General features: G+C 35.1%; 4 protein-coding genes across 10 annotated transcripts; 2 read left to right on the top strand and 2 right to left on the bottom strand.

The window, feature by feature from the left end:
* Positions 1 to 52,029: 52,029 nt before the first annotated feature.
* On the bottom strand, positions 52,030 to 74,692 carry brd1a (bromodomain containing 1a). 2 transcript variants are annotated; one of them, XM_015352573.2, is made up of 13 exons: positions 74,127 to 74,689; positions 69,602 to 70,978; positions 68,450 to 68,606; positions 67,603 to 67,734; positions 66,110 to 66,238; positions 63,328 to 63,640; positions 61,230 to 61,487; positions 59,976 to 60,470; positions 59,482 to 59,608; positions 58,465 to 58,592; positions 57,669 to 57,778; positions 55,889 to 56,043; positions 52,030 to 53,413 (listed from the first exon to the last, which is right to left on the bottom strand). In XM_015352573.2, exons 2-13 carry the CDS (start codon positions 70,960 to 70,962, stop codon positions 53,230 to 53,232), a joined length of 3,549 nt encoding a protein of 1,182 aa, XP_015208059.1. In that variant the 5' UTR covers positions 70,963 to 70,978; positions 74,127 to 74,689; the 3' UTR covers positions 52,030 to 53,229. The 2 variants fall into 2 exon arrangements, with proteins under 2 accessions (XP_015208059.1, XP_015208060.1); XM_015352574.2 differs by lacking the exons at positions 52,030 to 53,413; positions 55,889 to 56,043 and having other exon boundaries at positions 57,685 to 57,821; positions 74,127 to 74,692.
* Positions 74,693 to 75,154: 462 nt separating this feature from the next.
* Positions 75,155 to 89,180, top strand: zbed4 (zinc finger, BED-type containing 4). Of its 6 annotated transcripts, XM_006633480.3 has the most exons (3): positions 75,287 to 75,940; positions 84,175 to 84,501; positions 84,616 to 89,180. In XM_006633480.3, exons 2-3 carry the CDS (start codon positions 84,414 to 84,416, stop codon positions 88,332 to 88,334), a joined length of 3,807 nt encoding a protein of 1,268 aa, XP_006633543.2. In that variant the 5' UTR covers positions 75,287 to 75,940; positions 84,175 to 84,413; the 3' UTR covers positions 88,335 to 89,180. The 6 variants fall into 6 exon arrangements, with proteins under 6 accessions (XP_015208056.2, XP_006633543.2, XP_015208054.2 ...); XM_015352570.2 differs by lacking the exon at positions 75,287 to 75,940 and adding an exon at positions 75,155 to 75,192 and having other exon boundaries at positions 84,175 to 89,180; XM_015352568.2 differs by having other exon boundaries at positions 75,288 to 75,940; positions 84,175 to 89,180.
* A 992-nt stretch (positions 89,181 to 90,172) lies between these two features.
* Positions 90,173 to 96,268, bottom strand: alg12 (ALG12 alpha-1,6-mannosyltransferase). The gene is made up of 9 exons (XM_069192455.1): positions 96,071 to 96,268; positions 95,492 to 95,624; positions 95,085 to 95,258; positions 93,948 to 94,142; positions 93,305 to 93,407; positions 92,741 to 92,965; positions 91,762 to 91,931; positions 91,399 to 91,474; positions 90,173 to 90,967 (listed from the first exon to the last, which is right to left on the bottom strand). The coding sequence occupies exons 1-9, from the start codon at positions 96,227 to 96,229 to the stop codon at positions 90,736 to 90,738; spliced, it is 1,467 nt and encodes a 488-aa protein (XP_069048556.1). The 5' UTR covers positions 96,230 to 96,268; the 3' UTR covers positions 90,173 to 90,735.
* Positions 96,269 to 97,013: 745 nt separating this feature from the next.
* Positions 97,014 to 110,766, top strand: creld2 (cysteine-rich with EGF-like domains 2). The gene is made up of 10 exons (XM_015352576.2): positions 97,014 to 97,339; positions 98,569 to 98,651; positions 99,899 to 100,009; positions 102,974 to 103,065; positions 104,478 to 104,654; positions 105,181 to 105,279; positions 106,592 to 106,675; positions 107,353 to 107,448; positions 109,892 to 110,032; positions 110,551 to 110,766. Exons 1-10 carry the CDS (start codon positions 97,211 to 97,213, stop codon positions 110,616 to 110,618), a joined length of 1,080 nt encoding a protein of 359 aa, XP_015208062.1. The 5' UTR covers positions 97,014 to 97,210; the 3' UTR covers positions 110,619 to 110,766.
* Positions 110,767 to 144,179: the final 33,413 nt, after the last annotated feature.

Below are 144,179 nucleotides of genomic sequence, written 5' to 3'. Positions count from 1 at the left end.
TCAAAGTAAAAGTCAGCAGACACTTTGAAAACTTCCTTCAAGTGAAAAACAAAGCTACAAAAGAATATGGAGGAAGCAAGCACTTCCAAAGAACATTAATAAGTAGGCCTATATCTATTTGTGTATTTCAGTAATCATAATAATGATGTCACAGTCTCATCCTTTGAAATTTTAGAAGAGTAGATGGAATGCAGCAATAATGATGGCACAGTCACAATCGCAAAGAACTGCAATGGTGTTTATTATGAGCAACTGTGTCCACACCCAACAAAAATCACTGTGAAAAACACAAACTAACCAAAGGGAAAAAAACACAAAACTAAAGTACAAGATTATATACATTAATTGATTTAGAAAATACATTGTTATAGGCAGCTCCTACTCTATACTGCTACCACTTTTCTCCTATCTCTCTCTTCAACTATCTTGAGGAGCTCCTTTTCTAGGTAGACCTCTTCCCCCTAGAATATTCCACTATAAGCAAAAAAGAATTATGCAAAATAATAATCAGAATTCTGGTATTGTATACACCTTTCTCCAGTAAATACAAAATTAAACAATTAACATATTATTAACAAAACTAAAATGTCACTGCTTCTTTTATGTATATAAATAGTTTTAAGAAAATATTTACTCTTACATCTTTCTTGGTGTTCACCCATTCAAGCCAGCTTTGTGTTGTAAATGTGTGAACAGTAAGGGCAGCCTGGTCAAGGTAATCCAATATCATAGTTATAAAATAATATGAATTGTGGATGCTAATCCAATATCTATCTCAGAGAACTTACAGAGAGTAGCATTTACTCTCAAGTCAAGGTAAACCACTTTGATTATACACAGACCAAAGATCATTACACTAATCTTGTCAGATTTCAAAATATTCTTTTGCACCTGAACTAATTAAGGAGTGCTGTGGCAAAGGAGTCAAATACTTGTGTAGCTGAGAATCTTCCAATTGTTTTTAAAAGTCAAATTTATTTACATACAATCAGCATTCTTACCTTATCAGTTTGGAATCAATTGTGTAGGTTCTGAATATAGAACTTGTATGCTAAAACGTGTATACTTAAGCATTACCTAAGTGTTGACAATCAATTTCTCTTCAAAAATTGTTATGCAAAATTAGTAAGTTTAGTTAAAATGACTAAACTTACCAGTTAAATCCCCAGAATGTATAATGGTCCATCCAGACAATTGTTATCTAAAAATAAGAGGTCTTTTATAACTCTAATGGCCTGTTAAGCCTCATTTTATCCTAATTTCTGCAATGTTTAGAAAACTGAGAAAGCAAGATTTACTATGGATAAAATGTTCATCCCTTGCAGGTTGATCTGAATAGAGATCATGTATTCTTTGATAAATCTACATAATCTGCACGATTGACATTTATTTTTGCTATAGTTATAAAAATCAACATTATTATGTTCTAATCTAAGTAAAATCTACCTAATAAATAAATGTAAAATAGATGTCTTTAGAATTGCATTTATGACACGAACAATAATTATATATACATTTAATTTTTTGGTAATGCAAATAGAAAATAAAATTGTTTAGTAGCAGCGCAGTCTGATCCCAACGATTAGCAATAAAACACTATGAAAAAACTTTTCAATTGTTTTTTTGGAGGGGTTTCAATTACCGGTGATTACAACATGTAGAAAGTAAGATTAAAATCTCAGCATATATGAATATTGTTCAGCACATTACAAAGTACTTGCTAGGGATCCTGCATTCTATTATATTATTTCAAGAAGTGCTTTTATACTGATTTTAGATACAAATGTGTTATAATAAACATAGGCAGTTAATAAACATTTATATAACTTTTATAATTAATATAAATTTTAAACAGGGCACCTTCAAGCTTCTCCACAAAAGTAGTATGACCTTTTTTCTGCGAGACGATCCAGCATTGACTGTCATGCTGGATGGATGACAGCTTTACCACTGATTAGGACAACTGCAATGTTTTCTGTATAGAATGTCCCAGAACTGCCACTGAACAGTCTAGAAAGGTCATATGTCCTTCAGAAGAGCTTTCAGTCAATAGCATCCTCAGGCTATCCAACCTGCGTGAACTACAGGCTCCTGTAATATATATCCGTCAGTAGATATAAGCCTCCCTGTTGCTAATCAATAAACCGAAGTAAAGAAAGGCTTAAGTATATTAGTTCTACTTTGAAGAATCCCTCAAAGTCAACTTTGTGAAGTCACTTAAATGTACAGTACCTTTCAATGTATATATATATAGTTTGTTGAGAAGCATTTGATGTTTTTTTCACAATATTAGTTCTTGTAGGGGATATATCCATAGGGATATGACTGTTCTATGCTTAATAGGATTTTATTTTATCTTCATTGGCACATGTTAGGATGTGCTGTCTTTTCTTTCTTTTCTCCTTCCTGTCCCTCTGTTCCAGATCTGGTCCACACCCCACACACTGTCCCTGACTGTATGGTAATTGACAAGCATCAAGACACACTGTGGAATTTAATATGCAAAGATTGCTGTCCACTGTTCTGATTGAATTAGAATGGCAGAGGGGCATTCTAATACCACCGAAACCGACTTCAATGCAGGATTTTGGGGTTTTCTTTCCCTGGGACAAGCTAGTTTTGTTTAATTAACCTACAAAGATACTATGTGTTTTGATTGGCAAATAGTAATTTATTGGAGTAATTCATTATTAATGTTAAGGATTATTTCATGTCAAAGAAGCATATATGTATGTTAATTATATAGCATAACATAGAATTGTTTTAGTTGGAAACATTTCTATTTTTAATCCTGATATAGGTCTGACAATAAAATAACAAGTAAACACAGCCAAGAATTGGGAATAGTTTTACAATGTGTCAGCCATTGTCATGTAATACTGGAGCAGAGCAAGGAGATTGCTGACTGAAGGAGGATGTTAGCTCAAAGAAAGAATGTACTGTATCTGACAAACACACATTGACACACTGAACTACATATTGAAGGTCATTTTGTTTTACACTGGAGCAGACTTTTGTAAACTGGAATTTAAGATCAAATTATTATTCACTCAGCAAAACTAACTGTCAACCCACTGTGCCATAAATGTGTTCTTTATAACGCAACCTTCATAATCATAAAAGGAGCTGCATAAGACAAATGAAACAAAATGAACATGAATTGTAAGACAGAGTAAATAAATGGATTATTAGATGTGGTTTGAACTCTTTTACAATGCTGTAGTCTATTACAGTCTGCAGGTGGGAGTTTCACAGCTGTGGTGTCACAATACAGAAGGGTCAATCACCTATTGATTTTAATTATTGTTATGTGAAATGTAGGGGATTTGAGTGTTTGGTTTAGAGAAGAGTGACCAAAGTCTATGACTTTTTTAATTTTGTAGGAGTCAGACCATTCAGAGAATTTGTTTATTTTACTAATACACAATTTCTATTAAAATAAAATCATCCAAATCAAGAGGCAGAGCAAAAAGAGAAATGCAGTGATCAATACTTAATAAATAAAAAGCATTAGTATTTTCTTAACATTGGAGATGAACAGAGACTTATAATATTGCCTTAAATAGGATTTCACCAAAAGAGTGACCTGTGCAGTTAATTGAAAAAAAATTCTGCTCTTAGATCCAGCAAGACGAGAATATTGATTAACCTAAATTTAGCAGTAATTTAAAGATCATTAACTGACTAACATGTACTGTATATATAAAACTAGTAATATAATATTGAATACTGTAACGCTTACGGCCGACAAGCACTGTGTGTAAGAGCCGGCGTACCAGAGCGGGTGACGTCACCGCCCTTCTGTGATAGCAGGACCACAGCTACTGGGCTGTGAAGAGATCTCTCTTTACCTCACGGGGCTAGGTCGCTGCAGAGAGACGCGGAAGTCCCGGGTTCAAGCCCCGGACGGTGCAGGGGCCGACCAGATGCGGCAAGGGTGCCCGCCTGAGCCCCCATTGCGTTACAATACCTTTATAAGTCAAGTTTTATCTGACTTTTCCTCTTTCAAAAACATAATACATTCTTAGGGGCCATTTAAGCTTGTTAAAAATGTAAACACAAGCCTGTAATTCTGGATGGCAAAACACAATTATACTTCCTGGGCCAAAGAAAGCACTTTTCCTTTTCACAAAGAGCAGATTAAATTATTGGATGTGACCTTTAGGTGACAGTTCATTCAGTGGTTGAGCTAACATTAGAAAAAGAAAGCAAATAACTCTTCGTTAACTTTAATACTCAATGTGTACAGATCTTCATGTTATGTTGTGGCTTGTTTCTCTCTTGAGCACGTATAGTTTTCTAAATGATTGTATAATTAGATTAGTGCCATCTGTACTAAAGGTCACATCCATTTGGTCCTTTCAGGAAAAATGAGTGTATTTCACCCCATAATGGGCAAGTTTCCATTTATTTAGTAGTTAATTTAAATTGCAATTACTCCAAATTCCTCCATAATTGTTTTTAAACCATTAAATTAAAATAAGTAATGTGGCAATTTTGACATAAGTAAAGGTATTAAATAATATATGGATAGGTTTATATTAGATAATTAACAAGAGCCACCTCTGTGCCATGTTTCACATTTCACGTTTCACCCTAAATCCAAAGTTCATACAGCTCATTAGGCAACAGACAAACGTGACAAGTTAAGACTGTTGCTGTTGTTGCTGAGTATGTCTATGAACAAGATTTTACTTTTTAAGAACAGAGCAGCAAGGCATTAATGATCTTTACATAAATAAGGTAGAGTACAGAAAAACTTGACTCAAGACTAACAAATCATAAGCAAGAGAGAGTGCATAAAAATAAAATGAAAATGTGGTGTGTCTTATATTAAAAACTAATGCTACATCTTAAAGTTCATGCAGAACCCATGAAACCACAAACTCATGAAAGAAGATGTATCCATATGAGGCACTGCGAAAGGAAATAAGGACAATAGATGATGTGAGTTATTTACATTTTTTAAAAAGGGGTGTATTAATTTGTTTCACTAGTCAGAGAAGTATAATTCTACTAACATGATCTAACACCTGGACAAATGTGGAAAAGAGAAATATTGGATTTCTACCATTAGTCTTAATGATGTTGAGATAGAGGATCTAACAGACTTGAAAGTGTCTATATAGAGCTCTTGATCTATTTTCTATTTCTATCAATGGTTTCCAATATTTCTATATATAATCAGTTCAGAATGTGGTCGGAACTGCTAATTGGGATATTCTCTAAAATTTGGTAGTGACAGTATGGATATAAGCCATTAGTCCTTCCAGTACTTTTAATAGCTAAACATAAAGGCGTGAAACCCTGAAAGAGTGATTTAAGGTGTCACGGGTCATCTCTGTACCAGATTCAATAGCAAATTCAATTAAAAATCCAAAAACATTTCTTCTGTTCACAGACTACAATTGTGACAGGAGTAAAGTAAACCAATATGTACAGACAAATACCAAATTAATATAGAATATACCTAAAGTATTACAATCAATCCTACAATTACAATAATATTTTATGACACAGAAGTATTTCAAATATATTAACCCAGTATATTGGGGTTACTTAGGCTCTTGTCTGAGCACAAATAGGAAAAAATAAAACATTGCAAATTTTCCGTTCTTTGATTTACTTTATCAAGATAAATTAGTGATCTATGTATTATCTGTAACATCCCACATATCTACATAATAGTAGTTATATATACTTTTTTTCAAATGAAACAGAAGTACAATAGTGTAGGAGCTCTTTGAAGATATTTTAGGATTTAATGAGAGTAAGGAAAAGATGCAAATTGTGTGTAAACAAATTCTAAAGAAAAGCCATTAGCTGTCAGTAATATTTCCATCATTAAAACTCGGTATAATGTTAATAGATCCTATAAATTGTGTGAAGTTTGAAGTTTAAAAGATTACAAGAAATCTTATTTCGTTAAAGAGGGCATAAAGTTCTTGGATTGTTTTGATGATAGAAACCCAACAAGGAAAGCAGACAGCAAAGGTATTGGTGTACAACAGCTACAGCTAGAAGACATCTTTACTAAGTATGTATTGCAGAAGACAAATATAATCATTGACTGTCATGACCACCCCTTGCACAGTAAATCTGAACTCCTTCCAACAGGAAGTTGATTTAGACTAATTATCTAGATTAAAGTGCAATAGAACTAGGTTATCTTTTATTCCCTTAGCTATTAACCTGCTCAAGTTGAACAAGTAACTGAGTGTTATATTTTCTTTTCATCTTATGTATCTATCTCACAGAGGACTCAACTCTGAAGATTATTTAAAGCTTCTGACTTTTTTTTTAATCTTATGCATGTATATTTTTTATCTGTTAAGTAGATTCTTGTTGTGTTAAATATGTTATGCATTGTGTTACATCTTGGACAATAAGAGAAGAAAGATTATCCTTACTCAAATATTTTGACGTCAAAAACAGCAACTGCAATGCAAAAAATGAACTATTCTCACTGACCATGGAGGTGAGGAAAGAACTATTCTTACAATTTTCTAAAATACGTTCCCAATAAACATTGTAGGATAAATATTACTATACAGAGGCATGTAGCTCATTCATAAACATCTGTGTTAGCAGTGTTTTTCTTAATATTTACATAAAAATACATAAATCTTAAAGAAGTAACAGAACAGAGGGATATCTATTGTCATTTTTACTTGTAACTAATAACAAAATATGCTTACTGTAATTTTATAGATAACGTGAATACTGGCTTCACGTAGCAGGAAAACCTGTAAAAAGAGACCAATATACAGTATACATATTAAAATGAATATATTTACTATTTTAAGAATCAGTGGTATTTGAATCTGTTGATTTGCATTATAAAGTTTCAAAGCAAACCCTACACTGTTATACTGAAGACTCAAAAGTTCGCAATTCCTATCATTTTAATCAAAGTAGACAGTTACTGCTAATTATACAGAGATAATCATCTCCTTCTGAGTAATTATATTTCTCATTAGCAGTTGATAATGCTCATCTAATTAGCCCTCTTTTTCCAAAAAGAAATTATAAATAATCTGACCAGGACAGACTCTCCCAGGGCTTGTTTTCTGTGTCAGGATAATGCTAATCATGTAAGTAAGGGTTTGTGCATGCAGAAATAGTTCTGTATCTGTAAATTATTTTTAAATAACTTGAAGAAATCAAATGAAAGTAAGCACTGGGGACAGCAGTGAAGAATTCTTGGAGGAATATATGCTTTTATCCCAAAATATTATAAGGAAAGGGGCAGCACGGGCGTCACACCACTGGGGCTTTGGGTTCCATTCTACACCTGGGATGCTATCTGCGTGGAGTTTATACTGTATGTTCCCTCCATGTTCACATGGGTTTCCACCAGATACTTCGGTTTCCTCCTACAGTCCAAAGACATACTACTAGATTCATTGGCTGCTGGGAAAACTGGCCCTGATGTGAGTAGGTGTCCGTCTGTGTCTGTATCTTTTTTTGTATCTTGCAATGAACTGGCTTCCTGTCCAGAGTGTACCCAGCTTTGCACCCACTGATTGCCAAGAAAGACCCCAGCTCCTCTGTGACCTGCTTTGGAAGACTTAGTTAGAAAATGGAGTTTGCTACAACATTAAAGTGAATCCTAAAATGACAAAGTTTAAATTTTTCTCTGCTGTACTTAATGGAGCAATGGCCATGTATTACTTTTCACTTTGCAAGAAAACAAATCCATGTGTATAAACAAGGTAGTTCCTTTCTAAGATTCAAGGTTATCTTCCCTGCAGTCCATATACTGATTACTGAGAAGAAATAGTTTGTAATCTAAAAGGTAATAGACAAATGAAATTGAAAACACTGTATACATTATCAGTGTCAGTTATGGTTTCTTTCTATATGAGCTCCCATTAATTATAATAACAGGCTTATTGTGACCATTAAACATTTTAAAGTCTCCTGCAGCTGATAATTTCAGTGTTAACATAAAACTTTATGTTAAATTTACTTCTAAAGAAATTTGCCCATTAAGAAAAAGAAATGTTCACATGTGTTTGCACAGACATATTTCCAATTGTTTCAATTGTTTACATCAACAATTAAGTAAATAGCTTAAAACTGATTTGAGCAAATTTCGTGAACAAGCATATATAGAGGCAATGCAGGCAGCAATCTTCTGTCAAGGACAGGATGACATATTCAGATCACTTGTTTTCTTGCAACAAAATGAGCAGAATGGGCTGAATGCACTTCTATCATTTGTAACCTTCCCTATTGCTACTCCATGCTGCAAGCCTTTGCATATGGATTTCTTTTGAATAAAAATGGTTTGTTTTGGCAGAGAACTGATTCCTTTTAACTGCTGGAAAGATTTTTAGTATTTCTACAATTCTGGTGCAGTGCTGTTTTAAACGTAAATGTATCTACACTGAGACAGTTTGCCACTATTTGAAACTGGGGATCTGTAAATATGTTACATTGCATATTACACCAGCAGAAGGAGTGGAGGCCGGGCTTATGTATCACCATTTGTTCATTTTCCCATAATTGAGACCATTTGTAATCCATAAATAGATTAGGCACTTGCCGTAAAAACTGTACACAAGATTTAATGAGAAAGTCATCTCAACAGTGCAATAAAATGCTACTGCAAAAATGTTCTTCTTTTTTACAAGAGGAGTGTATCCAATATATTTTAAACCCCACACACAATACTGCTATGCACACCATACAAACTGGCAATACGCAAATACGTTTCTCCTTTTTGCCTTTGAAAACTAATTAGCAGTATATTATTTGAAAAAATGTGGTGTTCATAAGAGAGAAGGACAGAGTTGTGTATATAACTGATTGGCAAGCTTTTTTATGTTCTGTAATCAATTCTGTCAGAACAAGCTGTTAATTTGTTCCCCTTGTGTCCACTTTTTAACAGGCACTGTAACAGCATTAGTTTCTCATTTTGGTGACTTGCAATCATCAATTTGCTGAAACTGAAAGGGGGTAATGACATAAAAATGATCCAATTCTCAGGCTATTAATAGTATATTACCCTGTAGATCAGGCCTACTGTGAGATTTGTACAGGACATCAATCTACGCAACAAATATTAGGCAATCAGAGAAGTACCCTTCAAATAATTATGAATCTATTGAAAGTTGTAGCAAATGCTTGTTAGTACTATGTTTCAAGAAATTAATTAATATCACAAGCTAGACTTTTTTAATTAAAAAAATCAATTCAAGATATATAACTCTATAATAACAAGAACGAATCTTCTTAAGAAAGAATGCATGAAGAGAGACGTTTTCCCACCTGAACCATATGAAGAATGAGCTACTTGCCAAAATTAATTTTAAAATGTACCTCTCTACTATGGTTATAAAAAGAAAAGTGCAACATTTCACACTGAAGACTTTACTATTGACCTAATGATTTTAAATATTTTTGTCCTTTTTCCAGGAGATCATGTTATCTGTTTGACAATACAGTACATGGAGATAATGCTTACATGCTTCTTCATCTCCCGCAAGTTACTGATTTGTGTTTTGTGTTTGATGTGTAAGGCTTCCAAGGTTATCCTTCACTGCTGTGATTGTAAATCTCTTTGATGCTCAGTGTGTCATGAGTATGTAAAATGTTAAATCCTGGAATGTGTGTGGCTTGATTTGCCTCTCAAAAGACTTAAATCTTTACACTGGAAGAATATTTAAGTCCCTGTTTTTCAGGAGACCCATCTGAAGTCTAGTGATCTTAATAGCTTTCAAAATAAACACCATAACATCATTGATTGTTCTTGTACAAAGACTGAAAAGAAGGTTTTTGTTGCAGTTAAAGTGAAGATAAATACTATGGTAAAATGTTATAGCAATAATACTGAAATTGTTTCTGTCAGTTATATGTGTTGTTTTGTGTTTTTAACGGGTAAAAGGGTTATGATTAAAAATAGGGTGAAGAAAAAGGTATGATTCCAAATTCTCATATTGAGCATTATTTGGGTAACACATCTGACTGAGGAGAACCATCTGTACACCCCATCTGCAAGGCCAGGGGCATCAACCCAAACATCCCACCCCCCGCCTCATACTTCTAATGAAGGAGAAGCCAGGGAACCTCTATAGGGGTGAAGATGAGGTAATGAAGGGATGTGATTAGGAAACATGGAAGTGAATAAGCAAGAAACATATTTACACATAGGTATGCAGAAGAGGGAGAGATAAGGTTTTTACCTCCAATTTTATTTAAAATTCTACATGTCAGACACTTACTCTAGTTTGCTATAGTATGCACACAATTTACAATAGTATAAATTATTACACTCCTATATATATACCCCCCTACAGTTAGAGAATACACAGCATTACACTACATGTGTGTTCTTGTCATCTCTGGCACAGCTCTGTAATACAATAATTACCAGGTATCAAGCTTAGTAAGACTGACAAATATTTATTTTATCCAAATACACTGCAGATAAGGTTTACACTACTACAGGTATATGTGGTTATTTACAGTACAAATAAGTGAGTACCGCAGCCCTGGCTTCTACACTGAATTCTGCCTGAAAAAGAGACACAAAACCCCACTAAAGGCTAGGAAAGAATCTGCATCCTGTTATTAAACAATGTTCCTGCCCAGGATTTAATTACTCCCCAAAACAGATGCTGAATGAACTGAACCAATTTACTCATTCCAGTCAATGCATGGTTAACCAGTGGGAAATTTCTTTTATCTGGTGGATTCCACAGTTAAGAAATCATTTTTTTATACAATATAAAAACAAGTCTCTTTCTTAAATGTATTGTACAAGTCCAGTGCTCAGATTACCTAGACAGATTCTGATTTCTTAGAGCTGTCTTGAGGCCTACTTTGTCCAATGTCCCTGCACCATGAAGGCTGGCTTAATGACTTGATGCTCTAAGATAGCTGACAATTATTTAACAGAGAATTAACTGTTAGTACCGCTTGGATCTTTGGCCATTGTATCTTGCTTCAAGAAAACCAATAAAATCAAGACAATGCAAATATCCAAAGAATTTCTATTGTAAACTATAAACATTTGACTAACCCCCAACATACAACAGTATTCATTTAAATTGCAATCTTAGACTTAGGGTTTAGGTGTAGACTTTAGACAAGAATATTTTATATACTTGTTATTGCAGACTTTATGTATGATTTTTAATCCACTTCTTCCTGCTTCCTCACTACAGTATGTCCCTTATCTTTGCCACTGATTTAAGACCAGAGCATGAGAAATAATGATGTAAACTCATTTCTTTCTGGTGACTGAATAAATCAACTACATTGATTAAATTTTGTTTCCCCATCCTTAACATAGTGGTATAGGTCCCACAAATGTATTTCCAGTCCTTATATCTAATGATGTCCAGGTACTATACTGGTTTAGTTTGGCTCCCGGAATGATTCCTGCTGAACTCTGGCTGCTGGTTTAACTTTTTCCAGTTTCAAAATGAGATAAGATATAATAATAAATATGTTTCAGAATTTAAAAAGTCCTGACGGGAGCCCTCATTTTATATGGGTAGTTACTTAATGTTATATTAGGGGTTATTACACTGTTTTGCTTCTAATCTACACAAAATGCAAATAGGGTGAATTTCCACACCTTGTAATTAAAATTCTGCAGTTGGGAACAGAATAAAAATGAAACTTCCTTACGAATAAAGTTAGACATCTTACAACTCTAAAAAGTATATTTTAAACCTTTACAAGCATTAGAGCTGCTGAACTGCAAATACACAAGACAGAGCTATCTATTTCAAACACTTGGAGCATTCTAGTAGGTTACAAGGAGTAAGAATAAATGTATTTCCAGCTTCTACTAAGGTGTTCAAGGACAATAATAAGGTTGTACTCTCTAACCCAAAGCACTTAAAGTTTTCCGTGACTTTTCTTTCCAAGTCTACACTTCAAAGCCAATGACTAGTTTATCAAAAAAAGACAATACTGTAAGAATTGTATGAGTGTTATTACTATCAAACGTAGACTTTAAACTAGTATCAAATGCTTTGGAGTGGATAAAGGCATACGTATTGTTTCCTTAGATGCACAGTAGACACCCATTTATTCCAAAAGAATTTAGATAAGGATTGTTATGCAGATGTTCGTGTTTGGCCATTCATTTAAAAAAATAATCTGTGCCCTATATAATGCTTCCACTGTCTGTGAGCAGAGTCAGCGAGAGTATCCCCCTCAGATCATAAGGGAAGAAGGTACTCAAAAGGGCTGTTTATTATCACTATTGTTTTTTGCTCCTTTGTTGTTAATACCAGCACAGGCAAAAATATCATCATTAATCCCATCAAAACAAAGGGCTACAAAATGTGTACCTTGCTCCAGGTTTTAAACATTATCCTGTTTCTCCCTGGCATTTCTAGTTCAGGCCCTACTTCTTAAACATTCTTGATACCCCTGGTAGATCCACCAGTTGTAAAATAAATTGCTCAAGATTGTGCTTTAGTCACAATCTTCAGATTTTTTTTTCTGAGTATTTAAGATTTCTCTGATTTTCAACTGAATTGTTAAGAGAATGTGCTCAAGGTATTAAATAAAAATTACTGAATAAATGGTCTTCTTTTCAGGCTATAATTATTTGTTATTATAATAACGAATGTGGAATTTGTAATTTCTTGCCTTGTTCTGGTGGATTTCCACCAGTTGATCTGGTTTCCTCTTACAGTCCAAAGCCATACTGGTAGGTTAATTGGCTTCTAGGAAAAGTGGCCCTGGTGTGGCGTGTTTGTGTGTGCCCTGTGATGGACTGGCATCCTGTCCAGGGTGTTTCCTGCCTTGAGCCTGTTGATTTTTAAGATACTATCCAACTCTCCAAACCAATTGGTTATTTGGTTGTATCTACTTTAAATGAGGAAGAAGTCTTCAATACCAAATCATTGTGATTTTTCTTTTATTCTACTTGTCAGAGTAGAATTAAATTCTGCTTCCTCTAATTTTAATTATTGCTACTGAACTTTTCATTTGAGAGTGTTTAAGATATGATTAAATTCTGGAGCATTAAGCTTCATGTTTCCCAGTTGAGGAAGTTTTCATTAAGTTAATTAGACTTCAGGGTCTTCTATTTTCTACATTCAAGGGCAGAACTGCATTCATTTAAATAGGCACAAACATTGCAAAAATAGTTCGATGGGTAGCTGCGTCAGCATTTGTAGACTGCAAAAGGAAAGATTTATTCCATGCTGAAAAGGGAAGAAAGAAGGCCGAAGAAGGCTCCATAGCCGAAACATTGTGTTTCCTTTCTTCTCTTTCCAGTATGGAATAAACCAACATTGCAAAAATATATGTATAGATGTTATCTCCTGACAGGACTTTTATTTTCATAAAGTATTCAAAGCAGTTGGTCTAACCTTTATTTGAATGTCAAATGAAAACAATTTGTACTTACAGTGTAGTGTGATTTTTGGCACCCACAAACTGTCCTTGTACATCTATAGAATAGAATAGTTCATGTAACACTCCCAAGGGTGCGACTGTATATTGTATACTCTATTCAGATGGGGAGAAACGTAACAAAATCAAGAGACAATCAACAGGAAAAAAAACATTTATTGACATTCAGCTGGTGATAAAAAAAATTAAGTAAATTTTAAATCAAGACAGAAAAATGTTGTGTAATCTTAAAGGTTAGAATCGTCTAGTATTGTACTAATATTAAACTACAAATAATTCCCTGATTATATGAATTATTTTTTTAAAGAATTTAAAAAATATCTACAAGCATAGTAAGAAGAGGGATTCCCATGAAATATTGATAACCGATTATCACTTTACTCTTATTTAGTGAGTGACAAACTTGCAATGAATATGAACATGCTTCACTAATCCATTACCCCATTAAAGCTGGCCAGCTATTAAAATCAAATCTGCTGTATACTTATACCACTCCCTATGGTGAAAGGCATTTAAACCCTTTTCTGCAGTGCAACGTTATTCTGTATCTGTGTCTTCAAAATCAATTGAAAGCTTTTTTCCGAAGTTTTTAATCCATAGCAAAATATATTCCTCATTTCTCTCTACACACACTATACAGCACATATGTAGTAATTCAAGATTTTCATGTTTCCCTTTTCCTCACATATAATTTCAGGACCAATTAATTTTCTTTCATGTTACCTCTAGTGCTTTTTTGCTTTGTGTCAGTCATTACCTTGTTCTTCCTATTGCTTCAAAGTTTGAAATGAAACTACATGGATCAAAGTACCTAACACACAGTCAAACAACATAGATCAAGCACCACAGTCCATTTATAGCTCCATGTACAGAAACAAAAAGGTAGATTAAATCTCCAGACTAAAGATCCCAAAAGACGGCACATAAGTTATGTTTCTGAAAACAAGTAGCACCTTATTATTTTATTCAAGATTCAACTAATGAAAAACATACATCCAAGTTCATTATGTCAATCAATGCAATAAATCCCATCACTTGTTTTCATTTTTTGCTGAATTTTGAATTTTATCATCAAACTAAAGTACATTTAATATCAATTAACATCATTAGATATCAGTACTGCAGGTTGTTTACCTTCCAGTTGGTAGATGGTAATTACTTCATTAATTCATTACTGTGAATATGGTAAATGGTAAGATCTAAAAATGATTATAATTAAAAGAAAAGGTGTTTCCTGCCCTGTACATTGTGTGATTGCTACAAAGCTATAGCTGTTTTTCCCTTAGCTCCACTCTCTTCTGTTTTTAACTCCCTGTTCCTGTTCTGGATTTTACTCTTGTCTTGTCTTGGATAGATCACCCAGCTTTGGATTTTGGATTACGTCCCGGATTTCCCCCTTATACTGTTTTGTACTTGTTCGCCTGCGCTTCCCCCTTGCACCTGATCACTGTTGGCAACGTCCCCTGTTCGCCATCCCTTCCATTCCTAGCCGTGTTTTCCCCATAGCCCTTTTCCAGTCACTTCCGGATAATACCATCTGCACAGGGTCCTAAAGTACGCACTACATGGGAGTCGAGACTGGCTTCCGTTAAAAAATGCAGAGCCTCAACATGGACCCCCTGGACGGTAGTCCGGAAACCCGGGACTCCATCTATTTTTTTCCCTTGGACTTTTGTTTTTCATTCAGGGCTTCAGAGCCACCATTGAAAAGAGGGGGGTACTGTCACGATCGTCATCCTTCCTCTAGAGGGAATGATATAGAGTTTAAGAGAATTACTGTAGAATAGGATATAAGATAGATATGAAATCAGTGTAGAATGGATGTCAACAGTTGAAACAAATTTTCCTTGAAGTACATTCTTCCTGAGAGAGTAAATCTAAAACTAAATAACAACATCTCAAGTGGTTCAAACAGAACAATGTAAAGAAAATTAAATGATCTATAAAATGAACTTAAAAACAACAGTAGCAGATTAAAGAAAAAGAGTCAAATTAATTGCAAACACAGGTAAAAAAGAATATATAAGAAATATATCATATGAATTTTTTTCAGTTCTACAACAGCAAAAGAACCGTGAAGGACAACGTAGCACATTCTCAGACAATAATGGGAAACTTTTAAGAAAAAACAGAAATGGTTAATATAACCATTAATGTTCACTAAGGAAGAAGTCAACAACATGCCTCAGGCACTAGAAGGACAGAGTTCTCTATTAAATAGTATTAGCATAGAAGAGGCATAAGGGTTTTAGGAGAATGAGAAGCACTCAAGATCAAGATAAATCCCCAAGATCAAGATAGGGCCCATTGGTATCTTACTAATTGTAGTCAAGGAAACAAGAGATGTTATCCAGAAGTTACTAATGCAATGCTTGATACAGTTGCTGAAGAAAGGTCTGAAAATTGCTAATGTAACATTACATGTAATGTTATAAAGATTAACTCTCACATGACAGGCAGTAGGGAAATGAGTGGAATTTGACTGAGAATTGACTAATAAATAGAAAACAAAGACCGAAGATAAGGAGTGAATGCGCAAATCGGGTTGATTAGTGGAGTACCACAAGGATCTGTACTAGAATCACAGCTCTACCTAATCTATATCAATTAACTAGATTCTTTGTACAGTTGGCAAACTAATGTCATTTGTGAAAGCTCAGCTTTGGAAGACATACATCTGAAGGCCCGCCTACCACCGGGCTCAGGAGTAGCCCAAGGGCATAGGCATTTTCCCCAAACATCCTGACCTCTGAGTCCGGGGCTCGGAGCACCTTGTCCCGTTATGTTTTTAATCTTCCGTGTTCCTGGTTTCACTTCCCCGTTCCCTGCTTTTAACTGTCTCCGTCATGGATGGACCTCCAGGTTTTTTGGATTTTGGACTGCGCCCTGATTTCCCCTACTGGACTCCCTTGGACTCCTTTGCCTATGCCTTGCCCCCTGAGCACTGGATCACTGCACCCCCTGTCTGTCTACCCGACCTGGTCCTGCTGTGTTTTCCCTGATGTCCTTCTCCAAACACTTCTGGATTATACCCGTCTACCGTGACAAAAAGTGTACTAAAATCTCTTAAGTATTCATTCAATTTTGGTCACCATGATACAAAAATGATACCTATTTTTTATTGTTAGGTATTTTTCTTTTATTTTTAGGTATTTTTTCTCCAAAACACTGTGTGTTGTTGTTATAGTTGATATATTTAGAAAATTAGTCAGGTTTACAGATGATACCAAAGTAAAAGCATTAAATATATTATAAAGGATGCAAATACATTACAATTGAAATAAAATGGATTGAAATATATTCAAAAATACATGCTGGAATCAGTCCATTGAAAAGTGAACATGTGCTTTCGCAGACTCAAACGAATGTCTTACATTGACTGGTTAAAGCGATGCTATCTTTTAAATAACAGAGAACACTAGTTTTTTCAAGTCAAATTTCAGGTCCTCCAGCATAACTTCCAGTGAAACTGGGGTAAAAGACCTTTTATGTTGAATATTGCATTACTTCATCACTTAGAATTTAAACTGTGATATTTAAAGTACTGCTATAATTTTAATGTGATAGTCTTGAAGACATAAACACCATTTTAATTCCTATTGTTTAGTGGCTGTCATACTGTAATTGCATAAGTATCTAATAGTACTTTCCCTTCATGGAATGAATTATTTTGTTTTTCATCCTGATTACTGGTCATTATGTAAGGTCTGTGCTGTTGCTGAATTTCTAATTAGGTAATTTGCAGAGTTTTTATTATATGCTGTTCTTTATCAGGTGACAGCAGCCAGAGAGATTAATAAAGCTGTCAGCTGCATGTTAATTCATCGCTGATTATTTTAATTCTCTAGTGGCTCTTATTAGCATATTCTACCATTATATGAAAAACACAAATGATGATAAAAGAAACAAGTATCCAACCAAAGATTAGATATCTGCTATAAATGACTATTATAAAATCACATATTGAGCATAAAATGCATAACTTAGAACATGAATGTCTTGAAAGTCATGATATGGCAAAATGTATCACTAATGAAGTCCTTGTTAATTTCCTTTCTCTATGGTTTCTTTATTAATCATAACCTACTTAAGCATACTTATGGAAGCCTGCTGCTAAGTGACCTCCTGACTAATGTAAGTACTACATTTTAATTTTGTGCCGACTCAAATTATGTTGAATATCTTTTCAGAGACTGTGTGGGGAAATTAGTTTACTTGACTGTTGAATACATTACCACTGCACATATAGGCGATATAGGACAAAGATTAATAAAAATAGTGTACAAATAGTCTATGTCTATCTGTATATAGACATCCAAAAAGCATTAAAAATTAAATCAAAAGAAATTGAGATTGTAGAACACAACCTTCAGACTTCTAGTCACAGCACAACACTGTTATCACAATAACAGTATGGCCCTTAGTAAACTAATAAACAGAAGTCTAGAAAGTTTCATTCCTCTGTGACCCCAATATGAACAATTCAGAAACGTGCTAAATCAACTTGTTGAGTGTGATTTTCTGGGAGTTTCCAGATAGCTGCCAAAGTGAAAGGAAACTGAAAAGGAAGTCAAGCCCTGCACACATTTCAAGCAACATTATAAAAGAGATACACTCTGCTTCTAAGGAAAGTATTTGTTTTGTTTGCAATGACCACATTTCCCTCCCTGCACATCTCAGCACAGACTGAGACTGAGACTTGCTGTATCATAATAATGAAGCAGTTGTCTCTTTCCCACCCATCATCTGTGCATGGCCCTGGAACTGGATATTGATGTTCCCGTTCTGGAAGTAAGACAGCACTGGGGCTTTGAGTATTGAGTGGAGGAGTGTTTACCCCAGAGTTCCACGGGGGCTGGCATAGTGAAGACCTGTTCTTAAGTTCTTTAATTTTTTGGTCCTAGCCCTCCCCCATGTAAATATGGAAGGGACCTAATGTTCTGTTTTGCTTATGATGGGGACTTTGAATCTGTTTAGCAAACACTTACTACAATATTGTTACGTATGTGGAGTATCAAAATGTTTCATTTCACCTCACAGTCTCTTATCTTTTCTGCTGAGGCAGTCAAAATGGCCAGTGATTCCTGGATGCCAAAAAAATTATACCAATGGTTAACTATGAGATTAGGTTTCAGGTAAGAGACTGTTGCCTTATATTTGAGGAAATATGTTTCAACAAAGAATGTCTCACTTGTTCAAGATGTGCTCTTTGAATACGTATTTAGCATGTGTTTTAAGGAGTAGTTTAGTCCTGTAAAGGCCCTTTTATTAGAGGAAATTTTTCCGACATTGAATCTGTGCCTCAGTTGCAAGGTAGATTTCTGTACTCTAGGTTCTGTAGAAGGCAGGGTCCTGGAACTAATTAGTCTTGTAAATATATGTACATAATAGGAGTAGAAGTTGTGCGTGTTTGCAAATTTTAAAGTTTGCTGCCTGTTTTATCACATAGCTATCTCACTGTGCCAGAGAACAAAGGAAACACTTGCCTGACTGTCAGAATAGGCTCTATTTTGGAATTATCCACTACTCTGCCTGAAGAGGCTTATAAGACCAGCTAGGAAAAATGTTTCTGAATGTGTTTAGACTCCACGCTGTTAGGAGAGGGAGAATACAAGTTCTAGGGGAGTGATGGACTGAGCTGGTGTACAGGCCTGTGACACTCAGTGGCATGTACTGTATACTTAGCAAAATGCAGCTTAGGTTTGTACTGAGTGGTGTGTCTGGTGCTGGATAGGCAGATAGTACAAAAGCAGTAGTGTTAGTTGTCAGTGGAACCAAGTGAAAAAGTAGCAAAGAAGGAAGATTGCATGCTGTCTTCCCTGAGAAGGGACCAATATGTAAGACCTTCTGCAGGGGGGTCTGAAAGACAAAGACAAGACTACTTTAAATATGAAAACCAAGTGACATGCTGGCAGAATTGGTTACTTTGATGCTGCATGTACTGTCACAGTCACAACATTTTATTCTGTGCGTTGAATAAGCTTACAGTACAGGTATGTATTACATATGACATAGAACATCTCGACTTGAACTCTTTACAGTACTGTGTTATTTAGGGTGTCTTCTGAAGTTTGTTGTTTTGATATTTCGAACAATTATAATCAGAATTTATCAATGTAAGACAGATTAACATTTCATGAACAATATAATTTCTTTTGCTTGCCTAAAGGCTTTTGGGATGGATTTGTATATGGAGAAGACTTCAGATCATCTGTTACACACTCCACACTCCTTTGCACCAGAGTTAAGAAAAAAGCAGGCAAACAACAGACTGCAGGTACCTATGCAAATAATTTTGGCTCGGGTGCCAGTAAGCAGCTTAGATGTCCGACTGGATTTATAGATATGACATTCCTAGGAAAGAATTGTAGTTGGGTAACAGAAGCATAGCTTTAAATTCTGAAACATACCTAAAAAAAGACTGGCAACTGTACATTACAATTGTTAAATTCCAGAATAGATCTTATAGGTCTTAATAAAATGAGGTAATATGACAAAGATATTTTAATTAGAAAGATCATTTATATCACTGATGGTAAGTGGGAAACACAAATGATCATCTGAGCAGTATTATAAAATTCAAACCTTTGTCTTCTGTTAAGCAGAATCTTTTATCAATTCATAGATTGACTTACATTTTCAGCCTTTGGGTGAACCAGAGGCAAAAGCAATTTGACTTATTTGACTTATATGTTATACCCTGCAAAGAACCTAAAATGTTACTGTTACTCATGATGAGCATGTGTGACAGGGCTCGGTGCACTGAGTTACACACGTGATGTCATCCTGCCTCTCTGAAATCTAAACAGTGTAGAACTCTGCCAAAGTAGAGAACCTGGTCTTTTAGAATGATGGAGTTCTCCTCTTTCAAGGGAATAGTGTGGTGAATGCTCGTACCCTGCAAGTGTTCATGATCAAACACTGGCAGGGACAGAGGAGAGCTGCACTTGTCAAACATCTGTAGGTGCAGCTCTGAAATTCTACATCTAGAGCCTATATTATTAATATACCTACTATATATCATAAACTTTGAAAAAACATTTTGGTATCTTAATTCTCTTCAATATGCCATTGGCATAATGATGGGAGTAAATAAAGGGAAGACCTAATAAATTTGAAGTACCCCCCCCCCCCCAACTAAAACTTCTATCATCCTATTGATTCATTGGATTTAATTAAGTTCAGTATTGTCAATCTATAATGACATTCAATGTATTGATGTTAATAGAACATAAATACAATTTGAAAATTAAATGTTTGTGGTGTAGCCTTCGTAATCCATTAAACTTGTAAGAATAGATTAAGTTGCACAATTTCTTTTAGAAAATGAGATAAATAAAATCCAATTATGGTCAGATAGCAAATCAATTACAGGCAAATGAAAAATTTGAGATGCATCATGAATCATGCTGATTCATCATTAATAATTAGAAACAAAAAGCCGTTATGTGAACTTGGAAAAAATACAATTGTTAATAAAACTAAGTGCAGAACAACTTTTGACTGTTCTTAATCACAATTGCTCAAAATTGCTTCTTTCATAGAGTGTGATGTACTGTGTAAACAGTATGCTGTTTAACACATTTTAGAACTTCTGATTTTTTTCTTTTACAGATATAGTCTTTGGGGTCATTCAGGTGCAATTTACAAGGTCAATCATATCAATGCATACAGTGTGTATTCATGCAGTGGATTTAAAAATCCAGGGGATATAGATGGTGCATATCAACAGGCAGAAGATTCTTTTCATCTTTGTGCATAATGAACTAGTCTATTTCTGGAGCATCAAGCGTCTGTTTGTGATGTTACTATTCAAAGCCATGTGTTCTGGATTACATTACTGGGGAAATACCTCCTGAGACTGAGACTGCATAATTTTCAGCATATTGCTGAAGTAACTTTATCAATAAGCCTGTGTTGTGTCTATTTATGTTTATGTGAGAATATTTTTAATAAAGAGCAAAAACCATGCTAAACAATACTAAATACCTATATAAGTGTTAAGCGGTTTCACTATATGACATGGTATTTTAGTTCAAAATTGTACATTACAGATGATCTGTCTTTTCGCTTTAGTTTTCATCACGAGTTACATAATTTACATAAAGTTCTCAAGCAGATTGAAAAGGGCAAGGTTGAGTACTTGGTAAAGATGGTCCCCTTGAAGTCTCTCCTTTTAACAATACACACCCAATACAATGTAATTTATATTCAAATAATATAACCTTTTAAATACTGGTATAAATTGCATATACAAATCAACCACTGGATCCTATATCCAGGATTTCAAAGTTATTTGATGAGTTACATTATTTTCATTTTCATCTTTCTTTATAGAACCTTTGAAAGGTCACATAAAGAAGGCCCCCTGTAGTACATGTGGTTACATGCATACAAATAATGAATCTGCAATCACTTCACTTGTTGCAATAAAATAATGGAATATTTATATGCCTAAGGAAATAGTAGGCTGTGGTAAATCTGCCGATTTGTAATGGTGAAATGGTAAATGATAAATTGTTAGTGCCAAACTTTTAATTTACCATTGATTAAAATTGCAATTACAAAACAGTGAACAAGGATAAATAGAAGTCCAAAAATCACTGGCTAAATATGAAGATGAAGAATAATATAATGTGTTTGTCTCCCAAATAGCTCTATGCATGGTATACCCTGTAAAGAACACTAGTTCAGATCAGGACAATGATTTCAGCTGAGTGTGGCTGGTAGCTCCCTGGAATTGCACAGCTGTCCTGTGGATGGGAATTGCTTTGTCAATCTGATGCAAGAGTCTAGCTGTTTGCACTCGAGGCTCATAGAGAGAAAAGAAGTAAATGACCAGGCACTGTGTTTCAGGCATACAGTTTAGCTCTCTCTTCCAGACTGGAAGTGGAATTGAGTCAAGTCCAATACTAATTTGTCATTTCAAAATGGTTAATACTGAATACTGAATGCTGGGCTGCATGGTGGACCAATGGCTAGCATTGCTGCCTTGCAGTGCCAGGTCCCTGCAAGGGGTTCAATTCCTAGGATGCTATCTGCATGGAGTTTGTATCTTCTCCCAGTGTTCACTTGGGCTTCTGCCGGGTGTATCTATTTCCTCCCACAGTCATAATAAAGGATAACAAAAAGGATGCCAATTAATTTATGATGGAGCCAGCAGTAACTCAATTAGAAAAATAAACAGCAAAAAAAAATCTATTAGCTCAGGTGCCAGAACAACTTCCTGATTCATGTTTCAACAGAGGACTCCCCAGCAGGGCTAATCATCTGCCTTCTAATGTAGAATTTCCACCCTTGTTGCCACCCACAAGACTCTTAAAGGTATGCTGCTCCTTTACATAGATATTTCTAAACTTCCTTCTATTTTCTTACTGCTTCATCCAATTCAAGATTTCTGGGGAGCTGGAGCCTCTCCCGGCAAACAACACAAGCAAGGCAGGACACTCACTGAACAGAGTTTGGCTTCCCACCATTCCATCACAGTGCACAAACAGAGACATGCACGCACTAATAGTTCCATTGTGTTTACACTATTTACCCAATGGTAATAAACTATAGGGTAAATTGTTAAACGTGTTTTTAAATGGATGAGCAGACCAGTTTTCCTCCAGTTCACAAGGTGCTGTAGAATCAGGCCAGAACTGTCTGATTACTGTTTCTTAGGCTTTATATTTGGTCCTGACCCTGGGTGTGGTTTGGTCTCTGAATATAGATGAGGGACACTAGCTATAGCTAACAAAAACTGAACATCTTTACAACTCATTTTTATTTTTCTTTATTTTTCGTCTTCCTTTCCTAGTCAGTTGACATGGACAACACAAATTGTATAACAAGTAAATGCACAGTGTCTTTATTTTTATAGGCTTGCAAGAAACTCTGAAGCCTGTGTGATGGCATTCCATCACCTCTACACTGAATATCTTTCCTTAAAACAACCAATTTCTCCATATCTTGTCAATTACCATTTCTTTGAAAGAAAATCTGTGCTTTTCAATTCAAATTTAACAATCATACATCATGCTGACTTACTCCTGTATCCACCACCGCATGTTGCAATGAGATGAACAAATCATGCACACTTCTTTCAAAATGTGCATTGTTATGAATTGATGTCCCTGTATCCACTTACTTGGTAGCACAAGAATGCCCCCTACTGGCACATGTGGTTTAAAGCATTACTACGCTCAGAGGTTATCCAGATGTAGTTCTGTTCTGAGATGGTGCTTGTGACAGTTGGATTTATCTCTTTTAAATAAGGAAAGTTATTAAGCTATACAGTTATTAAGTTAAATTATTTGTTTTTGAACTTACAGGCCTGTTGGAAAATAGGGTGGAGAACAGACATTACATGACTGAAAGTGTCCTGACAGCTAGAAACAAATATGGTTTGTGGTAAGCTGCCTTCACCTCAATAAACCACAATGATGTTTACAAAATGTGGCTGGTGGCACAGCCAGAATCTTTAGTACAGTACTGTTCTCACAGGGCAAATTGTACACACCTAATGGATGAGCAACTCAGGAACCCTAGTAATTACACTGACTTTTAGGAGCAATAATATTTGTTAGAAATTAAAATTCAGCTACTGAATAAAACTGAAAAGTCAAATTATTTCAATGAAATGTAGTATTTGGTGGATAAATGTCTCGGTATATTTTATTTCCATTCCAAAAGACATTAATCTTTCATATTAACTTGACACCCCAATTATTTTCCAATTTGAAAGTAAGGCCAACAAACTCATGATCTCCTCATTCTTTCTCTTTATTATCAGTCAGCTTAAAAAGCAAAATTAATGTTATCAGGTGTAAGATAATTACCATGGTTCTAATATGTGATCTACTGGTGGGTGAATAATTACAATCATGTTGTACCTTGGAAAATAGTTACAGAATGTTAATTTTCATCTTGTGTAAACCTCTGATGTACCAGAAGCAGGATGAGTAATTCAATCAATGCTATTTTAGTGATCTTCGCTTACCTGTGTATTTCATATTAGCTCATGTAAGTGTATATTTATAGTTTGTTTATCAAGATGAATTTATAATGAAGTTACTTGTACATAGGACAATATCTGTCACAGAGTAAATTAGAAATAATCCACAAAATGTTTAATGTGATATTTATTTGCAAATTATGCATTTCATCTTATTTATTTTAAAATAGAATTTGGTCAATAGCATCACTTCATTTCCTTATAAAATTTGGAGCATGATTAAAGCATTTCACATTAATATAAATCTAAAAGGTAACTGAAGTTAATAATACATTAAAGTAATTTTCCACATTGAATTAACTTTTATTAGTTTTACACTGGAGCTCAGCATGGAGCTATTACATTTTGCAAACAGCAAAATTGTAAGAAAACAAGTGAATGTACCTTGAGGTTACAAGTTTCAATTGGAGTGCTAAATTTAAACAAACACTTTATCCAACTTCATGTTTAGGAGACTGTGGTTCAAAACTATGTATTTAACTATATATAACATTTGTTAGGAAATAGAATTGACTATCATTTCTTTCAACAAAGCAGGCAAATAATGACAAATCAGTGTGACATTTAAGTCAGGTCTAGATTTAGTCTTAGGTCTATGAAGCAGAATTTCTGTAGATTGGCTGGCAGTTTAATAATTAAACAATGGTGCATAAAATTACAAGTTTTGCATTCTAATTATCATCAGGAGAGGTAACATCCTACACTTCAATATGCAAATGGAATCTAAATTAAGTTGGATCTAAATTAAATATCAATGACATGTTTTCTTCTTTTTTTCAGTATAGAAATAACAAGCTTAGTTTGTTCCTCATTGTATTTTGTGTTATAGTCCTTTCCAAAAAAGCTAGAAATGTACAAGGTACTGGATTTTAACACAGATAATATAAAGATGCATTGCAGTCATGGAACTAATTTTTTCAATTTATAGGAACTAAATTCTTTCTTGAATTGATATGAAATCATCAAATTAAACACCATGAAGCTCTTATGACACCTAGTGCTTGAAAAGGGTTTTTAAAATGAGAAAAAGAATAGCATAAAACCGAACTAGATATTTGTTTGAAATTGAAATGTGTAGCATTTGTAGTATTTAAATTATTTTCCTTCATACCAGAAGCATTGGTTACACCTTCACCTCTGCACGACATCAGTTAAAGAGCCATAGGATGAGCAAAGTGTATATTTGTGAATTTGTTTCTTATACAGTAGTTTGATACATAATAATATTAGGTCTTATTAGTGCCACAGGTACAAAAATTACCTGACAGTATTACATTTATTTTATTATGCTTATCATTTCAATCTTAGAAAATTGTGATACTTCATAAATTAATACTGTATCATTATGACTGGGTTAAATCTAATTTATGGCCCATACACTAATTGGAAATTAAAAAGAAACAGTACTTGATGGTAGTTTTTTGCTAGATAGAAGGAAAGAAGATTTTGTAATTATAAAGCTGCAATCAAGTATTGTCAAGTATTATTTGAATATACTTGATATGCTTTTTCATTTATTAAGCTATTATGCAATATTTACATTTTAAAGGACAGACTTTAGAAAATCATGAAGACCAGATATAACAATATTTAAGCTTAACACTCAAATACTTATACATTTGTTTGTTTTGAATTAGATTGCAGTGTATGGTAAACATATTCCATGTGAACTGTATGGATTTTAGGTACCTTAGAACTTAGGTTCTAAATATAATCAACATAATAATCAATGCAAATTAGAACCAACCAATTTGTTCGTCTTGCTCGTTTGGCAGCTTGTAGCAAAATGATTGAAGAAATTGATCAACCATTACTAGAATCAGCTTCATTAAACACGACTAAGGAGTTTGTTCTAATGATTGTACATTTCCTATGTTAATGTTCTATGTGTGTACTTCATATGAGCTGCATTTCATCTGCATACCAATGATGGATAAAACATGATTGTTTTTACTACCTACAAAACAACCAACAGATATTCCTGTACAAGAGCAGCATCCAATACACATGACTGCCAGGGACCTACAATTACACTGGAGATGTCAAAGAAGCCAGCCAAGAGCCACATGGCCTTGGGCCATAGAAGTTGGCATCTCCAGCTGTACTCTGTCTAAATTCAACCAATTAGATGCATAGTACTATGTTACTGATGGCAGCTTACTGAAACGGCTACACTCTACATAAGTGCTCAGTGCTTACAAATATGGTGATGTAGACCTCAGCCAAAGTTTCAAGCAGAATGATTGATTCTAAAAACACTTTTAAAATATTTAATTGAATCCTGAAGGCTGGTTATGGAATTTCTAAGTATAGGACAATGTCTTCACACAAAATTTATACAATACATGTCTCCAATATTTGAATAATTTAGTAAGGAATATTTGTATTAAAGTAACATTGTTAATATAGTTGGTTTACTTTGTAAACAGGTCAGGTTAGTAATGACATAATGTAGCCTTTTACATTACCATTGCAAGACACAAAAAATCCCTTAAGCTCCACAATATATGTGTTTGCTCTTCTCCACACTGATTTCAGAGATGCAATATTGTTTCTAGAACATGATGATCATACTTGTACACTATATTCTAAATAAGGCCTTAATAGTAAATTATACGATTCAGGTGTGACTGAAGAAGGCTCCACGGCTGAAACGCTGAGTTTCCTTTCTTTTCTTTCCAACATGGAATAAACTTGTTACCTGTTCCTATACTAACATTCGTTTACCTTTCAATTCCTTCCTCACATTGTCTAGAATATGTAAATGATGTGTCTGCATAAAACACCACCTATGGTATGAGTTTTTCATAAGTAGCTTTATCTAGCTGTGTTTCTCATTTTGTATTTATATTTGTTATTTCTTCCTGCCTGCAAAACCCTACACTTCTCTACATCAAATATAATTTATCATCATCTGCCAGATTTTTCCCGGTCTTGAATTTTGTCAATATCTTCTTGAATTGAATTTGCTGTTTCTACAGTGTTTGGTAATCCTTCTATTTTAGTATCATGTGCAAACTTGAGTATATTACTAACTATACCAGAATCTAGATATTGATATAAATTAGGAAGATCCTAACATAGATCCTTGTGGTACTCCAATGATTACAAAACCCAGGTTGGTTATTCACCCCTTATGTCTAATTTCGGTTTTCTATTTTCTAACCAATTCTACATGCAAACACTCATATTTCCTTAAATATCACCAGGAGTTTGAGTATACAATGAATGTACTGTACACATTACCTTTCCAAACTCTATTATGCCTGCCACTCTTGCTTGTAACTGCATTACCATTTTCTCTGTTTTATTTTTTATTTTAAATCCCTAAACAAATAACTGATACTTGCTCATTTGCTTTCAAATAAGGTAGTTTTGAAGACTTGTAAAATCTTGAAATTCAAACTGCTTTTGCAGTTTAGTGTCAATGCAATGTCCTTTGTGCAAGTTCTAATATGCAGGTGTATTGCATTTTTGAGTGATGATGTAATTAGTGTCATTATTTTGTTTACTAAAGGAAGACAACATGCATTAATTGTCTTTGGTGTCTGTAATGTACTGTATGTCAATAATATACTGTGTTTATCATCTAAGACTTCTAATTAAATTGTATTTTTATAATAAATAATACATTACATACTTTACTTACCACTAATAAATATAATTAAAAGTATAAATAAAAAGGTCATTATTTAAGTCTAAATGGAATCACCACTACTAGAAGTAATAGTTACTACATTGAAATGTTTGAGAACAAGCTAAAGTTTACAGTATGTATTTACACATATCTGCAAAATATTTGCAATAAAAAAACTTCTGCAGACTACTAAAACTAATCAATTATTTTATCAGTCATGATCTAAAAAGTCTGGAGCAATAGCAGATTGAATTGCATAGATTAACTGGTTCTGGTTAAAAGGCAGACCTAATTCTTTATCTAATACACACCCATCCTTAATTATTCACATCTTGAATGTTTTAAAGACAGAAGTGAAAAGACCACAAAACCACAGTTATTTAATCTCAGATTTACTGTCATTATCAACAATGACTACCAAACCACAATTCAGTTGGAATTTGATACTTTTATGATATGTTTTATACAGATTATATAATACATTCCAGGATAGAATTCATGGATAGCTTCTTAGTAATAAGAACAGAGACACAGGGAACGAAAGCACTAATGTGGTATTTTAGCATTTTCTGCCCTTAGCAGCTTTTCTTTTCCCTGGAAACAATGCATTTCAGGAATTGGGCATCTGTCAACTCTTGCACTTTCATCTCAAGGAAAAGCAAAAGTGTAATAGCTGGCCCCACAGGCAATGGAAGCAGAGCAGACCTCCGCCATACCAATTATATCATTTCTCAGAGGAATTTATTACAGGCACTTAACCTCCTACTTTTCAGCATCGTAAAGGCAGTCTATGTCAAAAGTTTAAAGCTACCAGTTGAATTCTGAGTTGGAATTTTCAAAGTTCAGACTGCGGCTGGCAAGGACCTTGTTGCTGTTGTTTTACATATTGATGAGGAAACCTCCTTTGAAGTTGTAGACTCTCTTCAGTATGGTTTGCCCCCACTGTCACAATAGTGTACATAATTTATGTGTTTCATGGAGGCTGCATAAAGGGAAGGCAAAGACACAACCTTTTCTTCTGTTAAGCAATTTCTAAAAATATTTGCACTATAGTTTGCTTTAAGGCAATATTTGAATAATGTACAAGTCAGTGTTTTATGTTTACCAGTTGTTTTTCAGCAGAAAACGAGGAGGAAGACTATAATCCAAATGCAATGTTTTCATTTTGTGTAATTCCCTCTATTATCAGACAGGAAGAATTCAATATTAATTGCACTCTCACAATTGAAATAGTCTTAGACAAACATTAATGTTGTTCATGTCTGAACAGATCAGTTTCCATGAACTTATACAACTTTTCTATTATTTTGTTTACCACTTTCATATAGATGACATTTTTCTCTTTTTTAATGAGATACAGTATAATTGATGTTTTCTATCAATTTGCTTACAGAGCTGCAAGATGTGCCATTATAAACAACTGAGAAGTATACAATAGGAGTATGAAAGTTGCATGTACTGGAAGCCCAAGCATGATTTAATATGCATTTCTACTCATTAGCAAGCATAATCTGTGTTTATTATTCTCATTTGGGGGACGCCTGCTAAAAATGCTAAATAAAACAGAAATCCCAAAGGGAAATGCTTCCAAGCTGACAATCAAAAATAAGTGGCAAAATGACACCAGGCATGATGAACATCGAATCTCATACACATGGCTAATGGATTTTATTAATAATAAATACTTATTTTGAATTTGTATTTTTATGTAAAAGTTTTATGCAAACTCTATGCCAAAATCTAAAACAGTAAAAGCAAGTGACACTGCAATTAATTGATTGGAGGCCATAAGATTCTATTTAGAAAACATTTTCAAGTATAAAAAACAAGGGAAATGATATCTCCCATGAAGGTTGTTCTATTTCAGGGTTCATTTGACAGATTTGAAGAGATCATGTACTGCCATGATACCATGGAAACAACACTTTTTTTCCATCAGATCTACCACAGCTGACGTACACCACACTAGTAATGAGAGAATCCACACAGAATCATGGTTAACAATTTTGTGCCACTGCAGTGTCCTGCTCAATTTGTTTTCTTTCAGGCTAACTTTCAAGTCTTCTTCTTATGCATCCAGAAAAATGATCTGTAAATATCTGATCAAAAATAGTTGGAATGCTATTTGTTTTATTTTTCTTATTCATGTCATCCCGACTCTTTAAGAATCCTTTAATAACAAATTAAATATATTTCCCTATGTTAAACTCTGGATTAAAAAAAAAAAAACAAGTGGGGGTAATATATTCAAGGTTGGTGTCTATGGGGTTAATTCACCTTGACTGAGGCAAAGACAAACCTGTTGGAACCCACCCCCCTCATTTTGAGGAATGAGCCAGGGAGCTGCTGCAAGGGTGAATAGGATGGAAAAAGGGGTGTAACTGATTATGTGCAAGTGGGTGCACAACAGTAGGAAAGAACAAGATCAGGGTTTTGACCTTTTTAATTTTTAAAGAACACATTTCAAACAATTTTAATTTTATTCCTGCACATAATAAAATCACTCTTTCCCATACTGTATGTATATATATCAATAACTTCCAACTGAAGCTCTAGCTGAGGACACTTCATCGAAATATATTAATGGATTTGCTCTGTGACAACCCAATGTTCAGTCAATCTGTCCAACAAAAATCAGTAAGAGCAAAACAGCTTATATTTTAACATTTTAAAAATGTATATTTTTAAAAGATTTTTTTTTTATTCAAATGTAACAGCAGACCCATCCAATCTATTTAAGGAAAGACCTTCTATACTGTATATATAAATCATAATAACAATAACAAGTCAAACATTTTCTTTCCATTTTTATCTGGTAAAATATACTGCCAAATGCCATTGATGGAATAACATCAGTAAGAGTAAGAGTGCTATTAAGAAACTTTTCTGTGTACTAGTATTGAATTATGTTATGCAAACATACAGCAGGAGAACCATATATTGAATATAAAAGCACAAATGTTTCCCCTAGAATAAAATAATAATAATATGCAAGGAGTGGAATCACATCTTAAAGGCTAATAGATAAATGTTTTTAAGCCTAGTTCTTCCGAGTATTCTCTGACCATGTCAGTTTTAACATCTTCTCACTAAGACATCCAGAATTTTCCATTTTTTTGTTCCACCTACTGTAAGCCCTACTTTGATTAAATGAGTCCTTAATTGATCTTAATTAATTAAATTTATTAAATGTCCAATTTTTAAGAATGGCAATATACCAAATAACCCCATACAGTGTGTGTTTTGTCTACATGTAACCTCAGCCTCAATGAGGGAAGGTCCTGGACTCAGAAACTGATAGAGGAATAAATCTTAATTTAAATTTTAAATGACTAAATTCAAATTTAAAAACTTGACTGAAAAAGAAAATTGATAAAGATAACCTTGTGATTAAAAACATAAAAAAACAAACAAATGACACCAATGTCCCCCTCTATAGCACTCAATGTCACTGTTCTGTTTCAATGTGTAAATTAAGAGAGTTAGGTTAGGTCCCCTTTTCAGGCCATAAAGGTCCTTAAGGGTTCTCAACTATGTAACACTGGAAGTGATGAGGTCTGCATCACACTCCGGCCAGCCTATGAAGCCTCCAAGCCTCTTGGAGAGAGATGAAGAGTGTTTCTAGCATAAGCAATAAAAGCAGCAGACAACGTGTCGATTGAAGCTAGGTGGAGAGAGTCGATTCTAGTCAAACAGAAGATTGTGGGAGTTCGGAACTTGTTGTGGCATTTGGGTATCTGTAAGCGAGAAGAGCGTCCACTGTGGCATTAGATAGTCCAGGGATATGTTTAGCTCTGACGAAGAAGTTATGAGTGAGAGAAATCCAGCTGAGACAGCAAAGGAGGCTTGAAAGTAGGGCGGAGAGGGGGGAAGGATCTTGCTTTACTGATGATGAAAACAGTGGATTTCTTCCCTGAAGGGCACATTCCAGGGCAGGAATATAGATGGGTGTATGGACTTGGAAGAGAGGATAGAGAATCATTTTAGAGCAGCGAGACAGATGAGTCTAGAGTGAGCGACACCGCTAAGTGTGCGAATAGGGGCACAGGAAGTATAGGAAGAATGGTTAAAATTGTTACAGATCTATTTAGACTGCAAATGAATTGGGCATCAAACAAAGAACCACCATAACCAACAGAAAGGTCAGCAATATGAGATGTAAAAGTCTACTCCTTGTGCCTGAGAGGATGGACAGAACAGACTATGTCCCTGAAAATAGAGAAAGCCAAAATAAATTATCTAAGGATTAAATATGAGAAAACATGGAACCCAGGATTTTAGATTAACAGCGAGATCTCCACAATCCACTGCTCGGTAATCAAATTCAGGGCTGTCCAATAGGAGAGAAACGAGATCAACATCTTTACCTTCGAAAAACTGGTTGCGCAAATGAGGAGCGAGAATATGAGGATGGACTACAGCTGCCAGGGAGCTTGAGGTGAAAATCTGACATGTGGACGAGTAGAGGAAGACTGGAGATGGGCAGGGCTGAAGCAGGAGGCGGAGCTGAAAGGAGGGAATTTTGAAGTTAAGCAGACAGAAATTAATGGCAGCTACAGAGCCAGAAAGGGGTTCGGAAATCTAAGTAACCTGCTGGGAAATTTGAAGAGAAATGTTAACTTCTAGAAGTCGGTGCCTGTGTGTGAGGAGAAGGTAAAATCGGAGATCTGAGAAAAGGAGGAGGAGCTATCCATTTTGCAGTAGGTGGAAACTACAGTGGAAAGAAAAGGAGGAAGAATTGGTTCAGCTTAGACGAAATCGCATAAAAAATGGTCAGACTGAGGTGGAATAGATCTGTCAAACAGCGAGTAGAGGAGCTTGAAAGAGGCCAGTCCTTATAAAAAGACTAGTCGGCGTATCCATGGTGGCACAGCTTTTAGGGCGCGGTAATGGGAGAAGGAGAAATGTTGGCCACCAGCGAGAGAGGAGGATTAATTTGAATCCCAGGAGGTCGATGGGAAGAAACAAGAGAAAACAAACAGTGTGGAGGATCTTCAAAGTGCTGAAGAAGAAGGCCATTTGAAGAAGGCTGAGAATTAAGCATGGGAGCCATTACAAGTCTGGCACACAGAACTTGAATTCAAAACTTTAGACGTGTGTTAGCATGGTTAGGGTTTAAATAAGAAAGAGAAAATTGAATGATAAAGGAAGGGGCAGAGCACCCCCAGCTTATCCCCTATCGGTTTCCATGTAAAAGATATCACTTCTTTTTTGTTTGTTTGTTTTGTTTTTGTTTGTTTGTAAATCTTTCAAAAATATAGTTATAACATTAAAAAAGTGAAAAATTTAGTATTTCTAACCCTTACCCTAGCACGGGCTTAGAGTACTCTACAAAAGTAAGCATTACTGCAATAATGATTAAGTATTTCTGCAATAACAATTAAAATTAAATACTAACATTCCATTAAACACTAACTGTAATATTCAGCCTGATGGTATTCTTTTATATACATTTTAGGCACTTTGACACTCAAAGTGTACATAGTGTAAAGATGCAGTATTGAAGGAGCTAAAGTTTAATGTTAGAATAAGTTAACTGCTTGACATTCAAACTAGGTAGTTTGACATGTTTTATCTACTGTATATGGCTGCAATTCAGTTATGCGCAGGGGAGTAGAGGGTAGTGCCATCACCGCACTGAAACAGGCTCATAACAACCTGCATGTTGGCATGTTCGTTACACTCTCCCCCGCTTAATTTTTGCCGTCCTTGGCAAAGGGCTATCTTGTCCCACTCCTCACACCAATGTAGCGAATTCAGGTTCTTGGGGTTTCTGTCCTTGCTGCTGCTGCCCCAGTTTGTCTCCCGCCTTAGGATCGAACCTGGGTCTCCGGCGTCGCTCAACAGGGGTATTACCAGTTGAGCTAAAGAAGGCCTTCTTCAACCTGGGCAGCCAACATCCTTGTTTTCTAATCCTAATCCTGAGGCTCTAACTGAGGGTTAGAGTATGGTATAAAATTAAACATGTAATGGCAATAACAATTCATTGCAAGCAGTCGACAAATTAAAACTGGTTATTTATATCATATTTATATTTTCTCCTGTGATGTGAAGTTTAATAGTACACTGCTATGTCTATTTTAGACTAGTTTGTGACTAAAGGTGGACAGTACATAGTGTTCTGATGTAGTAACAAAGGAGCTAATTTCTTATGTCAGCTAGGTTTAGGGATAGAATAACTGTGAAATTGTGACTTCATTTATCAATATGATTGTTCTTTAAATGTCTAGATTATGATTGTCAGAATGCTATATATTGTATAGGAACAAGTAATAGGTTTATTCCATGCTGAAAAAAAGAAGAAAGAGAACACAACGTTTCGGCCGTGGAGCCTTCTTCAGGTGTGAACACCTGAAGAAGGCTCCACGGCGGAAACGTTGTGTTCTCTTTCTTCTTTTTTTCAGCATGGAATAAACCTATTACTTGTTCCTTTGCAGCCTACGCATGCTGACGCAGCTACCCACCTGAACTATATATTGTATAGTATTTTTTCATCTTTTTAGCAGGATACTCTTAGGTTTCACCTGATGCAAGACTCCACATTATTGTTTTTTTATTCAAAATTCTTTATAGAAAAAATACAAAATGTAATACTTTAATCAACTGTTTCTATTGTTATCGTTTCTAAGAATTGTATTGTAGTGTACATAGTTACATAGCATTGCAGTCTCAGTCATGAACTTTTGGCATTCATTTGGCATAATTAAAATGATTATTTTATCCTAGGTAATATTAGTTGCTTCTAGTGCTTTTTTTGACTACATTTAACAATTAATTTTGGTTAGGGTGATAATAATACACATTTCCTAGCCTGGAGTGTCTTAAAATGTGTTGTTTAATATGGTTATGTGACATAAATATCTGAGATATCACTTCATTATCTTCCAACACGTCTTTTTGAAAGCATGTTGAATAAAGTTTTTCCAAAACAAACAAGCAAATCTGGCATACTTTTAAATACTTAAATTAAATTAAATACTTTTAAAAACAATGGAAAAATAATTTTATTTTTAAATTAAAAAAAACAACGTTAACATTAAGATAAACATACCAGGGAATAACAATATATTAATGTTTATAATTAAAGTTTAAACTTCAATTATTTTTTTACTTCAAAATTTTCATTAACTTCAATAAAATTAATATGAGAATTACAACTTTTTACCATTAACCTGGAACAGCATCAATGGAGTCCAAGTCAATGGCCATAACCAGTGTAAAAAGAGTATCATTCATTGATCTAAAAAACTAAAGAATAATTAATTATTGTAGCTATGAAATCAAAGCCTCTAATGTTTATTTCTTACATGGTAATGGAAGTTTAAAGTAAAGAATAGAACATTTAGGCAAGCAATTATACACATATAGTTTAGTTTGTTCATTGTTGTGCTTTTGGTATGAATTTATACAGTACTTTCTGAACAAAACTAACAAATATAAATATTTATGTTTATTATTTTAGAAAAGTCTAGCATCATGACAGGTACAAACATTTTAAACAAATTTTACCACACATTTAAAGCTTGATTTGTATTTCAATGGCCTTCTAATGTAGTAATGTTAAGCAATTCTCTCAAATCTATTCAGTATGTACTGTATGTCAACAGTGAAGAATGTCATATGTTTTGTTCAACAAAGAGATCTAAGTGGTATCCCACAGTGCTAATATTTTCCTATCCATCTTTATTATATGTTCATAAATTAATTAATTAGAACTTGATATCAAGCAGCTGGCTACACTGAAAACTCCTTATCATTAATAACATGTCCTGATAGATGCAACATATTTAATGGTTTTCCTACTCACCAAAAGCAAACATGTTTGAAAAAAAGGGTTTTTGGCTTGGACTGGCTCATTCTAAAAGGAAAGTTGTACCATTATTCATATACAATACAACTTTAAACAAGAATGGGGAGAGAATAAAAATAGCCAGCGTTTCTCAAACAATATCAATACAAAGCAAGCAATTCAGGACACACATAAGATGTATAGTTGTAATGTCTTCTTTAAAGTTCAAAGCAATTGTGATTCCCTCTTCACAAATAAACATATTCTTCTGCATTATTGTGAAGAATATTTTGGTTTACGTTTTTGTGGACCCTGGCTCCTTTAATAATTCAAGATTCTCAGGGACAAGATTGTATTCTTTCATCTTTCATGTTATGCAAAGTGAAAAAAACTCTGTTGCTTCATTTTAGTTCAGCCATACCACTGTGTTAATCTCCTTCATGCTTAAACCTTGTCTCTCTTTAAATCTTTGTGTGGACAATTTACACAGATTTAGATGCGAGAAAAATGAAGAAAAACAGATAGTCCCAGAATGCAGCAGGTAATACTAGCCTCTGAGAAGTAATTTTGTTTGTAAGAGGGGAGGGGGGAGTGAAAATCTAACAAATCTTAAAGAACAGCAAACTGTCTCAGCCCTGAGGATCAAATCCAATTCTAGCAAGATACACATTAAGCCCTGTCAATCATTGCTATGCCCTTGAAAATAAGAATACTGATGAGATTCACTATCTCCTGGGAACAAAGATGAAGTATTCAGAGGTTTCCCTTTTCAGCAGTGCAGTGTTATTTTCTGCTAATGATAAACAGAGATGAAAAAGGCAACATAAAATATTTCAGACCTCTTAAATAGGACTAGAGCATAAACAGCTCTTCTGTAAATGAAATAGTTTGAAATGTTTTATGTACTTTGTAAAAAAATACTGGTAGCTGTCAATTTATTTAAATAAAATTAGACATGCTTTTACAGGAATCTCCATTCAATAAAGGCTTCCATCTCATTGCATGGTTCTGATAAAAGCTCAGAATAATGTTGCATTTTTGTGTAAAACAAAAATATGATCTACAACAGATTTTACCATAATATTTTAAGTTCAGATTTATTTGCTAATGATAACTAAAACATTTCATTGTAATATCATTTGAAAACAAATGAAAATTATGTTTTATTCTAATTTTTCAACATTTACATTGTGACTCCTGGAACCTAAACAATGACTGAGATAGGAGGACTATGAATTGGATGCCATCATTTGAGTTGTTCCACCACACCTACCCATGAGTCTTTGATTGGTCAAAATAACTCTGCATCTTACCTCTGGGTTCCTGCTGATAGCTTTTCTGGCACATGCATGCAAGATGATTTTCTTCTTTTAAGTCTACAAGAATACAAAACCTGTTTAGCAGCAAGGTGCAATGCAGAGAACTGTCGCCTTTTGTGTCTCCTAAACAGGTTGTTCCAAAGAATGTTTTCTTTGTCTCTTTGCCTCCTCTAATATTACAGTATATTGCACTCTAACTGCTGTGCATCACACTATGTATCACATAGCAGTTTTTAATGCAGTTTTACCAATTTACTAAAACAAAAGCCTTGTCAACTTGTAAACAAGCTTCTTCAGAGATGGCTTCTTTCCCTTTTATTCAAGTGTGGCATTTGAAAATAATGCTTATTTGCTCAACTGATTTTTTTAAAAAAATTTCCATAACCATAACCATAAACAGGGTATTGAGTCATAAAACACACTCCTATATAACTTAAAGCCCAACAGTACAGAGTACAGCTGGAGCATACCCACTGTTGCCAAATAAGTTGTGATGGATAAGGTCAAATGTTCTGAGCAAATGGATTGGATTGTACATGCAATAGCCTTCAAGGATACAATTTTAAATCAACAAAGTTATATATTAAAAAATTCTGTATGTTTCAAATGTTCAGAACTGAAGAAAAATTTAAATACCAAACAATAAATATCTATATCCTGATTTGTATAATAGATATATGTGCATGTTTGCCTTCTGCCATAAGACTATACAATGCATCCACCTTGCGTCTTGGCAGAGGCAACATCGACAGTGACCTGTTTCTGGACTAAACACATCTACACATCTACTGCTACATCTGTTCTCTTTCTTTTTCCCGTTTACAACCATTTTTTGTGCAAAATATGCCAGGGACCTGTGCAATACATTTATATTTACATCTATATTTATATTCATATGTGTGATACGATTTTTCTGTGTACTGTTCTGTTCTAGTTTGTTCTTTGTGTGTCCGGACTGTGAGTAACTCTTGTATTGTATGTATTGTACTATTATTATATAATTCGTTACACCGTGGCTGTGTTGTGTGTGTTAAGCTGCTGTTGCACTGCAATTTCCCTCACGGGATCAATAAAGTATCTATCTAACTAAAATACAAAACCAATGCAGCAATATAGTAATTACTATTTGTGTTACACAGCTACAGTATGTACTTTTATTTAAAACTAAGCAATGTAATTAATCAAGAAAGAAAGATGGAAAAAGTCACTGTACAGAACACAAAAGTGATTTAAACAATTGCCCTCAATCATTATTATTATCAGTAGAAAAATCAATTTTAGTTACTTGGGAACATATTAATACAATAGTTTTACAAAAGTATTCAATATTTTTATTTAAAAAGTCCACAGAGGGATACCTACTTGCAAATAAAAGTAACTTTATTAAAGCACTCTGTACAATGGAAAGGTAGAATGTAACTTGCAGGAAAACTAAAGAGTGAATACATTTTAAAAGGATTTTGAGAGACTGATTGGTGATAAATGCAGTGTTGAGACTGGTTCAAATGTGAGGAAATTGTGAAAAAGTGTTTTTCATTTCTTCTTCTCCTTCTTGAGATACCATTACCATAATAAAGATGTGGTATTGTCTTATCCATTGTTACTACACCTATTGCTACTATTTTTTAATTTATTTTCTATTAGCCATTATAAAAAATCTATATTGTATTGTATTATTAAAGACTTTTGCTACATTGAACAATTTAAATTGCTTGATTTGAATTAAATACAGTTCTTTGAGAATATAAATTCTAAATGCCATTTTCAGGGTATACTCACATTGGAATTTGTCTTTTGGTTTGCAGACTGTTAAAGGTCCTTTTTGATATGCATATGTAATACAAAATGTACTCATTTACAGACTGGACATATAGTAGCTAATTATCTCTCATTTCAAAGACTTTCCAGGGAAAATAGTTTTCTCCATTTCCTTTGGTGAAAAATTGACTTATGGCTTTCTGAAAATATGTTTTTTGCTTTAATTGCGTACTAATGACAGGGATTTGCGGTGGGTAGACACTACAGGCTAAGGTCATTCCATAGTTCAGTTATCTGCAATTACACTGCTGCTGGGATCTGTAAAGCAGATTACTGAAAAAACACAGTTGTTTGGGCTATTGGTTCTTTGCCAAGTTGCTATACCATGAGATATGTTTTGTACAAGTATAAATAATGTAGGAATTAGTAAATATTTATTTAAAATTCTTCCAATTTTCCAGCTATTGATTTAAATCTAGAAAAGGCAAAACATTATTTTAGGCTTTTCCTTTTTAAAGTAATAGCAAATAAGATCAAATAATCACAGACTATAAATGCAGTTTAAAATAACTGAATGTGCTATTTTCCTACTCCAAGGTAATACTGCATATAAATAAAATGTACCTAATGTTTTGAAATCCTTAAAAGAGCCCTTAACAGAGACAATTGCTCTTACAAGTACCCATGAAGCTGTTTTTTGTATTGTGTCAATTTTTTTTGTATTGTAACCAGTGAATCCCAGACAGGCAGGAAGAGAATATTTGCACAGAACCCTGCTCTGACTGGTCTGGAGTAATTCCTCCTGAGTCATTCATTGACATAATCATTGCTGCAGTGTGAAATTAACATTCTGTATTTCAAAGAAAAAACACTTTAATGGGAAATCTGCAAGAGGGCAGCAAAATTATAGTAAACTAAACAAAACAAATGCAATAAAAAGGCAAAACAATCTGGTCCTTTCTGGCTAAAACATCCTTTCCATAAATACTCATTTTTTTTTGTTAGAGAGGTTTTGCAATCAAATATATTTATCAATTATTTCTAAATAAGAATCTGTTTAAATCGTTCAATAAATGTTTTAGAGTTCTGTTCTAGAGTTTGAAAACTCTTCCAGTATGTTCTTAATCAGGGTTGTACATTTATAGAAAAAAATATTTCTTCTACTATGTATTAAGGGAAACAATAGATTTAATAATTAATGCCAATATATCCATCCAATAAACACTTATTGCTCGAATTCTGTATTATGAAGACTAAAGGCATTAATGCTTTCAGTTAATTTTCTAGATTTTCTCTCACTTTTCTGATTGGATATTTCTGGAAGAATGTAATTTGGACATGTGCTACCATACTTTAAAAAAAAACATTTTTACACAGTCCTCTTAAACAGCATCAAGGGAATACTGGACATTTATTCTAAACTAAATAAATCCAAATTTTGAACATTATTTGGTGCTAATAATGAAGGTGAGCAATTTATCAACAATAAGCAATAAATGAATGAATGATTAACACAAGAACCGTTTTAGATCAACAGCTGAAGGTCTGAAGCTCCAATAATGGCAGAACAGTGCCATCTGGTGGATCTCAGCCAGACGTCTTAGGTACTCTTTTCAAGTTCTTTTGAATATTTCTACACATGGCAGACAGGGAACACTGGAGAACGAAAGCTGATTATGCAGTACCAAAGACCTTGTTCACTTCTGGGCACTTGCTATCATGCATCCATTTTATCCAAGAGATAAAAGCCAAATGAATATTGTTTCATGTTTCTCAAGCTCTTCCAGCAGTCAGAGCTCTCTTTGTTGCCTCAGAGCTCACAGCCTAATGCCAGCCCTCAAAACCTTGCCACTGAAACAGAATGTCAATAGGTTTCTGAGTGAAAACACTTGACATAGATTGACTTACCCTGAGAGGAGACTTGAGAATGTGAACTTATCTACATTGCTTTCACTTTTTTATGCCTTGCAGGTAAGTACTGTCATACTGTATTACCACTATACCCTAGCTCTGCCTACAGAGCCTGCATGCTCAACAAAGATCAAACAATGAAAGATGATCTTATGGCCTTTCATAATTGGTAATATGTACACTCAATAACTATAGATATTTAAATATGCATATAGTGGGCAGCAGTGGATAGCATTGCCTTGTGGTAGGACACAAGTTCAATTCCTGGGGTTCTATCTATGTGGAGTTTGTATGTTCCCCCTTTATTTTTATATTTATGTTTCCTCTGGGTACTCCAGTTTTCTCTGGTAGTCCAAAGTCCAAGGTGCTTGGAGGGTTAATTGGCTTCTGTAAAAAAACAGCCCTGTTGTGAGTGTGTGCATGCTTGTGTCTGTGTGTCCTGTGAGGGACTGGCATCCCATCCAAGGTGTTTCCCGCCCTGTGCCCAGTTCTTCCTGGGACAGGCAGTGAGTCACCATGGCCCTGAATTGGATAAGACGTTATTGAAATTATGTGATTTTCAATATATACATACATGTATATTGCACTGTATACTATGTCAAAATGAACCACTCTGTGTATGTACTTCACGTTGCTTCAAAAAAGGAATACAGATTTTTTTGTTTTAGGTATTCTTTTAATTAAATATCTTAAGACATTTTTCTATATTTTAGTATTTTCTGTGCCCCATGATCTAAACTTACATTATTTTTTCTTTAGTTTTAGGATTTTTTAAGGTGATAAAACCCTTTGATAGCGGCTAACTGAATGATTGATTTGAGTGTGGTTGTGCAGCTCTCTGTTATAAACTATAATGGCACTATGAACAAAAAAGGCATTTGTATGCTCCTTTTTTGTTTTTATATTCTTTTTCCATTTTTATTTGAATATATAACTATGAATACAAAAACATTTTTACCACGTGCATACCATGACCTCTGTCTTTAAGAGTTAAAACGTGGTGGGACATTTGTCTGACAGGATCAATAAGAGAATTAGTTTTCTGCAGGCTCCTAGACATTGGCTGTTCCAGGCCATTCTGAATCTTGTACAGTCCGAGTGTTGTAACATGGTGCCTTATGATCCATTTCTGTAGAGCTGTGAGACCTTAAAATGAAATTCCATATCTGTGTTTTCATGTATGGTGACTGGCTTGTGGGAGGATCCTGTAGCTGCAATGTCTTAAATACAGTGGATATACTAAACTGTGGACCCACCTACAGTATGGTCATTGATTTGTGAGTGATAACATTGGATCAGTTTAGTACAATGCACTAATAATATGGAAAAGTTTGTATACTAGTATACTAGAAAAATAGTATTCTGTTTTTTTTTATTAGTATGTCTAGATAATAACAAAAATCAGTGTGCAGTGTTGTATTTGATTTGTGGAAATATGCTTGAAGCCTGCTGGGGCAGCTAGATGGGAACAAAATTGGTTCTTGTTTGTAAAAATCTTGTTAACAACAATGTCTATAATATTGTAGTAGAATGCACTGACATTAATGAGGAAAGTTTTCTTTCTGAATACTTGTTAAGTCTATCCTAATCTTCTACAGATTTTTTATATTTGTATTTAAGAAGCTAATCATCAATCAGAATGATGTGTTCAAATCCCTAAAAGCCCATTCTGCTAATTTGCTGCTATCATATGATTAATGTTAGGTGCTTCGATCTTTCAAAACCCTGAAAGGTATGGATATTTCCTCCTCCCTCCTGTTTTCACACTCATGTGGGATTTACCAGGTTTTACAGTCAAGCTTTTCAAATGTTTTCAGTCTGTGTAAAGAATATTTTTTCTCCAAATTAAACATTTTATTTTGTCAAAATATATAATGTGCATTGTCTTTGATGAATTAGTTTTGAAAGGTTTTAGAAAGGCTAAGAGAATGATAAGTAACATTTCAATTGAAGCTAAATTCAATTTAGGAAACATTATTTTCTCTCCTACATCAGCATAAGAACACTAAATGATGAAGTGATGTGTTCCAGAGATAATAATGGAAAACATTTAGATGATGAAAGAAGAATGACTGACACATTAAATGTTCCTTAGTTCTTTTACTCAGGTGTTTACTGGACACATTCTTGACAGATTCTCTAGGATACTGGACTGGGAAGCATTGGCTCAGGATTTGCTTGTGACAAGAGGGCTCAAAGGCTGGTGGGGTCTTTCTCTCACCACTCTCTCTTAGGGGTTAATATCCAGGCTAGTTACATAACCTGCTTGACACTGTCCCCAGTATGTCTGCTGTTGTTTCAAAAGCCCATGTCTCTGGATGGCAAGTCCTATGTAGTTCTGGAAGATGTTTGTGCTATGGGTTTAGCTGCTGCAGCAGGCAGATTGGGCACAGAGTCTTTTTCTTATCCAGGGTTTCAGACTAGAGATGGGCATTAAGTCTGGGTGGGGTGGAGGAGTAACATGTTGGAGTGCAGCTGGACAGGAGACGGGAGGATGCTGCTCTGATGGAACTACGTACATCGGGGGCTGATGTGCTGCATCTTTGGATAACAGTCAGAGTTTTTGGTCTTCCACTCAGGGAATGTGGAGGTCAATGGTTTTGGAATTGGTAAGATGCAGACAAGACTGGTTTCTCAAGAGGTTGGGAATGGTTGAGTAAGGAGATTTTGCTAAAATCTTCTAATTATCTTTAGAACATCCTTTGTGGTATTGTGTGGGATGCACCAATTATTCTATTTCTGTGTTTTTGAGTATTGGAATCGTATATACATTTAAGTTTGTGAGGTCTAATACATTTATTATATGTCTCTTGGGTTCTATAAATATTGATGTCCATTGATTTTGTAATTGATTGTTTATTCAATGTTATTAATAGTTTATATACATTGCCTTATAAGAAAATGTTTTCTAATAAACTGTTAATATCTGATAGTTGCATAAAGACAGTCAACTCAAATTATGAGCTGTGATACTCTGAACACACACAGCAGAATAATTGTCACACTGCATAAAGTATGGGGACTCAAAAAAAAATGCACCATATATGAATGTTTCTGGCATATTTACCATATTCATGAAGTTAGGCAAAGAATTATTTTTAAACAATAAGGGCATATTTCTTAGTTTGAGGCACTTGACAATGTATCATGATTCCTCTTCCATGTCATTGAGCTCCCCTTCAGCAAATGACATTTCCTTCAGAATTCAGGTAATGCTTTTATGTACAGAATAATGCATTCTGGCTCTACATTTGTCACTGGGGCTCACCTGCTGACTTTTATCAAGCAATTTCACAGGAAATGCCATTTGAAGGAAGAAGCAATTGAGAATTCAGCTAATTAGGGTGCCTCAGTCAAAGTTATTTGATGAAACTGATCTGGGAGATTGATCTTCATGCTCCACTTGCTTTCCAACTGTGCCTTGTGTTTACTTCCCCTAGTAATTATCATCTGATTGAGGAAAAAAAGATAACAGTAAAAAGGTGATTATTTCATATTCAATGGCACATTACTATATGCAGATTTTCGCAAAACTTTACAATTTACTCCATGAATAATGAAATTACTTAATGTTAGTTAAAACAATGAGAGAAAAGGATTCGTTGTGCACTCATTTGACAAACCTATTAGCATAATAAATTTCATTTAATTTTAAACAGATGCCATCACTCTACATTCAATTTAACACTCTAAAAGTAGAAATTGTATTTGACAATGGGATTCCTAATGCTAACTATGACACATTTTAAATTAATGTTTGTATAGAAAAATATTCTCTATGCATTATTGAAATATCTAATATGTTACAAAAAAAACACAGTTAAGATGCATTAGCATCAGCTCTATATTTAATTATTATAACAGGGTAAGTGATATTGTTGTAGCCTGTTACCATATCACCTCCAGTTTGCAGAGATAGTTAAGAGGAAACTACTGGTTTCACAGACATCAGAGGTCACCTAACCTGAACATCTGGGGCATCCATCAACAGCACTGTATAAATCAGGATGTCAGTCCTACCCAATTAACTGATTTTATCAGTAGTTCTACCTGATCTCCTGTGTATGGATTAATGAATTGTCAAAACCTGTACAATCTTGTCAATCCAATAAAGATCATATGATTTGTTTTATTTTAATTTTTAAAAAAGTCCATTGCTATCTTACAGATGGAGAAGGCCAAACATGTGACTGATGACAGAAGTTCACACTGAAGGGACTGAGAAGGTCTGGTCTCTACTACATGTTCTGAGACAGATAATATCTAAAAAGTAATTGCCCATTATTGGCTCACCACTTTGAACACTATGGTTTTTGTGCTGCACTCACACTCTATTTATGTTTTTATTGTTTTATTAGTCAATTCAACTTAAAGTATTAAAGATACAGCCCTTTAATGTATCTCATCTTCAGCAAAAGCATGTTTCTCTGATTGTGTTTCAATAAATAAAATGTAAGAAATAATTTGTTTCATAGGAGTTTTGGCCATGAATTTACATTACAAATATAACTATTGAGAAAAGAATATCGCTGAATGTAATGTAATAGAGACTAATTTCCCAGGAACACACCTAGACAACCTCATCATCAACCTCACATCGTGTGTTTAGTGCTAGTCTCTAAGTAATATTCCTGCAATTGCATTAGTTCTCACTGCCCTCTGGAGATACAGTAGCTGTGAAAAATGTTAAATAAACACAGGTGTTAAAAACATGGCTTACATTTCACAGTTACAGCCTGTAGCACCACAGACAGAGCTGTCCCTAGCTAAGAAGTCCAAAGGAGTGTACTAGCAGTCTACTAGAAAAACAGGCCATGCAGAAAAGCGTTTCTTTAATGTAATAGCATGTCAATAATTCCTACGTTATCGCCCAATGCACACTGCTGTACACAGGCATTTCAGGTGAAACGTGCCTGCTTCGCTTATTTTTCTTGTAATTGTTAGTTGCTACTGCATTTGAATTAATTATTTTGTATACATACATTGTTCATTTTGTAAGTTGTCCTGGATAACTGCGAAGCAAATTAATCATAATATTCCAACAATAATTGGAATAATTCGTTAATAATTAGTTGGAAAAGCAATCATCATACTGTCTGCCATGTTCTCCAATGTTGCCATGTTACCTTGAAACCTCTAGTTACAGTACTTTACTCATTTAACAGCCTTTCACAGTAGCACACACTTAACCAAAGCAGAGATCAAATCATCCATTCTGGATATTTTTCCAGTTATTGTGTATTCCCCATTTACTAATTTTAACAGGATATTAAGTTCAGGATAATTTAATATGCATGTAAGTTTTTAACATTGTCCATTTTCAGCAGAATTTTGCTCCCTGTTGTCTTTTTCAACAGTCATACTATCATGTATAATAAGGGCCACCTATCACATCTTGTTTTCACCTCAAGCTTTTCAGTTTGTAAGATGAAGGCTTGTGGATGGAACACCTCAGATTGCCAGACCTGTTGTTTTCTTATTAGAAGGATGATTACAGGTGGAAGGCCATTCCACCCATCTAGCACATTTGGTATAAAGTTACTTGATATAAAGCTTTTATCAATCTGTTTTTGGAAAACATCAGGTTTTTAGGTTCAAAAACATGGCTAGATACAGTAGTTTGTTCTGTACTCCCTTAACACTTATGTAAACTGCTCTCAGTTTTAAATGCACTTCCACATAGTTTTGATTTTTGAATCACTGTCAATTCTGAAGAGGTCCTTTGGGTTGACTTTGACAAAGCCATTGAGGATTTTTAATATTTGTATCTGGTCCTTTTCATAGTCTTCTCTGTTCAGGCTTAACAGAACTTACATTTTCTTAACCTGTCTGTATAAGACATTTAATCCCAGGAATGTATCTATGTGCTCTTTGATGGACTCATTTAACAGTTGCAATATCTTTTTGTATCATGATGACCACAAAGAACCCATTTAAAATATTCCTGTAGCACTCTATGGTAAAATGAGCACATATGCTCAATGAAATAAATAGGGTACAAGATAGAGAGATACTGGCCAATAAGCAATATCCAGAAGATGTCTTCTGTTAGTATTGTTTCAGTTTAATGTACTGGTCTATGTAACATAATGACTTATGTATTTGTGTTCTTCAATGTCATTTTCAAATAGCATGTCAGTTATTTTTTCATGAGTGCTTTATTTTGAGGGACTCCTCTCAAGTACTCAGAATGTCTGGAAGTAAAACCAAAACTGTTGTTTACAATTCGTAAGAAACTATAAACTGAAAGCACTTGCCAATCTTTTGAATCATATCTACACTTTTGTTTTGAAAACAAAATTTGGCTAAGATGTCAGAGGAACTGATTGAGAAAGCTATAATAGCTGCACCTGGTCAGCATGTTCAAGACCCAGGATATGGCTCTGTGGGGGTTTTTAAAGGCTTAATGTAATTAAAGGAATTTTAAAATATTGTATTATTGTAGAATACCTTTAATTATTTATCACTTTTTAATGAACATTGACAAAGGGGGGTTGTACTCCCAGGAGAAGAGGAGATGTCTAGATAGATTACAGTTAATTAGTTAGAAACATGCAGCCATGTATGATTCAGAGAGGTTTCAGGAATATTATTTTTGTCATTTTCAACAAAGTTACTTCAGCAAATGAAAAGAAAATGGTCAAACAAATCTCATATAAAATAACTGGCATTCTCTGACAAAATCTACATTTCCGTTTTGTCTTTTCTATTATTTTCCAGATTTATTATTTAATATTTGGGATTTTACAATTATTAAACAATTGGAATTTCAATGACTTTGATCATTGCTGTGAGCACAAAAATAATAAAGATTAAAAACTGGAATAGTAAAACCTTAAAACATCAAGGCTTTAAATGTTCCTAAAATAACAAAATAAACAAACATACACTACTCATCTGCTAGGTATATATAAAATACTATTAATTAAAATGGTTGATATTACATTTTATTGTCAGATAAAGATTGCCATATCACATGCAAGTACTTTATCAGCGGACCATATAAGAGCATGTGTGTAGCAGGCACTTAAATTACATGTGTATTTCACGCACCCTTACAAGATGGTTTATCGCTAATTACCAAGAATGTCATTCAGTGGCAACTCTAGATAGCTACTCTATCAAACCACTGCTGATTAACCAAGCAACAGTGTGTTGTTCAATAATGTCTTATACAGTACCGGAAGGAAGTCTGCAAACCCTTTCCAAAGTAACACGTTATGTAGCTAACAACCACATTAAATCAAAATTTATTTGAGCTTTGTAACACACATTGTATAACACAATCTCAAAGTGAAAAGCAAATGCTGAAACATTCTAAAAAGTATTTATAAATGAAAAAAAAGAAAAATTGGCTGGCTAAGTTTATGCCTTTGCCATATCAATTTGGAAATTGGCTCAGGTGTAACCAATTGCCTTCCAAATCATCTGTGTTCATGTTTAATGATTCTGATGATTTCAGAATAAAACCAGCTGTTTCTTTAGGTCTCCTCGGTTGGGTTATGCATCTCAAAATAGTGAACTATGGGCGATACTGAGCTAACAGGAGACCTTCTGGATAAATTTGAAGGCACAGAGCAGGAGATGGATATGAAAAGATTTCAAAGTCCTTAAATATTCTTTGGAACACAATCAAGCGGATCATTAAGAAGTGGAATGCATATGGCACCACCAAGACCTTGCCTTGATCAGGTCATCCCTCCAAAAGGGACGACCACGCACAGAGGATACTGACGGAAATACAGGATTTATTCCAAAGACTGGTCAGTGTGTGTACATCTCACAAAATGTCCCTAGCACTTCACAAATCTAAGCTGTGTGGGAGGCTGGCAAGAAAAAAGCCCATACTGATTCTTGTATGAAGTATGCAAAACAACATTGGGGATTCTAAAGCCATGATGAAAAAAGAAACATCTTGTAAAACTTTCTGGCTTGTGCTTGGCCAAAACCCAATACAGCCAGACCCACAGAACACCATCCCTACTGTGAAGCATGGTGGAGGCAGCATTCTGTCATAGGGGTGGTTGTCTACAGCAGGGACCGGAACACTCGCCAGGACTGAAGGGAAATTGGGTGAAGAAAAATACAGTTTCTTGAAGAAAACCTGCTACTCTCTGCAAGGAAGCTGAAATTGGGAAGGACGTTTACCTTTCAACATGACAACGATCTTACGCACACAGCCATAGCAACAATGGATTTGCTATAGAACAAAAGGTAAACATCCTCGAGTGGACCGTCAGAGCCCAGACCTCAGTCCAACAGCAAGTCTGTGGAATGACTTGAAGGTTGCGGTTTCTCAATGGTCGCCTTGTAATTTGACTGAGCTTTAACAGTTCTGTAAGGAGGAATAGGCAAACATCTAGGTGTGCTATGTTTGTACAAACATATCCAAGCAGAACTATGTCTCTACAACAACGAAAAGGTGCTTCTTCCAAATACTATCTCAGAGGTTCTACACTTATCTAACCCATTTTTCTTAAGTTTTCATTTGTACTTTTCGAAATGTTTGAGCATTTGTTTTTCACTTGGAGGTTGTGTGTTACAATGTATAATTAAAGAAAGAATTTTCTAATTCAGCCTCTTACTAGGGGGAATCGCTATATTGATCTTTTCACATAGGATAGTAAGGAAAACAGAGGTGAGAGAACCATTAAGGAACTAATGTGCTAAAAAACATGTTTATACATGTACAGGTACGGTCTAATATACAGATTTACAAATTCGGGGAAGCAGGCTATAGGAATGAGACTGAGCTCATGAGAAATAGAACAGGACAGACAATCAGTATAAATTGCAACATTTTATTCTATTCTACTAGAAGAACAGATTCATCCCACAAATGAATTAATCAAATTCAAGAAAGTGGTGGTCCAGATGGTTTAATCAATTAAGCAAAAATATAAAGGGAAAGACTCCAGGGTATAGATGACGTGGATTTAGGACAGGTATGTTTTGCTTAACTACGGTAGTTAGTTAACCAACAACAGTAATTGATATTTATCAATGACATATCAGAAGACAGAAATGTTACCCACAAATAATTATATGTAGGTACTGTGGTTGACTATACATTGCACAGTAATTTGTTTTAATTTCCCTAAAAATATCAGCCTTTTAGTTTGAGACCATAACCTGTCATTGATATTATGCGAGTGCACTTCAAAAATGAACATTTGGCAACAAAAATCTTAGTAACAGTCAAGAAATTAGAGAACTGTCTTCTATAAATAGAAAATTACACAATTACCTATTTAATCCTTTGTATTATCTTATTAAAATTGATGCAGTTTTAAACAAAATATTATTATAATGCTGCATTTTTACACAAAATACATATTTCATCAAATCATTTTCTTGAGAAGAAAGCTGTTTTATAAAAACAAGCCACAAAAGCCTATATTATATACTATATATTGTCCAGAGCTTGTCACAATACTATCCGTTTAAAATGCATTCTTGAACTCCATGTCAGAAAATAGTTTAGAACCTCTATCACACTAAAACAGAGGCAGATAATTTACATTAAAGAACCTGGAGGGACCACAGGCCTTACCGGACAAGCAGAGTAAAAAATTGATAGATACACCCTGGAGTGAAGAGCTTGTAGTTAAATTATATTTTTTTTTCACAAAAAGTTGCCCTTTCTGTAAAAAAACATTGTGTTCATAACCTCTTAAAAGTATTTCAAAATTTAGTCTGTGTATTGTCGGTGCGACTAATTAGTGCATTTAAGTCATGATAAAATCATTAACATCTTTATTTGTTGAAAGAGTGTAGAAAAGTTCCCTTGTCCAAAACCATAAACAGATAATTTTGATGCAGGATATCCAAGTCAGAAAATGTGACTTAGGTGCACTTATTACTATAACAGTCACTGAAATGGCTTTGAAAATAAATATTTTAAATTTAAGTCATTTTTTCCAGTTTCAATACTTGTTACATCCTTGACTTTTTAATGCAAATGTAACCAGCTGACCTGTTTATTTTAGTTTGTTTTGAAGTTTTAGGTTTCTGTATTAGCAATGCTTGTAATTATAGCCTACTACTATGAATTTTGTGATCAAAACTAGAATTATCTTTAATTGATCCTAGCATTTTCAATAACTACAGTCAAATATAGAATTGACATGGGCCTAAACAGGCAGAGAATAGTTGCAAGGATCAATATATCCTGGATGGGGCACCAACCCATTGCTTAACCCATTTGGTCGAAAACTGTCTGGAGCAAAAACATTAAGTCTCAATTGGACAATTTTAAATGGATAATTAAAAAAAAACTGACAGTATTGTTCAGTAATTTGGGAATAGATGATTAGATTGCTAGATAATATGATTGTATTGCAGGTAAAATAATCAATTATTTTTTTTCCCTTTGACATTATGGAATGTTGTCAATCAATAGGAAAAAGTGCAATTAAATACATTGTCCAAGTCTAAACCAGTCAGCTATTGTTGTCAGTACTCACTTTCCATTTTTACAATTGTACACACAATTAACTATTGTTTTAGAAGTAACTGCACCAAATAATGTATATTTACACAAGAATTCACCCATTAACATCTGTTTTGCTATAGTTATACCAACGAGCTCAATTAAGTGTGCAGTATAATAGTGCCATCTGGGGGTTGCATTTGATATCGCCGAAATCACAGAACCAGATCATTTTAATCTTTGACTCTGCTGAGATAGCTACATGCAGTAAACATTTTCTGCACTTAAAAAAGGAAAATGTTGAGAGATCAATGTCAAAAGTAAGATAAGAGTAATCGCAAATAAAAAAAAACATACAAAGGCAGAGAGCTCTCTGTAATGTTTGGATTCTAAGCTATAAAACAACAATGTGAAGAAGTGCATAGGGCTATGAGACCTTCAAGACTCATAGATTCAACATTCCAGATGGGGCATAACTGTTGTGCCTTCACTCAGATTACTTCAGTAAAATGTCCAGCTGAATAAACAAGTACAAAACATGGAGACAAATGTATGCAGCTTTGAATGAATGTGTCAGCCTAGTAATTATTAATGTAGAACACTTTTTTTCCACCTGAACACGCTATATGACTTTGGACAGTCACCTCTTCAGAATATTAAGTTTTAAGAATAAATTGGAACAAAAGCCTTACCTAGTCTTGTAATTTTACCACTTCAAAGTATGGGTTTATATTAGAAAATACACAGAACATCATACAGAAAATAAAAAACACCAGAAATAGAAAAAAGACTGCATTAAAAGTGAATCAAATCAGTTTTTATTTTTAAAGTAAAAAAATGCAGTACTGGAAACCCTCCCATAACATCTTTACCTAATGCTTTTTTGTCCCCAGAATAAAAATATGATACTAATTCTATGTACATAACATATACCATACAAAATGTATTCCAAAGGTCTATCGCTACCCAGTTTCCTAATAAATGAACACATATCACAAATTCTACAGATCAACTGTCAAAAACCACTGGATATGAAAATCTTATTAACACAGTGATGCATACATGAAAATCCCAACATTTCACCTAAACTACCTCATAATGTGCCTAAAACATTTTAACACTTCCAATTGCTCAGTTTTCATATAAAGTAATGCATATACTTTTACAATAAATAAAACCATCAGGCACACCCCAAACTCTAAAATACAGGTCCCAGTAGCGCACACACAAATAAAACAAGTTGTATAAAAAAGGAAGCAAAACAGTTTATGAAATACTTTACAGAAAGCATATCAGTAAAAAAAAATCTGGGCAGCAAACTTTTTGGTGTCATGAAAACGATGCACTTCAGGTTTCCATATCTACTAAAGCTTTCCCAGTTAAGCATGTGAATTTTACAGATATATAGATTTGTATAAATATGTACACAACAAAAAATACTAAAATTCTCATAAAAAACATTCTACTTTATATATAAAAAAACATTAATGCTATGTGGGGAAGCTTATGTAGATAAACTTCAATAACTTAAAACAGAAGATTAAAACAAGTTACTGAAATCACACTGTGTTATAGCCCTATTTCAGTCCTTAACTTATAAACTAGGGGTTTACAACATATATAGCACCAGTAAAGACCACATAATAGTGCTACTGTACAATATGTGAAGTTATAAATATTAAGAAAAGCAAGGTACTGTACCATTTAAAAAATCTACATAATAAGTTAAAGCTTCAAGCAATATACATATTTACACTTTTAAATATATAATATCCAGAAATCAAGCAAAAAGCTTTTTGCTACAGAGTGATGGGAAATGTTACCATTGTGTATAGCAGTGAGTATCTGAATCAACTACTCATGACAGAGCAGTTATTGAATACAATAATCGAGAAATACCAGTATATACTCTAGCACATTCGTCAAGTAAACAGCATTCAGCTCAATAAAGCAGAAGACCAAATGAGGCAGGTTTAATGTTAGGTTAGCACCACTTTAATCGACATCACTAAAATCACTAACTGGTTCCCCCTGCACTCTACTCAGATGATTCATAGCTCGATCAAAGGCAGTCCTTACAGCTTTTCGAATACTTGAGGTTCGGCCCTCCATCATTTTGATCTTGTCGATGGTCTTGTCAATTCCAAGAGGGACCATTTTTGATTTAGGAAGCCATTGCCTGGTAAAATTAAATTATTAGTTAAGAACTACTATTTCAAGGTACAGTAATTTCTCACTGGAACAACACAGTAGAATGACGTTTTGACACATTTAGAAACCTTGTCAAAGCTGGCCATTTTGATTTTCCCCCTTTTATAGAGAAATGGCCAGCTCCAAAACCAGTTATGAAATGAATTTGAAATCAACTGGAAAGCTAAAGCTAATGTGAAAAAGAACTCAGATACACAGCTATTTTGTTTGAGGGTCAGAGGAAATGTTATTCACCAATATACTCCAACCTGAGGAAAATGACTGGCATAGGCCCCTTGCAGACGAAGACAGTTATGACACTTTCACAAGATTATGGATGCCCTCATTTATAAAATGTTGGCCCCCAGTGTCTTTCCTAATCTATTTTACCCTCCTTGTCACTGAAGTTCCAACCACTAGCCACGTCCTTAGTAAAATCAGAGATTATCATCCACTTTTGTGAGATATGGTCATGTACACATAGATGCATGAACATAAATGTGTGTTCAAACAAGACTATTATCTTTCCTGAAATAAGAATAATAAATTTTCATTTATATAAACTGTATTTTCCCAAATTATCATATATAATCTTAACCTATGATCACATCCTTCAATATGATATATTTGATATAAAAATGTATTACTGTATGCTTTGTAAAAATGTACTATACATGAAAAAACTCTACCCATTGTGATACATTTGGAAAAGTTATGTTATTCTCATTAAAAAAAGGGAAATGATGCTGTTCTTGATGGAGTAAATTAGAACAGCATACTGTCAATTATTTGTGTGATCTTATATGAAGCAGTTTATTCTACTGTTTCCAAAAATTCTTTTTCAAAACTAAATATCTTCCAGTTTAACAAACAGATGAACAGTACTCATTTTACATGCTGCCAAAACCTACGGCTCCTGCATTTATGAAGACACAAAACAGCACATTCAAATGTTTCTGTTTTTGTAGAATTCTTTTTCAAGATGTAGAATCCTGGAATATTATTTCAAGTACATTACTTAATATGTGACTTAGACGCTACAAATTACAAAGATAAGGCGCACAGAAATAATTTTGCACTTTTAGGTTTCAATATTGGGGAAAATTTTGATTATGAGATGATCCTAGTTACTGTGATGTCTGGTAATCTTTCTGTCGGGTCAGTATTTAATGTTTTTTTCAGCTAAAAAAATATATTTATCTTCGATTCAGAGATAATCTTCTTCTTCTCAGTTTTAAGCTTGAAACAATACAATCTGAGTGCCTGGAGTCAATTTCTGTGGTACTTTAGCAGCTTAGAGCAGCTTCTGAGTTCTCTACTAAATTAAGTAGAGCACTCAGGGATATCAAAACAAATGAATTACTTTAAGTAGACAAACAGTAAAGGACTTACAAATACTGCACCTGGACTCTAAGGTGGGTAAGGTAACAGTTCAAAACCAAGCTCATTTTAGTACTGTAGCCCTCGCAAAATTTGTGGGCACACACCATTATGCTGCATAAATACAGTGAGTGCAATGTAGCAGGATCACAGACATCTGTGAATATGCCATCTTCTCCAACAATACAAAGCAGAGAGCAGTTCTGTTGCCATCACCACCTTGAAACAGTAACAAAAGCAACATACACTACACTTCTGCAGATGACACTGAAGCTCAGCAATATGAATGAATGGCTGGAGAGCACTCAAAAGGGCTGACATATTGCAACAAGATCAATGCACATCCATAAAAAGTGAGGGCTACAGGGTACTGTGGAACTCAGTTTTTGAAATGCTACCCCACTTAACTTACAGTCTCAATTTCACACCACTATATAGTCATCTGTTTGGCCAAATGAGAGGATCTTGAAGGTTGGAACTCTGGTGATGACAACAAGGTTCAAGTGGAGGTGCAGGCTGAAGGACCAACCACTTTTTTACCAGGGAGTCCATAACCTCGTAATACGGAGGCAAAATTAGGTAGATGTATTAGGGGACTATGATGAATAATAAGTCCTCCCCACCTGCGATGCATAATTGGTGCATAATTCACAAATTTAACTCACCATTGTACACCTCCACCACTTTTTGTAAATCAAACCTCGTTTAGAGCTTGTGTGAATTTAAGGTCAGAATAAGTTTCATATCCAGATTACTTACACCGACTCTGTTAATATTTTGTATTTTAGATAAATCAGCATCATTCTTATTTGAAAGCTACATACATATTTTGGAAACTTGCTCACAGCTGACATTGACAAAAGAGAAAGTCAGCATTTATTTTGCAGTACAGGATTATATTAATCTACCATCAAAACAGTTTTAAGAAAACCCCATTTTGTAAAGAATGTATGTGAACTGGACAAACATTTAATTTAACGTGTATAATTATAAGTGTAAGTGAATTAAAGAAATGTTCTTATGGAATACTTAGATATACATACATATTAAAATAACTACACTACAGAAAGACAATGTTTCTTACCAGCTCCTTTTGTTGTCAAAAAAGAGAACAAGAAAAAGTTTCTCTCCAGACTTAAACTGCATTTGTTCGCCTATTTTAAGGACATCCATAGGTGGTATTGGTATTGATACCCCATTATGATGACAACCAACTCTTGGCATTTTGGGGTCTATTATCTATAACAGAAAGAAGAAAGATGTACACATATATATCTCTGCAATATACATGATTCTCAATTGATGCACATTTACTACTAATAAGGTGTACCAAAAGAAGGCAATTTTGCTTCACTGTAAACCCCTACACTATGAAGTCATAGGTTTAACATCTGGGCACCACTAAAACAGCTAGATACACAGGAGATCAAAAAAGACCTAATATTAAAATACACTGATCATAGGTTGCTTATAGGCTACAGTGATTTCAGTTTAAAAAGAAAATAAAATGTTTAAGCTTCCTTGTTAACAGTTAGAGAAAAGCTCTTACAAAACACTATTTTACCACGGACTGTGAACTAATGTTACTGTGTGGCTACAATGGAAATAAGCTGCCACCATTGAAGCTCCAATTATTACCATATCAATAACTATTGTGACCACTATACAAGGTATGAGGCAACACAGAAGGCTGGTATTTGCCAATTATAAGGTTTCTCGCCCTATATAAATACTTGGAATAAACAACTTCAATAAAGGCCTAAATTCTTTTGATGTTTTCCATTAAGCTATTTTTGCGACTTACTTTTCCAAATTACATAAAATATGCTGTAATGTTTTAAAGTTACCAAACGCTTGTTGAAAGACATGGTAGGACAGCACTAATGCATTATGTTTTGGGAAGAGTTCTTCATTTTAAACATATCCTTGTGGCATTATTCAAAACGTGTGAATTTGGCAAGGCACCTTATTATAACTGTCACTGAACAGTAATAAAGGCATACCTTTCCGTGATCACAAGATTTTGATTAACACATGAACCTGACATAAATGTTCATTTAGTCGTGTAGTTCACCTTCAATCAAATTGTGACCAAAAACAGCCCTTATTGATTCTAGTATACATTTTCAACAATTTTCAAAAGTTCATTTTCAAAGCATATCAGAATTAAAATATAATAGCAGATTGTTTGGTATTGGATTTCAAAAGCAAATACTATAATTAAGAAACAGATCTCAGTATTTTCCCCTTGACTACAGCCTTCAGTGCAGTACTCCTGATGATTAGCTAAAACAATTATGCTCTATTTTGTAGCCTCGTTTAAAAAAATAGAAATCACAGTACCCTTGTCCAAGAGGTGTCTTGAATTTACCATTGTTAAATGGCTATTAAAAGCTACTACTAGCATGCAGAAAAAGAACTCCTTAGAAAAAGACCAATGAATACATTGGGCATTTTGTCAACAATATTTTAGAATTAAAACATCTAGCTCATTATCTTTAGTAATGGCTATGCATATATACAAATTCTTGCTATTATGCTAAAACACTAAATTATTAAATGCTGTAATTAATGGTAGTTATAGAACTACCGAATCTCAAGTTAGATTTAGATTCACTCTAAAAGTAAAACAAGTGAATCTAAATTTGATACATTTTATTTTATCCAATTAACAGTAAGTATAAAAACCTAAAAGATAAAGACTTCATTCAATATCATACAATGAGAGTTAAGTTACACAGACTAAAAAAAGAAAAACATGACTATATGGACCTTGCATATATAATAAAGCTTTAATTCATATCTACAGTAGTAGCAATAAAATATATTCTTAACAGAAAGTAGAAAAATGCAAGTTAACTTACCAGGGCAGGATACGATGGATATCCACTACACTTTGCCCAAACTAGTTTTAATGGCTCCAGAACAACTGATGCAGCATTAGCAGGCATCCATATATTGCTGTTGCCAACTTCTATGAGAGCAGGAATAACGATAATCAAATTATGAGGAGTTCACTGAAATACAGAGCAAAGTTCTTCCAAGCTATGCTTATAAAGACAGAACAGTAATAACACTTCATTTACACAAGTAGAAACCTCAGTGATTCACAACACTTTGCTTGATGCACAGAAAATGTCAAAACTAATAACCTATAAACCAAATGACTATCAATGTAGCAACACTATTTTCCAAAAAACATCCATGTTCAATGCAATCAGTGTTCATTTTACAGTCCATACTTTGTCATGGGTGAGCAAATGTTGCCTTCAAGTCATTTCAGGTCCTGCAATATCAACTGGCACCTTGGTAATATAATGTAAGGAACATCTTTAATAATATCAGTGTAAACAGTCAAGAATATTACTATGATGAATTAACAGCATAATGTCAACCTGAAAAAACAACATGTACAGAATAAATTCATTTCTTCCCTAGACACTGCAAAACACTAAATTTGTTGATTTCAAATGATAAAACTCCCAGAGGAAAAAAATAGAAACAACATGAATATCTATCAAATGATACGAAAGCAAACGATACTTAAAAAAATTGTACCATCAAACTTTTAAACCAAAGTTTTTTTTGAAGATTCCTTACCAATGATGCAATCTGATCAAAGGTTTTGGGCAAAAATCTGAAAGCAAATATTTAACCTACCCGCTGCAATTCTTGCAGCTTTGGCAAAGTTTCCAGTTTCAATACAAGCGATCAGCTCATTTTTGTCTTCAATAGTATTTCTCCGCACAAGGGCAGGTTTTCCTTTGCCACACTTGGGAAGGCTGAAACTTGATATTAATAGAATTTATTTTAGTGTCTGAATTTTCTGCATTAAAAGAAAAACTCCCACACATTCTTAAGACTTTAATTACTTGAGTAAACCTGATTATTTGTATTAACATGAAATATTGCTCTTATCATTGTTTACTAATTAAAAAAACAAATCAAACAGGATATTTTTGCAGGATTCAGATGGCATTTTTAAAAGTTATCAACCCATACATATTCTGAAGCCTGAACACATTTACTGAGAGGAGGAACAAGATGAAACACCAGTAAAATAGCTGTACATGTACGCCTTTTATAGGTTACTTAAATAGATTCACCTTTTCAGGGTTTTTTTTAGCACAGTTTCAAGAACGGTCCATTGATTGTAACAACCATTGTACGTTATATTACGGCTTAAGTTAAGTTGCGCAACTCCAAGCTCAGCTAGAACAAACCAGGACTGGTACCCCTTAACTTCTGGGTCAAATAATTATACATGCTTGTTAAAGCCTTAATCAGAACTCATAAGATTAAAATTGTGAGTAGCAAAAGAGTATTAAAATGATATTTTTTCCTTGAAAGGCCTTCAATGCCTTAATAGAAAGTTTCATATAATGAGGAGTATACTGCCTGGGGCAGCAGCACCACAGACTAACGGTTTAGGTCCTGGGGTCCCATAGGAGAGTTGTGGATTCAAATCCTGAATAGGTTTCCTTAAGATATTTCACATGGAATAATCCTTCTGTAAATGTAGGTACTCTTCAGGCAATTTGTTCTAATTAGACCTATTTAGTTAAAAATGATCTTATAAGACCATCACTTAGGAATAGCAACGTATAAATTGAGAAAGAGAAAAACAAGCAACAGCATTCTAGAAGAACTTTCTAACTACATGAGGAAATACAATACCTTGTATTGCATAACAGACTCCCACTTGAAGATATGCTGGATTCGGAAGCACATCTACGCCGAGGTTCAAGTTTTCTGGCTGGAGTGAGTTCTTTGAGTTCCTCATTCCCATAACCATTTGAAAGCCCTAAAAAAACAGAACACTTTTTTCTTAGGTTGTGTTTAAGTATCTAAAATCTGACAACAATAACACTGGAGATGGTTTTAAGTGGGCAAGAAAACTAAAGGAAAACCATTTTTTATTACACAATTACAATTACAACAAATTCATAAGTTGTTTGAATAATTTGAGACACCAATATAGTTACAACTAAGCTGTAAATGGAATCACACATCTTACCAATTTAACAGTTTACATTAACTCTAAATAAATATCTCAACAAATAACTAAGATGGGATTGTCAGCTAATAAATTCTGAACATTATTTGGTGTCTAGATACTAGGTTTTTATAAGTTGCTTAGAACGCAAAAATTGAACTTTGAGTAGGTTTACCTGTATCAAAGCGCTTCACAGGTGACTCTTCTTCTTCACTTTCTCCACATGCACTTCTGGACCTCTTCCTTGGCTGGAGAAGAGTCTCCAATCTTGGAATAACCACAGACAAAAACGTTTTGGTTCCTAGCTGTGGAGAACTAGGCTGTGCGTCACTGATTTTTCCAGGTTTTTGCGGACTTACACTTTTAGATTTTCGAAAAAGTATGGATGTTCGCCTGTTGACGTCACTTGAGGATTCTGCTAATGTAGATGTTGCCACCACACTGACATCACTCTCTGCAAGCAAGTGTTCAGGAGTATGTCCATTTAATATGTCCTTTGGTGGAGAAATACCACACATTTCATTGTCAAACTTAACACGTTTATGCAATTTATTGTTCTCAGGGCTAGGCTCAATTGGTTTGAGTGTGGGTGGTTCTGAATTACTGTCGGAATTTAGAGGAGGTGGCAAAGAGTCAGATGGTTCTAGCTTTGGTGGTAATGACTTGTCTCCTGTAAAACAAAATGACAATACCTGCAAATTATGAAAAGTCGTAACATGGAATAATAAGCAATGAACCGTTAAGTATTTTCTGGTACACAAGCAAACATTTAACTTGATTGGATGTATATAAATAAATTCCTTGATTCCATTGTTAAAATCTTGAACAATTTGCCATATTGATAATATTTCGGTCTAAATTACATAATGAAAGTAAGGTTGTCCAAGCATATAAATTTGAATCAGTTCCTAAAAAAGGTTTGTAAGTTTCTCAAGATAATATTCAGAAGAGCTACAAACCATTACTGGGAAAACAACTGGAAATCCCCCAAACAATTTTCACATTAAAATTGTCTAAATGTCCAATGAGGTCATTTAAATGAAAGATTTATGCACATTTGTGTTTGAAAGCAACACACCACTTTAAGGTCAAGCAGAATTCACAGCTAAAGTTCAGTAGAACAACAGATACCAGTACTACATTCTTTTCATATTTGTTTTTCTGGAAATAAATGCAAGTTCACTTATTGGCACAGTCTTAAAAAACAAATTCACACAAGTTGAAAAGTTACTTATAATTTGCAACCGTTTTTTATGAAAAAAAATATAGATTCTAACACCAGTTACAAGGGGATTCTTAAAATGTTTTGGCAAAAGATCAAGAGGTTTTAAAATAAACAGACGTCATGCACCATTATAATCGTAGCTTATGATTTTTGCAATGTACATATTTTTTCTAATTTTAGCAATACTGGAAAATGTATACATACCGTCTTCTTCTGTGTTTTGTCCTGTAGATGGAATTTCTTCAACAGATAATTTACTCAGTTCTAATTGAGCAGACTGAGTCCTCCTTAGGCTGATTTCATATCGAATGTTACCAATTTCCTTTTTTAATAACTTGGTTCGTTTGTTCCGAGATGCACTTGACTTCATAGCACATGTCAAGTCGAGTTTCTCAAGGAGTTCCTTAAGCTGTTCTTCTAGGGACATGTGCTCACGGTTTACTGGATTTAGCAGCCGATCCACTATGAAACAAAGCAAAAAAACATTTCACCAAAGATGCTCCCCACTTTTATCACGCATGTGATTAAGCATAAATTATATTGATGCATAAAGAAAATATATTATAACATTTTATATCAACAGCTAATTGAGCACTAAGAAAATGTTATTTACATTTCAGCAGGCAGATAGTATACCAAAACGATATTGCTCCCTGGGATAAAACAATGTTAAAATCAATATTGGCATTTGAGCTATGAACCCATTTAAACAACCACAGTTTAAAAATCTTTTCATCCACTGTTTTAAAAACAGTCTAACTGTTCACACCACTCAACCACATGGTGCTGGAAAACTGAAGGTTGCTATTGGCAAAACTGAATGTGTCCTGTCTTTTAAAAGTTGCCTGGAGAATAAGATGTGTTATTTCAACAACCAGAACAGTTCAGAGAAACAGTGTAAAGGACATGACATGTTCCAGTAAGAAGAAGGCCACATCCTAGGACCATTGCATGTCTGACACATCTATGCAATTGCTTTCAGACTGCACTCAGGACAGCATAAGAAATTACAGAAAGAATTAGCCCATGCATCAATAGAAAGACTGCAGTTCTGCTGTCAGGATGAAAAACCTCTACTACTTAGAAGCTGTCGGGGGCAAAGCTAACAGCCAAAATCAACATCTTTCAAGGGGGCTGAGAGTGGTGGAGTGCTTTACTCACAGATGAATGCTGTTTTGCCCTTGACAGACCTGGTAGAATAAACTTTGTGTGTGGAGTGGTCATCTTGAGCATCATGCCGAGTACTACTTTGTTTGAGTCAAGTGGTAGAAGTGTTATATAGGGAGCAATTTCAAAATTTCACAGAGAAGAAAGTACATTAGCACAAATTACAGAGCAACACGTCAAGATCTTGCCGTAGCTAGCCTGTTCTCCTGACATGAGTAAAAAAGAAAATCTATGGGACCAACTCAATATCATCGTCATAACAGACCAACCTTCATAGGCTGGTTAACTGCTATGCAAAGAGTGGCAGAACTCTCATGAAGGTAATCATTTTTCTACTTCAATTCTGCCAGGACTGTCTTAAGGACATTTTTATTATGTCAAATTTCATACTGAAAACTTATGATTGTGACATTTTTTCCCACATTTTGTGTATTTGATTAAATATTTGATCAAATCCATAAGACCCAAGTGTAGGTTTGTTTGCATCAATGTAACCATAACATTCTAGGACAAAAACTGTATAGAACAGGCTGCAAGAAAAACTTTTCCACACAAACCATCCGTTACACTAACAGAGGTTACGCAGGTGTGAACCTGGCCATGAAGACTGGATGTGAGACTTTCTAGGAAAAGCTAAGGTTGCTACTGGATAAGATGTTAGTGGGACCAATAGAAAGCATTCATCCTACGGCCTGTGTGGGTCCTAATGCCCCAGTATAGCGAGCAGAAGTTGCCATCCTTCAGAAAACTGAGGTCCTGACTCTCCTTGGTCATTAAAAATCCAAAGTTGGTTCTCGAAAAGATTAGGGGTGTTAACCCTGCTGTCCTGACCCAATCCCCCCCATCCTTTACCAAGCCTCCTAATAATCCCCATATATCAATTGGCTGTATTACTCTGTTCTCCTCCTTGCTGATAGTTGATGTGTGGTGAGTGCTGTTGCATCTTCTAGGTGGGTGCTGCTCATTGATGGTGGGTGACAGGAGTTCCCCACCGCCTGTAAAGTACTTTTGAGTATAGTATCCTAAAAAGCGCTACATGAATGTAAGGAGCTATAATTATTAAAATGAGTACATATGAAAACCATAAAAAGACCAAACAACCATTAAAATTAGTAAAAAGATAAGTAAACATTACCGTCTTCCCACGAAAATGGTGGTAGTGGTTCGATCTTTGGTGGTTCAGGCAAGTGCATTCCTGTTTCATAATCAAACCCTATACAATCAGCATCGCGACGGCTTTGCCTCAGAACAGAACCTCCTTGGTCTCTTAAACGTACAGCTGCTCTGTAAAATATTGTGTCCTTTGCATTGTATTTCATGCAGTTTTCAATGATAAGGTTAAAATCCTCCTCAAATTCATCAAGGTTTTTATATCCTTGAGCTTCAATTCTTTTTCTCATTGTTGAGAAGTCCATTGGGTGTTTAATATGGTCCAAGTAATCAGGTACCTGGAATGCAACAGTAAATGAAAACAGTCAACAAGCTACATACAAATGTATCGCAAATTAAAAATGAAAAACAGAACAAATATAAAAGTGGAAACTAAGTGGAAGTGAATTTAAAAGTGAAAATAGGAGACTACCAAAAGGGTTGTGTGAGCATGCAACTGGTTGTCCAGCCAGTTGATGACATTGACAGACAAGCTTTTTGGACCAATTAGCCTCCTCCGTTCTGTAACTGTTTTTGTTTTAACTAACATACCATTTGCATCATAAGTGTATACACTGAATTTATTAATAGCATTTAAACAAACTCTCCATTTATTGAGGATTCACTACTCGTAAGTAATGTAAAATATTTATTTACTTCCTCCCACTTATCAGTTGTAAATTTTATGCAGCTGTTTAATTTAAACCCTAAGAAAGCCTGCAAACAACAGGAGCCCATTTGGCCAATCTTAGTTGTTTGTCAGTGAAGCAAACTAATTTTTTCTAAACTAAAAAACTACAATCACCTTATACTTGTTTAGATTGCAGTGATTTTAAATATATTGTACATAACATTAAGTCTTTTTCTGAGCAAATCTAGCAAAAGGTCAAAGAAATAGGCAACAATTTATAAATGCATTTGTTATTAATTTAGTTGCAGCATCAGGGCTCCAGACTGTGACTGAAATGGCTGCAAATGAGGCAATAAATTAAAATCTAGTCACCATTAGCAACAGACACCAAAACTTTATTTTCTGTCGATGTGTGGTCAAATTTCATCAGGTTATGAGGTGTTACTTAATTCCATCTTTAGAGCGCACGCCTTTCCATCCCTTCATCACAGCACACAGCAGTGACTGTTGGTTAAAAGGCAGCAAGCTAAGATGTTAGGCACCAGAACGCAGGCTACTGCAAACGTTCCACATGCTAGCTGATCCGCTAACAATGACGAAGCGTAAAATTACAGACTTTTTAAAGAGTTTGATGCATCTTCCGGTGGATCTTCAACCACTGCAATGGATCCTCAATTTATCCAGCGAACTTAATGCGAGCATGGACGACAATGCATCTGAACAACTGTCAAAATCTAGCGTTTTAAACAAATGATGTATTGCGACTTTTGTTCTAAAGCCGGTCAGGGAGTTGTAGGGAAAACTGCAAATAATTTCAAAGGGGCGAATCGTTTCAAAAGAAGCGGTAAAAAACATGGAGAGTCAGAAGCATACAAATACTCGTGATTGTGTAATTGGGAAGTGTGCCCCAAGGCAGACACCTTGAGCCTGGGCTGTGTCTCACGCCTGTCAAAAAAACAGCTGAGAAAGACTAAAGAACTGAAAATGAAATTTAATGCAGCCTACATGATCACACGCGAGGAATTACCGTTCACAAAATATGCCTCCCAAATCTTGCTAATAAATTAAGAACAGAATACATGTATCAAACACATATGATTACGACACTGCATGTTTTGAGTTTATTGGATGCATTGCAGACAAACTTAAAGCGCAAACACTAAGTGGGGCTGCAAAGGCAGTGGAGATTGCTCATCAAAGGCCAGTTTGCAGACATGTCCTACAATAGTTTGTGGGAGGTCATCTTAACAAAAGAGCCTTACTGTACAGCTTTCAGTAATGTTTTGCATTTAGTTCAGATCATGGTTGTGCTAGCCATATCAGCAGCACAGTGTGAATGGGGCATTTCTGCACAAAACAGAAGAAAATCAAAAGCACACAATTCACTTAATATCTCAACACTGGAGGATTTAATCAGGATCAGCTCAGAAGGCCCTTCACTTGAGCAGTTTGATCCAGAGCCCTGTGTGTAGTGCTGGCTCAGCTCAAACAAGAGGAAGAGGAGGTCTCAGTATACAGGTTGGCCAAGAGACACTGGCTCAGAATCTGATGAGCAGACACTCCATTTGTGACTGTATATAGTTTTAATGTTCTAACAGAGTACATAGTTTAAAAGTTTAAAACAAAAGGCCAATCAGCCATCAGAGGTCAGGCACAATAGAGGAGGGCAAGAATCAGGCAATAAAAGAGGAGGACAGACCTACAGGCATAGAACAGAGGACACAGTAAGTCTTTTTCATGTTAATATGAACTATTTTCATTCTGTAATTTGGCAACTAAAAAAAAGGTAATTTGGCAAAATGTTTCATTTTAAAAAAGAAATGTTTTTAGTCTGGAGCACCGAGCATAAAACCAGACAATAAAATGGTTTCATATACTTTATTAACTAAGGAGTAAAAGAACATAGCCTTTAAAGTTGACCCCTTTCAGATTTAATTTTGAAAACTAATCCCATCAAAATAATTTTACGGTTTTATACTTTAAAGCATTTTTCTTATCTCAAAATATGGTAGCATGAACAAAATTCAACTGTGAAAAGAATCTCAAGTCTCGTAAAGTGATGTGTAATGTGATCCGTTTATACCTACTTAAAAATCATTTTTTAATTAAGCTATGACATAAAAGGTAAACAACACACCTCTTTAAGGCTTACTGGCTGCGCAAAAATTTTAGCAGGATCCTTTTCCTGAAGCTGGTCAAGAACTGAACGCAGGAGGACTGTAAAAGGCGTCAGTTGCAGCTCCATAGCAACCTGTTGCACTTTAACCTGTTTAACAACAAAACAGTACATGAAATCAAAAGTTAACATAAAAACAGTAAACTACTGCAGAAGGAACTTCCCATTTAACTCCACAAGTAACAAAAACTAAACTTCCCACAAAATACAGACATGGATCAACTGTGTTAAGTATCTACTGGAGGTATTCATATTGTTCAGCAAAAGCCTTGTCAAATACTAAGTCTAGCATAACAACTATAACATTTACAGTGCTTTGCAAGTATTCAGACCCTTTCCTACAGTATTCATTTTTTTAAATTACAAAATGATGCACATTTTTTAAAATGTATTTTATTCAAAACCTAAATGCTTAAACTGAAGACATCTAAGTATAAAATATGGTACAGTAAATAATGTTTGCCTATTCTTCCACATGGCATGATGCAGTCACCAACATGTTTGACTGCAGGGATGGTGTCAAGTAGGAGCTGCATTGTGGATTACTTGGTGCTTTGTTGCAAACTCCAAGCGAGATACAAAATGGGTTTTCCACTCTGTGAAGGCCACCTATATGGGATATTGTTGAATGGAGCACATTTTCTCCTATCTCACCCCATAGATCTTTCTCACTCTTAGTCACTTGTGGCCTCACTACAACGCCACTCACCAGCTTCTTCCTTGCCCAACTACTTATTTTGGATGGATAGTCTGATCTGATGGTATATTGTCCGGGTGGTATGATACACATTCCATTTCTCTATGACTGAGTAAACTGTGCTCACAGTGATATTCAAAGTCTTTTTTGATTTTTTTGTATCCCTCTCCCGATCGGTTTTCTGAATTACTTTTTCCCCACAGAGCTCCTTAAGCTTAACTGTTGAGTCTTGAAATGCACTACATGACCAAGGAACCTCACAGAGACAAGCACTGTTATTCTGAAATGATGGGAACCACTATTAATGCATAGACAGAGGCAACTCAACTATTTATGTGGCTTATTAAGCTAGTTTTCTGCACCTAAATTTAGGTGTGCTACATCAAAGAGTTTTAATACTTATGCAATCATAAGTAACCTTCCCATTTCTTTCGTATTACTTAACTATTTACATTTTTATATTCCTAGCTCTGAATGTGTGAAGTAAGTTTTATATATAACAAATATTTAGGACTAACTCAAAGTTTCATGATTGTAAACTTTATACAAAACAACGTGAATGTGAAAACAACAAGGGTCACGTTATTTCGCCAAGGCGCTGTTGGTGTTCTTTGGTTCTACTTTCCTTCTACCTCCCAAAATGCATCTTTAAATTGGTAAATGCAAAGAAATAGATACAATAAATACACAATTTTGTTAACACTACTAGAGAACAGTAAACAGATACTCCAAAAGTGCAGTTTAATTTCTGAAATACCTCTTCTCTTTTTAATTTTTCTCGCTTGCGAATCAATTCTACCAACAATCGAGCTCTCTCTAGGTCATGACGAAGCCTGTGCCAGTATTTTAATTGTTCCTTCAAAACACGGTTTTCTTCGTCATTTTCTCTCTGTGAAATAAAACAATAACAAGGAAACTTTATACTGAGAAATTAAAAAGTTTACTTAACAAATAGCATTTGACATATCAAAATCATTATCGAACACTTTTCAAACGTACTGAACAACAAACTTTATGTGCTAACATATGCAAATATCAGTATAAAGAGACTACCAATTGTTTAATTGACCTGATTTGCTTAAATGTAAAACAATGTTGCACAATTAGAATAAAATAAATTATCAAACATCTTTACACAGCATAATTTGTTTCAGTAAACATTTCTGCATACCCAAAAGACAATACAATATTTCAGAATTAAGACAAAAATGATTCTATAAGTCACTATATACATAAAGAATAGTTCCTACTCTTGTAACTTGAATAGTACCTTGAAATAGTGCAATTTTATATTAAAATTAAGTAATCCAGAATAAGAACCGTTATACACAAGATCAGCAAAAACTCTCCCTGTGATGTTTTTAAGGTTCATCAAAATAAATTCTATAACACTAACCAGAGTTCTTTTAAACTCTCCCTTAAGTACAGTCTGCTTCTGAGGTCTATTATGTCACATAATTAATCAGTTCTTTATTCATAATAATTGGACAATGGACAACATTCTAAGCATAGTACATTTTTATACCTAAGCTTTTTATATTTTACTGAATACAATCACATAACTCATTGAGAGGGTTGAAATAAAAAGTAATTTCTGAGCTTACCTGCTGAATATTTCTCTGTGACTGCAGGTTTGATTGTAAACGTCGTAGTAGGGGAACACCATTTCTGGACTGCCTCTTCAAGGTCCAGTAATTCAATATGCGTTCAATAAAAATCTTTTTTCTCTGAACAGCAACTTGATTGAGAATTTTGTTTAACCTAAAAACAAAGCAGGATAAGTAGTTGTATATTACAGAAATGTATGTGTTACTGTTGCGAGATGTTTTGGAAGTGCTTAGAACAATCTACAGCCATGCATAGCCAAAAGCTTTCCCATTTGTATTGACAGAAGATTCACGGATATGCACGTCTTTTAAATGTTACTTTAGCACTACAAGCACAAGACCTGTTTCATTTCCTGGGAGTGACAATGCAGATGATCAAGTGCATTATTTTCTAAGTCATCATTTTTCTTCCTTGCTCTCCATTTTCTGAAACTGAAAAAATATAAAGGAACTGAACACAAAAGAACAGAGCTCACTTGCTGCCACTCTTCTCAGTAGCTGTTGGAAAGTACAATTATAGTGGACCACAAAGCACATGGAAGTTAAACCTGGATATCTATCAGCAAGATCATGTCTATATTATACTTCATCCAGGCTTCAGATCCAACATGCTGATGAGCAGGAAATCTTATCAATCGGAATTTTTATTTCACTGTTAGCACAACTAACCAGTTAATTTATAAGTTATACTTATAATTAATTGCATCTGCAATATCAACAAAGCGTTAACTTGTCAGAGCTTCGTGGGTACAAAATTGATGTTTTTCTTGCCAATTAACACAAATGAACCCTGCCTCTATAAGGCATGCAATATAGAAGTCAGTTTGATTCCAATAGGGATTTAGCCTTCAGCCCTTTGGTATTCAGTATTAACAAACATTAAGAAATAACCAACCTTAAGTATTTTTCGGGAAAAAGAGTTCCATTATAATGACGCTACATATATACAGATAAAGAAACATGGAATTTTATTACATACCTTCGGTCTCAGTACTACCTGGTAATAGTCTGACTGCGCGCATTGTAATGATATGAAAGCATTTCAACTAAACTTAATGATTTGCACAGCTGTAAGATTTATGTAATCACTGCACTTTTTGAAATATCTTTAAATCTTTAAGAACCTATAAGAACTTCTGATAAACTTACCTTTGAGGAGGAATACTTGGCACAGATACTGCTGGAACAGCTGCCAAAGGTTCAACTAGAGCTTTTTTACTCTTTTTATTTTTTTGCCTGCCTTTCAATCTCGTCCTTCCAGTTTTCTTCTCTCCTTTCTGACAAAGTCCATTCTTTGTACTGGTTTCTTCATAGATTGTTAAAGGTCTTCTAACACAGCCTGGAGGAGTGTGGGCATCACAGTAGGCAGTTTTTTTCACTGAAAATGTTGTTCCTGTATCTGTTACTTCTTTAACAGGCTCCATTTTCATGTAAAGGCCAGCTTTTTGAGCACAACTTACATGAAATGCTGTGTAACAATTTGCTTTATGGCACTGAATGCAAGCCCCGACTCCTTTCTGCTTACAGAGGTAGCAAGTCAATTTCCACCTGGCTGGAGGAATGTTCTTTACACCATCAATGGGCTCAATGAAAACCGTGTTGGCAAAGCCAACTTCAGGAACCCATAGAGCACAGACAACATGTCCCCATCGATCATCGTCAGTCTTTTTGAAAGCACCGCCCTTGTTTGGGCATAGCACACAATCTACAGGCTGGGAAGGAGACTGTAAGCAATGACGACAAAGCCACTGCCCTTCAGGGATGTATGGCACTCCGTAACACTCCTGGTGAACAGCTAGATTGCACATGTCACAAAATAAAATGACATTACTGTTCTGGCATTCACCATCCATACATATGCAGCAAACAGCATCCTCATCAATGAGAGACTGAGGATCACCTTGGTTCTGGCTCTCAAAGAAAGACTCCTTCTCAAATCTATCCATGAGGAATTCAAACACATTCTGCGACACAACACTCAACCCCTCGTTTCTACGCTTTTCATTCACCAGTTCTAACCATGCATAGTCTTCTTCATCCATATCGTACTCTACCTCCTTATCTAGTTCCTCTGGTGATTTTTCAATAAATTTATAATATGACGGGGGTCTGCGAGGGGCTGGAGGTGGATTATACTCAACAATGCGAATTTTGGGCTCCGGGAGAGTGCTTCCTGATGCTTGTACCCCATGAGCATTCACCAGAACAGCACTCTTCTTTTTTAGATTGTTTTTAAGTCTTTTTGATCTTACCAGTATTTGTGGTCTTTCACTGTTCTCTTTATTGCTATTACATTCACTTAGCTCCTGAGCGGTGAGGTCATCTTCTGATATAATCTCCAGGGCATCAAAAATACTTATTCTGTGCACACGACCTTCAATCTCCAGTTCCACCATTCGCTGTGCTTGAGCATACGTCAGCGTTTCCCGCGTAGGAGAATGCTTGATGTTGCAGGGCGAAGTGGACTGTCTTGTTGTAGACACGCGGTGATGCCGCCCTTTCCTCCTCATTTTGAAAAGGGGAAATCTTTAAAAAAAAAGACACAAATTAGATTCCATACAACAGATTTTATTACATGTTTCTTATTTTCTTTAAGACCCAAAACCCAACAAACCTCTATGACACAGAGGTCCCCCTTTATTCTGGCCACATCCATAAAAATACTATTTAATACTATGTGAATTTTTTATAAGGTAGTTACAATAGTTACCACAAGATAAGCCAAATGTTTCATAATGTTCAAAACTATTTTTGACAATTTTACAAATACCTTCAAATAAGTAATATCTACTATTTGTTAGCAGCATTTTGTAAAAGAAAATACCTAAATATGGATACAGAATTTCTGCACTTTCTAAATATAAGAACTTTCTATATTAAACATGTTCCACAAAATATCAGAAAATGCATAAAAGCTGCTAAATATCCTGTTTTTCTGCACTGTACTGTTTTTTAGTATAAAGATACAAAGAGTAATTAAATTATACAAAATAAAAATGTATTTTAAGCTTCACTTTATCCAAAGTTAAGAGCACTGTTTTAAGAAAGAAATTAACATGTCAATAAATTTGAAAAAAAAAGTGGAGTGTGCACCACTGATTTTCGCTTTAGACAAACTGCTCTGTGACCACTTAAAATTACACAAGTGTAGGCCTAGATTTAGAAATGAAGATATACTACTTAACACAAGAGAACCAAGCTAAAATAATTAAAGGACAAAAACTTTATGACTTCAGATTAAAGAACTTGCTGCTTTTGTTATACAAAAACTAAAACTCAGGACCACCACTGAAAGAGCATTTATTTATCTGTGCTGTAAAGCAAATTCATGGCAAGAAAACTTGTTCTTAATACATCTACAAACGTAAGGCTTTAAATTTCTCTAATACCATAGCATGGAATATCACTGAACCCTCAGCAACATCTGTGGCACATGCACAACTGCAGGAGCATTACTACCAACTATTCTGTCCCTTCCATTACATCTTCCGGTTCTTGTCATGTTTGGCAGCCAGATATGTCACTTAAAAGACAAACCAACACACCCTTACATGCTACAACCTGTGCATCTATGCTGTTTTTCCCCTCTGGAAAATATTTGGCAAGATACACATTGCATAATACCTGACAGAAGAAAAAGTACTGACACTTCAAGGATTTATGCTTAAATGTATTAACTTCACTGAGTTTGCCTACATAGAATTATCTTATTTTGAGCAGTGTATTCTTGATCTGCTCTATGAATAGTTGAACTTTTTTAAAACAAAATCTTAAATTGTAACTGGTATAAGATCCAACTGAAACTGGAAGAGCGGATGTCTTAAAAAATATAATCTAAACAGGAAAACATAAAAATCTTTACATCAACTAAGCTTATATTTTAACAAGCTGCATGTAAGAGGGTCTCTCAGACCGTCTTTTTAATGGCAAAAATAATGAATGATTGTAGCATATTGTAACATTTAACTTAAATGGACAGAGATTATAAAGATCGTCCTATGGTTGCAACTAAAATACTGATAAAAAGAATTGTTGGAAATTGACTGACCTGGAAAAATGAAGAAAAAAACAACACTAAGCAATGTAAGTAAACCAATACTAAAATTTTCACGGACCATTGCTCCAGCTTGTTACTCCAATGTACCAACCGCAAATTACACTTAGTGTTTAAAATTACTTCTGTTTTCAAACCACAGTTTCACAAATTCAATTGTCACAAACTGTTCTTCTAATGATAACCCTGACTGAGGACATGTCTCAGAAATGATATTAGGTCGATATCTCCCTAAGGAGATATGACTTAGTCAAAACTGTCTGGAAATACAGTTAAAAGCAAATAGACGCAGAACACGGTCTTGCGCCAGACATTCTTTAAGCACTGTATATTCCAATGGTCTGCTGGTTTTAGATCACTTAATAAGATACCAGTTTCGTTATACTGAACTCATTTGATCTATCGATTAATCTAAAACCTGGACCCTTAATTATATACATCCAAACAACGTAAACTGCGTTCCAGCTGTAACATCCCCCAAGACTATGCTCTTGGTTTCAGTCTCGGTTGTTTTCTCTGATTATTTTCGTAGAAAACAAAACTTGCACTTAACTTTATCCGTTCCCTACTTTCACCAAACCAGCGTAAACAGGATCTATTGACGGAAGGAGAACTGAATTTCGTGAAAACCCTACGTCTGCAGAAGAGTGGGGCTGTTGCAGAGGGGTTAAAGGCTTTACTTCACACAATGCTAAGTCGGCAACCTTTCGAGGGACAGACATTTCCCCTAAAAATAAATCACAACTACATACGTCTACGGTGAAACCAACCTTCGAACCAAAGCATTTTACCTTCAAAACAAGACTACCATTCATTACAAATGAGTCAGGTTAAATAAATAGGACTTCAATCATCATTAAACGTACTTTTCGAAATTGCACACACAAGACTTTTTACTAAAATAAAACCACATTTTTAACGCTCTGTTATAAAAACCCCGGTAACGTGAAGAGCTGCCAGAAGTAATTCATTAGGATTTGCACCATTATGGAGAAACATTAATCGCATTTTGACACCTTTCAGACGTGCAATTTATACACCACATAAAAGACACACACACGCCATTTGTGTCGTCAAGACAACATCTTAAAAACAGAGTAAAAAAGTTTCTCAACACAACAGAAGCATACTTACAATGGGTGCAATTAGCTTACCGAACTTCCTTTGTTACCTAACTGCCAAAATCAGGAACTTGTATAAAAGAAATATTGTAGCACTGGAACACTGCCCGGGCCTGTGACGTCACTGCACCAAACACTTTCCCGGGCCTGTTTGAATCAATGGGAATTCAACACCCTGGAGTTAACTATTTTAATCCGACTCCGCTAGGACCTCACCCGCAACGAACCACATACGCTGGCTTTGACTGGGTGTGCAGTTTGAGGCTATTGTTGAAACCAAGACGCTCCAGCGGAGCCTCCCAGCGGCCTGGGGTGCTGGGACAGTCCACAATAATAAAACTAGAAAACGCAAATATGGCGTCCAACAAAACAAGAAACCGAAGTACTCGCACGAAAAGTTCGTTTTTGGCCACACGCAAACCGATCCTCATCCTTCCAGGGTGGATTTCACCTCCGCGAAAGACGGATTTCTACGCGTAACAATGTAAGACGCCCATACCTCGCTGGTCCGAAGGTTTTGTTATCCAGACAGCGGCGGAGCTGAAAGCAATGGCGATGTGGCCTGCGGAGCGGCTGTGATTCCGCACAATCACATCCAACGGCCGCCGCTCGAGCACAGATTCCAGCTCTTAGTTTGAAGAATACGGACTGGGCTCCGCGACAACTGTCCGGAATTGGAACGTAGTTCTGTCCTCAGCGCGCCGTTCTTACTAAAAAGGACCATTCGTGAAGCGAAGTGTCCGCTTTCTAATATCGAACAGCAGCTGCCCCGAGCCTCTCTCCTCAACAACAATGCGGTTCCAGTGGAGGGCCCACCCGCCACGCACGACGCAGTCACGCCTCTCAAGACTGTACGTCTGTGTGGGGTCAGGAAGTTGCTTTGTGTATCTCCGATGCGAAAAGACGCTGGAGTAGTAGTGGTAGTATGAGTAATATCGGAAACACCAAGTACTAATATATCCTGCTCTCTAAAAACGAAAACGCTTGGTTAATTTAATAACGCATTTGTATCTGTCGCTGGTAGAGTCGTGCACTCTTGTTTTCAGCGTTGTATATAAAACCACAAACTAAGTGAAAGAAAATTTGGAGAAGTCTGTATTACATATTAATCAGATGTTCGTTTTTTTTCCGTCTTCATGCATTCTATAAAAAATAAATCTCACCAGAATGCAGTACTTGAAGCGTAATACCGAAGTGGGCTAGAACTGACCAATGTATTTATATGCTTTAACAGTAATAGCAGGCATTTCATTTCCATTGACTGACAATAGATATCCTTCTAGCTCTTTTGACCTGGTAAGTTACACCAGTCTTTATGATGTTTACAACATCTAATTTAAAGTATTCAGATGTGATATTTCACATAGTTGCAGTAAGACTCCTACATGACAAAACCTAAAAACACGACAATTAAATGCAGATTCAAAGCTTTTCTTTGCCCCACCTAATGGCGCATCCCTACCCCTGGAAGTGACCCTCTAGGTCAAGAAACCCCGTGTAACAGGGCTGTGTTCTCATTTCGCCCGAGCTTTCCGCTTGTGGATCCTATATACTTGACGTCAAAGGTAACTACTAAACTACAGAAACAACCTATTCCAAACTTAACGGCACCGCTGCACAGCGGAAGACGACACGAAATGCAAATAAATGCAACTGCCGGTAGTTTTGCTCGAGAGCGATTAAAATGCCGGTCATTCTTGACCTCTGCGTTATCCTATTGGTTCACTGCCGCAGACAGTCTCTTGCAGGAACTTCTCAGCTCTGCGCAAAATCTGCACAGATTTCTCCGGGTGGAACTAAGTGACGTTACGCAGGAGTCCTCCTAGAACGCACGTCTCTGCTGGCTGCGCAAATCTGGCCTATAAAAACATGACCTCAGATTAGTGCCGAGTGAGACAGGAAAACAAAACATACTCAACTGTATCAATCTTAAGTTTATGTCGAATATAAATATCTGTTTCACTAGACATATGGGTGATAGCAAGTGGCCATTCGGCTAAAGGGCATAAGATCATTTTGAAACAAAAACGCAAAACGTAATATCAAAGAATGGGTAATTATACAGTTCAGACGCCGCGCATTCAGGAAAAGGGTTTGTTTTCCTTTTTTTACTACAACGGCGCCATTTTGGAAACCCTTCAACCCTATGACGTCATAAAAGCACGTTCCTTCCGTCCTACGCTGTAGAGCTGCTGCTGTTAACTGCAGGGGAGACAAAGCGACGAACTAATTGACTCTTCACTTCAATTAAACACTTTTTAATTTAACTATTTGGTTACCGAAACTGATTGTACTACATCTCAGGGCATCAAGGTAGGTACGTGCGTAGCGCTTTCGGCGGCTCTGCTCTGAAAGGCTGGCTTGCAGTGGAGATGTGTGAGGGTGTTGGGCTGATCCGGTTCTCCGGCTGGTTCTTCCAGTGTTCTGCTGCCAGGATCTGGTTCTGCCTCACCAGGTTGAGTTCCTGTTTGGCCTAACATGGCCGGGCCTGTACTGGGATAGGAAAGCAAGGAACCCCATCTGGTCGTCTCGTTTAGGAAATTGAAATGTCATACAGTGAAGTTTACTAGACTTTGGATTTCTTTTTCTTTTTTTGGATCACTGTCACAGCAAGGTAAATTTCAGTGCGTGTTTTCGCCAGTGTTTTTGTTGTTGTCTGTGGTGTGACGGAGGTAGGCCTTGTGTTCTTTTGTTCGGGTAACTGGTAGCTGACAGTATCAATGCATTGGGCAGAGCAGAAAAAATGATTCATGTCTTATTCAAAGGATGTTCCCTTTCGTATAAAGGTGAGCTGTGGTGAAGGTAACGACAATCGCGGATTAAAACAACCTTGATCCAGTCGTCTTTGCTTTTGTCTTGATAGATGCAGAATAGGTAGCATTTTTTTTCCAAGTCAAAATGATCCAGTTTACAGCATTATGGCAAAATGATGTCACTGTGCCCCTAAAAGAACATTAAACCGGAAAAGTTGAAAATCTTGACGTTTCTCACCTGGTTAAAACCTAAACGTTTCAGGTATTTTAAGAGCTTAGTAGCTACACGTGTAGAGGACTTTATGTAAAGTCCGCTGTATATGTACTTTGAGGGTTATTCTTTGCTTACTCGCACATTGTCCAGAGAAAAAAGAAACCTTTCTGTTGAAGTTCCGGGTGAAACCTTACAGTTCATGTTTTTTGCGTAGGTAGGCTATTCCGCGTTTTATTACAGACCCCAAAGATTGTGTACTGTACCTGTCCCCCTTTTTATCGCGTTGTACTTTCCACTCTCATTGCACTAGAGTATGTATGCGAGTTTGGTGCACTCGATCGGTATATGTAAGAGACCACGATCTAATACGATGCCGAAGCTGTTTATGCCTTTTTGTCTTTTGACAGGCAGTATTTTTAAAGCCTCGTTTTTTCATTAAAACGGTATTATAAGTCAGACCCTAAAATACGGAGTCGTGTGTCTGTTGACAATCAACGTGGAGTTGCTCATCTGTCAATTAATTATAGCAATACGAACGCCAATTACGCAAAATAAAATTAAATCGGAGCGTACAGTGAGATGCAAGGTTTTAATTGTCTCGTATGTTCAGTGCAAAATGAAAAATCGTGGTGGTATCACTAATAAAACGTATGGCTAGAAGTGCGGTTTAGTAAATGTGCATTAGCTACCCAGTAGATGTATTTTCTTATAAATCTAGTCTGCTTTTGTTTTCGTGTTATGTATGTGGCTTATCACAGTTAGAATATGATGTTTATATACTTGTTCAGTACTAAGTTATTCAGTAAATGCCTTGGAATACGATACTCTCCAATCACATGTAAGATGCTAAGACGAACTCGGTTGAAACTGGTGCTGTACATACAGTCCCTCCAGTGCTATACAGTGCTTATTACCATACTATACACAAGTGCAGAGCTATAAAAAGGAGAATCAATGTACAGGTCCTCAATTCATATCAGGTATTCATATCACAATGATTTAGAAGAGGTGCATCATGGTAGTTACGAAAGTATATTTTGTATATAGAGGAATGAGACAAAAAAACACTTTATTGTGAAGTTCTGTCAAAAATAGTCTGTTTTGTATATATTCATAAATCGTGAAGATTGAGTTATGACTTGTGGTCTCCTATCCCCTGACAGTAAAACCACTGGCAGTGTATTGCATTTGTTTCAGCCAGGCTGTAGACTGACTTTTCTTAGTCTGGTAATGGATCCCCTTTTGATAGATCAGTGAAAATGTGGACTGAAGAAAAGTTTACTTTTGTGTTCACATGGTGCACTGCTTCAGCAGGGAGCTAAAGTTGAGTTATTTCTACAGAGGGAATCTGTATTCATAGCTTATTACCCATTCACCCTGTCAAATGCTGTCCCTGTTTATATTAATTATATTTCTGTTGTGTTTCGGGATACTGTAGTGTTTGACGTCTTAATTAACAGTGTTAATTGAATGTTTGATAGTATTCCAAATTCATTTTAAACTAAAAACATTTTCTTAATCCTTGAGCTTCAAATATACATAATTCAAAGAGTAAAGAAATAACTGCAGATACTTTCAGCTAAACACTTTACTGAGTAGAAGTTGAAAAAATTTATATAGTACTTTACGAAGGTAATAGCACCATGTGGTGAATATGTCACAAAGTAGTTGAACTAGCCAAGAACCTTGTTTTAAGTTGTCAAAGGAACCTGATGATATAGAAATACAGTGTGTTGGTTAAAATAAAAAGGAATGTGCCATTCATACTGTGGTTATCATTGATGCACAACATAGTGTCATTACTTAATATTCTTATTTTTTTTACAGAATGCAATGTTTTTATAGAAGATCTGACAAAACATACCAGAGAGGGCGATGTTAATGTGGTGGAATATGTCATTTCACCATAGTGATATTTGTTTCAGAATGATTTGTAACTGTTAAAAGCATGAGGCTTATGATAAAGCAGTAAACTGACAGGGAAAGAGACAGTGTCAGGTCTTTGAGGATACGATGTAAATAAACACAATGAACTACTCATTTAGAACCCATGGGGGCTGGTAACCTAGTGATGATCATGAGGGTTATGAGGGACAAATTGGGCAGATGGGCAAAATTTGCTGTGATGGTGATTGGTGAATTTATTGTGTGTTGTAAGGGAAACAGTCAATAGAAATGCGTTTATTTTTTTACCGTAATTCCAAACATTGAATTGTAAACATTAACCTCTGTGAGACAAGTCCTGTTTTATACACTTTAACGAAAGGGGGAATACAAATATAATCAATTATTTCTTTATCTTCCTGTAATGATTATATTTAACCTTTGTCACCCGATGCTCTTTGCCTTAAGATCACCATTCATAAGTGATTTTAAACTAGACTGACACAGCTCATGACCCACATGGTGTTTGTGATGATCACGTTGCTATCTTTTATGTTACGTATGAGCTTGCATAAGGTCATTCTTCTTGTTAAAGTGATAATAGTTGTCTTGTTATACTTTTTATGAAAAATATTTTCAAACATGATTGCAACCTGTACAGAAATTATGCAAAACTGCTCTCACTCTATACAAAAAAAAATCCTAATCTGAACATTAAGAATACATTTTGTGGTTAATGAAAGCTGTGTGATGGAACATCCTACTTATGTCAAAAATGTAATAAATACATTTTCCTGAATATAATGGTATCTGGGTTGTTAAGTGAAACCATAGTTTAGTTAGTTAGAAAATCATTTAAGACATGTTTATTGTAATGAATTACCCTTCTAGATTCTAACAGTGACTAGAGTAGAAAACTAGTTATCCTGATTGTAACTTTGAGTGTCAGTCAGTTTGTGAATTTACTGTAGCCTTATGTTGATACAAAAATTGAGGTGTCTAAGCCTGTTTCCCAGCTGGTTGACAACCATGGGATTGGTCAGTCTCAGTCAGTCTTGCTCTACACTTGGCGCATACTTAAAGAGCGATAAAAGCTGATCTCACCCATAACTAAAGTACATTCAGTATTCTGCACTATTTTTCTTCATTCTCCTTTTCAATGTAGAATTAACCTCTACATATTCCTTTGCAGCTTGCATACACATGCAGCTCACCACTGCAATATTCAATATGGTCATTCACTAAATCTGAAGACTTCCAGCCTGGTAGAAGGATAATCATGTGCAGCCACTGTCGTAAGAACTGTTCTATGAGTTGAATTGTGTTAGATTGGCTTCCGTCTCTGTGTGGCAGACCTTAAGGCAGGTAATTTCAGGACAACTTTAAACGTGTAAAAGTTTTAACATTTAAAAATGAGTACTGACTTAACAATGTTGATAAACAGTGTATCCAGATAGACATCACTCATGAACTTCATTGATTAATGTATGGTTTTCTGTTATTAAGTTGCAGTTCTCCAAAGACATGAACCCAGGGAGATTGTACAAACTCCATGGAAATAGCACCCTAGGAAAGAACTCATAGCCCCAGTCCTGTGAGGCATTAATGCTAACCAAAAACATGCCAAATTTGAAAAAAGCCATAAATTGTAAACTGTTAAATGTATTAATTTTATTGACTTGCTTAAGACTTAGTTATGTGGTACAATACTAAACAGTCTTTTAGATGAATAGCAAGAAGGTACATACGGCTGTTACCATGAGAAGACACGATGAACCAGTTACAGCACATACAGCAACACATACCTAGGATATATGGGATCACAAATTTGAATTTACTTTTCAGCTTTTCTAGGATTTTAACATTTGCAGTTGTAATACTGTATTGAACTCTGCATCTTTCACACTATTGTTTTTGTTACAAAGATTAACCAATAGTGTTACAAGTTTCAATGGCCCTGTGCATATATGATGTACAAATCTTTACTACTTTCCACCTTCAGGAACCTCACTTTTCATATGATCAGGGACTTCAATTTAGTTGTTACTGTGAGCTTGTTTTGTTTCAATGCCCTGCCAAATGTAATATTGTAACCCTGGCATCTTTGAGTTACATGTGCACAAAAAAGGCTAATTTGTAAGAACTACTTTTCATGCCCAGTATCCTAAGAATTGCCAAACAGATTATCACAAAAATAGAAGGAAACAAAACCATTTTCTGTCCTATGAATGATGTGTGCCATATGCCATCCTTAACTGCTGTAAAACAGCCCAGAGAGTCTAAAAGGGTTGTCATTTTGTTTGTATTGTTGTGCTTGCTGAGTTTTGTGGTCACCTCCCTGTAGTTCCCAATGAACTATACCTCAGATGATGACCACTGCACAGATCCCAGAGAGGAGTGTGTGGAGTGGTCTGCACAGATTGCTAAGATTGCTAAAAAATGGACTAATGGAGCACTTGCTCTCTGGCAGCTTTCTGATGGTGGATAGAATACTTATTCCAGACCAGCTTTACATTAAAAGGTGTTTAATGATCATTCTTCGCACTTTTCCTATGGAAATGTCTATTTACCTTTATAATAACAATACATAATAATACAAAAATATACGTATACTATGCTAATAAATTGTTCTATTTTTTAAATGATCGTAGTGTTACCCTATGCCAAGTCCATCCCACCCCCAGCATTGATATCTTCATAGTAGGTTCATTATAACCAATTGTCACAGATGTTGCTTATTTATTACTTAGTGTCTTAAATCTGATTGCAACATAATTAAAAATGGTGTTCTTCAATTACATGATGTAAACATCTGTTTTTGTTACCCCATGTAGTTTAAATATTGTATAAGAATCTAATGTTGTTGTCAGAATGTTTGCCTGTGCAAAATGTTGCTAAGAATTGCAGTATTTGATACCCACTTACCTTCTGGCGATTCCACAGATAAGAGTGAAATAGCCGACAGCTGAGGAGTTTTGTCAGAATTTCATACTTAGGCAAGTCATTGTATGGATCACTCTTGACCGTCCATCAAAATGTGATGTGTTGGTGATTTATTTTATGAATAAATTAACTGCTTATGTGCTGTTAAAAACTTTGTATCTTGACTTGATAAGATTAAAAGAATTTGGTCACTTTAGACATTTCCCCAAAAACCTTTGTGCATCTTATTCCATCCAAAGACCTAAAGTAAAACACTTTAATATATACAGAATGTATTATGAGGCTTTCATGCATGAGTAATAATGATGATTTATTGTTTAGTTATTTTTGATGAGATCATAGTTTTGCAAGATTATTTATGTGTTCACAACATTTAACATCACGCATCTGTTCCTGTAGTCTCCTAGAAATGTAATCTCCTGTTCTCTTCATTTTTCACTCTTTAAGTATGACTATGGCAGTGCACTCAAGCTTTCTTATGAATTCTAAACTTTTTAAAAATCTTTAAAACAGTATTTGGGGTCTTAATGCTAAGACAGCTTTGAGGAAATGCAAAGCTTTTTCCACAAAGATAAAAAGCATTTGCACTCCAGCAGTGTTTGATGCACATACACCGTTCAAGAGAAAAGGCATCGGTTAAAAATACAACATATTTTATACTGGTTGTTTATGTTAGGTTAAAACTGAAAATGATTTTGGTAGTAAAAGTAATTTGTCTTAAGTTGTTGAAACACTTGTTTTTTTAAAGAATACATTTTATTTGACAAATTCAGATGTTATGTATTAGTACACCTAGTTCTTAGCCTAAAAAAATACAAAGTGTTAATATTAATGTGTTACTTTTCTCAAGTAGTAATACTCATGTGAGTTAACACATTTTTCATTTAAATAATGTTTTACAGACATCTGACAACACCTGCATGATTGGCTTAGGATTTGTGGTGACTGCACATTTTAAGCTATTTGTATTCAGATAGTTTTTGAAAATTTTAAGGAATTATTTAAATGACAAATGTGACAATGGAGTGCTGGTTTTAAATAATATAGTGCTTATTGTTATTTGATTAGATACAATGGAGATTAAACTTTCAGTTTTAATGGCGCTGAAGAAAATAAATGTTATAAATAAGAAGAGTCCATTAGACAGATCTAATGTCATTTAGCTTGTATGATGATTAGTAACTATTTGATCCAAGCGTCTCAACCAGCCATTTCTGAATCAAAGCCAGAAGACTGGCTTCACAGCATGGCTGGATAGCAAATTCCAGACAATCTCAAGTCTTTATTCACAGTAGCACTTATGAGACTGCCTTACTGGTCCAGGCTATGACATTATGTGCACGATGCATCAGAATCACCTCTGAAGTTTAAAGATGAAAAGGGTGAACTTTGGAACAGTTTTCCGGAAATATGAGACCAAAATAAATCTTTAAGTACTGGAAAGTGGAGAAAATAAGAACTAAATACTGTAAAGTAGAGAAACTGAACTGCTGATGCTCGAAACAACAACAGCTCAATTGTGATGCTTAGCCACCTCTGGAACTTGGCTCACTCATCTTTATTGATGATGTCACTAATGATGGTAGCAGCAGAATTAGTTCTGGAGTTTATAGAAACAGTTTGTGCATCATATGCATGCCAGAAGATAATAAATAATAAATATGGTACCCGGTTATGGCTTTGAATCCAATATTCTGGCTTTTTTCAAGAACAGACTTGATGAGATCCTCAAAATAAATTACAGCTAGCTACCAAACAGATTGTTCAAATTACTTGCTGTTGGTTCTAACTGTTCTTTTATTCTTAAATAGATTTACATTTCTTAACGGATTGCCAATCTCTTTTATAGCATAAAATGCAGTTGCCTTCGTGCATTAACACGGTTTCTTATTGCATAGTCATCACTAAATGAAAAGGTTGAGTTAATTTATGCACAATTTCTAAAGAATATATTATTTTTCATCTGAATTATTCTGAAATACCTCTTTTTTAAAAGCATTTTCACAGGATTGTTTCTTAAAGTATTAGTGTAGTGTGTGTCTGTTACTTATAATTAATTATTTTATTTCTCTAGCTGTATGTGTAAAAGAATACCATAAAAAATATTCTAAGGAAAGTTCTTATTTTCCAAATACAACTGTTAATATTGTAGAAGTGTGGTTAATTTACAGTTATGCCTTTCTTTTATAAATGTCAGTCTTGTATATACTCTTGCATATATGCATTTACTGTATATATTTCTATTGTAGTTGTGTTGGGCAGATGCATTTGTCCATAGTGCTATATTTAATACAAGTTATATGACATTAATTTATCTAGCAAAAAATAATACACATTCTAAAATGACAGTTAATGAAAGAAAATCAATATAACATGCACTTCCACAAAGTTTTGACTTGTAATGTGTTTTGGGTTGCAGTGTTTATTTTTTTAAAGAAGATCTTTGTCAAAGCTTGTGAGGATTTGAAAATACTTAAATCAGTTCCCCTTTAGTTTTGCCTGTTCAAGACTAGAGATGTACAACACTAATAGGCTAAAAAGAACAGAACTTGCTTGAAGTCTGGAAGTATATTTGCTTACTCCTGACTGATTCCTACTGCATTGTACAATTGTAACACAATATAGTTAAACTAAATATGGAAAATCCTGGTAATGGTTGATTTTGCTCTACTGATTTTCATTTGTTCTAATGATAGCTAGTCTGTAATCTAAAAATGAAAATGTCTTATGTATTTTCATTTATCTTTCCACAGGTGATCCAGAATAACAAAAAGACAAAAGATTCCACCATCATTAATGCAAAAGGAGAGTCACACTCACCTGGTGTTTGGTTGATCTTTGATAGACATTGTGATGGACCCTTAATACACTGAATATCTTTTGAATGTTAATCAAAAGGAAGACCCCATGATTCTAAACTACAGAAAGAATTCATGACTGGCTGTTTTTAATAAGGACATTTGTTTTAAAGCAGAATTCTAAGTCTGCTAAAATGGATGGTGAGGAAAACCTGCCCCAAATTAGCAACAATGAAAGCCCAAAGCAAATTGATTTAATGGAAGAAGATATAAAACCAGAAGGTGAAAAAGAAAGTGTGAAAATTAAAGAACAAGAAAATTATGGAAGTGTTTTTAATACATACAGTAGTACAGTGTATGACACCATGGACACAAAATCTGTTTCCTGTTCTCCAGGAGCACTGGCTACTGAAGTCCCATCTCTGTCCTCCTCTCCAGAAATGCTATCAGAAGATATGACTCCTCAACTTACTTGTGAACAAGCAACAATGGATGCAGCTGCAGCAGACATTTCGTCTTCTGAAGAGATGTGTGACAAAGACGACTCTCTCAGCTCTCCAGGTGGATTAAATGAGGGCCCAAGTTTGAATGAATTCCATGTTTCAGGTTCCAGGAAAGCAGAACGTTCTATAAAGATTAAGATTAAAAGAATGAGCAAAGAACCTGCAGAAAATGATGTTAGTATCCACATTAAGGAGGAACCAGAAAACATGGCTGATGAGAGTATTAATGATCCAAGTTCAGCCTTATTCAGTTCCTTAGGCCGATATAATTCTCGAGAAAATGATGAATACAGTAATTTGCTTACTGGGTACCATAGTACTCTATACGATGTGGCCATGGATGCGGTCACACAAAGTCTTTTGTCTTCAATGAGAAGTAACGTTAATCCCAGGAAAAAATCTCCCGCTTGGAATCATTTCTTCATATCCCCACGAGATAGTACCAAAGCAATCTGTATGTACTGTATGAAAGAGTTCAGTCGGGGGAAAAATGAAAAAGACCTTAGTACGAGTTGTCTCATGAGGCATGTGCGAAGGGCACACCCTACTGTTCTTTTACAGGAGAGTGAATTCCCATCAAGTACTTTAGCTAGTTCAGTTGGCTCTTCTTTATTACCTCCCGTAACTTCACCAAATAACAATGGGGAGCTGGCAGCTGGTTCTACTTTAGTGTCACAGAAAAACACTTCAAGTACGGTGTCCTCTACAGAGAACACAGAAGAGTTTCCATCCAAAGAAGTGTTTCCAGTTACACCAAAATTAGAGAAGTGTGCCAAAAACGACAACTGCATTACTTTATCCCCACATTCCAGTAACAGCCATAATGAAGATGCTACGGATGGTGTATCAGACCGCATTCTTGCAACTCCAAAAAATTCAAATTCTAGAAGGAGATCAGCAGTCTGGAAGCATTTTTATTTATCACCTGCAGATAGTTCTAAAGCAGTGTGTATACACTGTATGAATGAATTCAGCCGAGGTAAGAATGGGAAAGATCTGGGAACAAGTTGTCTTATTCGTCATATGTGGAGAGCTCACCGGGACATTGTTATTGAAGAAAATGGAAATGGTTCCAGCATTCCACCACCGTATACAACACCACCCACTTTGTTACCCTCCTTCCAGCTTCAAGATGCAAGTGAGTCAAAATTCAGAAAAGAGTCTTCTTTTATCTCCTTGTCTCCAGAAAGGACATCTGACGAGGTATCGCAAAATCTCAGTGAAAGTATGGATGTCAGAGAGGAGTCGAATGATGTGTCATATCATCTGCCCTCAGGACAGTCCTCATTAGAAATGCCAGTTGGTGCAGCGTCTTTGTCAGAAGGACTGAGTGAAAAAGATCTCCCTCTGACGTCCTCTCCGGATGATCTTTCTGAAGGTCCAAGTGTAAATGAAGATCAGAGTTCAGTTTTTCAACAAAATAAAAAAATAATGAAAAGAGTGAAATCAGAAGTTTGGCACCATTTCATAGTTTCCCCGGTTGACCATCTGAAAGCTTTATGTCGGTACTGTCCATGTGTCATAAGCAGAGGAAAGCGAGGGGATTTTGGAACTAGCTGTTTAATGAGACATCTGATGAGGCGACATCCTAATGTTCTGAAGAACCAAAAAGGCACATATGACAAAGTTTCATCATCTCCTAGATCACCATATGCAACTCTGGCTGCTGCAGAAGCCTTGTCATGTAAAGTGACTGACAACTCGGTAGCTGAAGATAAGAAACCTCATGCATTGCCGGTTTTTAGCAAAAAGACTTCCAAGTTGTGGAATCACTTTTCTATTTGTTCTACGGATCCAACAAAAGTAGTGTGTTTGCACTGTAGCCGTACCATAAGTAGAGGCAAAAAGACTACAAACCTTGGCACAAGTTGTTTATTCAGACACATGCAGAGATTCCATGGACATGTTCTTGAAAACAACAGCAGCATCTCAGGTGTGGTGTTATCATCCTCGGCAAACTTGCAAGCAAAACCAGAATTAATGGATACATCATCTTATGAAGACAATAATGAAAGATATAATGAATATCATCCAGTTGCCAAAAAAATCACCAAACTTGTTGCAGAGATGCTTGCATTGGACCTCCAGCCTTCATCCCTTGTGGAGAATGTTGGTCTGAACAGATTACTGGAATACTTGCAACCACAGTACTCTCTGCCTTCAGCTACATACTTTACCAGCACTGCCATACCAGAGATGTATGAGAGAGTGAAAGAGGTGATTGTCACTCACCTAAAAGAAGCTGAAAGTGGTATTGTTCATTTTACAACAAGCATTTGGGTCAGCAACCAAACAAGAGAGTACCTGATTCTTACAGCTCACTGGGTTACATTTGAGTCCTGTGTACGGCCTCAAGGACAGGATTTTCACTGCTCTGCTCTTCTCAGTGTTTCTCAGATTGACTGTGACTACAATATGATGAACATTCAGAAGCAGCTTGAGTATTTGTGGGACACCTGGATCATTTCCTCAGGTCTGAAAATAGGCTTCACAATAACTGATAATCAGAGTATTGGAAACATGCTTGATGACAATGAACATTCAAGCTTGCAATGTTTCGGACACACGATTGACCTCATTGTTAGCGAAGCCATAAAGAGTCAGAGAATGGTTCAAAATTTGCTGAGCATTGCAAGGAAAATTTGTGAGCGTGTCCATCGTTCAGCAAAAGCAAAAGAGAAGTTGGCAGAACTGCAAAAAATCTACAACCTGCCTGAAAATCATCTGGTTCAAGATGTTCCTTCCAAGTGGAAAACCTCCTTCTACATGCTTGAACGTTTAGTTGAACAGAAGAAAGCCATTGATGAGATGTCCATTGAGTGCAATTTCAGGGAACTTATCAGCTGCGATCAATGGGAGGTGATGCAGTCAGTTTGCAATGCTTTAAAACCCTTTGAGGTTGCATGCAGGGAAATGAGTACTCGGACAGCTACACTTGGCCAAGTTATTCCACTCATTCACATTCTCAATCGGAAGATAGATATGCTTTTTGATGAGACCATGGGCATAGATAATATGCTTAAGTCCTTGAAGGAGGCAATGGTAAGCCGAATGTCCTCCACACTTCATGATCCAAGGTACACTTGGGCTACAATGTTGGATCCTCGGTACAAAACCTCCTTATTCACAGAGGAAGAAGCGGAACAGTGTAAGCAAGACCTCATCCGAGAACTAGAAGCATTAACGTCTACCTCAGCAGAGCTTAAGCCTTTGGTTTCTAATGGATGTAGTGAAGCTCCAGCTTCATCTAACAGTACCGTCAGTAACAATGATAATCTCTGGGCACTTATGGACGATATCAGGAACAAAATAAAACAAGAAGATAGACCCAAATCCTCTGAGCTTGCTGTCCATGAATACTTGGAGGAAGAAATTGTTGATCAAAGTTGTGATCCTCTTGATTATTGGAACCTTAAAAAATTCTTATGGCCGGATCTTGCCAAAGTTGCTGTTCGATATGTGGGCTGCCCTCCGAGCATTATTCCATCAGAGACACTGTTCAGTACTGCAAGTAAAAGCTGTACCTTGAATCACTCCAGACCAATGCTGGAGAATATAGAAAGACTTATCTTTTTAAAGGTTAACCTTCCCTTAATATATTTTCAGTACTGAATAGATAATGCCTGTACTACTGTTCCTACACCTGACAACTTGAGAAAGCCTATGTACTAGGGGAGTATCTGTGAGTGTGTATGTGGGGTGGGGTGGGGGGTGGGTATCAGGGAAGGTCGTGATTTAGCTGTAGGTTAGGTAAATAATTGTTGCTGTATTTTTATTTTTTCAGTTTTATATTTTTTTTCTCCTTGTGCCTTATACAAACTTCTTCAGGTCAAAATGATGATGTAAATACTTAACTGATGTTTAACCAAGTTCTAGACCATAAATTTAAGTGTTTATGAATAGTAGGAACTAGGTGCTACATAATGTTTTTTTTAAATAATGTGGCCCAAAAATGCTGTGACTGAAAAATGTATAATACAATACCATAATGTAATTTTATTTTATTCTTTCATTGTGAAATTGTGGATAATGGTACTGTCTAAATTAGATATAGTTTTCTTTTGGAAATTACTGCATTTCTAAACAACAATGTATATTAGTACTGTATTACAAACTACAAGCAATCTCTGTTCAAAATATACTTTTATCTTTTAAGCACAATTGAAGTTTACTTCTGAGGGATTAAATTATGGGTCACTGTCTAGTAAATATACAATGTACATTTATAAATATTCATTTCAATACAGAATTTGATAATTGTGAAAACATTAAGACTGGAACCATAATAATTACCTGGTAAACTGTAAATAAAGCCTTTTCCCTTGGATGTTTAGAATTAGGTCTCTGCGTTCCTAAAATAGTTCTGGTAGCTGAATGAATACCATACCATGTAATATGAAACCCCAGATAGAGCATAGTTATGTTTTACTTCACAATGATAAATGGATTTCAACTTTAGCTTCTGTTTTATTTTCAAGCACACAACTCATTTATTTATATTTCTATGGTGTTTGTGGTTTACTGTACAGGTCACATACAAATAAAACTGCTTCAGAAATGTAGTTATCCTTTTGAACTACACTTATTAGGTTGACATTTGTAAAATTTAAGGGTATAGTTTTGCCAGTTGCTTGTCCTTGTCTTTACAATAACTATGATAAAAGATGAATTATCATGAAGATCTGCTCAGGGGATCAACAGCCCCATCAGTTGACCACAGTATTTCAGTAGCTCCTCTGGTAACTCACAACCACGATTTGCCACTGAGATGATTATCACTGAAATTTGCATCTAAGTGTATGTACATCCAAAATCAACAATCCATTGAGGGAAGCTGTGAATTATTGACTTCCAATTTGGCATAAAAACCTAATACTTCTTTGGTTAATACAGCAGTGTGATAACTTCTGATCAGTTTAATCCCACTTTAATAGTTTCATCAAATCATCATACAGGCCTCATAGTGTTCAACCCTAGAGTTACTGGACTACAGCACATTCCAGTGTATCAAGAAAGCCACAAATGAGAGGAGCTTGAATGCATTTTTAGTTGCAACAAGGTCAAACCCACCAAGTATGAAATCTTGATGTCTAAATGTAATACTTTAGTTTAAAAAGATACCTTTTCTAGAGTTGTCAGAAGTGGTACAAGGTTTGAATATGCTTTTCCACAACTCCATTAATGTCTATAGGGGCTCTAAATAGGTGGTCTCTGGACTATATAGACCTGCCTACACTCCGGAAAACTGCTGGTTTAGTGCCTTGGAAGCCTTTAAACATTCAATTATTCTTCTATGCACATGTTCTGAACTCGCTCCTTGTGGCACCGAGTTTACATTAGTGAGCAATATCCTGAAATTGTAAAATATATTAACAGGTTTCACATTAACAAGTAGATGCTTATTAATTGAGATCTCATTTTACAACTCCAGAATGCACGCTATATTTGAATTAAAGGCTGGTCATAAACCTTTTATTATTTCCTAATAGTACAAGACATGGCTTAAATGTCTGAATCCAGTTTCTCAATTATTTAAGTATTCAATACTATGCAGAAAACAAAAAGATATTGGATACATATTTGAAAGAGTCCAGTGTTTAAAGTGCTACAGCTTCACAGTGGAGTTTAGTAAGTTTTATTACAAAATAATAACCCCAATAAATCAGTAAGGTGCACATTGTTTTAACAAAAGTGTAGTACATAAATAGTTTTATGTTGGCATTTAGAATTAAAATATCCCCAAAAAATAAGAATTAGAATAACTATAAGAACAGAAAATGTTTTTTAAGCTACAAAGCTACATATAGGAAATCCTGCATTCTGATGATAAACTGATCCAGAAGTAAAGAAGGTCAGAGACAACCACAAGTAAAATATAGTTGGCATCATGTTTGTTCTGCTGAAAGAATATAATAAACACAATGCTAACTACATTTTTACTCGCGGGAAGTTAAAACTTCTCCACATGTAACATTTTATGTCATTAAAAAATGTTTATTTCAAATAGTCATATTCATGTGGTATGTGAGATTTTTTCTAACAGCACCAGTTTGTTTTCAAGTTTAATATGGATTGGTGGTACCTCAAAAACATTTAATACTAGTTCCTTGAAGCATGGTATAAAGGCTATAATTTTATGAGTTTCTTTCAAGGGAATTAGTTTGGTTGGATCTGCTTCCATTAAAATATGAGAAAATTCTTCCATTTCCGAGTCACCTGGAATAATATCCTCTCTCTTGTCATACCTGAAAGAGATGCATAAAAACAGTTCAACAATCTGTTACATGTCATCTTAAAATAACACTGCTTTTAGAACAGGAGAGCAATACATCCAAACAGCGGAGTGTCTGTAAAGTACTAATCCTAAACAAGCATCCAATAACCACTGTTCACAGTATCAGGGTAAGAAAACAGGTAATCTGCCTCCTCATGCCACAACTTCGCTGCCTAGCGAGCCAGGTAATAATGGCTAAGTTGAATGTCTTTGTAATTTTGAAATTTAACGTCAACCAGTGAGTGTTCCATTAAATCTGCTGTAAGAAGATCTGTGAGTGCTATTCTTGAAAGATAAGATTTGACCTATGGCTCACATTAGCTGCAGAACAGATAAAACGTTTTTTCTGGATATAAAAACGACACCAACAATGTAAAGAGAATGTAACTAAAAATTACTCACTTCCAATTGTCATGAAGTTCTATAAAGCGTGAAACCCCTGTTTGTGCCGAAGCTACGTCAATATGAACTGAAACGTCTAAAAAAAGAGAATGGATGTTGAATTACAAGTAATCATTTATCCATGTCTAAGCTTTTTAGTGAGATGACAAAAACCACTACTATAAATGTCAAATCAGTTATCTTTTTTCTTTGGGAAATTTTGTACATTTTAGTGCTTCAAAAGATTTTGAAAACAAGAAATAAAATATAAGGCATTAATTGATTCCCAGGACAATACCATTAAAAATGTAATATTTTGCTAATAAAGTAACTATTTACATTTCTGAAAACCATTACAGATCAAAATTTCAAGAACACACCAACCTGCTGATGGTGGTATTAATAAGTGCAGTTGTTCCATAGCTTTTCCACCAGGGTAATTAAAATGGGAGATGTATAAAGACATACCAGTGTACACCACATTAGCTGCTAAATGACCAATCACAAGTAAAGAGCCCACTTTATAGATCCACGATTTATGATAGTTATTCAAACTGCAAAACAACAGATGAAAACACTTTGATTTTATATAAACAAACATTGAGTACCACAAATATGTTCTGCTTATATTGCTTTCAGTAGATGCTACACTCTCCACTAGCCGGATTTTCACTGTATTTCCTTGTTGGTCAAGCACTGTTAATGACAAACTAATGAGCCCAGGTAACTTAATCACAATATTTCCATAAAATGAACCAGCGACACAAACTATCATTTTCATGATAATGTGAATTTGGCACAGAAGTGATTATTCACTTATTATGGAACAAGTAATAGGTTTATTCCATGCTGAAAAAAAGAAGAAAGAGAACACAACGTTTCGGCCGTGGAGCCTTCTTCAGGTGTGAGGACCTGAAGAAGGCTCCACGGCCGAAACGTTGTGTTCTCTTTCTTCTTCTTTTTTTCAGCATGGAATAAACCTATTACTTGTTCCTTTGCAGCCTACGCATGCTGACGCAGCTACCCACCTGAACTACATTCACTTATTATGTTCAGTATACAATAGCAACATTTTATTGTACTGTAAAAACTTTGTTACTAATTTCAAAAAATCAAAAAAGCCTTTACAATATGTGTAACCCCAACAATACATGAGCACATTAAAAAAAATCTATTTTCATTTTAATATCACCAAAATCAAGATAATGACATCCCACTTGTAGCACACATAATGAAAGGTATTCTCCTCAGTAATATAAGTGCATACTATTGTATTTTAAACCTGAAAGAATGGTCTGCTAAATTGATATTTAATTAACAGAACCAAAACAAAACTGTAAGTAATGGTCAATTCTATACTTACACATATGAACAGCCCCGAGCTGCAATTATATTGAAGATGGGAAATGTGTATATTATAAATCGTAGCTCCTTGTGTGGTAGGAATGAATATAAAAATACAAATCCCACTGCAGGGAGCAGGAACATTCGAGTTCTTCTATCCAGCACACCAAGAGGAACAAACAGTATAGTTGAACCCAATGCACGAGGCAAGGCGGAGTAGAAATACCACAGAAATGGAGAGGTTTATAGAGAAGTCAAGGAACTGCACAAAATATTATTGACAAAAAACACAGTAGAGTGCATTTCTTACTTTGTTATTTTTTTTAAGTAAAGAATTGCATTATCTAATCATTTAAATCTGACAGCATTTAAACAAAATGTGTACCATTCTTAAGGCTTAATGACCCATAAATTTTATATCCAATATAAAAATAAAATACAGTTACTAAATTCATATTCTGTGCCTTTCAGCACAGCAGTACAATGTTATACCTTGAATGGTAAAGTAAACATGCAGTATTATTCAGATTTGCAAAATTCAAGTTGAACATCTAACTGCAATCTGCAAAATCTTAAGGATATTCCCCAGTTGGAGCTTTTATTCAGGACAGTATTATACCACAGAACTTGTCCTTCAGGCCATAGCAGCTGCTTCCAGAAAACAGAGTCGATGCCAATTGTTAAAGCTGAAAATTAAAGAGAGAGATCTGGAGAATAAAACTATTATTGCTTGTCATTCAGGGACTCCTCACTGTTCTTTCTGTTCAGAGTATCCTTCTCAGACCAAATGCTTTTATAACAGTAATTATGCAGAGGTCACCAAATTAAATGATTAAACTTTACAGTATGATCATTCGTCACACAACAAGTATTTACAACCCATTAAGGTTACGTATAAAGAGACAGATCAGAAACAGTAGATTGATATACTCTAATTTTAAAGCAGGGATCCTCAGGACCCTAGTCCCACAGCACCCCTATCTAGCAGGTTCTACATACAACTATTAAATCATTAATGTCAGCACTGGATAAATGTGTGATTGATTAAGCAGGTGATTTAAAGTAATATTACAGATTTAGAACACAGAACAGCTTTGAAGAATAGGTCCGGCAGGATGAGCTACTGTATAGAACTAACTGGACTGGGGCTCTCCAGGAGCAGGGTTGGAAAACCCTGATCTAAAGCAAATTGTATTAGAAGTTAATCAAAACAACATGTGACTTACCTAGACAAAATAAACCAGCTGGAATGGCCATGTACAACAATTGTAAAATAGAAAGTCGTCTGCTCATCAAAGACATGAGCAACATAAGTCCTAGGAATATACACAATTCTGACCGGAATACAATGATTGAAAATGCAGAAAGCCAAATAAAGATGCTGAGGTTTTGTTGTAACCAAAAAGTAAAAGCCAGTAGAACTGCAAAAGGAAATGGGAAAGAGAAAAATGTGTCAATACAGTAATTTCTTACATCAGTGTTCCATTTTACAGTACCAGCATTTCCTCTAATAAGCCTGCAGCCAGATTGAACTACTTCAGATCAATTCATGCACATTTAAAATCTGTAATGCAAAAGACATTACTGCTAAGAAAGACTTTTTCTTGGTAGCTTTGGTTTAAATAATTTTCTTTTACTTCCTAGCTATGTTTCAGGTGAGATATGAAATGCAATACCTTCTAATCAAAAAAGCAAACATAGGATTGTAAAGAATTAAATAATTGTGGTGAAGAGTAATAACGCTACCTCTAACTTAAGAGAACTAAAAAAATTCCACATAATATTTTGTATTTAAGGAATTAACATTTGTTCATCACTAATAAACCTTAATTCATGTATTTGTGTATTTATAGCGAGCACCTTTGAAATGTCTTTCACCAGAGAATTACATTCTGTTAAAAAACTAATGGATATGAAATCTCAAGTAGTTGTAGGATGTACGGTTTCTAAGACAAAGATAACTGCACTGCAGTGAACAGAGTCTTCACCACCCTTTAGTTAGTGACTGCTGAACTTCAAGCATCAATGACAATCACCAGCTCAGGAAAGGAAGATGGCTTATATCAAATATTTGCACTCATGTGAAAAGGGGAAAAGAGTATTCATGGAGAATTAACGAAACAAGAGAAAGAACTGTTTCAGAAATTTCAAAAAAAGCATTTAAAATGTAAATGTTACATTTCAAAGGGAGGCTACATTCACACTGTTTTTCCCTGCTATACAATTACAGAGCCTAATTGTTCCCCTTCTTCTGGAAGAAAAATCACACAAATTTAATGTGAATTCAAATAAAAGGCAAAATTATACAACACACTGTTTAAATTCACAAATTCTTAAAAAAAAACAGTAACAACAAACCCTACCTATGGGTAAAGCGAATGTATTGGGCAGTGTCCTCGAGCTGTAGAACGCCAGGTGAAACTGTGACGCACACATGAAGCAGAACAGAGCGGCCGCTGTCGATCCGAACTGTTTTCTGACCTCTCTCTGAAGCTTCCATAAGGCAAAAGTCACACAAAGACCCAGACAACCCCTCACTGGCAAATGAATAAAACGATTAATCAGGCACGATGAAACGTCAAATATATTAAATTTAGGGAGCAAACACGCGAGGAGTCTTAGAAAACTGTCTTTTGCTTAGAAAACCGTACGATGTCATTCATTAAACAGTTTTAAATGAAACCCGGAGATAATGCAAATAACCACATATTAGACAAGCACACTATGGCGTCACTATTCTGTGAACCGTAAAAGCCACAAACCTCCTTACCTATTACTTGTGAATAAAACTTTGGTGCGTCAAGTATATAAAGTAAATATACCAAGGGCGAAGAAAGCGCTGAAATAAATAATGGTCCAAGAAACGTCCTGGGGACCACACCGGGGAATTCATGATGATCATACTGGGAAAAAGAATAAATGTACAGTATGCATTCAATTAAAATTTGTTTTTTAAAATCTAGAATCAGGAATTCAACATTGCTTTAATGACTCAAGATTAACAAAACGTTTGTTTAAAGTACACGTTGGAACTTAATTTTAGAGATGTACAACACCTTTTTATATAAACGATTAAAAAAACAACGAGCAGGTTTTTACAATTCTTGATAAGAACCTAAACGGGTATTTTAGTGGGGTATGCCCCACTAGAATTCACATGTCCCGGCAACGTTAGTAAATGAGTGGGTAATCTCACAATTATTTAAAAAAAAGAATCGTCTTTGTGCAAGCACCATTAAAACCCACAATTTAAAAAATATATTGTGTACTATTACAAAAACATTTACAGCCGTGAGAACCATGAAAGCATCCGTGCAACGATAAAAGATCGCAGGGACCATAAAACTACCTTTTCTAAGTTGAGCCTGTGATAAAGAATGTCATGCGTCGCTTGCAAGTTAAAGCTCTCTTCAACTTTGGTAAAGGGACATATCAATAAATGAACAAAAATGGCGAAAATTATAAGAAACAGAAGAATATAGTCCTTCGAATTTCTTTTCTCAGCCATGATGGATCCATCTGGGGGTCAAAGTTGAAAGCGATAAAGTTCACAACTGCGGAAGCGTGGATGCGCTCACCGAAGATTTTGATCCAAGTACCTCTCAGGTGGTGCTGTTACTTCCGCAGATACCCATCGCCCTTTCTGCAGCACTTCAAAATTTGGAAAGGGTTCCAAAATGTTGCAACGAACCTTTAAATATTGAATTGTGTTAAATATATGTTAAACGTGTTTACATTTAAATTGAAACTTCAGGTGGAGCGAGTTAATGTTAGTACTTTTTGTATTTAAACTTTTCAGTAACCCCGATAGTCCAAATGAATATATGAACCCACCATTTAACATGTATATCATCATAATTTCAGTACCGATCAAGGGAGAAATGATCTTTTACGCTGCTCCGAGTTGTATTTATGAACAAAAGTGAAAAATAATTCTAACGCCGTGGCATGCATGATGTTGTGTTTCTAAGACAACACGTCTTTTTTGAGTGTCTTAAGTGTCCATTTTGTGGTAACTTGCTCTCAGTCTCAGGCAATAAAGTAAAGGTACCGCATACATACACAGTGAGTGCAGCAGTACTATAGGCATCTGGCCTTTTGTTCTACACAAAGGTACATCTGAAGGTGAAACTTAATTCCTATCTGTTAAAACAAATACACTTCTTAACACTCGGGTCCGGGAACTGTGGCCTTAAATGTTAACACGTGGGTTATCCTTTGTCCCGCGCGTGGCGGGGTTTCATTGGTTCTTGATTTGACTGACGAGCACAGCTGTCGAATCAGTAGAAGCCACAATCTTAAAAGAAGGCTTACGCGGAAATCTAAATGTTACTTTTTTTTTTAAGCCGGGTTGCAAATATTAGCATGAATGTGATTTTTTTATGTGTCCCTGTAACTTGATTCATGCCTTGTGGAGGATTACTCATTTTTTTGAAACTGTCAGTGTGATCCAAGTAAAATTAAATGTTTAGCAACTTCATCCAGTAAAATGCAGTATTTAGCGTGTGTGATGTGCATATTATTTCTCACAATTGTCTTCTACAGTCAATGCACTGATGCCATAGACGAAAAAGATCTGTGTTCAACGTGTAGAAGAATAAACGATAACTTCGCCAAGGTAGGTTTACTTAAACTTGTTGTTTCGTTAGTGGTGCAAGTACCATGGATGTTATTTTGATGGGTAATTTCTTTTGTTTGAATTTGGCATGATGTCTACAAAATGTTTTTTTTTATGATTAACAACGAGTTTATACTGTTACATAATTTAGAGAAGACGTTTCGGGGGATGCTTCCAGAGTTTCATAGAAATCTATTACTTCATTTTAAGGTATATTAATATTATACGTTCTTGCTAGCATTATACAGTTCATACAATGAGTTGCATGTATCTATTTCTAATTAAGTAAATATTTATGTTCGATCAAATTATTATTATTATTATTATTATTATTATTTACTAGTAGTATAAAATCAGCAAAAGGGCATAATTTCCATAATCGTATTATTCAAAATAAATAGTTATGGGGGGGAAGTGAGTGAGTTTTCTTTAAACTTAAAGGGCGCTATAATCCTAACGCTTAAAGCTTTTAAATTTCCAGAGCAAACATTGGAGTATCGCACCCAAAGAGAAGAGCACATCTTCGGTCCTGAAGGTTTCAGGCGAAGTTTCTATCTTCAGCTACTGAAGAACAGGGAGAGGCTTCAGTTTATTCAGTTGCGCAAATAAATTCAGTGAGTTAAGTTCAGTTAGCATCAGGTGGAAGGAAAACTGGAAACCTTTTGGCCCTCCAGGACTGGAGTTGTGTAGACCTGTACCAGAGTAAATAACTCTCATCTTATAATCAATTACATCATTGGGTCTCAGTTCTCTCTTGGAGAATCTCAGTGTCTCCCTCCCTCCCCCCCAATAGAATCCTTAATCACCAGTGCTGCTTGCTTGTCTTTTGTGATCTTGGTTTCCAGTATTTCAGATGGAGTAAAAAGCAGAAGGTACAGGGATACTCCAGGACTAGGAATAAGAACGGTAGCTTTATAAAATCATTGTAGATTCATTTTGTGTGCACTTTTAATCATGCTTTGATTTTAAAAAAGCTTCCCGATGTTTTCCAGTATTATTTATCCAGTATTTAGTTTTATACTATGAAAGGAAACTAAAATATTTAGTGAAGCCAGCAATTAAAGCATTTTGGAGAAAAACAGTAAATATCAGGGTGCATTCTCGATAGGACTGTTTGCCTATATTAGATAATTTCATCTTTCTTAACTCTCTTTAGATGTATGCGTAATTTAGAGCAGTAGTGGAACTAATGTTGGCTTGATTGGTTCTTTTTTTTTAAATCTCTCCAGGGATTAGAGGATACAGCAAAAAAGAATTTTGGGGGAGGAAACACTGATTGGGAAGAAAGAAGACTATCAAAATATGAAACCAGGTAAAGTTATTTTCAAGAACTGAAGGAAATAATTAATCCTGCATTGTATGTCCAAAGAAAAGAACACTGAACTGTGAGAAAACCCAAAGCTTTGTTGTAATATTTGTATTGAAAACAGATCAGTGAATGAAAAGGGGTACTTCTTTCTGGACCAGTGAAATTACAGTTCAGATTTTACATATATTACAATTTAACTTCAATCCTGAATTTGAAGAGCTCAAGGCCTTTATATTGGGTTCTTTTTTCAAGAAACTTGATTTTCTTTTAATGCCATTCTTTGTTTTTTGCTGATATTTTTTTCCTGTGTACTTTACTTACTTGATAAAGAGGATTCACATTGTCTCTTAGCCCAAGTCTGAAAGATCAAGGGATTTGACTCAGCCAGCCATTAGGGTTCAGACAGCTGAGAATTCTGATATTGAACTATACGCGAATATTGAATGGTGAAATGGAAGTGATCAGGTATGAGGTAATGACTAACTAGATTTGAGAGGGTTTTGTCCTAAAAATAAACAAAATACTGGAAGAAAAGTTGTGCAGACATCCTGTACTACAAAGATATTTCCTAGATTACAACTTGAATGCCTAAGAAACAAGTACATTCCCCAGATCTCCACGGATTCATGATATATAGGAGATATTTATAAATGGATTTTAGTGCATCATATTATTACTGGTTGTTCTTTCTTTTGTTCGGCATGCTTTGAACTTGCACATCTCTTGCTTAAACTGTTGTGCTGGCGTATCATCACAATTTTCAGAAGCCCTGTTATTTATTTTCTCTTTACAACACAACATGTGTAAAACCTATTCAAACAAATAATTCCTGAGATAAAGAACTAAAAAACAAACCAAAAACAATATACAGTATGCAAATTAAAACAGGAAAAAGGAGAAGAGACACTCATAAAAGTAAAATGTCCACTAGATGATTAATTAAGAAGACCTACAACTGTAAATGTGGTTAATTTCATGAAAAGAGTAATTTAGTGTGAGGGACAAAATACTATTTTCATTCAATAGCCCCAAGTTAAAATTAATATATTACAGGCACATGCATATTCAGAAATTGATTTTCTTTTTAAATTGTAAATAAAACCTGACAGTTCCAGTCCGTTCTATCTGGTTCTTCTGCTTTTTGGCATCTCCTTCTGTGCTTGGTCTTGTGGAAGTAGGACTGCATTGCTGATTGCACACCATCAAGAATAACCAACAGATTGTTTGTATTTTTTTGTCATTGTGTACAGTGAGATTCGCCTTGTGGAGATTCTCGAAAACCTGTGTGACAGCAGCAGCTTTGAATGCAATCAGATGGTAGAGGAACACGAAGAACATTTTGAGAACTGGTGGTTCAAAAAGTTAGTACTTTTCTTCTTTTGATTGAGGGACATTAAGAGAATGCTTCCAGGAATTGAATGTACTGTGTGTAAGGTTACCATCTTCAAAATGGAGAAAACTAGCCTTTCCTATCACTTGCGCACAGCATCAGCATCAGAAAGATATAATGTAACATCAGAAGACTGCAAACATTTGTGTATTTCCTAGTTTACAATGTACTGTACATAAATAGGAAACACTATAACAATGCATTTTTACTTTCCTGTTTACAGATCCAGGTTGCTTTTTTCTGTCTACTCGTCTATTGTGATTACTTTTACTCTAAACCCCACATACAAACATGGAACCTTATACAGTATTTGAATTTCGATGGATATGTTAAAGCATTGTATGTACATCTGGAAGGCAGCAGTCACACAGCCAGTAATTTGTGAGTATGCATGTGTGCTGTTGGTACAGATGGCAGCAATGCATTTTTGTTAGTTTTAATTTACTGTCACTTAAAACACTAAACTGACAATATGGAAGCAGTGAGATGCATGGTTACATCCCAACAGTTCAGGACTCCAACATCTATAAAAATTTTAAATTATTTTAATGGCAAGTATACAAAATAACTGGTCAGGGTGGGAGGATTCGGGCCAATTGGCTACCCTGTTTTTTTAAGAGTAATCCTGGACTTATACAGCAAGCATAAATAAGAATATATATATACTATTATGTAAGGTCTTCATGGCTTCCTAAGGAAATATTTCAAAGGTGTATTGTAAAGCCCATATTTAAAGAATCATAGATTTAGAAATATTATGTTTTAGAGGCACTCTATAGTTTTTAATTTCATGAAAGATCAAGTACTGTTTTAGTACAGATTCTTTCTGTACTTTCCGGTATTAATTGTTTTCGGATGGAGCTATTATTAGACCCTAAAGTATTCATTATAATGGAGGTGAATTACAACTGCTAAATATGCCGATAGCATTTTAGGTCTCAGCAGCAGAAAGCTTATATGAGTGACACAGAGAATGGTTAAATCTGGGTGAGGATCTGCTATGTTCATATTAGTGTGACATGATGTACTCAAAAGGCACAATCTCTAATGCTAGAAAAAAATCTCTCCTGAGCAAAACATGTTTGAGTCATAAACAGTGCAGTCCATAAGTATTTGGACAGTGACACAATTTTTGTTGTTTTGGCTCTGTACTCCAGCACATTGGATTTGAAATAAAACGATGACTTTGAGGTTAAAGTGCAGAATGTCAGCTTTAATTCGAGGGTATTTACATCTGTATTGAGTGAACCATATAGGAATCACAGCCTCTTTTATACATAGCCCCCCCATTTCATGGGACCAAAAGTAGTTGGACAGTTGGCTGCTCAGTTGTTTCTTGGTCAGCTGTGTGTTATGGAGCCTCAAAGGAAAAAAATAGCTAATTTTGCTTTGCTGTCAAACAATTTGTATCCATAATAAATTAATATTAATGATAAGTAAAACATATTGAACATTTTAATTTGGGTAAATCAATGCGTAGTTTTGATTTTTATTAGAGGAAAATCATACTTTGTGCTCAACACAATAATATTAAGTGAATTAGATCAATAATAAATTCAAAGATAAAATACAGTAATGTAGACTGTTTAACAATACATCATTATTGCAACAGCCTGTCTCATGGTAGATGTTGAACACTTGTCGGTCTGTCATTCTAGAACGTGACGAAAAACTTAGTCATCGGTTCTATTCTGAACGTAATGTAAATTATGTGTGGATTCTTAGTATGAAATCCTGAAGTCTAATACATAATGGTTTGAAATATCTACTTGAAGATCTGTAGGTACCTATAGATAAACCATGTAATAATCTATTGTATTTGGTGCCTGCTATTGTTTATGTGAGATACTAGACGGGTACAGTGCAAAAGAAATGCGTATAAAGATCTGTTTACACCTTTACTGCTGTATGCTGACCTCTATATATACAGCCTGGGCAAGCATGTGCCTGTGCAGTGGTCTCTGAGCCCTTTGTGCCCTGTTGTCAAATCTCATCCGGGTATGGAGAGTAGGGCTTCCACAGTGTATTTGTCTTGTTCTCCTCTCTCAAGAAAGACATTGAAACACCAGCTGCATAAGGGCTTGCATTGTCCTGGAATGACGTGGCATAAAGGGCATAAAGTGAAGTCCCAGCACTTGATCAATATAGCTCCTTGCGTTTAGGCAGCCAGCAATCGCTTAAAGTGGAGTTGTGTAGCAACTAGGCACGTATGCCCAGACAATCACATTTGTACCTCTCTATAAATGTCTGTTGTATTCAACACTTGTCATAATGTACTGCATGTCTGGACCAAACCCGCTGATGACCACCAACAAGGTCTATGGGAAAACCTTCATTCATCGCTAAAGAGAACATGGTTCCTCTTCTGGTGTGTCCGCTTAAAGCAATATAGCTGAACCCTCTACATACTGAAGGCACAAGGGCCTTGTTCTCTTGAGAAGTGTGACATATTGGCTCCTTTCAGAGTTGTTCTTCATTTTCACCAGGCTTGACATTCAGCAAGTTAAATCAGCTCATCACCTATGCCCAGTCAGCTCTTTCCCTAATGAGGTAATTTAGTGCTTATGCTAAAGAGTGGATGACTGTATCTTGAAGTCGGTCAAAGTGACACCAAAAACAATTAATCAATATGCAAGATCTGTACTACATCTCTAATTTTTAAAAACAAATGTAAATATTCAAGTTTCTGTTGATGTTCGGTATAATTGAGAGTAATAAAAAGCAGATTCATGCAATTTTTGAAAATAATTGGTTTTTAATTTTAAAAATAAAAGTAACGCAGGGTTATAAGCAGAAGAGCATATTCAAGCAAGATTTTGTTGTGGTAGTGAAACAGTGCTTTTTATTTTCTATTGATCTTTAAAATGAGTTTTTGATTTTTATTTCATTTATCTCTATTACTGATGCAGTATATTTCCTGTCCCATGTTTTTCAGGAAAGAGAAATACCCTGATCTTTTTAAATGGTTCTGTATTGACACCATTGAAGTGTGTTGTCCTAAAGGAACATTTGGCCCTGACTGCAATGGTAAAGATTTTTTGCAGAATTAACAATTAAAATTCTACATTTATACATATTTTTGTTATTAGGTATGTTTGTGGTTTATATTTTTTAACTTTTTTGTCACTACTGGATATTTTTAAAGATGTTTAAAAATTACCATTAGTGCATAGCATCACGTATCGGTTTTGACAGTTCAAATAACAGTGATCAGCATGTGGGTGTTACTTTGGGGTTTCAACTATTGCTTGTTCAGTACAATTTAATGAGATTCTTTACAGTCATAGCACTACTATGTGCTTTATTGAAATTAAAGCTTAAACATTTTTGGACTATAATTTTGGATGTGTATTAAAAACAGAAGAATGAAAAGTACAATGAGAAAGTTGTGCATCACACCCTAGTACAAATACTTGTGATTTAGACAGTTTTCATTGTATTGTTCACTATAACCCTATTACTATTAACACATTACAAAGGTAGGGCAGTAAGTGACGTGAACTTGTGAATATTAAAGCAAAAATGCTTCTCAGGTGGGGTGTACCATTTTATTTGACAACATAGTCCTCTTACACCTCCACCTAATTTTTCCAGACCTACTGTATGTAATGTTATGGGTTCCTAGGTGATAAAGTAGTTCCCCATCATTTGGACCTTGTTCTCATCAACAACATTCTGACCTGCAGATGAGCCTCCTACACCCAGTGGAACAGCTGCATATATGGGCCTTCCATGTTGCAATGCAGTTTTGTCCTTATTGTGTGTGAGGGCGTATTCTCTCATCGCAGAATGATTTCCTGTGTCTCGGAGGCTGTTTTCATTTTCTGGACAGCAAGCAATCCGTGCAAGAGGCTTCACAAGCTCAGAGCGTTAGTGACGACTGTGGGGTCCATTAGGGTATGAAAATGGTTCAGGTCTGCAAGGACATTAAGGGTGCTATTCTGAAAAAATGTCTTCAATACCTGTGAAATGTATCTAGTGGATAATTGTGAAATTCATTTCAAACCTTTTTTTTATTCTCATATGGCGTCTTTTAGTTGAGACCATTCTCAAGACACTTGATATACATATAATACAAAAAAGCTATGTATTCATGTGAAATTAAAAGAAATAAATAAGATTAAGAATTGGAAGCCATCCCACTGAGATTTTGGGTTAAGAGTAAAAACATCTTCAGAGGCTGCATTTTCAATAAACTCTGAAAGGATATTCCGAAGATGAGGGGCTACCAATGAAAAGCATCGGTCCCATATGTACAGTGTGCACTCCCTGAAGTGTTGAGGATCCTAAAACCAGCAGAGCACAGTGTGCAAACTAGGAAATATGGGGATAGTAATTTTGCTTGATGACCTACCCTTGTAGCTGACAAAGAAAATCGGTCAATATGTTAATAGCTTTAAAAAATGTATCCATTTCACAGTATTCTGTTCTGGCTGCAGCTTGTATTGGGGGATCGGAGCGCCCGTGTCATGGCAATGGAGCCTGTGATGGCGATGGCACCAGGAGAGGGAGTGGTAAATGTAGCTGTCATGCTGGATACGAAGGAGAATTCTGCTTGGACTGTGCTGCTGGGTTTTATAATGAAGAACGGAATGACACTTTCTCATTGTGCACAGGTAACAGTCTGCCATAATTTTGGGAAGTTGGTATTGTACCTGAACATCTGACTAAATTAGGCACTGATGAGTTGTTGGACTTTTTAACCTTGTATTGTGGAAAATTTGATTCTCTCTTCAGATACATTCAACATTAAGAAGATAAAACTTAATTTTCTTGCCCCTGAAATGTAGTTTTTCAGATATTGTGGTAGAGTTTGTGGTAGAAATTGTTGTAGTAGTAGTAGTAGTAAAGTAGTAAAATTGTTTAATCATTGTATATTTATGATTTTGTGTCACAAAACCAATATTTGCTTTCATTAAACTCTCTGAAAAGTCTTGAGGGTAAAAACAGTTAATCATTTGATAATGACTATATAATCATATCATTATCAAATAAAATCAATTTTATCATGATTATAGAAGTGTTTTCAACATTTTCCATCCATCAGTCCATAAGCTCCCCTTATTTAGTCGTTCATTTAAGAATTTAAAGGTTTGAAATAAACACTTGTTTACATATAAAATGTGATTTATGTGTTTGCAGAATGTCATAATTCCTGCAAGACATGCAAGGGCCCAACTAACACAGAGTGTGATGAATGCAAACCTGGCTGGAGTGAGGATGATGAAGGAGCATGCAACGGTAGGGCAACACCAAGTATCTCAATTTTCCATGGAAATTATACAGAAATGTTGTTCATATCCGCAGTTTAAACAGGGATACTCTATGTTATGGTGACCCCGAAGTGCAAAGCACACAAAAAAAACGCATATTAGAAAATGGGCACACAAGAAAAAGTAGACGCACACTAGAAAAACACCAGTAATTACAAATTTGCTTCATTCTTCCTGCCACTTCTTTCCAGTCATGTCGGTCATTCTCAGTCATTTGCTTTTGGGAGAGTAAAAGCTGACGAAAGGTATTAGTTATTAGTTTATTTAAATATGTAGAGCTATGTTTTCACATCATTTTCACGTGTGTGTTAATCATAGCTCACTGGAGCTGTACAGTTCTATTTAAATGACCGGTTTAGCTACCTGTAAAAAACATCCATTTAAAACAAATCGTTAATTTGTTAAACTGCTGTTGAATTAACACCACTAAATTAGTGTATTAAACCAATTTGTTTAATTGCCTTGTTTCATGAAATACCCCTATATCGAAGGGAATTCCTGTCAGCGCTGTTATACCTACAACCAGTAGCTAGCTAGCAGTACATGCCTGAAGATTATGAGACTTAAAAAGACATTCAAATAGTCCTTATATTTAACACAATTAAAACACACTTGCATAGCAGTTGAAAGGGATGACATTTCTAAACGTTAGCTAAGTAAAGACCTTAAAAGAAATATTAAAAATATAACACCTTTCTCCAGCTATCAAACTTCTAAAAGTAAATAATTAAATGACTGATGAGATGGTAGGCTAGAATTGGCAGGAAGAATTATGATGCAAATCTGTAATTGCTGGTGCTTTTCTAATGTGTGTTGCTTTTGCTCTTCATGGTCACTGTAGTTTATCTGCAAGCATGTGAAATCCCAGTTCTTTCAGCAAACATTTACACTATGATACATTAAAGCATTACAAGTAGTGTTAAGTCATTAGGACAACTTTGATGGGTTATGGACTTTATGAAAATCAAAGCTTAAAGGAAAGAGCTAGGTACTGTATATCTGACTTAACCTGGGCAGGAATTACTTTAATGGTTTTTAAAGAATATCTTATAAAGAATTATCCTTGATTCACCAGATAAGAAAACATGTTTCAAAATGTAAAAATGATTTCAAAATAAATATATTGTCTTGACGTATAAACTCTTCCTTTTTTTTGGTTAAATCTCCAGGTGTGTTGAAAGTTAGAATATGGTGATGTGTGAATATGTAACAGATCTAGAAATAATATCTAACCATTCAACTGGGTTAATAAAAGGTTTATTTATTCATTTATGTATCAGATGTGGATGAATGCTCAAATGAAACATCTCCTTGTGAGGAAAATCAGTATTGCCTAAATACAGAAGGTTCCTTTTCCTGTAAAGGTGAGTTTTAGTTTTCTATCATTTTAAGGAATCCGTTAGTTCTAATGACTTTGGGGAAAGTTCCAAGGGATTCTTAAAGGCCTTATCTTCAGTAACCCTTTTTAAGTGAATCAACATAAGAATATGGAAACAGACAGTAAAACAAAACTATTTGACCCTTATTATAAGTTTCATATTTAAAAAAAATAAGAAAAAATTTAAAACATTGTGCTTGTGGTGCACCACGTTTATCATTGTTCTGAATATGTTATGCAATTACAATAACTAAGATGAGAAAGGGCATTTTGATAAGTTTCTATTGAACTTGACGAGCACATCTGTGGGTAAGCAAATTGTTGGTAAGTGTGCTACATGGCACTGCATTTCCAGTCTTCCAGGAAGTTTAATTTTTTCATAACCATTTAGAATTTGCTCCTTTTGAAATACACTTTAGACAAAAAAATCTTTTAAGCTCATCCCTGCTCATTATTTATATATATATATATTGGTTTGCATATTCTGTTTGAATCATGCTTTTTTTCTGACAACATGCCATATAAAACAAGACTGTATCAGGACTAAGCAGAATACATTATCAACTTTTTAAAAAATGTATGTAGTGAGAATGAAATGATTTAAATTCAGAAAAAAGTGAAAAGATTAATCTTTTAAAATTGCCTTCTTTGTGCCTTTTTTAGCTTGTGACAGAGCATGTGCCAGTTGTACCAAGGAAGGTTCTGATAACTGCGTGAGCTGTGCACCTGGCTATAATTTAGAAGATGGGAAGTGTACAGGTAGGAGGATAGTCAAATAAGATTTAACATGAAAACTTCATCTTTTTTCACTAACTTTTTGTCTATAAAGTGTTTCCCTTTTTAAAAAAAACAGCGTATGACATTTAAAAATTAAGTTTACAGTAGGTGCTCAGTATAATTATACAGTACATTGGTAATAGTTTTCCTTTGCTTCTAAAATGAGCAATGCCTTATTTAAGGTCAGGTGGTTGGCATCGAAAGTGATCAACATCCCTTACCTCTGTTGCATGGCATAATTTCCATAACAAACTTGTTAAATGCTTTCCTATTCTGTAATTTTTTGTTGGTCCCTGTCCCTCAAAGAAACTTCACATTAATCACATCACACTATATTCATTGCTATGTAACATCCAGCACACACCTACAGTATTGTTGCCACTGACCTTGAAAACATTTTATGGAATAGACTTGTAATCTTAAGTGCATCCAGTCTTGAATATTCATACTCTGTTTAAGTGTCAAATGAAAGCAAAGACCAGCTACACTTTGGAAAAACGCATATAGCAAAATCTATACTGGTTACATTTAATTAGTAAGTTGTTCAAATTTCAGAAACAGAGAAAAGCAGTTGACAGTCATAGAGAATTTCAAGTAGGTAGCCGCGTAGGCTGAAAAGGAACAAGTAAAGGTTTATTCCATGCCGAAAAGATAAGACATAACATTTCAGCTGTGGAGCCTTCTTCAGGTGCCAGGGAGGAAAGTTGTCATTTTTCTTTTCAGCATTGAATAAAGCTTTACTTGTTCCTTTGCAGTCATACAGAATACACAGTTGGATGCCTGCAAGATCTGTTAAGCTAGAGCAACAATAATAATGGTGTTCATAGTTTCTGAGAGTATTTTTCCCTACATGCAATGCACAATGCACTGTTGGTAAGAGAAAAGATATTCTTAGTGACTGCTATCTATAGTATGTGCTTCTTCAAAGTTTGTGATGAGATGTTATCTTTGCGAAGTGAAAAGGTACACAACATGTGAGTTGACAAATTAGGACAGAGGTCTTTTAGCTGCCCCTCTAAAATGCTTAAAACATTTACAAAGCACTCAACAGTTGAAGCAAGAAAGCTTGGTTCATTTGATTTAGTAATTGTGTTAATTTTAGTAATGTAAAATAGGCTACCTCCCAGCTGCAGCATATCAGAATCACACTTGATGATCCTAAATTGGACTGTTACTATTATGACAAAAAAGTCATCTTGATCAAACTGGTACTTTTTACCATACTGTTGTGACAAAGCGGAGTAACTGGGAGTGATGAGCTCATGTCAGACCACAGGAAGCAGAAGAGAAATTTCACTGTGCAATCCGCAGAGGGCTCTCGGGGGGAAATCTGCAGCACCTATAGTAAGCTGGTTTCTCTCCCTCTAAGAGCCGGAGAGCATGTACTCCCATGGTATTAGAGTGGTAAAGCCTGGTTGAGACAAACTTTCAGCAATAAACTCTATTAGTTTTAATGACGGAAAACTATTGTCATTGATGGTTATTATGTCAAATTGTCATAAATTAAAGGGGTAGTGAAACAGCGGAAATTAAGGTTCAAGCTCAGTGAGGGAAAGGATGAAACATCAGGTTGGTCCTACTTAAGCTTGGCCACATTACATATATTAGGCGAACTACAATTATTACAAGCTTTACAAAGGTTTATTTGATTTTTTTAAAACTTGATTTTACAACTGTTACTTTCCAAGTTTCTCTACAGCTCTACAATTTTATGATTTTTGTCCCAATCACCTCTAGAGTTAGTTACACTGGGTTTTTTTTTTTAATTTTAAATCTACACTTTAATATTAGTTATCTCCAATCTAGGTACAAAGACTTTTCTCATACTTGGGTTGGTTCATTTGAAGTGGGCTAATTCACTGGTGTGCTGTAACTTACCCTTAAGTTCCTCATGTGTTACAGTGTTTCTTTTGTCTTCAAGGTACATTTGGTCTCTTGTGCATATAATTATGCATTTCAATTATTTCAAGAGGAGTAAACCTTGTTAGATTTATCTTACAATATTTGCTTGAAGGTATCGAAGTTCGAGTAGCTGTCTAAGCATGTATAGGCTGCAAAGGAACAGGTAAAGGTTTATTCTATGCCAAAAGGAAAACAACAGAAACATTGTTTTGGCTGTGGAACATTATTCAGATGTTGTGACATGCGAACCAGAAGATAAAAGTGGGATCTACATGTAAGTGCATTTAACTCCAAGAACAGATACTACTGTTATTAGTAGACACTTCAAAAAGAAACAAGCTACCCAGCCATGTTATATTATGCCAGTACCCTGGTAAACAGCTGTATGAGATCCTTACATCAGTTAACAACCAACTACCGAACAGCGCAGATGACCCAAATGCGCTCCTCTCATCAGTGACCTTTCTTATGTTCTTTTCTTTGCGTTTTGGTATGTAATGTTATTTTTTGTGGTCTGTATCAGATGTTGATGAATGCAATCTGCCTGACAAAGTCTGCTTGCGGGAAAATGAGGAGTGCACTAACACCCAGGGCAGCTACAAATGCTTTTGCTCCAATGGTTTTGAAGATAAGGATGGAGTCTGTGTAAAAACAGAAGAGACAGGTAAACATTGAAAAGATATTAGAAAGTTGTCAGTATGCATTAATCAAAATATTACGGTAATAATATTTTGTTTAATATGCTATTTATAAATAATGATGTTTTCTCTTGTGATGGATTTACATAATGTTAGTAGACTTGGTTCTTACATTTTATTATAGTCCCTCTTCTGAATAAATCTGTGTATGTGGGAATAAATCATAATTAAACTGTGCCTGAATACATCTGACTGGGAAATGGCGTTTGGTTATAAAGTAATTAACACACATTTTCCTGTTGGGGACAGTAATGCAGATATCCATCTGTCTGTGTAGGTGGTATCAAACTATGCTCTTTAATAGTGATTTTTTAGGTTAGTCATAAACTTATTTACACAACATCAGGCGACAGGTTTATAGGTACATTAGTGATTTCAAAGCAGGTAGCCCTGATGAGAGATTTAACAAATTAATATATCGTCAATGCACTGCATTCAGATATTTTCCATTTACTGTTTTCTCATTAAAATATTTGTTTTTCAGAGAATTCGGATTCCTCAGCAATAGACTCTTCAAAATTATCCACTGAAGGAGTGCATGAAGACTTATAGTATTTTTTAATTCAGTTCTCCAAGACCACTTCGTTAAATTATTTGAACCGTTCTGCACTTGCATATTTAACAGCACTATTTGGACCAGATTTTTTAACTAAAATATTGGAGGGGGGAACAATTGATGAATAAAGTTGAATTGAATTTATTCTGGTAATGGGGATGTTTTATAGTCACCCTTGTTATTTTACCTTTTTATTCAATCACTGATTCTTTCCTATTTTATTTAAGTATTATCGAAAATAACGACTTCATCTGTCTATTTATCCATCCATCTTCAAATCACTTTATCAAAGTCGCAAACCGATATGTTTTTGGACAGTGGGAGGAAACCGGAGCACCTGGAGGTAATCCACACAAACCAGGGGAGTACATGCAAACTCCACACAGATAGTACACCAGGTCTAGAATTGAACTTTGGGACCTAACATTGTGAGACAGCAATGGTAATCTTTATGCTGCCGTGCTGCCCTGTAACTACATCACTAAAACTTAATCAGCTTTATCATGTAAGGAGTATTGAATTCAATATACATAAGTAGTGATAAGATGGTTAAAGATCTGTATTAAAAATGTTTTCATGGTCTGAAACAGAAAGAATAGGAAGAAAAACACTGCTGTTACTACCTGAAATGATTTAAAGCATTTTTACAGTTTGTAACAATGGCCACATGGTGCTGCTGTAACCTAGTGAAATGCATGTCTATAGCAGAGGTCTTCAGCTGGAACTGAAATGTTGATATGAAGTTAACCTAATTCAGTGTGGCTTGCTCCTTGGAATGTGTTTTAAAGATCTATAGTTTAATCTTCAAAGATTACTGAAGCCAATGTGTGCAGAGAGATTTTTTTTTCTTAGTTGTTCTAGGGTATGCAAGGACATGATTTTCCATAATATAGTACGTTTTCTATTAGATCTTTAATAACTTTTTTTTCCGAAAGAATGCTTTAATTGAGCTTTTCTAGGCACAAAACAGCCCCAGAGCTGGAGTTGAATTTTTTCTGAACAAGATGTGGGATTAATAGTTAAGTTTTTCATTGTGTGTGTGAAAGATCCGTTTTCAATGGCTTTATTGCTGATTTTCAAACTGCTGTGCTTAATTATGCAGCTTCTTTAAAAAAATATTTTATTTGGGAATAGAGAAAAATCTAAACATACGTTAATCAAACTGGGGAAGATGTGATTATATAATGAAAACAAAATGATTTTAACACCTGATATATATATATATAATACATAAACTCTGTTTCTTCATAAAATGTGGAAAGACATGTATTGTCCAGTACATTAACATTTGGTACTGTATTTCAACCTTTTAAAAGTGTTTTGTGGCCCAGGCTGCCAAGGAGATATCCAAGTTCCACAAATGATAACTCGCTGTTGATTCCTGTCCTACTTCCATGCCAGTACAGTTCATCGACATTTGTGGGTCACTGCAGGGTCCTCCACGACCCTTCACAGAGCCACAGTCTTAATCGAGATGGGGTTTGTTAGCAGTACAACCACCTGTTTGCTGATTTGTGATCCATTGCTTGCATTACACTGGTTCTCATTCACTTAGTTTTCCATCGGTACATTTGTCCAAACAAGCTGAAGTCTTTTTCGTACATGCTTCTCATTTGCTTTCTGCTAAGGCGCACGTTCTCCAATCACTTCTGAATGCATTGCATACCTGTATCAACTCGGTCAAATTAAGTTCACCGCTCTAGCAGTTCCATCTTCGTTTATGGCTGAGACTGCCGTTTCCTCAGCCAGGCACATTCAAGCAAACATTAAGTACACTGTCCCTTTATATTTGCCTGCTCATTTAGTCACAATTAGAATTTGACTGAACTATTGAAAAAGCTTTTATAGTGGTACAGTCTTTACCTTCTCAGTGTTAGTCATGGAGCAAAGGTACTTAAGTGATTCATTCAGTTTGTGCCCTGAATTGCCTTATAGTTTCTTTCATATCAAACATCAGTTTAACTGTAGACTTCCTAGATCTCCAGTTAAACATTTCCAAAAATAGTCATGGATGATGTCTAGTGCTTACCAAATGCAAGATCTTACCTAGATGTAGATCTTGTATGAAAGAGAGGAGTTTTTCATTAGTTACTAATTTAAAGGTAAAGCCCTGCCAAAGTCAAACTTTTGTTTGTGACCATAGGATGGACTGGTGTCCCATCTAGGAAAAAAGTTATCTGTTCTTAGCTTCACCTTGTGCCTCCAGTCCCTCGATGTTATCTGGGTTACAGAGTGGGTTTATACTTGTATAGTACAGCCTTTTGAAGTTAATTGAACTTTGAATTGTTTGAACTTTCCTTTAATCAACATTTAATTTTGACTGGAAATAGCAACTCTCATCTCTGGAGAAACAACTGTCTGATAATGGATGGATGGTCACTTTCTCATATTTTAGACTGAAAGGAGTAGATCCTGTTAGACCTAGTTTTACACAGCAGCAAGAAACACTTAGGGTGATCCTTGACCCCTAGTCTTTAAAAACCCTGAGTAATCATATTGATGGTTGTGATCAGGAAATAACAGTAATGAATAACAGGAGGCACAGGTTACTTTTACAACCCATGCTTCATGAATGAGGGACAAGATTTATAGTTCTAAATGTTGAGGTGTCTAATTTGGGCAGATGGAATCTGAGTCTTGGCAAAATCGCTATGGATGGTGTTGCTGTATTTGGTTCCTTTAAAGGAGCAAAACAGTACCTGCGCTCCTCTCTCACTTTGAGAAAACTGAGTGAACACTGGCACATACTGTTTTTCCATAAGGTGCTTGACATTATCTGTCCCCATGGCAACCAGCCCTGTCACTGATATGATAATATTTTTGCCAGGAAAATAACATATCTTTGTGAGTACATTTCTTCTGAATGTGTAAGAAACTTTACCTTACACTGCTGCCAAGTTTCCAATTATTATTATTCTCTAGGTTGGAGAATATATACACGTAAGAAATGTATTATGCTTTCAGATAGACTCAAACAAACATGAAAGTGTTTTCACAAGTTGTGAAATATGAGACACATTTCAAAATAATATACTTTTCTGTTAAAAAATGTTGATATTTTATTCTAAGCTTAATTCCTTTATGTCAGTGCTGTAAGAATATGTAACATTAAAACTTTCAGCTTCAGTATTTTATTTTTGACATGTCATGTGTATAGTACAACCTTTTGAAGTTATAATTTTCCTTGAACCAATATTTGCAAAGATTATTATACCAATGAAAATAGACAAGTGTATGTATTTTATTTTTGTCAGTTTCTGTCATACGCTTGCAGTAGAGAGCTGCATCAGCATATATAGGCTGCAAAAGTTTTTTTTACAACATTTTGGCTGTGAAGAAGCTGCTTCAAACCTGAAGAAGTCTCCACAGCCAAAACATTGTCTCCTAACTTTTCCTTTTAGCATGGAATAAACCTGTTACCTGTTCCTTTCTGCTATAACTGCTCTATTTTGATAGTTATCGGAACATTGTATATTACTATAGCCTTATATGGTGGCGTTTGCCTGTGTACAAGATACAGTAGCTGTTGTGAAGATACATTTAATTTATTGTACAAACAGATGGCAGTCATACTGTACAAGCAAAGCAAATTACTAAAAGTTTTTTTTTTTTACTGAAAGTAAAAAGGGAAATACATATATATGTTTTCTTCTCTTTGTTATTGTAGTGGGCTGGTACTACTAATCATGGCTGAGTTTATTTTACAGATGCTCTGTATTATCATCAAATGGGGTGAATGTGCCTTGGTGATAGTCACATACACCATAAGAGGGCACTATTTCTATGTAGTACTCCATTTTCCTGTAAACCGCTTCAGTGCTGTAGATACACTAATACTTTCTATCTATAGTATTGTTTCCAAGCTGTTATGGCATAGCAGTGCTGAACTGTTACAAAGTACAGGTAGAGCAATTAAGTTCAACAATACTGTATGATCATTCACCTGCACGTCTCATTGTCAGTCAGTGTACTTGTACAGTGTACAAGTGCTATACCTGTAGAATTTTTTTGGTTTTAAATAATTTTCCCAGAAGTACAAAAGCTGTTTGTATGTCTATCATCTACTACTGAAGCCCACGGTGAAAACCTCTGAAATACTTTCAAAATTATATATTTAATCTTTAAAATGACACAAACTTTTAAAATATGATTGTTGTTAATATCATCTGCTTCATTTTGCTCAATGTAAATTAAATGAAAACCAAATGGCAAATCTTAATTACACTATTGGTTACTAGAATAAGGCAAGCAATCAGAAAGAATTTTGATTAATTTTTTTAGAAAACCACACTTTCCTTCTCATTGTGGGACGTTCCTGGTAAAATGTGTCCAGTTAAAACTATGGAAGGACAAAAATTATTTAGTTGCAAAATATTTTCCCATTGATGTGGATATACAGTATGCCACAACATTAAAATTATTTAGATCAATAGCAATTAATACAGGTATGTCACGCATTTACTTGGTATGCTTAGACCAATGTGAATCCAAGAAATACCCCATGAATTAAACATTGTACAGTACGAGGTCAAAAATAAGGACACGTCGGAACTATTTTCTAATTTCCTTGAGAAATGCCTTTTGGGATACAGATGTGCAATGTGTTTTCCTACAAGTTTTCTGTGATGTGGTTACCCTTTCTTTTATACAATTTAACTTCAAAGATATAACAATAACTATGTACAAATTAAGGCAGAATGACTGGATATGCTTCTTGTGTTAATGTTAGGGAGGGAAGCTTTTATTAATATCAGCTTTCAAAAGAAAACTTTTTAAAAATTGTATAAATATGTTCCAAGTCAACTTACCAAAACACATGCATTTTACATCTGTTTACTATCACGTTAATGTCCACTGCAGATTTTGAGCCGTATTCTAGGGCAGATTGTATATTGTATTGTCATTAACTGCATACATACATAAAGACAAAAGTGAAATTAAAGGATTAGCATTTTTATGTGAGTTACAGTATCATTTTAATATGCATTGTGGCTGTATTTGTTTCATTTTTTCTTAATTTGTAAACATTTTCAAGTAAATGAAAATGATGGTGTGGGAGTTACTATTGTTGCTTTATATACGGTATCTTCGGCCCCAGGTTAAATACCAGACTGGGATTCCTTCAGTGTGGATTTGCATTCTCCTCCCAGGTGTATGTGTGGGTTTTGCTGGATGTTCCTCTTCTAAAGACATGTTGGCCAGATTATTTGGTGTCTGTAAACTGGGTGTCTGCCTGCCTGCCCTGCCATGGATTTGTGTTCCATCTGGAGGCTGTAGTGCCACCTTGTATCCTACTCATCCCAGATAGGATCAGGGTGCTGTGACCTTTGATTCTTGACCCACTCATTTGTGAGTGGGCAGAGCAGTGGCACTGTGGCTAAGGATCTGTGCCTGTGGCTGGAAGATTGCCGGTTCAAATCCCATGGCCGGCAGAGGAATCCTACTCCGTTGGGCCCCTGAGCAAGGCCCTTAACCCCAACTGCTCCAGGGGCACTGCACAATGACTGACACTGCGCTCTGACCCCAAGCTTTTCTCCATGTCTGTGTGTCTGTGTCTCATGGAGAGCAAGCTGGGGTATGTGATAAGATGATTTCCTAATGCAAGAAATTGTATATGGCCAATAAAGTGATCTTATCTTATTTACATGTGTGGTGATTTCAGCTAGAAACATTCGTTTTCCAACTCATTTTTCAGCATGCAGTTTGGGTTAGTTTTTACCTTTTTTGACAACAAGACCTTGGTTGCATCAAGATGGTTCACAAAGTATGCCAAAACCTTGCCATGGTTTATCCAATGAACATTGCTGTGAAGTAGAATATCCTTCTACACACTGTCCATCTCCTGAAACGGAGTTTGAAACTGAATGTGTATCAAGACAGATCGAGCAACACAGAAATTCACTATTTTTACCACTGTAGTCATCACAATAAATCAAAAAAACTTCCCAGAAAGTTTCCTGATGAATAATACACTATAATTTGCCATGGGGTGGCCAATGTGATCCACAATGATCTTTATGATCATTCTGTTTTCTGACCATAGCAAAGGCACTGTCATCACAGAAAATTGTTTCTTGATATCAATTCCTCTTTCCTCAAAATGGTTAATAAACATCTTAATTGTATCTTCCCCTGTAGTTGTGAAAAGCATGGAACTTAGGTGGCTGCGTTGAATTCCATCTGAGTCACAGTATCTCACAAGAATTGCTAATTGCTGTATGTTGTACCTGCACAAATGAAGCACAACACTGAATACTGAATACTTTTACATCTTGGATACAGGTAAGTCCTTAATTTGAGAGATGATCTAGATATATTATCTTTGTTGGGCAAACTATTGAACAAAACATCCAAGCAACTAAGAAAGGCCTCTTTTATATATTCCCCCTCTTTCTATGTTTTGTAACTTGATTCTGTTTTTATTACACAGAAATTTGTAGACACTGCTTTGTTTTCTGTACCTTGCTATGGCCCATTCGATACCACACAACATAAAGCACAAACATCATGGTCTGTATGTAGAACAAATCCATATTCATTTCTCAAAAAGGGTTGAAATGAGCAAACATCTAATTTTGCTTTCTTAGCAAATGCCATTTAGTCCAAAATGTTTAATTTACATGTTAAGTGTGAAAACTGTTGTCAGTGGCATGGATTGTGAACTTTCCTGTGAGAACAATAGGCTAGTCCCACTACAAATAATGCCATAAATAAACCAATGAATTGTTTTTTTTCTATGCCGAAGAGCTTTCATTGAGTAGCTGTTGTAGAGAATTCCAGAACAATGAAGCACATTTGTTTTATCGTTATTTTAACTTAATTTCTTAATAGCTTATTACAGTTTTATTGACCTGCCGCTTACATTGTACTGTACATGATGTTTAAAATCACTTTGTGTAGTAACAAAGGAATGAAAACTACTAAGTTTGAAGTTAAATGACCAGACAGTCTTTAAACACAAAAGTTCATATTTTAGAAGCTTGTGATGGCCACATGTTTTTCAATATAGCACGCTTTCTTGAACAATGATGTTGTCCTAGTTTATTCCAATGAACCAAGTGATTTCAGTTAGTAAGTTACTCTAAACATTTATGACAAATTAAATTTGGTGACCATTACCAATTAACCTGTATTAAACAACTCTTAATATTTTACATGACATATGTTTCAGATTTGTTATTTTTTTAATTCAGAAAATATTATTATTGAAAATTTTCAATTTCTCCCCATCAGCATTTGCACTTCTGAACAACTTCCTATAGTTACAGTGCATATATAGATATTGCTGCATTATTTTTAACATTTGGGCATAATAATGAAATATAGCTGTAAGCAAAAATTAAGCCAGTGCCAAGCTACTATGTCCCTTTTTGTTCTAACATCTCTGCATTTGACCTTTAGGAGAGGTCAAAGTTCAGAAAAAGACATTTTTGATGAAGCACATATTGCTTCCTTAATAGTCATGAGCCTATCTACTTCCTCTAAGGAATTATAATTTTGTATAGGCGACCTTTAGTAAAGATTGAAGGTCACAGGTACCTACTTATTAGAGCACACAACAGTGTCCTATTTGTGTTCCATAATAGTCATGAACCTGTCTGCAAATATTATCGCATTCCAAAAAAATATTTTAATTTCACCAGAAAACAAGGTCTTATATGGATGCCAAATCATGTGATTAATTTACCTTTATTCAGCTGTGGACCATAAGTTCTAAAATTACTGTGTAATAAATCATAAGCCTGAAACATTCTACTATAGATACACATCACAACATAGGGAGAGACACAGTATGTATATTAGGTATACCTGAAATTTGATATGCTGATAGTGGTCATCATGTATTTTAATGAAGCTGCTTGTTTGGAAAAATCTTGAGATGGAACCTGTCCAAATCTAATTATTCAAATTTTGGAGACGAACAAGTAAAGGATTATTTCAGTGTCTATTAGGACAAAACAGATCTTTTGCACATTGTGAGAAGCAGTTCTTCAAACATAATCACTGTCTGTAAATGGGTTTCCTTTGCTTGCAATACGTAATTCTGCTGTATAATGTACCTTACTAGAACTTGCATTTCTTTTTCTTTGACATATGACATATCATATTTCTTAATATCTTCATCTCTGCGGTATCAATGTGATAATAATAATAATAATTCCAATTTTTTTGGTTACTTTATGCGTGCCATATAAAATCTCAGTGCATGATACCTAACTGAAACTGTGCTCTTGTTTGCTGATTTTCTATGTTAGTCTGACTGCCGTTGTTGGGAACAGTTCTGTGATTTAAAATTCATGTTTTGCTTTCGGGTACACAGGTTGACACTGACATCCACACATGATACTTAACTGGATCCTTAAAATAACCAACAAATTGCTTGAATGGAACTTCTGCAAGCATTTTTACTAAGATAGTAAAGACCTTAAATAGCTTAAAAATGAAATATAATAAAATCAATCTCCAAGAAACATAAGAACTGAGAACAATTAAAGAGTTTAAATGTATCCTATTATTCAGTAAATTAAGGTTTCAATCATGTAACAGAGCCCCATGGGAACATGAGAGTTTAAATTGAAGAAGAAATCAAATCTTAGCCTTAGGGTGACCTTAAACGTAACCCCAGCTCAAGAATGCAGCCACTGGCACACATCACTGAAATTCATCCAAGAAACCCGCCAAGAAGATACATACTGATAGAAACCCCTACCTAGTGGAATATCCAAAATTAAGAGGTTCAAACTCTGTCTCATAGTTTAATGTAGTACTATTGTTGATCATTTATACAGATGCAACCTATCATACTTTATACTGTAAAACAAGCTTGCATTACAGTTAGAGTGCTATAAGGATGCAGCAAATCATAGGTGATGTGTTAGAGTCACATTTTAATGAATGAGTAATATCTTCTCTTTTGTCTTACATTTTGGATTGCAGTTAAAACCAATTTTCACCTAGCACAAGAATTTTGTTTCAATGGCTTCTCTAGAGACAGAAATATCATTAAAGATAGACCTCAAACACATTGATAGATGCTTTTCAAATGCTTTAAATAAAGCAGTGTGATATGTGTTTTGATTTTAACTTAAAACATTGAAGCTAGCTATATCCTCTGTCCTATTGATTATTTAAACTAATTGTCAGTTAATTAATTAAAACACCAAACTAACTTTAAAGGTAATACAAAACCTGCACTCTAGTGGTTGTTTATTGCCTTATTAAATATTGATTAGGACTCTATGAAGAGACATACTATATAAGCTATAAAAACTAAACTAAAAATTTCATATCATTTTTGTTTTATTTACCGGAGTTATAAAAATGAACTGCTACAAAAAATCATTGAGCGTTTTCCTGCCCATTTTGCTTATCAACTTTTGTGAGTAGTGCAAAACACCATATTTGTGGTTTTCTTTGTGAAAATTGAAAGATTTAAAGGAGGAAAGCACTGTTTTCTGTACACATCAATCAGTGTGGTAGAATGCATTTAAAGAAACAAATCCAATGGCATCTCTGGTTACACAGTTTTTTAAAACCCAGAATATCAAATAAGCCATGGTTCTACAAATACGATTATTGGGTTGGCATTCCAAGAAATATGCAATCTAAATTTCTTAGACTGTATATATTTGGTCTGAATTATGTTTCCCTCCCAAGAGAGAAATCAGATCAGACACTTGCCTTCAGGCCAAAGGCATATTTATGACAGATTGCAGATATTAAGACCCAACCAGTGAAACCATTTAGATGAGCTCAATATAATAATAAATAAATTTCTTTGCACCTTGTGTCTATCAAATGGACAAACAAAGGGGAAAAAGTTAAAACTTGTACAATATTTAACTTTTATTATTATACTTGATAAAAGTGTGTTTTTTTATCAAATAGAATATTCTTAAAAATATGTAGCACTCAAACCAAAAAGAGGAAAATAATATGAGAAAATCACAAAATAGCAGGTTATCATATTTTAAACATGAGACAGAAGCATAGTAACATTTTGGTAAAATCTAGAAGAAGACTTTGATATGATGGATACAAATGTAAAATAATTACATTTTTTCAGTTAATGTGTTGTCATTTGTGAAATGTTTGGAAATCACACAAGATCTAGTTTTCACAGTAAAGCTTATGTAGTGTGTTACCTGATAATTTTAGACTGTCACACTTTACTCCACACAAGTTATTTCTGAGGAAGCATGTTTTAAATGAATACATTTATTTATTTTGAAATATAATTTGCTTATATATAAATGCTCAATAATATGCATATTACGAATCTGCAAAATGTTTTCAGAGGCAAGAAAAAATATTCAGCTTAGTACAGTATATTGCAGCAAAGAAAATCTGCAATGTCTTCTTGATCTTGCTTCTCTGATCTCAAAGTCAATCTGTTTTTTTTAAGTTAAGATTTCCAAATTTAAAGGGAACATCAGTGGAGATTGGATCAAAGACCTCTCCAAACTGAAAGACGTTTTGCCTTCTCACCCATGATGAAACTGACCTTTTTGTCTACGTTCTTTCACGGGACTTGAAGGATTCTAAACATCTGAAAGGCACCAGAAGCTATATCCCCCTTCAATCCACAACTGACAACCCACTGAAGCTAAGCAGCTATGAGCCAGGTAAGTACCTGGTTTGGAGACCTCCTGGGAAAAACTAAGGATGTTGGTTGAAATGGTGTTAGTGGGGCCAGCTGGGGGAGCTCACTCTACAGCGACACTATACTGTAAAATGGTGCTGTCCTTTGGATGAGACATAAAAACTAATTCCTGACTCTCTGTGGTCATTAATAATCACAGGGTGTTTCTTGAAAAGAGTAGGTGTTGGGGTAGGAGTAGGGGTGTTACCCCGGTGTCCTGGCCATATTTCTCATTTCCCTTTACCAATCATGGCCTCCTAATAATCCCCATCTATGAATTGGCTTCATCACTCTGTTCTCCTCTCCACTGATAGCTGATGTGTGGTGAGCATACTAGAGCACTATGGCTGTAGTCCATCATCCAGGTGGTTGCTGGACATTGGTGGTGGTTAAGGCGAGTCTCCATTCTCTGTAAAGCGCTTTGAGTGGAATGTCCAGAAAAGTGCTATATAAGTGTGAGGAATAATAATTATTATTATTAGAAGGGAAAATTCTCCTGAAACTTGGTCTACCAATTCCCCCAGCACTAAATCACCAACTATTTTTTTTCTAAATCTCTACATACAGATTGTTGCCTTGCAGTCTGGAGCTCTTCTCCAAGATTTCCACCTTTTATATGGATGTCTTTATGTCTTTACAGTATATAAAAGCATTCCAGAATTCCAATGTGTTTCAACAACTCAGAGCGATCTCCCACTCTTTGAAAATGTTCCCCTTTGTGTTTGCTGTTTTGGAAAATATGACTTTAAGAAACTCACAGTGATTGATAGTTTAACAACATTTTTACACAAAATGAAAAGGCAAAGTCACCTTGTATGAACACTGATGTCTGAATCACATGTAGATTGTCCTTACTGTTTTTAGATATGTTATTAATAACTCTCACATCTACGAGTAATACAATAAGAAGTCATGACTCAATTAGAAATATTATTTTTTATAGTTTATTAAAAAGATTTCAATTTTTGGATTTATTGGTTTATGATACCAAGGGTGTGGTTTGGTTTTATGTATGTAGAAATCATGAAATAAAATAGATTTAATTAACATTTGAATTCATAAATAAATCTGCAAATCATTTAAATTTACAGACAATGCTTGAACAGTAAGAACTAAGAATAGATACTGCTTCATTAAATATTCTTTACTCACTGTCCATGTAATAACACAACTAAAAAGAAGGAACAATTATTTATATTCTGCCACTGATGTGTTTAAAGTTAAAGCTAAAGTAAATTATACAGACCAGTGTCTTATTATTCTTTATCATTCTTATAATTATTACTATAATATGTATTATTCTTTAGATTTAATTGATGTGTATTGAGGTTTCAGACATAATAACAGACTAATTAATTGCACTTATTGTTCTGAAAGTTCACTAATTGGGAATTACTTGATAATTTTTCTTTATTTCATTGCTGACCTTATTTAGCAAGATTTAATACTGAAAGCACAATATTTTACCAAATATATTTTTTAATGTTCTTCAAATAAAGAAGTAAATAATAAATAACTTTGTTTACAAGAATGTGTGATCATGTACATCTTGAAGAATTCCAAAATAAGGTTATATTTTGTGGTCCTGCTGTCCACTTCCACAGGAATCATTAGAAATTGTTGTGGTGTTCAGGTCACCTAGTGGACACCTAATTGAAAGTACCTGAAGCTTTAAAAAATGATGAGTTAAGATCTAATACCGTGGTTTTACAGCTAAATTCACAAATTATGCCTCGATTTTTCAAGAGGGTTTGTAGACAACATATGTTTTAAAGGCATGGAATTGTTTTTAAGGCTTTGATTGCATTTTCTTACAGCACATGAACTGACCATTTTATACTTTGTTATTTCCAGCTTTTCAATAAAAACAAGACAGAAGAAAGTATTTTATTTAGAAACTTAACTTGTGGTTCTGCTTCCTTCCAAATTAGCTTTTATTTTGTTTTTGCTTTTTCTTCTAAGAGGTAAGAGAAAATAAATATGGAGGAAAGTCTGGCTGTGATTTACCTGAAGGCATTGATTTTAGGGTATATAAGGAAAATGTCAGCAGCCATATCACTCTGCAATTCACAACCCACTCACACTAAGCAGGTGTGAGCTTGGTCAGTACCTGGATGGAGACTTCCTGGGAAAAACTAAGGTTGCTGCTGGAAGAGGTCTTAGTGGGGCCAGTAGGCAGCACTTACCCTGCAGGGTGTATGGGTTCTAAGGCCCCAGTATAGTGACGGGGACACTATACTGTAAAAAAGCATGGTCCTTTGGATGAGACATAAAACCGAGGTCCTGACTTTCTGTGGGCATTAAAAATCGCAGAGCATTTCTCGAAGAGAGTAGGGGTGTTACCCCGGCGTCCTGGCCAAATTTCCCATTTACCTTTTCCGATCATGGCCTCCTAATAATCCCCATCTATGAATTGGCTTCATCATTCTGTTCGCCTTCCCACTGATAGCTGATGTGTGGTGTGCATCCAGGTGGATGCCACACATTGGTGGTGGTGGAGGGGGGTCCCCATTACCTGTAAAGTGCTTTGAGTGGACCGTCCAGAAAAGCACGATATATATGTGAATGAAGTTAAGTTAAGAAAATTGTATCATTTTTCCAAATTATGGTTATTTTTTGGATCATAGCTGCTATAAATGTTGAAAGAGCTTTTAGTTTCTGCAACAGGTGACCGAGATGCTGCCAAACAAGAGAAAAGAGGGTTGTTGTACATCAAAAACAAAATTAATACTTTTACATGATTGCACATAAAGCTAATTTGCTGTTGTAACACTTGTGTGATGTAATAATCATATCTCTGGTATGATAAACTGCACAGTCAAAAGTGGATTCAACTTTCAGAATTCATACACCATTCATACAGACTTTCTACATTATATGTCTCAGACTGGTCTCTCACCATATAACTAAACCTTAGCATCAAAGAGTCAAAGTCATGCAGTCTTCATCTACTGCCAGGAACATCCTTTCAATATAATCTGATTAATCTGGAATTTACTACAAAAGAGAAAAAATGTCCAAACTGATTAAGTTTTTGTATCACAAGCATCAACTGCTCAATGCAATTTATAGCAAAATAGAAATGTACAAAAAAAAAATGTTTCATGTGGTCCTCCAGATAAAGGGACTGTAAAATTATTTACAGATTTTTTTTCCCCCTTATTTACAATGTTTTCTTATTCTTCTTCAGGTACTACACGAAAGGACTGAATAAACTTTTTCTAATTAGTAAGAGCAGTTCAATGATGCAAATATAATTCTAGCTTTCGTATAACTTAAATGAAAAATCCATGGAAAAATAAGACAGAAAAGTATTATAGTTTCTTAAAAGGAAGTATGCTTGAATTTGCCAATAAACACAATGAGGTTGCTAACCTTTTATATCTCAAGCATCCATTTATTATTACCAAGTCTGAGAAAGGGCAAGGAAGGAGGTTGGGAACTGAGCTGTTTTTAAAGAGAGGAGGTTGTGAGACATAACTTTCCTTAGGCAATTAAAATAGCCATGAATCAACCGAAACTAAATGAAATGTACGAAAAATCTCTATTTTTTATCATTTGTTTAAAGAGGCATGGGCCAGTTATAAAAAAAATAAAGATTATTTTAAACAAAAAAGTAACTATGCATTAGAAACAGTAGCCATTACTGAAATGGCACATACAGTAACAGGGCATTTACAATTGAAGACAGAATTTGAAGAGGTTTAGCAAGAGAAGAAATCTTCACTGATTATTCCTTGCAGTCTATTTGTTTTAGTTGTTAGTACATGTCAAATATTTACTTTAATAGTGCTGTCCCTGAATACCTCACAAGGTTGTCTACTTCAACCTTCAAACTTACTTTTGAATACAGATACTGTACTGTATGCTGTTAAGTCTAAACATTTTTAATCAGTTAATCCAAGTCTTTCATGGATTAAAACTGAATTCCACTGTTGTTGTTTTTTGTATCCTGACATTCCTAATTTACAGCACATAGACACTCAGGTATGCAATCTAATGGTTCATCATAATGACAGAAAACATTGCGTGAACCAACTATTGAAAGAGATCTTGACCAATTTTCTGCTAAAACTGGTCTGTACACATAATTCTGAAATAGCAGACAAGAAGATAATTAAGCAAACAACACAATTGTGATGGATGGAATTTTCCCTTAATTATAAGGGGAGGAGGTATTTTCTAATGAGATTGGAAAATGGGTTCATTAGATAATTTATGATGTAAAGTAGAGTGTTTATACTGCCCTCTGGAGCTTATAAATTGAATTGCAATATTAAAAACAAGGTGTTTAAAAAGACCCTAATTAAAGTATAAGGTTTTAAATTATACAGAAGATGCACCTGAGATCCTATATTCAGAAACATTCCGATGAGTCAGCAGTGCAAAGGGCTGGCAAGGCCAGCTTTAAACAATGGAACAGGTTCTTTTTTGAGGGATCAGCAGTTTAGTGTATATATCAACGTTTGGAGAATGCTTATCCCAGACATTTATGTCCATTGGTCCATCGTGCTTCAATAATGTTATAGCATTATGGCTATTTTTTCCTTGTTGATAAACTATACTTTATAAAATGTATCATTGAAACTTAAATGGACCCCTTTATAGAGTATATTTTTTATGTCTGACCAGAGAAAGAGTGGGACTGTTCCAGACCAGCTCACATTTCACTAAGGAACAGATAAAGAGAGGAAATCACTGTCTGAACCTAGTTTTAACCATCTAAATTAACAAGAGGCCACAAAAACCCATGTTCAATCCAGAAAGCTAGATATGTTTTTTATTCCAGCAATGTTGTGATTTAAGTACAAGGAAGTTTTCAAGGTGAGTGGATTTTTTCCCAGTTTAATCTCTCCTATGGCGAATACTGTCCGATATGATTAACAGGAGTCTAAAAATTATTACTTTATGTGAATTTACTAAAGGAAGAAAATTTAAAAAAATTAGTAAGGCATTTCTAAAATATCCTCCATAGACGCAAAGAGGGAACAGATTAATGTTAATACCATAATAATAAATAGTTAATTTCCCTTTAAGATTAGGTTCCTTCCATGAGGGAATACTTTTGGCATTAGGATCACTAGATATTATAGCAATAGGAGCACTGCATTATCAACATTATTTGATATTAGATAGTGATACTGCTACAACTGACAAAAATATTTATACATGCAATTATGATTTTCTTAATGTGCGAAACATTATACATCTAAGTGTACATGAATTGATGTCTCCAAATAAGGTGATTTAAAAAAAAAAACAATACTAAATTGTAATTTTAGTATCCGATGTACAATATGAAATATTATGACTGATATTACTGTAACACTGTAACGGCTGACAGGCACTGTGTAAGAACCGGCTTACCAGAGCTGTGACATCGCCAGCCTTCCCTGTGATAGCAGGACCACAGCCCCTGGACTGTGGAGAGATCTCTCTTTAGCTCACCGGGCTGGGTCCCTGTTGAGTGGCACGGGAGTCCCGGGTTTGAGTCCCCGACGGTGCGGGGCCGACCTAATGCGGCAAGGGCGCCCACCTGAACCCCCATTGCATTACATTATTATACTACTATGTCTATTATGAGTGGTATTAATATAATGACCACTAAATAGACTGTAAAAGATAACAACATTTCCTGTCAACATAATGGTCTGAAAATAATTAATCTCTATGATTTGGGTAGTTTTCAAGTTGAACTTCAAATCATATTTGAGTAATTGCTGCTATATGTATTATATAAATTAAGTAAATTATTTGTACACTGTTCTTGCTTTTTGTATTAGTATAAAATATCAAGTGATGATTACAATGTGTAATTTTCATTTGAATAAAATTGTAAAAATTGTAAATTATAGGAAAGAGGGGACAATGTAATTTACATGATGAATATTGTTTTTTTTATTTCCTTTAGTTTTGAAAAGTCAGTTTATACAAATTGTTTGAAACTACAAACTGTACATTTGTTGGGTTACCTCAATACAAGAATGTGCTTCATGAATCATAAATAACAAATATATATATATATTTCTGGGGAGTTGTTGGTTTATATGTTTAACTAAATATGATAAAGGTTATTAGATTCAGCATTGTATAGCATTGTATTTACATATACAGTATTTCAAACTAAAGATAGCAAAGTACAACTGTGAATGTGGCCTTTAATACTAGCTTTACAGGGGTTTGAGGGGGGACAAGTTGTAAGGGGGTTAGAAATTAGGTTGAATTGACCCTTGTGAGGATTATGTCACTTCTTGCTTGGATTGAATAATTTAATAAATATTTATAATATATATAATTTATATTTCTCATAATAGCTTCTCTGTTCCTACTCTGTACAAATCTCTAGCACATTCCACATGTTTTGATCCACATTGTGTATGTTATAGTTCTGTAAGCCTCTCTTAATCACTAAGATAAAGCTTTGTTTCACTGGTGCAGCTATGTGCAGTGAAGCTTTAGGAGCTACCAAAGGTCAGTTCCCTCCCTCATGTCAACTGTAATTAGCATGGAGATTGCCCTGGCCGTAAACACACATAGAAAGCCCTAGCCTTTAACAGTTAAGCATAAAACAGCCAGACAAAAATGTAGTTTAACTTGTCAAGTGCATGCATGGCTGTCCACAACCATAACAGATGTTTGCAGGCTGCGCTGTGGGAAATAAAATCGTATATGAATGGGATAAGAAGATTACTCTGTGTGTCCAATAGCTGAGAAACACCTTACAAATGAATTTCCAATTCATATTCTTCAGACTTGTTTTATTAAAACATTTATTTCTATTATCCAAAAGCTATGAATCTGCAGGTATGTGTCTAGAAAAAGTAATAGATATCAGAAGTCGAGCATGAGTAACAGAGCTGCAGATGTTGTGAAAGATAAAGTGTGGCATTTTAATTAGAGAGTGTGTTCTTTGATCAATTACTACTCTTGAGAGTAGTATTTTTAAAAATCACATAGAGTAATTTGAAACTGAAGAAACTATTTCACACTTTATACTTGAGACATACTCAGAACTACTGTATATGGCTTTAGTACAATGTAGATTATGTTTATAATACAAAGTAGCATACATAACTTTTGAAATCATTTACCTCAAATATATATATTCTTATATAGAAATAATGTAAGAGATATACCATGTTTAATCAGTAATTAAGTATTATACTGTATAGTCTTTGTGCATGTACAGACTATATTGAAAGTAAAAGGCAAATAAACAAGTACAGAAGTATAACCATAGCCAGGTCACATATACTGTGACGTACAGTATTACTACAGTGTCTTAAGTGCCTATCATAACTTTACTGAGGCTGACTTCTGTCAAGACAGTATCCAAATCACTCACCTTTCCTTTGCTTGATCTGTCACAGATTGTTCAATTTCTGACTAATAGCAAAAAACCAACAGACTAGTGAGATTCTCACCAAAGTTCTACTTTTTTTTCAGTTATCAATTTGTGTACTTTTCTTAATCATTTTTGGGACTACAGTGCGTTATTATTTCACATACTTTAATTAAATATAGAAAAATGAATGTGCTTCCTTTAACAGTGCACATCTTTGGTGAGTGATATTTGTTTGAACTTCCGCCTGATGATTTATCCTCCTGCCACCTGCTTTGAAGCACTCTTGCGTTTCTGATTTTAATTGGATGAGACAGCAAGCTCTAAGCAGTCTGAGATGAATCTGTTTTGATAGCTCAATGAGAACAGTTTGTCATAACTGACAAGATGTGGCATGTTTGGGACAGACACCTGCTGTGTGAAACAGCCTTAAGAACATAATGATCCTGGAAGGAATGTTAATTCTTTTTGCACAGATACGTAATTGAAGGAATGCTAATTCTGTGTACACAGAACTAATTGTAAGGAAAGAGCAAGAGCTCAAGTCCAAAAATTTCAAGCCTATGGTTTTTCCACATGCCTTTCACTTGAAGTACTGGCTTGTGAAACATTTTAAACCCTTTTAAATTCCTATTTAATAACTATTGAAAGTAAAGAATTAATTTCCCTTTAATAAAAACTAATCTTCCAAACATCTTCAGAGCTGATAAGCCAGGTGTACACTCCTTGCCATCTTCATTATTTTTCTCTTTTGGAAGCAGTATGAAAGTAGTGATATATTGTTCGCAGTATGACTTCTGCCATCTGTATTAAAGTTTATCAGTAGTTAATAATCTAAGTCTCTCCAACCATTTTATCTTTCTATAAAACAACTGTAGTGAACAATTGATTTGCAGCAGTTCATCAATGCTATAGTCCTTGTTTCATTTCTATTTACTTAACTACTGTATGCTTCTTAAAAGTTTCACTAGTTTTGCTTGCACACTTTCATCATATTTCACATATAAGAAATCTGATCAAATAGTTTGCCCAGTCAGCATCACATATTCAGAGTAAGGCCAATTCTAAAATAATATTCTCTCTACTGCAAAGAGCTACTTTTCTAATAGTGGAAAAAAATGCAATATGTAATTCCTTCATGATCAAATCCTGAGGGTTATTAGCAACTTTACCTTTCTTATTTTCTTAACTTTCTGTCTAGAGAGGAATACCAATATAAACAGCAATGTAAAAGTTCCATTTTAAATATAACACCTCTCCTCTTCTGGAGTCAAGTTCACTGGGTTCTTTGCCAACTGCATCAGAGTAGAGTTCAACTGGAATGTCACTGTAGGAATGTCTGTATTTGTTTATCTTGGAATAAAACATAGAATAGACAAAACATATAGAGAACATACCATTTCATTCTTATTTTCTTTTCTTGATTTTCATTACACTTGCAATTCAACAGGTTAAATCACCTCATTTTCTGTGTCCAACCATCCTTTATGCTAATGAGGTAACTTAGTACTTTTACTTTTACAGTTAAAATTATTAGAGTGCATCAGGTCAGTCACCATTAATATAAATGATGCCAAGAACATGTAAATGAACTAAAAATTCTTTATATTTTTCTCAAAAGTGATGTTTCTTTGTATAGAGTGATAAGTTTCTTTTGATACTCAGTATAGGTCTGCCCTGATGATATGTAATATTGTCTGATTTCCTGTGGAGATGTTCAAGAATTCTAGTTACTTTATGGGTAGTTCAGGTGGGTAGTTGCGTCAGCCTGCGTAGTCTGCAAAGGAAAAAGTAATAGGTTTATGTCATGCTGAAAAGACAAGAGAGAAAACACAACAAACGTTTTATTTTCTCTCTTTTCTTTTCTGCATGGACTAAACCTAATACTTGTTACTAGTTATTTTATTATTGTTATTATTACTCCCTGAGTAATAAAATAAGTAGATAATAGGGATCTCAAATGAGATTCCCATTAATCAGAAGAGATTCCTATTATTTTAATAAAAAAAGTTTTATTGAAAATCCCATTGTGAAACAAAACCCACCTATTGGTTTGTAGAAACAGCAGAATATTGAACCCCAGTTAATTCAGTGAACTAATTGCTTTCCAAAGGATCATGAACTGTTTAGAGCGAAGGAGGAGCCCCTGAGGTGCAGCAAAAAAATAGGTGATGAACAAAAGCCTTTCTCCACCAGCAGTCCCCCCACATGGCAGACTGGAGGAGGAAAAGAGAAACAGTGAAACTTGCAGTTAAAGAGATTATTGAGGTGCCAAGGTGGTGGAACTTCAATTTAGTACCTCATCCAAAAGACAGCACAGGTCATCATAATGGGGCATGCATTTGGGAGATTCTGTTCTAGACAGAAGAGTGCCTCCTATCGGTCAGTCAACAGCAGTTACAACAGAAGGCTGATCTTCCTTGGAAGTCTTCCCTCTCAGTAATGACTAGGCCCAGCCTTGACTGTCTTCCGAGATTTAATAATTTCAGACTTGAGTGTGGCAATGGTGCTGTGAAGATGTATGGATAAAAAACACTGAACATTTTTTATTAAGAAACAAAACACAAGGATGCTGTAAAGTGTTGTTTAAAGTATTCAAGAAGCTAATTTTAGAGTCACTGTGGGCATCTATTTTTTTTTCTTTTGACATTGTAAACTCTAGGATTTTTGTTTTTCTTTTTTTGTAAAAGTATTGCATTAAAGTGTAGCATGAAACACACAGCACCACAGGTTCCACTGAAGTTATGAAAGCAATTATTTTGAAACACCCATACAAATATACAATTAAAAATTACAGTTGAAGTCTAAAGTGAATTCTAGATCACCACAAGGCTTTGGAAGTCGGTTAAGAGAAGATTAATTTGCCTGTACAAATAATTCCACATTAATATTATGTCACATAAATATTGACAAAAATAATAAATAATGACAATGTCAGTAATCCAAGCTCTACATCCATTTGATAGAATATCTACACAATATAAAATAACATAAATCAACATGAAATAAAAGTGCATCGGGCTCTTTAGATTCACAATAAGTTAATTTGTCTAATCTAATGCCTTCAGAAGTCATTATACTGTACATTAATTCGTTTGGCTCTGATTTTGTAAGTGCATGAAATGATGGCATGCCATAAAAATCTAAATTCTTTGTGATGAACAAATTATAATTGATATAAATTTCCACTTCCTGCCAAACTCTTTTGGCTCTAGATTCTTTCACTTATTAAAATACCAGTCATACCAACAGATTAACATTACATGTCATTGGACTAGAAAACAATCTAAAGCATACTCAATACTCTCTTATATAATTGGACAGCTGTATTCATTCAGTAAAGATTACATCACACAAGATACCCACTCATTTAAGAAAACAAAAGAGTAACAGTTATACTTAATATATATATATTAAATATGCATTTTGATTTCTATTACAGTTAGCAATACAGTAAAACATTACATTTCATGACTAAAAATAACTTTTTCAAAATACATGTATCAAAATACACACACTTTGGGGACAAATTTTACAGAGTAGCTGAGGAATAATTAAACTAGGGAACTGGGAGGCCAGGGAGCTCATAATATCCCAATTTAGGTGAAATCAGTCATAAGCAACACTAAAAAACCTTATAGTAATACATCTATTCTTAAATACTTACACTTCAGTGCCAGAAGCAAAAGTAATAAAATGAAAGAACTTGAAGTTACTTAGTTCTCAGGGATTGTCTTGTCTAGAAGTTTTCCATTATTGTCCAAGATATATTTTACTTAATGTTTGATGGTTCTATAGCTGCTTCAGGACTAAGGAATGTTTCTTATGTATTTCTTTCACTGGGCCATATTGTTTTTAAGCCATTTTATAGAGCTAGTGTTTTCTCTTATTTTACCCGATTGATTTGATTAACCATTTGGGATAACATTTAAGCTTCTGATTTACTCACTTTGGGATTAAATTATTCTGAGATTCAAGTAGAATCTGTTTAAAATGTTGACATCCATTTTATTCATTTCATACCTATCCTATTCCATTTTACTTCTCTCAAACTCTGTCTCATTTCTTCAAAGTCTGCATTTGTAAACTTGCTTTGGAACCATTCTGCACAAATATATGTAATAGCATAATATTATCACCTGAACTAATATTATCATAGTTCCACAATGGTTCAACTGGATGTGAAAACAACCAATACCTTTGTCTATCATTTCATTTTCTGCTTCTGAAATCCCATAGGGTTTTTACCTGTTTATTATGGGAAAGTTGAAATCTTCCATTAAAACTACTTGTTATCCACTGAAAATCCTAATTTGATTATGCAGTATTAAATTGAAATGAGCATACGCATTACATGTTCTATAGCAAACTCTGCACCATACCATTGGAATATATTTAAGTCTGACCTCCATAGGTTCTGAAACTTGATTCTTCTAGCTTTAGTTCCATGACTCTTTTTTTCTTTACATCTCCCCCTCTTCTATTTTTGCTGTCTTTCTGTAACAATTTGCATCCACTGATGTTATGTCTATCTTTTTGAGTTACTTGTGTTTAAGCTATTCCAAAAACATAATAAGGTCCACCATTAAAGATTAATTTTAAAATTAAATCCTATAGGAATCAAAGATAATGGGTACGTATGGACTGATAACTTGTTAACAAACAGGAAACAGTGTTTTTTCATGAGGGCCATGATCTATAATTGGTCTACACGCAAGCATTGGTATGCCACATGGATCCATTTTGGATACATTGTTCTTCTTGATTTACTGTACATCAATCATTTAAATTGTGATTTGGGTAGCAAACTAGTTAAACTAGCAAATACACGTATAGGGGCAGAGACACACAGAAACTGTGGCATAAAATTCCAAATGCATCTTATGACAAAATCATGGATACACCCTTGGCATTTTAAAATTGTTAAGTGTAAAGTGATACACAGTAGTTGGGAAGTACACAATACATCATTTTAAGGGGATAATTCTGAGCTGCAGGAAATTCTGCAGGATATCTGGGTGCATACAGCATATCGATTTCCATTTCCTCATCTAAACGATGTGGTTAAATTAAAACAGAAATGTTTAAATACTGAGCAAACAGTGTGCATTTTAAATCAAGGGAGGTTATGCTCAATCTTTACAGAAGACTACTGAGATCTCATTCTAAATATTTTTTTCAAGTTATTATAGTTCAGTTTTGGTCATCACACCACAAAAGTATAATAGCTTTAGAATGAGTTTAAAGAACAACAACAATGGTTCTTGGTTTCCATAGATTGTCATAAACAGGTTAAAGGAGTAAATCTATTCAGTTTAGGAAAAAATAGATTGAGAGATTCTGAACCAAGTGTATACAATTCTGAAGGTCGGATAGTCAACCCAGGGAGCTAGATGGAACTCATCAGCGAAACAATGCATTTTCTTCAATGTGTTTCCTTTTGTATTTTCTTAGAAACTCTAATACTGATATTCTGTAATACTGTGTTGGTTGGGGTTCTTAAATAATTTTTAATCACATAAAACTCTGTAATACTCATCCTGAAAGTTAAAGAGCACTTTTTGTACTCTTATTATAAAACAAACACAAACATAGTCAGGTGGTCTGTGTTTTATGAATGTAGCTTTTGTATTGGCCTCAATTAGTGATGTATATTATACTGAGCAGCAGAATTGTAGAAAGGCACAGATCTGGTAGAATTCACAAGGGTCATGTTTGTGGGTACACAGTAAGCAGGTGCCAAAACAGCAAAGAAAGCCATGCTGGCAGGCAGCTCTAAGACAGCACACATCAGAGTCTAACAGCAATGGAGAAATGAAAGGAAACTTGTGCCAAGATAGACAGCTGTGGCTACAAATCGTTAGTGATGGATAGAGAAAATATATGGATTTGAAAGCTTTTCAACTATAAATACCATCAAGATAAGACTCAAATAGAAGAAAAGTTCATTTCAGGGCAGAATGCATCCATCTCCATGAGAAAAATGCATTATACATTCTGACATATGATTACAGTTCTAATGAGGTGATTTTGATGGGATATTTTTAAGGAAATCAAAAATGCTTTGAGAAAAGCACTTTTGAAAATAAGCCTAAAAACGTTACATATTGTCCAACCTAAAGATAATGGGAAAAAACTCAGTTATTCTAAATATTTAAAACTTTGTCATTTATGCTACTGAGAACACAAGTAATCATCTTCGGTAAAAAGGAAACTACTAGAGTAGTTAGAAAATAGAATAATCTTGCCTAATTTTCTTTAAGAATAACTGAACATCATAGTCAATGATAATTAAATAACTAAACACCAGTCAATAATGTTCTAGAATCACACTTTACTGATTTTGGGGTGTGAATATGTCTTGACATGCCTTTATGTCTCACGTGCTCTTTTGGTTTCTATAGGAACTTATTGAACTAAGGATCTCACCCAGCCAGTTCTTGAAGGATTTTCTGGGAATTTACTTCAACAACGTTAACATGTTGACAAGGTTAAGTAAACATTAATTTTATTATTAAAGAAAACAAGCATTATCATTATCATAGCATTATTTCTGTGCTAATGTAATGAAAGATAGGGAAACATGGGCAAAACTAATGAGCACAGACTCTTCAACAAAGTACAAGTTTTAAACTAAACTTCAGGTGGGGTGACAACAGACAAAGCCAAATTCTCCCAGCTATTTTACATCACAACCATTACCAGCTTTCATTATTTACTGTATGTATTTCTTATACATACCTCTCCTTGCATTGTTGTTGCATTCATTCTAACTTCACCCTATCTCAACCTTTGCAGCTACCCCTTGGGGTAATTTGTCTCTCGAAGTGGGGTTCAATCTTTTCATCCTGTGGCAAGGAGACAACCTCTTAACCAAGCGGGTTAAGCTAAAACATAATATTCTTACTGTATATACTCAATAAACATTCACAAAGCACATGATTCCTGGATGTCATTATTCTTTGTGAAATCATTAATGGTAGGTAGAATCTCTTTTCAACCCACTTACATGGTTTTCTAAGCCAACTGCAAGTGAGAATGTAGCCCTTCCCCTGTCTCACAGCTATAATCAATTATCACTTCCAAAAAGTAATTATTTCATCCCAGTCCATTCCACTCAATCATCTCAAAATACCACTCCCCCTCAAAACACACACAACACATTCAGCAGAATGCATGCCACCATTCCTTAGAACATTTTACATGAATTAAGCTAGCAAATCTGGCAGGGGATCCTCCTTTCCACAATGCTTTTACCTGTGTTTTGTTTTATTGTAAATGTCTTGAAACACTAGCAGTCTCAGTGTAAAATATACTACACAATATATAGTCTCATTTCATTTTACTATAAATTAAAGATAATGATGATTCGGACTCTCCTCTAAGGCACTGTGGTGCTCTCAAACTGTCAAATTTCAAATATCTTCAGCTTTGTGTTAGAAAGACTTATTTTCCTATTTTTTAGCAAAAGATGTTGCAGCAGTAAACCACAATTTGAGCGAGATGCACGATTGGTTTTTCAATAATGTGTGAGTATCAATTCAAAAATAATTAATTCCAAATTAACTTATTGATTGAAGTAGTTACTGAGTCAAGCTTACTGTAACACACGTACTCTCTGGTGGAGTTGCAGAAGTTCATCTACTGTAGCAGATGCAGCCAATTGCTTGGTGGTTGGGTAGCAAGCTTGCTTGCATTGTGTGCCAGAAATCCATGCTAAATTCAGTGCTAGCAGCCCACCTTGTATTGTCCTTCACCTGCTTGAACATCTGAGCTGTGTAGCTGAGTGTAGGGCAGTGCAGTGTGCACACTTTTTTGGCATGTATCCACGAAGTAGCTGAATATCACTTTATCAGATGGTCTGTGCTTTCTTATGATGCACTAACAAGATGGCTTTGGGTGTATTGTTCAGTCTGGGCTTCATTCTAATCATCAGTCACCTTCTATCACACTTTACAATTCCAATAAAATACATTTATTGGAAACTCATCAATTGTGAAAACAGAAGAAAAAAACTCAGTTGAGTTAAATGATACAATGGTATGTTTGCATTAGACTGAAAGAGCATATTCTTTTTTTTACTAGAGTACACTGTCACATCAAATATAATACAAAAAGTCATTCTTGTTCTACATTTTTCCAATACTTTAAGAAGTCAACATACTTTGCTTCTAACTTTCAGAACTAGTGCTGTAAAGTTGTTTCCATTTTGTAGCAGAAAACTTCCACTGCAAGCATTTGTTTTGAAATGAAGTACAACTTAAGTATTATGCACACAAAAACCTCAGAAAGGCTAACTGGGAACAGATGTAGAGGACTGTGCCACGCACAGAGAAAGCCCAGTGCTACCCACTGAAACAAGCAGCTCTCTGTGGAAGCTGGCGTCACCTCAGTTTATGGCAAACAGACGGGAACTTTGTGATTAAGGTATAAATTTCCACACATTGCTCCAAACTGGCTCCCCAGGAAACAAAAAAGCAACTGATTGCTCACTGTACTTCTTCATCTGTTGCCATAGGGACCAGGTCAATAATGTTAGAAACACTGGAAGAAAAGAAACATTGGAGTTCTATGGATGTATACATTTAGCACAATACACGTTTTGTGAAGGATCTTTTGTGCATTTTTCATTGGATGCCATTCAATAAACATAACTGCCTGGGTCTGGTCATGCAAGGTAAACTTTGGACAACATAGGTGAATGTTTGTGTTTTGATTCTTAGTGTATATTGGCTTCTAAAAAACAGAACCATTGTGTGTTTTTATTCTCTTTTCTTTAATTGAACATATTTGCAGTCAATTATAATTTGAATTCAGGCAGATGTAGGTTAAATGTAAAACATTCTGTCTTAGAAGTGGAGGAAATTAATTGTTGTCTTTGACTTCACAGTTAATGAAAATTACATCATGTCAACATACTGTACACTTGAATTTGTCTATTTTGACAGCTGGTATTACAGAATCCTGATATTTAATATTCTCATTTTTCATTACAAAATATGTTAATATTATTACTTAACTTTTCTATTAAAAACAATTAGTGAGGCCTACATATGAATGTGGAGCTGAGTATAACACATTCAAGCATAATAATGGGATGTTCTAATCATTTTTATTTGCTTTATAAATAGATGGTGGCATTATGTGAACTTTACACCCAAATTAAATTATTATATATAACTTCATACCATTCCAACTACCAAAGTCTGCTCATTTTGAATGAATTTATTTCTTCCATTTCCATTTAAAATGTCCCTTTCTTAAGGATTTTTTAAATGATGTTTCACAATATGGGTAATGAAAAATCATTCATTTGTTTTCTAACTACTTCATCCAATTCAGTGTCACAGGGGAGCCAGAGCCTATCCCAGCCAGCAAATGGCGCAAGGCAGGTTACACCTTGGCTGGGACACTAGTCCATCACAGGGCACACTCACATCTGAACCATTTTTTTTTCCAGAAACCAATTAACCTACCAGTATGTCTCTGGAACGTAGGAGGAAACCAGAATACCAGGAAAACCCATAGGAGTACAGGGAGAACATAGAACCTCCAGGCAGATAACAACTCAGGTCTGGGATTGAACCCAGGCAGATAGCTCTGCGAGTCAGTGATTTTAACCACTGTGCCACTACGCCACCCACTAATGAAAACATTAAACTTTATTAATGTAAACAAATAAGAATTCTTATTGTTGTCATTGTATACTTGTTTTCAATCATGTTACAAATAACTTATGTATGATCTAATAAGTTATTCTATGAATTATGTAATATTGTACATATTTATTCTGTCAAGTGGGAGAACACTGATTACGAGGCCACATTTGGAAAATTACACTGAACTCATCCAGTGAAAAGGAACTATTTCCTAATACAAAGAATGGGGTATATCAAGAACAGGATTCCCAGCCAAATGGTTTATCAGCAAGTGCTGGATTCCATCAACAAAAATCAAAATTTGTTTCACTTAGTTACCAAATGATTTACCTTATACTTTGTACAGTATATTCCGAAGGCTTCAGTGAACAGTGCAGGCTACTGCAGTACCTCATGTCACCTTATGAGGGAGCTGTGTTCCCATCCGTTCCATAGAGAGAAGATTATGTATTTACCACAATATTTGACACATTTTAAATAGGACAAACAATACTTTTTTTTAATCATTTACACATTTGTTATTGCAATCTGCTATTACAGATGTTTCAAAAAATGTTTCAGATGTTCTTTATGTAATTCCAATAAAGTAGGTGTTGCTCATTTACAGTATATTTAAGTTTGTAAAAATATGACAAGAACTATTGTAGTATAGAGTTTAATTTAGTAATCCAAACTATTTTTACAATGACCACAGTGCTTCATTGTACTTGACTCACTGTTCTGTAAAATATCTATATTTAAAATTGTGCAGATGGAAAAAAAGAGCGACAGACTAATGCATCCCCCACACACACCTCCACTCTCCCACACAAAAAAATTAAGAAATATTTGACATTTTAATTACACATTGGGGTAATTAAAAAAACAACAGAAAAATAACTTATTTCAATGTCTTAATGATTTAAAAGGATGTTATTCAGCATTTGTGTCAGAGTAAAAAATCTCTCTGCCATTGAACAGATCTGCTTATGAAATATTTCGCTAAAAAAGTTGCACAAATCAACCAAACATGGGGCATTAATGGTTTGAAGGCATGTGAAGCAATTTCTACTGGCATATTCCATGTGTGATTGTATCTTTTAAGAGTTATGACCTTTTATGAGCTTCTTTCAATCTGGCATGGCACTTTATGAAACTGATCTTGTATATACCGACCAGCCTGCAATCCCTTGTTGTTGACTAGGCAATTGTACAGTATTTCTATCATTACAAATTTAGTCAATTAAATAGAAAACATCAATACTTTTTATAATTAATTTGTTAAATAACCACCAAGAAATCTAGCTACATATTAAATCATCTATGTTGCTGGTCACTAGGAATTTTATGTACAGTAAATGTACAACAAGACACTGGGCCTTTGGATTGAAAAAATGGATCAGAGAAACAATTATAGAGAAATGTTATGTGAAAACTGTCCAGGCTTTCTGCCTTAAAAGATACCTTCACAGATCCTGTGCCTTTTTGGGTGGAAGAATGCAAAACCGAATGATTGTGGCCTCAGTAACCTTTTAGAAGGAGCAGAAGAAGCATTTTAAGCAGTCAGAATCAAGATTAGAAAGGCACGGCACAGAGAAAAACACATGAGTTATTGTGTGATTTTATTGCCTTCCACACTGAGTGCAAAGCCTCAGGGAATGGCATGTGAGGAGGCCAGGATTAAAACTGGAATCTCCATTTTTTCCTTGGTTCAAGCTACAATATCAACATATGCGTACATAGAGGGGGGTTAAGTATAAGACCTGCTGTAAAGGAATGAAGGAGTGTAGAAAAAAGTACAACATGCTCACTCCCAACATTTAATGAAGAAGAGATTGTACATAATGTACTGGTCATGCAAATGTCATGGAGATTGAGCTTTTAAAAATAATATTTTAAATTATTCAAAATTATTTTATTCATGGCAATTTGGTTTTGAAGAATTGAGAGGTATTCTTACCCTGTATGTCCTCTTTTTTGCAATGTCTATTCCCAACAAATGTATTTCTCAAAACTGCCACTTCTATAATTCTCTTCTTCTCTGACAGCAAGGTCAGTGTTGGTGTTGGATGCACACAGTTCCTTTGAATTATGGCTCTACCTTCTGTCAGTATGAATAAAGTTTCTTATTTTTCTTATTAGTATTAGCACCACATAACCTGATCTCATTAGATATTGGAAGCTAAGAAAGGCTTAATGTAGGAACAGCAGTGGTCCTAGTTCAGATCTTTGTGGTACCCCACTAAAGCATCACTAGTAGGGTTTTTAATTTACTAAAACAATTTAGAAATTGTACATTGTGAGAGTGCTTTGGCTCTTGGGAATCAATCAAACACAATAACAAGCCATCTCACACATGGTTTCTAAATATTGAAGATACAATTAATTGATAAAATACCAAAACATACGTAGGACACCACAAACGTAATAGGCTATACTTGTAAATTGATCTGTCAATACAAAAGGATGATGGTACACTCAGGGATTACAAAGATAAGAATTAATAATGTAAGAGTTAAAATGATCAACTATAACACTTTTTATTTTCTACCATGTAGGTTATATCAGTCTTCATATTCTTGAAGACATTCATATTCTTAAAGACAAATAAATATACATACACTATTGTGAACTAAATTGTATTAGTGTTTTTGAATTATATGTAACCTCTTAAAAATTATAATGGGAATATATGAGATTTATACTCAAAGATCCATTGACCAAACATTTCTTCAAGAGACGTGAACTTCACTGAACATCTGAAGATGGAGCTGAACTGGGTTTGTCAAAGTGGCCCAAACTCCTTTAGCTTGCTGGTTTTGTAGCAGGGGTGAAGAGAGCTTTGCTTAACCAGCTGCTGAAGACAGCTCTCCAAGAAAGTTAAAAGCTGAACTTCAGTTTTTAAAAGTCTGTACACAGTGTCTAATTTGGTTCTGGATTGGATGGGAAAACTTGGTTTGTCCCACTTAAAGATTTTTACTGAATATGATCTGATTTTCAGGATGTTGATAGAAAGAGTCCAGCTGCATTAATTTTGTAGATCAGGTGTAAAAACAATTGGTTTGTGAGTCACAAGTTTAACTCACTCTCTCGGGCACTGTATTGAAAGAAAATAAAGGGAACTCCTATCCCTGCTGGGCCACCTTAATTACACCATGCAAATCAATCCTCAGGGTCGATTATTTATTTCCCACCTTCTCAATATCACTTCTCTGGTGTCCTCCCTCATGTAGATATTTCTGCAAACTACAGAACGGAACTCCAGTTATGGCAACTGTTCTTGGCCAACTGAAATTGAATCTCCCTCTTTTAGAACAATGTCTTGTCTTCCCCTGATGATCTCCAGCTTTTTATTGATGCAGCCTCCTCCATTGGTTTTGGAGGCTACTACTAAAGCGAATGGTTTGTAGTGTTTTGGTCTCCTGAAATCTCTTTTGTTCCTCAGCCCTATTTGAACTATGTACAATTGTCATTGCTGAATTGCTTTGGGGCTACAATTGGAAGCACAAATCTATTATTCATTCTGATAATATCACAGTCGTCCACATAATCAATAAAAGAAGGTCACATTGCTTTATATATTATAGTATATTATGAAATTTCTCAGACAACTCAAGTGGATTTCTTTCACAAATTAATTCCTCTTTATTTGCAGCACATATCCCAAGTCAGCTCAATAGAACTTCAATTTTCACAAATTCAGGATCTATGCTCCAGATGCCAACTAGAAACCGTGTAAGATACCTCCTTATTCAGATCTTACATTCCTCTAAACCGTCCTTTCCACCACTACCTCCACATAGCAAGCTGGTTGTCAAGAACTGTTCCTCACACGCTTTCCACATCTCCATGAATATAAAGGTTCCAACTTTTGACATCCTCACCATATCCGCTTTTATTTGCTATTGTAAGGAATCACTCTAGGTCTGGGTATCTTTAATTAAAATATACCTTCCACAAATTACTATTTAGTACCACTAGTCCATTTCTCATTCACCCTCAAATCCCTCTCCTTCTAAAAAGCCTCCAATTTACCCAAAAACCCTTCAATGGGCACCACTTACTCACTTACCTCAGATATCTTGATCTCTTGTATTTACATTCTCAGATCTGGCTACCCTGGGTAGACAGCATGCTCAAATACCTATTTCTGCTTGCTTACCTCAGCTTCCTTCGATCCTTTTTCTCAACCTTGTACATCTGACATCTTACCTCCTGGTATGTTAACCCTTCTTCCCAAGAAAAGCAAAACTGATCAATTCAATTCCAGCACCTTCATATATTACCTCAAAATGCAATCCTACATAAGCCCTTATGAGCCCATATCCAATAACATGTGACTTTGAGCCTTATCCAGAGCCTTTTCAACTGATCCTCTCTTTGTTAATGAGATGGGCCTTATAGTGACCTGCGCCTGGTTTCTATCTCTTCTACACAAAATTCTATTAAATGCCAGATTTCCTACTGAACAATTCTCTGGACATCCATCAACATAGGGGCTTCTTCCTCCACCGCTGGCCAAGGATTTCCAGACTACTTATACATGGGTATACATTCTCAGAGGCCTGTCAGACACATTAATCCCAACCCTGACATCTTTAAACAAACATTCATCCTACCTGGATGACACTTTTCACACCCCGTTTTCTGCACTATTGGTTGGGGTTCTGCTTGGTTCTTTTCTGGGTCCTAGCCTCCTGGTCCTGTGGCCAGGAGGCTGGCCCTCAACCAAATGGGTTAACCCAAAGTTTTCACTAAATTCAATAAATTATTCTGTTACACAATCTTCTGCTGCTATCATTCCTCATGAAATGCAATATACTTTGCTACTATAATACTACATGCTCTATTTGTTGTCATTACTACTGTTTCTTCAATGAAAAACTCTAACAAGTTAGTTAACTAAGACCTGGTTTTTAAAAGGTGTTTCTTGAGAACTTCTCGAGAAGAGTACTTAATATTAGAAATACGCTCCCTTTTCCCTTTTAAATAAATTATACCAAAATATCAAGATTCAAGAACACATTTTTTTCAACATGTTTTTTCAACAATGCACAAAAAAAGACATCCATCCATTTTCTAACTGCTTTAACTAATAAAGGGTTGCAAGGGAGCCTGTCCTGGCAATCAACAGCCACAGGGTAGAATATACCCTGGACAGGATGCCAGGCCATCGTAGGCCAAGCACAGTCACAAACACACATACTCACACCAGAGCCAATTTTCCTAGAAGCCAATTAACAAACTTCACGCAGATAGCACCCCAGGAATTAGCAGTGCTAACTACTGGACCATCAGGCCACTCTAAAAGGAAACATCAGGAATTTTAACACAAAGAAATACGTGTTTCTGTTAAATGTGGTACTAGATTGAAGTGTTTCTTTATTTTGCATAAGTTAAACAACAGTTAATGCAAACACTTCTTTTTGCATTGAATAGTTTATTCCACCATGCTCAGTGTCTTTTTAAACACTTGCGCACACTTGACTATTTAAAGAGGAACTGCAGTCCCAATTCCTCAGACCTGTTATTAAACAAAATAAATTTATTGACAGTATAGAAACATTTTACAAATTTCAAATTAAGCAAATTAAAGGACTTTGTGGAAATACTGTATGGTCGCCAGTATTGTCACAAACTGCTGGTCTCGCCACTAGCGAGTTTGCACAAATTGCAATGTGAAACAGCCCTTCCATGCTCAATATTCACTGTAATAACTAAATAATGTAATACACGAATAAGTACAGGTGGTGCAGCAGCCATTTCACTGCAGAAGTCTTCCAATGTGATTTGCATGCAGAACAAACAAGTAGCATTTGTTTGCTTGTTTACTTGTTCAAAAGCAATATTACTTTTGGATTAAAAAGTACGGATTCACAAGCCTGCTTGTTTACAATGTACAGTAATAGGGCCTTTCCACATCACCAGATGTTTT

This window comes from Lepisosteus oculatus, chromosome 7 (genome assembly GCF_040954835.1).
Source record: "Lepisosteus oculatus isolate fLepOcu1 chromosome 7, fLepOcu1.hap2, whole genome shotgun sequence".
Taxonomy (NCBI): domain Eukaryota; kingdom Metazoa; phylum Chordata; class Actinopteri; order Semionotiformes; family Lepisosteidae; genus Lepisosteus; species Lepisosteus oculatus.
The sequence above is the reverse complement of the archived record's forward strand: the minus strand, read 5'-3'. Positions and strand labels throughout refer to the sequence as shown.

What these genes read in the sequence shown, in the direction of transcription:
- alg12 (XM_069192455.1), bottom strand. Translation starts at nt 96,229, where the DNA reads ATGGCTGAGAAAAGAAATTCGAAGGACTATATTCTTCTGTTTCTTATA. An exon ending in GTTTTATTCACAAGTAATAG is followed by an intron (nt 95,259 to 95,491) that starts GTAAGGAGGTTT and finishes TTCATTTGCCAG; the next exon opens with TGAGGGGTTGTCTGGGTCTT. An exon ending in ATTAATACCACCATCAGCAG is followed by an intron (nt 91,475 to 91,761) that starts GTTGGTGTGTTC and finishes CTCTTTTTTTAG; the next exon opens with ACGTTTCAGTTCATATTGAC.
- brd1a (XM_015352573.2), bottom strand. Translation starts at nt 70,962, where the DNA reads ATGAGGAGGAAAGGGCGGCATCACCGCGTGTCTACAACAAGACAGTCC. An exon ending in ACAAAACACAGAAGAAGACG is followed by an intron (nt 60,471 to 61,229) that starts GTATGTATACAT and finishes TTTGTTTTACAG; the next exon opens with GAGACAAGTCATTACCACCA. An exon ending in TTTGACAACAAAAGGAGCTG is followed by an intron (nt 53,414 to 55,888) that starts GTAAGAAACATT and finishes TAATTTTACCAG; the next exon opens with GCAATGGCTTCCTAAATCAA.
- creld2 (XM_015352576.2), top strand. Translation starts at nt 97,211, where the DNA reads ATGCAGTATTTAGCGTGTGTGATGTGCATATTATTTCTCACAATTGTC. An exon ending in TAAACGATAACTTCGCCAAG is followed by an intron (nt 97,340 to 98,568) that starts GTAGGTTTACTT and finishes AAATCTCTCCAG; the next exon opens with GGATTAGAGGATACAGCAAA. An exon ending in CACTTTCTCATTGTGCACAG is followed by an intron (nt 104,655 to 105,180) that starts GTAACAGTCTGC and finishes ATGTGTTTGCAG; the next exon opens with AATGTCATAATTCCTGCAAG.
- zbed4 (XM_015352570.2), top strand. Translation starts at nt 84,414, where the DNA reads ATGGATGGTGAGGAAAACCTGCCCCAAATTAGCAACAATGAAAGCCCA.